At 43.4% G+C, this 144,179-nt stretch overlaps 2 protein-coding genes across 4 annotated transcripts; both read left to right on the top strand.

The window, feature by feature from the left end:
- Positions 1-28,585: 28,585 nt before the first annotated feature.
- Positions 28,586-101,009, top strand: GALNT6 (polypeptide N-acetylgalactosaminyltransferase 6). Of its 2 annotated transcripts, XM_077297831.1 has the most exons (12): positions 28,628-28,830; positions 58,199-58,249; positions 60,038-60,626; positions 71,041-71,213; positions 75,136-75,285; positions 85,286-85,520; positions 91,028-91,145; positions 92,036-92,236; positions 93,911-94,042; positions 94,163-94,264; positions 95,673-95,831; positions 99,396-101,009. In XM_077297831.1, the coding sequence occupies exons 3-12, from the start codon at positions 60,142-60,144 to the stop codon at positions 99,507-99,509; spliced, it is 1,869 nt and encodes a 622-aa protein (XP_077153946.1). In that variant the 5' UTR covers positions 28,628-28,830; positions 58,199-58,249; positions 60,038-60,141; the 3' UTR covers positions 99,510-101,009. The 2 variants fall into 2 exon arrangements, with proteins under 2 accessions (XP_077153945.1, XP_077153946.1); XM_077297830.1 differs by lacking the exon at positions 58,199-58,249 and having other exon boundaries at positions 28,586-28,830.
- A 15,209-nt stretch (positions 101,010-116,218) lies between these two features.
- Positions 116,219-130,256, top strand: LOC143818472 (chymotrypsin-like elastase family member 1). Of its 2 annotated transcripts, XM_077299767.1 has the most exons (8): positions 116,219-116,281; positions 119,068-119,159; positions 121,759-121,859; positions 122,356-122,481; positions 125,300-125,436; positions 126,689-126,834; positions 127,759-127,908; positions 130,137-130,256. In XM_077299767.1, the coding sequence occupies exons 1-8, from the start codon at positions 116,242-116,244 to the stop codon at positions 130,143-130,145; spliced, it is 801 nt and encodes a 266-aa protein (XP_077155882.1). In that variant the 5' UTR covers positions 116,219-116,241; the 3' UTR covers positions 130,146-130,256. The 2 variants fall into 2 exon arrangements, with proteins under 2 accessions (XP_077155882.1, XP_077155881.1); XM_077299766.1 differs by lacking the exon at positions 130,137-130,256 and having other exon boundaries at positions 116,227-116,281; positions 127,759-127,923.
- The last annotated feature ends 13,923 nt before the right edge of the window (positions 130,257-144,179 follow it).

The raw sequence follows: 144,179 nt of genomic DNA, 5'->3' as shown, positions 1-144,179 counted from the left end.
AGTCAATTTTGCATTGAAAAGTCAAATGGCGCTCCTTTGCTTCCGAGCTCAGCCATGCGCCCAAACAGTGGTTAACCCCCACATATGGGGTGTCGGCGTACTCAAGACAAATTGTACAACAGCTTCTGGGGTCCATTTTCTCCTGTTACCCTTGGTAAAATAAAAATTTGGAGGCAAAAAGATCATTTTTGTAGAAAAAATGCGATTTTTTTATTTTCACGGCTCTACGTTATAAACTTCTGTGAAGCACCTGGGGGTTTAAAGTGCTCACCACACATCTAGATAAGTTCCTTAAGGGGTCTAGTTTCCAAAATGGTGTCATATGTGGGGGGTCTCTACTGTTTAGGCACATCAGCGGCTATCCAAACGTGACATGGCGTCCGATCTCAATTCCAGCCAATTCTACATTGAAAAAGTAAAACGACACTCCTTCTCTTCCAAGCTCTGCGGTGCGCCCAAACAGTGGTTTACCCCCATATATGGGGTATCGACGTACTCAGGAGAAATTGCACAACAACTTTTGTGGCCTAATTTCTCCTGTTACCCTTGTGAAAATAAAAATTTGGGGGCAAAAAGATCATTTTTGTAGAAAAAATGAGATTTTTTATTTTCACGGCTCTACGTTATAAACTTCTGTGAAGCACTTGGGGGTTCAAAGTGCTCACCACACATCTAGATAAGTTCCTTAAGGGGTCTAGTTTCCAAAATGGTATCACTTGTGGGGGGTTTCCACTGTTTAGGCACATCAGGGACTCTCCAAACGCGACATGGCATCCGATCTCAATTCCAGCCAATTCTGCATTGAAAAAGTCAAACGGTGCTCCTTCACTTCCAAGCTCTGCGGTGCGCCCAAACAGTGGTTTACCTCCACATATGGGGTATCGGTGTACTCAGGAAAAATTGCACAACAAAATTTGTGGTTAAATTTCTGTTTTTACACTTGTGAAAATTAAAAAAAATGGTTCTGAAGTAAAATGTTTGCAAAAAAAAGTAAAATGTTCATTTTTTTCTTCCACATTGTTTTAGTTCCTGTGAAGAACGTAAAGGGTTAATAAACTTCTTGAATGTGGTTTTGAGCAGCTTGAGGGGTGCAGTTTTTAGAATGGTGTCACACTTGGTTATTTTCTATCATATAGACCCCTCAAAATCACTTCAAAGGTGATGTGGTCCCTAAAAAAAACATGGTGTTGTAAAAATGAGAAATTGCTGGTCAACTTTTAACCCTTATAACTCCCTAACAAAAAAAAAAATTGTTTCCAAAATTGTGCTGATGTAAAGTAGACATGTGAGAAATGTTATTTATTAACTATTTTTTGTGACATATCTCTCTGATTTAAGGGCATAAAAATACAAAGTTTGAAAATTGCAAAATTTTAAAAATTTTCGCCATATTTCCATTTTTTTCATAAATAATCGCAAGTAATATCGAAGAAATGTTACCACTAACTTGAAGTACAACATGTCACGAAAAAACAATCTCAGAATCAGCGGGATCCGATAAAGCGTTCCAGAGTTATAACCTCATAAATTGACACTGGTCAGAATTGTAAAAATTGGCTCGGTCATTAAGTACCAAATTGGCTCTGTCACTAAGGGGTTAAAGTGAATTACTCACTACTAGTGCTTATATGGTGCCTAGTTAGGATACAAAAAGGGGTGTGCCGCCTAGTAAAGCGGCTGTATTGTGCAGTTGTATCTTCATTTTTAACTTTTTTCTGTATAAATTTTGCTATTAAATATTGTCTCTAATAAAATATTTGAATTTTATATTGGCATTTGCTTCCGTTTATTCGGATTGGTTTATATGTTGCTGTGGGAAGCGCCACTAATTAAGCCTAGTCTTGTTTATAGGTGAATCTCATTGAGAGGTTTAGTTTGTAATATGGGGTCACTTACGGGGGGGTTCTGCTGTCCTGGCACCTCAGGGGCTCTGCCAATGTGACATGGCACCCTCAAACCAGTACAGCGAAATCTGCACAGTAATATGGCACTACTTCCCTTCTGAGCTTTGCATTGTGCCTCAAAAGTAGTTGTCGACCGCATATGGGGTATCGGTGAACTCGGGAGAAATTGCACAACAATTTTTGGGGTCCATTTTCCCCTGTTACCCTTGTGAAAATACCAAATTTGTAGCTGAAAACGATTTTTGAGGGAAAAATTTGATTTTTTTTTTATTTTCACGGCTCTACGTTATAAACTTCTGTGAAGCACCTGTGGGTTCAAGGTGCTCAATACATATATAGATAAGTTCTCTCAGGGGCCTAGTTTCCAAAATGGTGTCTCTTGTGGGGGTTTCTACTGTCTAGGCATATCAGGGGCTCTCTAAACGCGACATGGCATCCGCTAATTATTCCAGTAAATTTTACATTCAAAAAGTGAAAAGGGTCTCCTTTCCTTCCAAGCCCTGCCGTGCACCCAAAAAGTTGTTTTCCTCCACAAATAGGGTATCGTCACACTCAGGAGAAATTGCACAACAAATTATATGGAGCAATTTCTCCTTATGAAAATGCAAAATTTGGAGCTAAAAAAGATTTATCTGGGAAAAATGTGATTTTTTTTTATTTTCACGGCTCTACAGTATAAACTTTTGTGAAGCACCTGTGGGTTCAAGCTGCTCAATACACATCTACATAAGTTGCGTAAGGGGGTCTAGTTTCCAAAATGGTGTCATTTGTTGGAGGTTTCCACTGTTTAGGCACATCAGGGGCTCTCCAAACATGACATGGCATCTGATAATTATGCCAGCAAATTTTACATTCAAAAACTGAAATGGAGCTCCTTCCCTTCCGAGCCCTGCCGTGCACCCAAACAGTAGATTTCCCCCACATATTGGGTATTGGCATGCTCAGGAGAAAATGCATTTTCCATTTTCTCCTGTTACCCTCCTTTGCGAAAGTAGAAAAAAATAGGTCTAAAGGAAAATTTTTGTGAAAGAAAAGTAATGTTCATTTTTTCCTTCGTCATTCCAAAAATTCCTCTGAAGCACCTGAAGGGTTAATAAACTTCTTTAATGTGGTTTTGAGTACCCTGAGGGGTGCAGTTTTTAGAATGGTGTCACTTTTGGGTATTTTCTGTCATATAGGCCCCTCAAAGTCACTTCAAATGTGAGGTGGTCCCTAAAAAAATGATTTTTCAAATTTTGTTGTAAAAATTAGAAATTACTTGTCAACTTTTAACCCCTCTAACTCCATAACAAAAAAATTATGTTTCAAAAATTGTGCTTATGTAAAGTAGACATGTGAGAAATGTTATTTATTAACTATTTTGTGCAATATGACTGTGATTTAAGGGCATAAAAATTTAAAGTTCGAAAAATTTCCAAAATTTTAGCTAAACTTCCATTTTTTTTCACAAATAAACCCATGTCATATCAAATAAATTTTACTACTAACATGAAGTACAATATGTCGTGAGAAAACAGTCTCAGAATCAGTGGGATCCATTAAAGTGTTCCAGAGGTATAACCTCAAAGTGACAGTGGTCAGAATTGTAAAAATTGGCCTGATCAGGAAGGTGAAAACAAGTTTCGGGGAGAAGGGGTTAAACATTGCAGCCACAGTTACAAAGAGAATTGTTTTTTGTGATTATTGCCAAAAAGTCTTTAAATTTACCTTTTGGGGTTCATGCACACAATGTCTTTTTCAGACAAAATGAATAAACATATGCTCTGTAATGTCAAAGTGACTTGCTGTACATATATTCCATTTTTTGCAACTTCTTTTGAATGGCTTCAGAGGTGACCAGTCCATTCTTCTGGTCTTCACAATTTTATGTGTGGAATTGAAAAAAAAAAAAAAAAATAGCCACACCTCAAAAACGACAGAATGGACATCAAAGCAGACACTTCAGGAAAAACATTGCGTTTCCTGAAGCATCATCTGCTTCACAATCTATGCGCATACTCCGTATGTGTGCACTTACCATGAGCATTCTCAGGCTTGGGTGCAGCTTGGAATTTGAGGACTTGGATGAATATAGACCAGATGAAATTGCCTGCTGTTGTAGTGATGTACAGTATATATAAAGAAGTGTTTTTTGCCATAAAAGTACACTGCTCAAAAATATAAAGGGAACACTTAAACATATATTAAACTTCTGTGAAATCAAACTGTCGACTTAGGAAGCAACACTGTTTGACAATCAATTTCACATGCTGTTGGGCAAATGGAATAGACAACAGATGGAAATTATTGGCAATTATCAAGACACACTCGATAAAGGAGTGGTTCTGCAGGTGGGGACCACAGACATCTCTGTACCAATGATTTCTAGCTGATGTTTTGGTCACTTTTGAATGTTGGTTGTGCTTTCACACTTATGATAGCATGAGACGGACTCTTCAACCCACACAAGTGGCTCAGGTAGTGCAGCTCATCCAGGAAGGCACATCAGTGCGAGCTGTGGCAAAAAGGTTTGCGGTGTCTGTCAGCATACTGTTCAGAGGCTGGAGACGCTACCAGGAGACAGGCCAGTACACCAGGAGACGTGGAGGAGGGCAACAACCCAGCAGCAGCACCACTACCTCAGCCTTTGTGCAAGGAGGAACAGGAGGAGCACTGCCAGAGCCCTGCAAAATTACCTTTCAGCAGGCCACAAATGTGTATGTGTCTGCACAAACGGTTAGAAACCGACTCCATGAGGATGGTCTGAACGCCCTACGTCCACAGATGGGGGCTGTGCTCAGAGCCCAACACCATACAGGACGCTTGGCATTTACCACAGAACACCAGGATTGGCAAATTTGCCACTGGCACCCTGTGCTCTTCACAGATGAAAGCAGGTTCACACTGTGCACATGTGACAGACGTGACAGAGTCTGGAGACGCCGTGGAGAGCAATCTGCTGCCTGCAACATCCTTCAGCATGACCGGTTTGGCAGTGGGACAGTAATAGAGTGGGGTGGCATTTCTTTGGAGGGCCGCACAGCCCTCCATGTGCTCGCCAGAGGTAGACTGCCATTAGGTACCAAGATGAGATCCTCAGACCCCTTGTGAGACCATATGCTGGTGTGGTTGGCCCTGGGTTCCTCCTAATGCAGGACCATGCCAGACCTCATGTGGCTGGAGTGTGTCAGCAGTTCCTGCAAGATGAAGGCATTGAAGCTATGGACTGGCTCGCCCATTCCCCAGACCTGAATTAGATTGAACACATCTGGGACATCATGTCTCGCACCATCCACCAATGTCACGTTGCACTGCAGACTGTGCAGGAGTTGGCAGATGTTTTGGTCCAGGTCTGTGAGGAGATCCCTCAGGAGACCATCCGCCGCCTCATCAGGAGCATGCCCAGGCATGTGGAGGCCACACACACTACTGAGCATCATTTCCTTGTCTTAAGGCATTTCCACTGGAGTTGGATCAGCCTGTAACTTTATTTTCCACTTTGATTTGGAGCATCATTCCAACTCCAGACCTCCGTGGGATATTAGTTGTGATTTATGTTGCTAATTTTTAGGTTTTATTGTTCTCAACACATTCCACTATGTAATGAATAAAGATTTATAACTGGAATATTACATTCAGTGATATCTAGGATGTGGGATTTTAGTGTTCCTTTTATTTTTTTGAGCAGTGTATATTGTTGTTTGCACGTTTTTATTGTGCATTTCCGAAATACGTGACAGGTTTCCAGGGCAGAGACATAACTAGTTGTTCTTTCACCCAATGCATAGATTCTGACTGCTCCTACAGCTTCCAGGGCACACGTCCACCAGCACCCCTCCATCTCCGATTCTGTGGACAACAGAAAAAGGATTTCCATATCATAACATTATCAGGAATTGCTAGATATGTAATTTTCCCATCATATTCTTTCCATGTACCGTTATACTTTACAACTGTGTTCTTGAGTAATAGGAATTTTACAAATCACAACGAGACATAGCATCAACATCAGACCTGTGTCATAAGGAGTCAGAAGCCTAAGAAGCCAGACTTTCCACTATGTGTGCAGAAGTCTGAACATTTTGTGTGTGGGAATATAATGTAACTAGATGGTGGCCCGATTCTAACGCATCGGGTATTCTAGAATATGCATGTCCACGTAGTATATTGCCAAGTCACGTAGTATATTGCCAAGTCACGTATTATATTGCCCAGCGACGTAGTATATTGCTCAGCGCCATAGTATATTGCCCAATTACATACTATATTGCCCAGCGACGTAGTATATTGCCCAGTGACGTAGTATATTGCACAGCCACGTAGTATATTGCCCAGTGACGTAGTATACAGCACAGAGCCACGTAGTATATTGCACAGTGAAGTAGTATACAGCACAGAGCCACGTAGTATATTGGCCAGTCAAGTAGTATATTGCCCAGCCACGTTTGTCACAGGTTAAAAAATACAAAATAAACATATACTCACCTTTCCGAGGGCCCCTTGTAGTCCACGGCAGCTTCCGGTCCCAGGGTTGGTCTGAGCGCAGGACCTGTGATGATGTCACGGTCACATGACCGTGTAGCGGTCACATGACCGTGATGTCATGGCAGGTCCTTCTGCCATACCATCTTTGCCACCGCAACCTGCAATGGAAGATGGCGGGCGGCGCGAGCGGCTCAGCGGACTACAGAGGGTGAGTGTAGCAGGTTTTTTTAATTTATTTATTATTTTTCACATTACATTTTGTACTATTGATGCCGCATAGGCAGCGTCAATAGTACAAAGTTGGGGACACACAGGGTTAATAGCGGCGGTAACGGAGTGCGTTACCCGTGGCCTAACGCGGTCCGTTACCGCCGGCATTAACCCTGTGTGAGCGGTGACCAGAGGGGGGTATGCGGGCGCCGGGCAGTGAGTGCGGGGAGTAAGGAGTGGCCATTTTTTTCCGGACTGTGCACGTCGCTGATTGGTCGCGGCAGCCATGACAGGCAGCTGGCGAGACCAATCAGCGAACGAATAACCGCGACAGACAGACAGACAGACAGAAGGACAGACAGACGGAAGTACCCTTAGACAATTATATAGTAGATTACTGATGTTCTTGCTATATTGACACTGGGGAATAATTCTTGATTTTCATCAATCAGCCCTAGCAACTGGAGTGACAACCAGGGAGAGCTTCCTGTATTGAACTCAGCATTGAACAGACCAATTTTATATTTAGATATTACTATATAAAAGAGTAGTGTATGTCATTGATTTACAGCACACCATTAGAGAGACTGTAGTGTGCTGCCATAGACCAAGACCCCAAGTTAGTAGGACAAGAGAGAATGATTCTCATATTGGTATTTGCAGTAAATAATTTGCAATCACTTCATATGGAAAATGTAATTAAACTTACTTATGTACCATTGTACGAGCCTGATCTTTACTTGCTGTAAGTGGAAACATACAGTAGAATATGACTGGAGTGTCACATGACAGCAAGTCTTAGCACCCTGCCCGCCAAGACCAGCTTTCAACTTCTTAACCAGGACAGATTTTACTAATCAGACATGTGTAACTTTATTGGTAACTTTAGAATGCTCCAACTTGATTCGGTGATTCTGAGATTGATTTTTCATGACACAATTGACTATATGTTGTATACTTAGATTGATAGGAAGTGCGTTTATTTATGAAAATATCCGATGATTGTCCAAAATTTCAAAAAGTTTGCAATTTTTTACATTTAAATTTGTAGGCATTCAAAACAGTCACAGCACACATTAACCATGTCAGCATCGTTTCTCACACGTCCTTTTATTTTGTTACCAAGGTAGAAGGGTTAAAAATGTAACAGTCATTTTTTACTTTTTAACGAAATTTACAAATCCTAATTAATTTTTTTTTTTTTAGAGACCACTTCATTTTTCAAGTGAACCAAAAAAGCATATATATCAGAAAACCCACAAACATAACCCCATTTTAGAAACTGCACCTCTTAATGAATTAAAAACTGCAATCAGGGAGTCTGTTAATCCTTCATGTGCTTCATAGGAATTAACACAATGGCCCCCAGTCATCAAAGCAATTTTGCTATAATTCTAAATTGATTTGAAAAATCTCAACATTTTTGCGGAACTTTTGGCTTTTGGCATGTTAATTTCTACTAACGCCACCAAAATGGACAGAGCAAGGACAGGGTGAATGCCAAAAGCTGTCCAATTCATGATGAGCCTATGGCATTCCTTACATGAGAAATCAAACTCCAGACCCTGACTGGATTAAGATTTTTGGCATGACGAACAGAGGTGCATGAAAATTGCCAGATGTGCCGGAAACATTAATAGGTGCCAAAACTGCTGAAATCCTCCATTGTGGATAATGTACTCCTAGTTTATTGAACATTTTTGGATTGCACTAACAGTAATGGAAAAAAAGAACCATAACATTTTCAACACAATTTCTTTGAGTATTTTCAGTTCCCAACAAATGTTTGGGCACTTGGAAGGGCTCAGAAGGAAAGAACAGTTATTTTGGAGTGTGGATTTTGCTACGATAGTATGTTGGTGTCATATCACACATGCAGAGCCCCTAAGGTGACAGAATAATAGAATCCCCCCAAAAGTTACCACATTTTGCAAACTAAATTTCTACATGAATTCATTTAGGGGTGCAATGAGAATGTTGAGACCACAGGCGTTTCACAAAATGTTATACCTGTCATGATCTCTGCAGGCAGAGATCATAGCAAGCCTATAGAGGGACAAGCTCTCGGAAGATGTAACTATACTGACCATGAACTAAGCCTGCCGCGCAACTAGAAATAGCCAGGTAGCATTTCCTATTTATCGCTAGATGCCCAGCTCTGGCCTAAGACCTAAATAGCTAGCAGAGGGAAATATAAGACCTGGCTCACCTCTAGAGAAATATTCCAAAGAAGACAGTAGCCCCCCACATATAATGACGGTGAGTTCAGATGAAACAACAAACGCAGCAGGAAAATAGTCTTAGCAAATTTGAGGTCCGCTTACTAGATAGCAGAAGACAGATAGTATACTTTCATGGTCAGCAGAAAAACACTAACAAAACACCATCCAGAGATTACCTTAAACTCTGGCATTAACTCATAACGCCAGAGTAGCAATCCCTGATCAACGAGAGCTTTCCAGACACAGTAACAAAACTTCAGCTGTGAACTGGAACAAATAGGCAAAACAAAACATGGACAAAAGTCCAACTTATCTAGTAGTAGTCTAGAAGCAGGAACAAGCACTGAGAGGCATCAGATAACATTGTTGACCGGCAAGAAACCACCAGAGAAATGAGCTTAAATAGCGACACCCACTACTGATGGAACCAGGTGAAACAGGAAAGAGGATGACAAGTCCAATTCCACAAGCGGCCACCGGGGGAGCCCAGAATCCAAATTCACAACAGTACCCCCCCCTCAAGGAGGGGGCACCGAACCCTCACCAGATCCACCAGGGCGACCAGGATGAGCCCTATGGAAGGCACGAACAAGATCAGAAGCATGAACATCAGATGCATTGACCCAAGAATTATCCTCCTGGCCGTAACCCTTCCAGTTGACCAGATACTGGAGTCTCCGTCTGGAAACACGAGAGTCCAAAATTTTCTCCACAACGTACTCCAACTCACCCTCAACCAACACCGGAGCAGGAGGCTCAACTGAAGGTACCACAGGTACCTCATACCTGCGCAATAACGACCGATGAAAAACGTTATGAATGGAAAAGGACGCAGGGAGGTCCAAACGGAAAGAAACAGGATTAAGAATCTCCAATATTCTATAAGGGCCGATGAACCGAGGTTTAAACTTAGGAGAAGAGACCCTCATAGGGACAAAACGAGAAGACAACCACACCAAATCTCCAACACAAAGCCGAGAACCAACACGACGATGACGGTTGGCAAAACGCTGAGTCTTCTCCTGGGACAACTTCAAATTGTCCATAACCTGCCCCCAGATGTGATGCAATCTCTCCACCACCGCATCCACTCCAGGACAATCCGAGGATTCCACCTGACCGGAGGAAAATCGAGGGTGAAACCCCGAATTACAGAAAAACGGGGACACCAAGGTGGAAGAGCTGGCCCGATTATTGAGGGCGAACTCTGCCAATGGCAAAAAAGCAACCCAATCATCCTGGTCAGCAGAGACAAAACACCTCAGATATGTCTCCAGGGTCTGATTAGTCCGCTCGGTCTGGCCATTAGTCTGAGGGTGAAAAGCAGATGAAAAAGACAAATCTATGCCCATCCTAGCACAGAATGCCCGCCAAAATCTAGACACAAATTGGGTACCTCTGTCAGAAACAATATTCTCAGGAATACCGTGCAATCGGACAACATTCTGAAAAAACAGAGGAACCAACTCAGAAGAAGAAGGCAACTTGGGCAGAGGAACCAAATGGACCATTTTAGAGAAACGGTCACAGACCACCCAGATGACAGACATCTTCTGGGAAACAGGCAGATCTGAAATAAAATCCATCGAGATGTGTGTCCAAGGCCTCTTAGGAATAGGCAAGGGCAACAACAGTCCGCTAGCCCGAGAACTACAAGACTTGGCCCGAGCACAAACGTCACATGACTGCACAAAGACTCGCACATCTCGTGACAGGGAAGGCCACCAGAAGGATCTTGCCACCAAATCCCTGGTACCAAAAATTCCGGGATGACCTGCCAATGCAGAAGAATGTACCTCAGAGATGACTCTGCTGGTCCAATCATCCGGAACAAACAGTCTATCAGGCGGACAACGATCCGGTCTATCCGCCTGAAACTCTTGCAAGGACCGCCGCAGATCAGGAGAAACGGCCGACAAAATTACTCCCTCCCTAAGGATACCTGTGGGTTCAGAATTACCAGGAGAGTCCGGGTCAAAACTCCTAGAAAGGGCATCTGCCTTAACATTCTTAGAACCCGGTAGGTATGACACCACAAAATTAAAGCGAGAAAAAAATAAAGACCAGCGCGCCTGTCTAGGATTCAGGCGTCTGGCAGTCTCAAGATAAATCAAATTTTTGTGGTCAGTCAATACCACCACCTGATGCCTAGCCCCCTCGAGCCAATGGCGCCACTCCTCAAACGCCCACTTCATGGCCAAAAGCTCCCGATTCCCAACATCATAATTCCGCTCTGCGGGCGAAAATTTGCGAGAAAAGAAGGCACAAGGCCTAATGACGGAGCAGTCGGAACCTTTCTGCGACAACACTGCCCCAGCTCCGATCTCCGAAGCGTCAACCTCAACCTGAAAAGGCAGATTCACATCAGGCTGACGCAACACAGGGGCAGAGGCAAAACGGCGCTTAAGCTCCTGAAAGGCCTCTACAGCATGAGGGGACCAATTAGCAACATCAGCGCCTTGTCTGGTCAAATCAGTCAGTGGTTTAACGACATCCGAAAAACCAGCAATAAATCGGCGGTAAAAGTTGGCAAAGCCCAAAAATCTCTGAAGACCCTTAAGAGAGGAGGGCTGAGTCCAGTCACAAATAGCTTGCACCTTGACGGGATCCATCTCAATGGAAGAGGGAGAAAAAATATACCCCAAAAAGGAAATTTTCTGGACCCCAAAAACGCACTTAGACCCCTTCACACATAAAGAATTAGACCGCAGAACCTGAAAAACTCTCCTGACCTGCTGGACATGAGAGTCCCAGTCATCAGAAAAAATCAGAATATCATCCAGATATATTATCATAAATTTATCCAGAAAATCGCGGAAAATATCATGCATAAAAGACTGGAAAACTGAAGGGGCATTAGAAAGACCAAAAGGCATGACCAAATACTCAAAGTGGCCCTCGGGCGTATTAAATGCGGTCTTCCACTCATCCCCCTGCCTGATCCGCACCAAATTATACGCCCCACGAAGATCAATTTTAGAGAACCACTTAGCACCCTCTATACGAGCAAACAAATCAGTAAGCAATGGCAATGGGTATTGATACTTAACAGTGATCTTATTCAGAAGCCGATAATCAATACATGGTCTCAAAGAGCCGTCTTTTTTTGAGACAAAGAAAAACCCAGCTCCCAAGGGAGAAGAAGATGGACGAATATGTCCGTTTTCCAAAGACTCCTTTATATATTCCCGCATAGCAGCATGTTCCGGCACAGACAGATTAAACAAACGACCCTTGGGATATTTACAACCCGGTATCAAATCTATGGCACAATCGCACTCACGGTGCGGAGGTAACGACCCAAGCTTGGGTTCGTCAAAGACATCTTGATAATCAGAGAGGAACTCAGGGACTTCAGAGGGAATGGACGACGAAATAGAAACCAAAGGTAAGTCCCCATGAATACCCTTACATCCCCAGCTCAACACAGACATTGCTCTCCAGTCCAAGACTGGGTTGTGAGACTGCAACCATGGCAATCCCAGTACCAAATCGTCATGTAAATTATACAGCACCAGGAAACGAATAATCTCCTGGTGATCCGGATTGATACGCATGGTTACTTGTGTCCAGTATTGTGGTTTATTATTAGCCAATGGGGTGGAGTCAATCCCCTTCAGAGGAATAAGAGTCTCCAAAGGCTCTAAATCAAAACCACAACGATTGGCAAAGGACCAATCCATAAGACTCAGAGCGGCGCCAGAATCAACATAGGCGTCCGTGGCAATGGATGACAAAGAGCAAATCAGGGTTACAGACAAAATAAACTTAGACTGAATGGTGCCAATGGAAACAGACTTATCAAGCTTCTTTGTACGCCTAGAGCATGCTGATATAACATGAGTAGAATCCCCACAATAGAAACACAATCCATTCTTCCGTCTAAAATTCTGTCGCTCGCTCCTGGACAGAATTCTATCACACTGTATACTTTCTGGCGTCTTTTCCATAGACACCGCCAGATGGTGCACCGGTTTGCGCTCCCGCAGACGCCTATCAATCTGAATAGCCATTGTCATGGACTCATTCAGACCTGCAGGCACAGGGAACCCCACCATAACATCCTTAACGGCATCAGAGAGACCTTCTCTGAAAGTTGCCGCCAAGGCGCACTCATTCCACTGAGTAAGCACAGACCATTTACGGAATTTTTGGCAGAAAACTTCAGCTTCGTCTTGCCCCTGAGATAGTGCCATCAAAGTTTTTTCTGCCTGAAGTTCCAAATGAGGTTCCTCATAAAGCAAGCCCAAGGCCAGAAAAAACGCATCCACATCGCGTAACGCAGGATCCCCTGCTGGCAATGAGAAGGCCCAATCTTGAGGGTCACCCCTGAGCAAGGAAATCACAATCCTAACCTGCTGAGCAGGGTCTCCAGCTGAACGAGACTTCAGGGACAAATAAAGCTTACAATTATTTCGGAAATTCTGGAAGCTAGCTCTATTCCCTGTGAAGAACTCCGGCAAAGGAATTCTCGGCTCAGATACCGGAGCATGTACCACAAAATCTTGTAAATTTTGTACTTTCGTGATGAGATTATTCAAACCCGCAGTTACACTCTGGAGATCCATTATTGTCAGGTGCACACAGAGCCATACAGAGATTAGGAGGAGAGAGAGAAAAAAGACTGCAGCAAGGCAGACTGGAGGAAAAAAAAAAAAAAAAAAAATTCCAGCAGACTTCTTATAACTCTCCTTTCTCAACCTGGGTCTTTAACACTTTAAGGGCCGGTCAAACTATCATGATCTCTGCAGGCAGAGATCATAGCAAGCCTATAGAGGGACAAGCTCTCGGAAGATGTAACTATACTGACCATGAACTAAGCCTGCCGCGCAACTAGAAATAGCCAGGTAGCATTTCCTATTTATCGCTAGATGCCCAGCTCTGGCCTAAGACCTAAATAGCTAGCAGAGGGAAATATAAGACCTGGCTCACCTCTAGAGAAATATTCCAAAGAAGACAGTAGCCCCCCACATATAATGACGGTGAGTTCAGATGAAACAACAAACGCAGCAGGAAAATAGTCTTAGCAAATTTGAGGTCCGCTTACTAGATAGCAGAAGACAGATAGTATACTTTCATGGTCAGCAGAAAAACACTAACAAAACACCATCCAGAGATTACCTTAAACTCTGGCATTAACTCATAACGCCAGAGTAGCAATCCCTGATCAACGAGAGCTTTCCAGACACAGTAACAAAACTTCAGCTGTGAACTGGAACAAATAGGCAAAACAAAACATGGACAAAAGTCCAACTTATCTAGTAGTAGTCTAGAAGCAGGAACAAGCACTGAGAGGCATCAGATAACATTGTTGACCGGCAAGAAACCACCAGAGAAATGAGCTTAAATAGCGACACCCACTACTGATGGAACCAGGTGAAACAGGAAAGAGGATGACAAGTCCAATTCCACAAGCGGCCACCGGGGGAGCCCAGAATCCAAATTCACAACATATACCATTGTGAAGATAAAAAAGAAATATTTTCCACTAAAATGTTGTTTTAACCCCACTGTCACGGGGTCCTACTCCAGTACCACACAATCAACAGAGCCATCGAAGAACAATCCCAAGACCTTTATTTAGGAAAAAATACGAAAGGTCCATATATAATCCACCACACAAAGGATAAAATAGTCCAGAACACGAATGCAGTTCAGTAACAGGATAAAAGTCCAACAATCCAGCAGAGGATAGCATAGTCCATATACTCTTCTTTCTCTCTGAGATGCCTTGTACACACATCATAGTTCCACACAGGACTGATCTGTGTCTCACCTCCCTGATATTTTAAGTCTCCCTCCTCATTCACAGGTCAGGAGGGGGAAGGTCTTAGGGGCTCATTGTTTCAACAAGCTAGGTCAACATGTTATTAGCATATTAGCAAACAATACAGTGCTGTGGGGCGGATATCAGATGGCAGCAACAGCCATTCATCAATTAGCAAATAACTCCTTCTACAAGAGAACACCATGAAAATAAGTAAAATAGAAATATACACAAAAATGATACCCACATAGCATATCACACCATCACACCCACATTATATTTGACAAAGAATAATAGTAGAAAATGGATCCCACAAGCTGTTACACAATTTTTCCTTAATACAGCAGTGTGGTGCTATATGTGGTAAGAAACTCTTGTTTGTGCGCATGGCAGTGCTCCGAAGGAGCAGTATTTGACTTTTGAAATGCAGACATATGGCATAATTTGCAGGGACCATTTACTGTTCTCCAAGTGTGCCAGAAAAGCAAAAACAGCCTACCCCAACCTACCTCGGGAACACACATAGATAAAAAATGTACCCCATTTTGAAAATTACCTCGCACTGGGGATCCACCTGCAGGTGTAGTAACTATTTTGACTCCACAGGTGTTTTCCAGAAATCAGCACGCAGATGATGTTGCAGAGTGAAAATTGCAAATATGTCATTGCTGTACCCAATATGTTGTGCCCAGCTTGTGCTTCTGGAAACATGCACCCTGTACATTGAAAGTGTGACCTCCCAGCTACAGTAATGCAAAACGCATGAAAACTAACTGCATCTTTGCCACACTGTGAGGCTGATAAAAAAATGAGGAAGTGACATTTGAATTTGAGAGCACATATTTTGCCAGATTTTAATATTTTTTTTACTTTTTTTTTTTTCAGACGGGAGCCATTTTTCAACCAAAAATGTGGAACCCCTTTATTTTTCACTGATAAATGAAGGACCTGCGTAAGGGCTTGATTTTTGTGACATACGATGAAGCTTTTATTGGTAACATTTTGGGGTAAAAATCATTTTTTGTATTGCCTTTAGGTTCACATTTATCCTTTGCTCTCCATTGAGCACTTACTTTGGGGATTCTAGACAGGACCCCTTGCAGTACCATTCACTATAATGAGGCAGGCAGAGCTACACTGAACTCTGTCTTGCCTCTTCAAGCGGGGACTGTCTATTTAGAGGTGCACAAATACTGTATGTAGTTAACTGTAGTTTTGTGCATGCCTAAAATCATCGGACACCTTCAGAACACAAGCAGAATGAACAAAAGAGATATGTCCATTTTAGGCTACGTTCCCATGATGATCTGTTATTGTTGCAGAATTACTGCATCATTTTTGTACCTACTATTTAATGTCCGTCACTCTTTATAAAAATATGGTGCCAGGATAGAATACCACTCCATATATTCAGTGAAGAAAGAATCCGACACTCCTCAAGATGCAGAAAAATAATACATTTATTAGCAAAGTAATCCAAAAACAGTGACATTTCGGTCCAGAGGACCTTCTTAAGACGGATTGCATATGGTACACTGCATGTGACAAGTCCGCCAGGGTTGGGGTACTCGGAACCGGGCTGGACAGTTCTTTGGGAGAGGTCACGGGGCCATGATCCCGCTCCGTGGCCCTGGCCGTGTCATAAAATGGGGGATAGTTATATGGGATTGAGTTGTGACACCACCCGTAGTGTTCGGCAATGGGTGGCCGATGCTGCGGTTCAGGTTCACTGGGGCTAATTGTGACACAGCAAAGATGGTACAGCTCCCCACGGGAAGAGCGGGGCCCCAGGGCAAATATTTTTGGCTGTTCAGGTAGTGGTGAATGTTGGTGTGCAAAGAATGAGTAAGAGACACAGAAGTACAGTTTTCTTTACCTTAAACTTCTTAGTAGATGAAAATGCAATCCGGGGTATCAGTTACAGATGACAGAAGGAGTCCGGCTAGCCTGGAGGCATTCAGGCGGTCCACCCTACCAGGTGGGGTTGGAGATCTTAATAATAATAATAATAATAATAATAATAATAATAATAATAATAATTTTATTTATATAGCGCCAACATATTCAGCAGCGCTTTACAAATTATAGAGGAGATCTTCCTGCTGTGCTTTTTTTGGGTCCCTGCTGACTGTAGCTATGCTGTGGCCCTCTCCTGCATGTTGGTTTTAACCTGTATGGCAGACAGCATGAGCCTATCACGGGCACTGCCTTTTCAATGGCAGCCCCAGGCTCTTGGTCTGCTGCGGTGCCTCCGCGCGTTCGGTGTGGCCAGGGAGCTTGCATTCCCCTGCCCTTCAGATTCGGCTGTTGGGGCGTACAGCCCCCGCACAGCCAAGGACTCTGGCATCCTTATTGCCAGCGCTACGCTCCAGGGTCAGCTCTGACGCAGCTCCAATTACCCAGAGCCCTTGTCTCCGCTCCTATCCCTTCCCTCTCCCCAGACTAACTGCCCAACAGACTTAACTGACTCCTCCTGACCAGAGAGAACAACTCCCCTGAAGTCAGGTCTAGAGCTCCCCCCTCTGGCCCGGAGCAGGAATCGTGATGCATGCTGTGTATTACCTGGCTTGGGGACCCGTTCCTGCCTCCAGGCATGATATCACCCCTCAGGGGGAGGAAATGTCACTGTGGTAACCAGACTCTGAGGTGCCACATTCCTCACTAGTTAACTTCAGCACCTCCCGGACTGAGTAAACATAACAAGAACAGTTAATAACAATAAAAGAAAATCTACAAAGTCTTAAAAATGGTAAGCATATAATCCAAGCCCATTCTCCTACACAAAGGGTGGGCAACACTCCACTAAATATATAAACATACTGATCAAATAGTCAAACTATATTGAATCAAAAAGTGTCTTTTTGTTTTTTAATAAAAAGTTAAACTTTTATTTATAGGAAAAAATGCAGGCAGCACTCCATAGCTTAAAAGGTGACAAAATGTGGTTTTATTTCAAACCCACATGCTCTGGCAACGTTTCGGCTCAAATGAGCCTTTTTCAAGGCTTGAAAAAGACTCATTTGAGCCGAAGCGTTGCCACAGCATGTGGGTTTGAAATAAAACCACATTTTTTCACCTTTAAGCTATGGAGTGCTGCCTGCATTTTATCTGTGTCTGGATTGAGGCAAGTCTTGGATATTTTGTCTGGGAGGCGTGCACCCACCTATTGATAAAGTGCTGTTCCAATTTTCTATGTTTAAATTTTTATTTAGACATTTATAAAATATACACACAAAATTAAATTAAAATAGTGCCTCTAAAACAAGAACAATTATGCACAAGAGGTCAGCTGAAGCATATACAGTACATATGAATATCCAAACAGAAGCAGATGAGATTTGCAAACTCCCCGACTCCCTGATGCTCCTGAAAAAATGTGAAATGCTGGCTATGGTTATTAGTGATTGCATTCACATCATATCCTCTCCCAAATCTTCCAAATTTATGCGGGAATATCCCTATTGGGTAAAGCAGATTGTGATCTAAAGTGCAAATGCATCAGTGCCGCAATATCCAAGTCACATTGCACCAAAATAGTTAATTACACGGGATAATACACAACAATTAAAGGAGTACAATCAAAAAAGTCCCTGAGTATACCCGCTGGCACTTCAACAATGCATAACCACACGAAAAGACTTACTAACAAGTAGTCAAAAAGAAGCGAACCATAACATTAAAACATTCAACATTTATTGAAATTTTTTGTACGGCAAAAAACATAATCATATACAGACATCCAATAGGAGGGGCTCCAGACAGTATGGCAATATCTCATATTTTGTGTCTATATTTTATATACGTATAAATAAAGGTTTAACTTTTTATTAAAAATCAAAGACACTTTTTGACTCAATATAGATTAATGATTATTTGATCAGTATGTTTATATAAAGTCTTAAAAATGTAAAAATTACCAAGACCCAGAAAGAAAAACAACACAGTTACTGCAGCTCCTAGTCCTTAAGCTGCCATCCAGGAATTTCCTTTGTCCACGTACCTGGTGTTTAGTTGGTGGGAACCGCCTTAGCCTACTTTGTGTGTTGACCCTGGACGTGGCTGCAGGGAACTCTATAGATGGGCCTGGTTTTCGGCCATGCTGGCAGCTTATTTTCAAGGCCAAGTCGGTGTAACTATTTACAAGTAAGCTCCTGGCGACACATAGTCCTGTGGCCCAATTGTCCTTCAACAGGTTATTACGAATATTTAAAAATTCATACAGTAAGTCTCTGTAGGCTCTCATGCTTAACGATTGCAATTATACACATTATTAACTTCTTTACATTTTAGTCCCTATACCGGGCTGGAACCTAACCTCTTGTATTACAGGTGGATCTACGCAGTACTGGTATCTCTAATGACCCATCCTGGCCTAGTGATTTTGTTGTTGATGTTGTGGACCCACTAGTGTCTGTGCTACTGGTAGGCCTGCATCTTACTGGTAAACTGGGCAGCCGTCTGTGACTTCTTAAGACTCACCATGGGTCTGGCAGATTCACCACTAGCGGGGGTAGATTTTCACATACCACCACAGATGTGGCATCTGTTACTGGAGCTGATGGATCTAGAGTCTCTGCTGCTTCAGGTGCAGTAGGCTAGGGAAAGATCAGGACAGGTACTACAATGGCTTGATTCACCTGCATCCAAGACCGGGGAAAGTCTCCAAGAATGGTATGGATCTTCTCTTCCACCTCTTCTATGGGTTGAGGGGCATCTTGGTCTTCCTCTTTGCTTCTCAATTGGTCAGGGCATACTTTCATACCCTCGACACTGCTGCTGAGGTTTCTCCTCCATCCTTACTGATGAGGCATATCTTGTTATTATCAAAGTTTGAAAGCATGACGGTGTATGGTTCAGCGTCCCACTGTTCATCTAGTTTGTGCATTCTCCTCTTTCTTTTGAGGACCTGTACTCCCGATACTAAAGGAGTAGCCGGAGCTTGTTGGTTGTAGCTCTTTTCCTGTCTCTGCCTGGCTTGGGATAAACTTCGTTTCACACACTCTTGCACTTTGTGGTATAGCTGCTGCCGCTCTGTATCCCAGTCAGCATCAGGTGGTGTCATCTCAGGTGTTATGACTACCATGTCCAAGTCAATAGGTAACTTGCCAGGTCTCGCACTCATCAGGTAGGCTGGGGTGCAGTTGTTGAAGTTTACCGGGATATGGTTGTATAGATCTACCAGATCCGGCAACTTCTCTGGCCACAGGTTTCGCTCTTCCAGAGTCAAGGTCTTCAACAGGTCAATTACCACCTGGTCCATTTATTTGCAGATGCCATTTGTCTGCGGATGGTACAGCGTCGTCCTGATTTTCTTGCAGCCATACAGGTTACAGAACTCCTGGAACACTTCTGCCTCAAAGGCTGGGCCTTGGTCGGTGAGCACTTGTTCAGGGTAACTGAGTGCGGGTGACAAAAAAGTGTTCTTGAAATGCTTTGGCTGCTGTCTTCACGGTTTGGTCTTTCACAGGCACGACTACCAGGAACCTTGAGTAATGGTCAACGATGGTCAGAGCGTAGGTGTAGCCAGTCCTACTCTGAGTCAACTTCATGTGATCCAAAGCTACCAGTTCAAGCGGCTAATTTGTGATGATCGGATGTAATGGGGCTTGCTGACAGTTACGGTCTTTCCTGCACAGGTGGCATGGTCACATTCTCAGCACCACCTCTCAATGGCTTTCCTCATGCCAACCCAGTAAAATCTCTCACGAAGTAGGACCTCCAGCTTCTTCCACCCGAAGTGTCCTGCTCCATTGTGGTACGCCTCTAAGACCATTGGCGCATTCCCCTTCGGGACTACCACATACCAGACCAGTTTGTGTGTGCGCGAGTTAATGTTCCTCCGACACAACTTACCCTCAGATGAACAGCCTGCCCTTCTCCTTCCACAACTGTTGCGTTTCTTGTGGCGCATCTGGACCAGGGTGTGAGTCAGAAACTCCTTTACAAGGCGGACTGCCGGGTCGCTATCCTGCGTCTCTGTCAATCCATGGTGGGGTAACGGGTTAAACGAGGCCTCTTGCACGACATAGCTCTTGTCCCACATGCAAAGGGAGCACTGGGCTGCTTCGTGGCGGCAGTGGAAGGCTGGTAACTTGATTTCTTCTAGCTCTTCCAGGTCCTCTCCCCTGTCCGGTAAATTGGGCATCCTGGACAGCAAAATGCATTAGCGTTCTTATGCCCCGCTCGGTACTTGATGGTAAACTTGTAGTTGGACAGCCGGGCCATCCATCGCTATTCCAATGCACCTAGCTTTGCAGTTTCCAAGTGAGCCATCAAATTATTGTCCGTGAAGATAATAAACTTTGCTGAAGCCAGGTAGTGTTTGAATCGCTCTGTCATAGCCCAGAGTATGACGAGAAACTCCAACTTGAAGGAACTAAAGCTGTCGGGGTTCCTTTCAGTGGGATGAAGCTTCTTGCTAGTGTAGGCAATCACTCTCTCTCTCTGCCTTTCTGCACTTGTAACAGCACTGCTCCCAATCCCACATTGCTGGTATCAGTGTAAAGTATAAATGGTTGGTCATAGTCAAGGCAGGCCAGGACTTCATCTCTCGTGAGAGCCAATTTCAACCAAGTGAAGGATACTTCTATCCTGTTGTTCCACTCAAACGGAGGACTCTTGTTCTTGGCCTTCTTGGGTTGGCCCACCAGAAGGTCTCGCAGGGGTGTGGCTATCTTGGTGAAGCCCTTGATGAATCTCCAATAGTAGCCTATCAACCCGAGGAACTTCCATACTTCACGAATGGTGTTGGGTCTTTGCCAGTCCCTGATAACAGTGACTGTCAGGGTCTGGTGCCATGCCTTCTGCACTTACTACGTGGCTTAGGTACTGCACCTTTGGCTTCAAAAGGTGATATTTGGACGGCTTCACTCTCAGGCCAAAGTTGGACAGGGCTTCGAACACCTCGGCCAGGTGCTTCAAGTGGTCTTCATAGGTCTTGGAAAAGACGATGACGTCATCCAGGTACAATAGAACCGTCTTGAAGTTCTTGTGCCTGAGGCAACACTCCATCAACCTCTGGAACATCCCCGGTGCGTTGCAAAGCCCGAAAGGCATGCAGTTGAACTCACATAACCCCATGGGTGTCGTGAAGGCGGTCTTCTCTCTATCCATGGGAACCTGCCAGTACCCACTAGCGAGATCCAAGGTGGAGAAATAGTTAGCAGATTTCAGGGCAGCTAATGACGCCTCAATTCGTGGTAATAAGTAGGCATCTTTATGTGTTATGCGGTTTATCTGCCTGTAATCAACACACATCCTCATTGTACCATCTTTCTTCTTAACAAGGACTAACGGAGCTGCCCAGGGGCTACAACTATCTCTAATGACCCCTGCTTTTTTCATCTCCTGTAATTTGCTCGTTCTTGGCACACTGGTAGTGGGCCGGGGGAACTGGGTGGTACCTTTGCTTAATGAGTGGATGGTCTCCCGTGGGGATATGGTGTTGAACCCCTTCTTCTTGCCCAATGTCTAATGGGTGTTTGCTGACTACCAGTTCATACTCTTGAACCACCCGATAAACCCCGTTCTTTTGGTGCAAAGGGATGGAGTCAATGCCTATGTGCAGCTTCTGACACAATCCTCTAGCTGTTATGCAGAGCCATTGTCCTACGCTTGGTTGGACAGTACCAAGAGTTCTACTGCCTGTATTGCATTGTTTTTACAGTGAACAGCTTAGCAACAGTGGCATACTGGGGTAGTTTGACCTCTTTCTACCCACAATTTAAGATGCGTACAGGTACCCTTCCCTTGCAGACTTCTACTACCCCTCTGGCTGTTAGGATAATAGGCCTGCTGTCTGAGTACATGGGTTCTACCAGGCCTGGTAATCTTGACCACTAATACCTATAGCAGCTCGACACCAAATTAACACTTCAGTTTTGGGAGATATTACAATGGGGAATGGGTCACTCACCCTCATACTGCTGATTTCTCCACCAGACAGCTCTACCTGTTGCCTTTGCAACAGGGCTTTGATCTCCTTCTGCAGGACTCGCTGCTCACTGGAACTGGCAGTTTCGGCTACCTGTTGCAATAGAACAATAATCTCGCCAAGACAATTTTTTATCACACTGGTACCTAGGGTCCTCATTGGGTTGCATTCTCGCTGATCAATATCTACAATTATCAGACCTTGGGCTTTCAGCTCTACTCACCTCACCTTAATGGACACCCCACTTGTGGCAAAGGCTGACCATTACTGGCGACTATTGTCAGATCATTATCTGGGCTGCGGATAATATCAGAGTCAGCCCAGTACCGTTTGTAAAGGATATATGGCATCGCCGTCACCTGGGAGCCGGTATCCAGTAAAGTGTTCATTGCGGTGCCATCTATCACAAGTGGGAGGACCGGTCGTCCTCTGTCGTACTTGTCTCGCCAACTCTGCGGGCCTGGTCACCTTATTCCTGGGGGTTGGCCCTCTGCCCCAGGGGTTGCCCATTTAAAAGGACATTCTCTTGCGAAGTGCTCCACCTTGCTGCAGAGGCGGCAAATGGGTTGTCCAGTCGAATCGTAGTGATCACTCTCTTCCCCTGATCGGTGGGATTCTCCATTGCCGTCGCCGTGGAACGTTATCTGGACTGGAGGCCAGCTGGATCTTTTCCTTTGGGGACAATACTTGCATGGACTGCATGGATTGGGTCAGCGCAGCCACACTTTTGATTAACTCCTGAACCTGGAGATGCAGTACTGCAGAAGGGTCATTATCTAGGGTCTGCGCGTCAGCCTCAATGGGGGTCTGGGGAAAGGACGCCGCCTCCTGGTGGTATGCAATTGCTGGGTGCCTAGGGGGCGCTATGCCGCTGGGATTTGGTTCATGCAGCACCCTGATGGCCCTATCTTTAAAGTGTGCAAAGTCCAGGCCAGGGTTTTGTAGGGCCATGATGCACAGCTATGTCCTTTGGGTGTTGGACATGAGCCCGTCAATAAACTGCTCAGTTAGCAATCTATCCTCGTCTTGCACGCACGCTGTCAGTGTTAACCTGCTTAATGGCCCCCAGCACCTCCTGAAGATTAAGGGCATAATCCCATATACTGTCCTGCACCCTTTGTTTGCACCCAAAGAATCTAATTGTTATCTCTGCTGCAGTGCGGGTGTCAAAGGTGTCCTTCAGCCAGGCCAAGATTTGCTTGACAGTTCTTTTATCAGTGTCTGGCCAGGACTTTACCTCCCTCTGGGCCGCACCAGTTAACTGGCCAGTGAGGATGCTGACTTTTTGACTCTCAGACAGGGCTACACTTCAAACAAACTACATAGTCGCTCCTTGAAATCGCTCAGGGTGTGCGACTCCCCTGAGTATTGCGGTAACCAGGCTGCTCCCGGTATGTACGGCATTGATAGTGGCATTATGGGAGCTGCAGCAGCCGCATCTCCACCCAGGTTGGACATTTTCTTCCCCCCAGTGAACCTTAGCTAGATTCTGTGTTTCTGCCGGCTTATCTGCAGCGCCCCAGAGTCCTGGTCGTTGCAGTAATGTTGCTCTTCCACTAGGGGGAGTGATATTACGTCTGGAGGCAATAAAGGAGATCTTCTGTCCAGGTATCACAAACCACACACAACACACTTCACACTCCAGGCCGCCAGGGGGAGCTACGCTTCTATCTATTAGGGCACTCCTCACAGTTAGGTAAAACTGGTGGTTTGGTTAGGAAGTTAGTCAGAACCCGACGAAGTTTGGCAGAAGCTGGCTGGAGTGCGGTCTGAGGAGGACGAGGGTCCACAGAGCTGCGCCTGCCCCACGTGCGGCAGCATCCTAAGAGAGAGACATCAGAAGAGAAGTGTTTTGCAGTGAGTGAGAAACGAAGTCATAGCAAAAGAAGAGGAAAACCAGAAGGAGTTCTGCCCTGTAAAAGGCTGCCTCCTTCTGAGGCGCAAGAATCCCGGTAGCCCGAACACCGAGGGAGTAAGGATCTCTACGCTTTACTTCAGAGACTGGCAGGACAGTTAATTCCACGTTAGCTGCCCGACCTTATACCCAGGAGGCACGGTGGCAACTTGTAGGGGCCGGGACGTCGTAGGGTCCCTATAAAAAGCTTCAGGCCACCAGTCATACGGGTTTTGTCCTATCCTATCCATCAGGGGGACAGAGAGAAAGAGACTTAACATCTCCAATAGTTGTGAGGACCTTACCGTGAAGCTCAGCAGGGAGGTACTACAACACACAGGCGCTAGAGGAAGGCTATTGAATTCCACCTGGATAAGGGGACTCTGGATTTGCCTTCAGACCGGCCAGACTCTGCCTGCCCTGTGAGCTGGTACCCTGGACTGTGGACACTGAAGCCTTCAGTAAAGGTAAAGAGACTGCAACCTTGTGTTCTTGTTATTCACTGCGCCTTACATCAACCACCATCACCATCTACACTAAGGGAAGCCCTGGGGATATACTTCACCTGTGGGAAGGTATACCATCTAGCTGCCATTACATCACCCCAGCGGACCCCTAAGCAGCGTCGGTCACCCTGACCGAATACCACAGGTGGCGTCACGAACATTATCCCTTTAAAGACCTTCCCCCCATTTTATCTACGGATGTTCCTAGGGCCATGGACCGGATCAGCCACCGTGACATCCCGCTAAGAACCGAAGGACCCGGTACCGAGTACCCCATTGCCCTTACGTGGGGGCGCTCCATATCAGTCTGCTGCTCTGTAGGCGGGATGAATCGAGCGCACAGGGGGTTCCGGGTCAGGGCCTCCTGCTTCACGCATGCCGCGCTGTGTGATAATTATACCAAACAATTCAACAAAGTTTATACCACACAGGACCCGGTGGTACCAGGCTGCGAAATCCTGTTCGTGACGCCAAACTGACACACCCACCAGGGCCGGGGGGTACTCGGAACTGGGCCGGACAGTTCTTTGGGGGGGGGTCACGGGGCCGTGAACCGGCTCCGTGGCCCTGGCTGTGTCATAAAATGGGGGATAGTTATATGGGATTGAGTCATGACGCCGCCCATGGTGGCAAAGATGCAAAGATGGTACGGCTCCCCACAGGTCCCAGGGCAAATATGTTTGGCTGTTCAGGTGGTGGTGAACACTGGGGTGCAGAGAATAAGTAAGGGACATAGAGAACTGCAGTTTTCTTTACCTTTTACTTCTTGGTAGATGAAAATGCAATCCAGGGTACCAGTTACAGATGACAGAAGGAGTCCGGATAGCCTGGGGGCATTCAGGGGGTCCACCCTGCCAGGTGGGGTTGGGAACCTTCTTGCTGCGCTCTCTTTTTGGGTCCCTGCTGCCTGTAGCTATGCTGCGGCCCTCTCCTGTGTGTTGGTTTTAACCTGTATGGCAGACAGCGTGAGCCTATCACGGGCACTGCCTTTTCACTAGCAGCCCCAGGCTCTTGGTCTGCTGCAGTGCCTCCGGGCGTTCGGTGTGGCCAGGGAGCTTGCAGTCCCCTGCCCTCCAGATTTGGCTGTTGGGGCGTACAGCCCCCGCACAGAGGGCAGAGCTTCCTACCACATATGTTCCTAATCTCACAGAGCAAAACCCTTAATAAAACTCTAATAATATCTCTTTATTAACAATTATTTAAAATTAGTGCATGCAAAACCGTCACCAAGATAAACACTTGAAAAATATTTTTCAAGTGTTTATCTTGGTGACGGTTTTGCATGCACTAATTTTAAATAATTGTTAATAAAGAGATTTTTTTTAGAGTTTTTTAAGGGTTTTGCTCTGTGAGATTAGTAAATTGTTAACTCCCTTATTATTGTTTTTTCTGTGAGACCCTACCACACATGTTCCTCTCAGTGAAACATGACGGTGGCCATTTTAATGCTATCACGATTACCAGGGCCAGACTGGCCATCTGGCAATTCTGGCAAATGCCAGAAGGTAAAAAAAAAAAAATTCCAGAAGGACCTGCCTGGTCGTGGGCTGCCTTGTCTGCTACGTTGTTAGCAGAATCGGTGTTCTCAAGACACTCATACTGTTAAGAGTTGTCTCTGACTCCGTCACTTACCCCAGCAGCCACAGGTATCATTAGAAGTTTTGGTTGTGTAGAAAATCTTGCTTTCCTCCATCCAGGGTAATATTAGTTATATATCCACATCTGGTTCATGGTGACAGGGACAACATGGGCCTGTGTAATTTCAAATGCCAGGGCTGAATTTTAGCTCCAGTCCGTACCTGCCGATTACCTCCCTAGACAAAACAATTGAGATTTGCTAATCGAATGTATTTAGGATATTATTTATAATGACATTTCCATCAATTGTTTAGTTTTTCTATTCCCAGAGAACCCCTTTAATGAATTTGACGCATCGTACTCCAGCAAGCCCTTCATTGCGACTCTTGTGTGTGAACCTAGCCTTAAGGTACCTTCACACGAAGCGACGCTGCAGCGATAGCGACAACGATGTCGATCGCTGCAGCGTCGCTGTTTGGTCGCTGGAGAGCTGTCACACAGACCGCTCTCCAGCGATCAACTATGCCGAGGTCCCCTGGTAACCAGGGTAAACATCGGGTAACTAAGCGCAGGGCCGCGCTTAGTAACCCGATGTTTACCCTGGTTACCAGCGTAAAATCTAAAAAAAACAAACAGCACATACTTACATTCACGTCCCCCTGCGTCCACTTCCTGACTGACTGAGCGCCGTACAGTGAGAGCAGAGCGGTGACGTCACCGCTGTGCTGCTTTCACTTTCACTTTGCGGCGCTGAGTCAGAGGAGGAAGCAGACTGCAGGGGACGCAATGTGAGTATGTGCTGTTTGTTTTTTTTACATTTTACGCTAGTAACCAGGGTAAACATCGGGTAACTAAGCGCGGCCCTGCGCTTAGTAACCCGATGTTTACCCTGGTTACCAGTGTAAAATATCGCTGGTATCGTTGCTTTTGCTTTCAAACACAACGATACACAGCGATCGGACGACCAAATAAAGTTCTGGACTTTATTCAGCGACCAGCGACATCACAGCAGGATCCTGATCGCTGCTGCGTGTCAAACGAAACGATATCGCTAGCGAGGACGCTGCAACGTCACGGATTGCTAGCGATATCGTTATAATGTCGTTTCGTGTGAAGGTACCTTTAAATTGTTTTAGTGATTTCAGCCATATAATCACAGGTGTTTTTTGGAGCGTCCCCTGGTTATTGCAGGCTTGTATGTGAGATGTGATAGTAGTAAGGTTCTAGGTATTCAGATCAATGACAGCACTGTATAATCCTTGTGCTGTGAATATATAAATTATTATTGCCAAGTGTAGAGACTGTTTGGAATTCTGTGTTTTATCTGATGTGTGCTCTTATGATGCTGAAAAAAACCCAGAAACCGAATATGCCCAGAACTTCATCATTACACAGCAAGTCTTAGGCCGGGGTCACCCTTGCGAGTGCAATGCGAGAAACTCGTGCACCAATACCCGACACTGCCGCCGGCACTCGGGACCGGAGCTTGTGGCTGCATAGAAATACCTGCAGCCTTAAGCTAAGTTCGCTCTAGGCATTTTTGCAGCTTTTTTATGCAAATTTCAGCTATGTTTTACAGTACCAGCAAAATCTATGAGATTTCAGAAATCTCATGCACACATTGATTTTTTTTGTCGTGAGTATTTTGTGCTTTGCCTGGTATTTTGGACAATAGAGCATGTCACATCTTTCAGCGTTTTTCACCAATTGACATGAATGGGTGGTAAAAAAAAAGTGTTGAAAATCCACAACAAAAGCACAGGTATCATGCTTTGTTGCGTTTTTTTGTGCCAAAACCTGATTCTATAGGACTTTTTTTTTCAACATTAAACTTTATCAGCATGTACAAGAGACAAATTTAGCGTGACAAAACCGCAGCAAGAAAAAAAGAGGGAAACCACTGAAAAACTGCCTAGTGTGAACTTACCCTTAGTATTCCTGTACACAGTAAATGAGGTGAGGTGACCCTTCAGCCAGACACGGGCAGAGGAGCAGTGACACACGTCTGTGGCATGTCCCAGTCACTAGTGAGGCCGGCTCTAGGACCGGGAGGAGCTGTCCTGCCTCCCACTAGGATACACCTGTTCGGCAGCCTCTCCCTCCTCCTGTGCAGGTAATGCTTTGTCTCCTGCCTCCTTGTAGCCTGTCTTTCTCTCAGGTCCTCCTCCTGAGCTGCTGCTGCTGGCTGCACCCTCCTTCTTACTAGCAGCAGATCATTTCCTGAATGATTTAAGTCTGGTTAAAGATCTGAAGCAGCATTACAAGTAACTGTCAGCTCACAAGTCTTCTGCTCCAGCCATCCTGGGGGCTGCCAGTGCTGCCCCCCCAGTGCCAAGCACCTCAGGACAAAAGGTAAGCTGACCCCCAGCCAGTGCCCTGTGCCAGACACATTGTGCTGTTGCTTCTTTGGTGACTTTGAACTTAATAGCTTGTAACAGAAGGGTACAATGTGCATGTCTTAGGGAACAGCTCATAATATACTGACCTGCCTATGGAAACTATACAGCTTACAGTCTGGAAAGTAGTGTGGCGCTTACATCTGCTCTTAAGAAATGAACCATCATTAATTAGAAATCTACAGAAACTTCTATAAAGTTTTGTGACACCCTTTTATTTTTTTTATATATTTAGTTTCTTAGATTGAGTGTATACTTGTGTACATATTATTATTTTTTTTTTTAATTTATTTATTTTTTTGCATTTATCTGCCAAAGACGATCTGCTTTTGTATGTGTGTATACTTTTGCCGGTCAGTGTAGAAAATTTCCAATATCATTTCATACCATATGAAAACCGTCTATTGCGGAGGATAGTGTGTATAGTCACTAAGTGTCATGCGTTCTTAGAGGCAGATTTACAGCGACGAACTTTACATTTTTCAATAATTATTATTTCAACTACGCATTACACTGAACTGTTACCTGTAACTGGTGGGAATTACTAATGATTTTTTTTATCCCCATTATTTCCTAACTGTGAGCTACTGAAATGTAGGGATATATTATCATCGATGTCAATATTATGGTAAATTTGTATAATAACGTTAATCTTTATTAATGGATAAATGTTCATTCTAAGTTATATATAAGTCTGACTCACGTCTTGGGGTTACCATACAATGCATAGTAACTGTAGAAACTGTGCTATGCTTTTATCCGGTTCACACCCAAATGGGTTTTTCGTCCTTCTGACGTGGAACTTTTTTTTTTCTTTTTTCGTTTAGTGGCTACCGCACCAGTTTTTCTAGAGTATCAATCTACCCTCCTTCCTATTATGACGCATATCAATCCATCAGATGATCTGAACTGATAGTCTCCACTACATTTCCTTTTAAAAAAAAAAGAAAAAAAAGTGAATGAAAATAAATTATATATATATATATATAATCTCTTTCATCTAACCAGGGGGCAACTAATATGGTCACCAGGAAAACTCGCTCTGGGATTGACAACAAAGTCTTCTAGGGCCCTTAACGAAATACCGTATATAGAGAATATCTCAATCTCTGACCACTGAATTGTCATTCTCAAATTTTATATAGAAACTGTATCAACTGAATCAGAGCAGATTTAGGCTGTGTGCACACGTTGCAGATTTTGCTGCGGGTCCGCAGCAGCTTTCCATGCGTTTACAATACCATGTAAATCTATGGAAAACGCAATCCACAGTGCCCATGCTGCGGAGGAAACGCTGCGGGTTACATTCCGCAGCATGTCAATTTTTTGTGCGGATTCCGCTGCGGTTTACACCTGCTCCTCTATAGGAATCTGCAGGTGGAATCCGCACAAATTCCGCATAAAAACCGCGGTAAATCCGCAGGTAAAACGCAGTGCCTTTTACCTGCGTATTTCTGAAATCTGCTGCGGAAAAATCCGCAGCCCTAAAAAATACGTGTGCACATAGCCCTAGTTGTTCCCAGAAACTGATAAAACTGATAAAACTAGTACAATTACAAGTTCAATTAACTCTGGTCTTAAAGGGAACCTGTCAGCTGATACATGCTGCCTGCGGATTACGCAGCATGTATCAGGCACTGGCTGAATAGACTCTGAAAATCTGCAGCATTTATTTAATAATAATAATAATAATCTTTATATAGCACTAACATATTCCGCAGCGCTTTACAGACGTTATCATCGCTGTCCCCAATGGGGCTCACAATCTAAATTCCCTATCAGTATGTCTTTTGGAATGTGGGAGGAAACCGGAGTGCCCGGAGGAAACCCACGCAAACACAGAGAGAACATACAAACTCTTTGCAGATGTTGTCCTTGGTGGGATTTGAACCCAGGACCCCAGCGCTGCAAGGCTGCAGTTTATTACTCACTTATATAGCACCATTTATTCCGCAGCGCTCTACAGTTTGCACACATTATCATCGCTGTCCCCATTGAGGCTCACAATCTACACTGTGTTCCAAATTATTATGCAAATAATATTTCCTCATATTTTCTCTAAATTACCTATCTGAATTGCAGTCATTGTTATTTTCCAGTCGTCAATCTCCCCATGATTCCAGCCCAAAACATTACTCCACCTCCTCCTTGTTGGCGCCTTAGGCCAGTCTCACACGTCCAGATAATTCCGGTACCGGAGAAAACGGTTATCCGTGTCTGTGTGCTCACGTAGACTATCCGCGTGGGATCCGTGTGATGTCCGTGAGAACGTTTTTAAGGTCTGTGTGCTGTACGTGTGTCCGTGTATTGCAACAATTTTTACAATTTTAACCCTATGACAGGAAAAACGCACACGGATGGCGCACAGACAGCATCCGTGTGCTGTACATGTTTACACGGACCCATTGACTTTAATGAGTCCGTGTGATCCGTGCGCTCCCACGAACACTGACATGTCTCCGTGTTTTGCAAACGGACACACGGTCCGCAAAAAAATCACTGACATCTGCAGAGACACATTGATTTTAATGGGTCTACGTGAGTCAGTGTCTCCGGTACGTGAGAAAACTGTCACCACACGTACCGGAGCCACTGACGTGTGAAACCGGCCTTAGCCGTGTTTTCATGGGGTGTCCATCAACCAGCCATCCTCCACTCCTTCCATCTGGACCATCGAGCGTTGCACGGCACTCATCGGTGAACAAAACAGTTTGGAAGTCAGTCTCCATGTATTGTTTGGCCCACTGCAGCCGTTTCTGCTTGTGTGCTGTGGATAGAGGTGGTCAACAGGATGGCTTACGCCCAGCTGCAAACCTCTGAAGGACCCTGCATCTTGTTGTTCTGGGGACGTTGGAGGCACCAGCAGCTTCAAAAACTTGCCTGCTGCTATGACAAGGCATTTTTGCAGCTGCTCTTTTAACCTTACGCAATTGCCCGTTGGAAAGAGTCCTCAATTTTTCCTTATCAGCGCGCACACGTGTGTGCTGGAAATCAGCTACATACTTCTTGATTGTGCGATGATCACGATGAAGTGTCTTGGCAATGTTGATTGTAGTCATGCCTTGACCTAAATACTCCACAATTTATTGCTTCTCAGCAGCCAACACATCCTTTTTCTTTCCCATTTTGGCCAAAAATGTAGGCTGCTTAATAATGTGGAACAGCCTTCTTAAGTAGTCTTGCCTTTATTTGGACACACCTGCCAAACTAATTTGCACAGGTATCTGCAATTGCTTTCAGTGATATAAAGAGCCCTGACACACATCACCATCAATGAGTTTAAATGACAAACAAAAAAAATTCTAACCTTATCACTCCTAAACTCTTTGTGCATAATAATTTGGAACACAGTGTAGATTCCCTATCAGTATGTCTTTGGAATGTGGGAGGAAACTGGAGACCCTGGAGGAAACCCGCCCAAACACGGGGAGAACATACAAACTCCTTGCAGATGTTGTCCTTGGTGGGATTTGAACCCAGGACCCCAGAGCTGCAGTGCTAACCACTGAGCCAATGTTCTGCCCATATCTTAGAGAAAGACATACTTTAATAGCTGCTGAGGGTCAAGCCGCGCTGTATACTAGTCATCCAGACTGGTCTCCGGCGACTTCTCCCTGCCCGCTACCTTGGATTGACAGGTCTCTATCTATACAGACCTGTCAATCCAGAGCAGCAGGTGGGGACAAGCCACCAGGGACCCGCCTATCCAACTAGTCTCTTGCGCGACTTTGACTCAGGCAGCTTTTAAAATATGTCTTTCTCTGAAACCCTGGAATATTTAGGTTACAATAGTTTTTCCAAGGCCTTTCTTGCAGTTTATGTCCAAGGAAAATATCGGACACTTGTACGGCCCCTTAGAATAACATCGGTCTGAGTGTGAGCCGATGTTTTCTCGGATCATGCTTGGACCGAAAATACGATCAATTAGAATGGATCGTCAGTGCGTTGGCTTTTACCGCTGCTCCATTCATTCTATATGAGACTGCTGAAGCGCTATACCCAGCTTTCTCCGGTGGTCCCATAGAGAATGAATGTCATATCAATGGAGCATGTGCACAGATATTCCAGATAAACGTGCCCTGAACTGGTGATCAGTGAGGGTCCCAACAATCGGACCCAGCCAAAGTAGTAATTACCATCTATACACTGAAATATGCTTTTAAGGGTATGTTTCCACGTTCAGGAAACGCTGCGTTTTTGACGCAGCGTTGAGCCTCAGCGTCAAAAACGCAGTGTCCAGATGTTACAGCATAGTGGAGGGGATCTCATGAAATCCCGTCTCCACTATGCATTAAAAGATGCATGTGGCAGACCCGCGGAAACGCACATGCGGCGTGTCCTTACATTGCAGAAAAAACGCAAGGACAACGCAGGTGACCTGCCAGTGACCTCAGGTGCAGATTTATTCAGGATTTTACCTGCATAAAATCCTGACCAAATCCTGATGCAATCCTGAACGTGGACGCATACCCTTAAGCTTTCAGCAGTTCCTTCCGTCTGAAATATGTAAGGACTTGCTTTATCTCTATTTATCTATAATGTATTTATTTTGCTCCCATATTTTGAAGTCTTGGAACCAATTACTACTTTTTCGTGCAATTATAGCCTCTATCTAATATATAATTGCCTAGAATACTACTTCCTGCAATTTGTGCCAACTTCCGTGGCTTTGTCCGGAGCTAATGTCCGGAGCTAATGTCCGGAGCTAATGTCCGGAGATAAGTGACGTCACCAGTGTCCTACACCCACGCAGAGCACAGTGGCCCCAGGCAGAGCACAGTGGCCCCAGGCAGAGCACAGGGGCCCCAGGCAGAGCACAGTGGCCCCAGGCAGAGCACAGTGGCCCCAGGCAGAGCACAGTGGCCCCAGGCAGAGCACAGGGGCCCCAGGCAGAGCACAGGGGCCCCAGGCAGAGCACAGGGGCCCCAGGCAGAGCACAGGGGCCCCAGGCAGAGCACAGGGGCCCCAGGCAGAGCACAGGGGCCCCAGGCAGCATATGGGGCCCCAGGCAGAGCACAGGGGCCCCAGGCAGAGCACAGGGGCCCCAGGCAGAGCACAGGGGCCCCAGGCAGAGCACAGGGGCCCCAGGCAGAGCACAGGGGCCCCAGGCAGAGCACAGGGGCCCCAGGCAGAGCACAGGGCCCCAGGCAGAGCACAGGGGCCCCAGGCAGAGCACACACCAAATCGAAGGCCGAGGAGCCCCGCCCACCACATCGGAGGCCGAGGAGCCCCGCCCACCACATCGGAGGCCGAGGGGCCCCGCCCACCACATCGGAGGCCGAGGGGCCCCGCCCACCACATCGGAGGCCGAGGGGCCCCGCCCACCACATCGGAGGCCGAGGGGCCCCGCCCACCACATCGGAGGCCGAGGGGCCCCGCCCACCACATCGGAGGCCGAGGGGCCCCGCCCGTGAAAATTTTACTGTGAAAATACCTGATGGGCACACAAGTATGCGCCAGTATGGGTACTAAGAGCTTTTCCACATAATAATGAAATATTTTAAAATGTCATAGAACATACCAATATACATAGTTATTGATACATATTATTTATTATTTACATTATTGTTCTTAAGCAAAGAACCGTTGTTGTGGCATTTGCCACAACACGCAAAGTTGTTGTCTGATGTCTTTCATCACTCCCCTCATAAGCATGTTCATGGATCCTGTGTAACTGTACCTTAAATAACAAGAATTGTCAAGAGCTGGTGAGTGCAGCCATTTTTTGTTCTTTCTTACTATTATTTATTAATTGTATTATTCTTACATTTGAATAAATAAAGTATATATGGATTCTAGACTCCCGATTCTTTAGAATCGGGCTGCCATCTAGTTTACAATATTTTTACATGATCATCCCCAAATCAATAACATTAACACTTGATTCACATCGGTGTTTAGAATTCTGCTTTTTTTCTTCTGTCTCGAGGACATAAAAAAACAGAATTATTTGCAATGATTAATCCGTCACATGACCCTTCTCCTGATGGGCCACATGAACTATGATGGGGTCTGTCAAGTCTTCTGTTATGGGTTCCAACATTTTACTGGGGGAGGGGGGAAAGCGCAATATGCTGCACTTTATTTTTCCATGTTTTTTTTAAATGAATCCTCTAATGAAGGTTCCTAATTGATCCTCCAAAGCAGATGAGAACATACCCGAGCTTTATGGACCACTGCCAAATATAGTAAGATGACACATAAATTGTTGCTGTGTCACTTGTATGTTTTCATTTGTTGACTTAAATTTTTGATTCATTGATGTTGAACTTTATCCTGTATTGTTCATTCTTAGTAAAAGTGAAGAGTCAGACGGCCGTATACGAGGATCGCAACGCAGATGTCATGCTCAGGTCAGGAGCGCCAACAGCCAGTCCGAGCATTGCATTGCGATCCTCGTCTGAGTTATACGGCTGTCTGACACTTCACTAAGATAACATACACTGGTAAAACTCATTCTTTTGAGAAGAAGGCAAAATTTGCAAGAATTTATTTATTTAGCGTATCCCAAAACATAAAAAAAATGAACTGAGCGTATAGTCATTAGCTCCAAATCTTGCAAGAAAAAGTTTTGATAATCTCTTGCTGATAAAACAGTGAATTTTATATTGAGGACTAGTATACTAGTGTATACCCCTGCCCACACCACTGATGGGCAGCTTTCTGCCTATGCATAGTGTACACAATCAGTGGTGTGGACGGGGTTATAGAGGGCACAGCATTCAGAGAACTGCTAGATCTGCAGCAGATATATCCGTGATCGTATTAAAATGACAGCAAGCAGCCCAGTAAGTGACACATCGCTGGAATCAGTCTCTGGCACTATATCAGGTAATAAGAGAGCAAAATTCTGTTGACAGATTCCCTTTTAAAGATACACTTTATTCTTAGTGCAGGGCCCTGGGGATGAGACCTGTGCTGGAAGTTTGTTTTAGAAACACACCTGACAAAATTGGAGTCCTGCGTGTTATGTAAGAGTTGAAGGGACAGTGCATGAGATAGGGACTCTATGAACATAAAAGAGAGAGTCCCTGCGTCATGCATCCACCCCTCAGGCCTGACATTAGACAAGACATAAGGTACACCCTTTGCCGGCAGTGTTGCTTTATATGGCTTCAGATACACCAGAATCTGGATCAGTGAGCAGCAGGTGTAAATGTGCTGTATACTGTACGAGCAAAGAACCAGCGGAGCTGCATCCCATTATAAAGCTAAGCAGATCAGCAAGCCCGGTCACGCGTAACATCAGCTGTATGTAAGTTTTCTCTATTAATGGCTTTAAAAACTCACACACAGTGAGACGGAAAGTATTTGGACCCCTTTACATTTTTCACTCTTTGTTTCATTGCAGCCATTTGGTAAATTCAGAAAGTTAATTTTGTTCTCATTAATGTACACTCTCCACCCCATCTTGACTGAAAAAAATGAAATGTAGTAATTTTTGCAAATTTATTAAAAAAGAACTGAAATATCACTTGGTCATAAGTATTCAGAACCTTTGCTCAGTATTGAGTAGAAGCACCTTTTGAGCTAGTACAGCCATGAGTCTTCTTGGGAATGATGCAACAAGTTTTTCACACCTGGATTTGGGGATCCTCTGCCATTCTTCCCTGCAGATCCTCTCCAATTCCGTCATGGTTGGATGGTGAACGTTGGTGGACAGCCATTTTCAGGTCTCTCCAGAGATGCTCAACTGGGTTTAGGTCAGGGCTCTGGCTGAGCCAGTCAAGAATGGTCACAGAGTTGTTCTGAAGCCACTCCTTTGTTATTTTAGCTGTGTGCTTAGGGTCATTGTCTTGTTGGAAGGTGAACCGTCGGCCAAGTCTGAGGTCCAGAGCACTCTGGAAGAGGTTTTGATCCAGAATATCTCTGTACTTGGCCGCATTCATGTTTCCTTCAATTACAGCCAGTCATCCTGTCCCTGCAGCTGAAAAACACCTCCATAGCATGATGGTGCCACCACCATGTTTCACTGTTGGTATTGTATTGGGCAGGTGATGAGCAGTGCCTGGTTTTCTCCACACATACCGCTTAGAATTATCACCAAAAAGGTCTATCTTCATCTCATCAGACCAGAGAATCTTATTTATCATAGTCTGGGAGTCCTTTGTGTGTTTTTTTTTTTTTTTTTGTTTTTGTTTTTTAGCAAACTCTATGCAGGCATTCATATGTCATGCACTGAGGAGAGCCTTCCGTCAGGCCACTCTGCCATAAAGGCCCGACTGGTTTAGGGCTGCAGTGATAGTTGACTTTGTGGAACTTTCACCCATCTCCCTACTGCATCTCTGGATCTTGGCCACAGTGATCTTGGGGTTCTTCTTTACCTCTCTTACCAAGACTGTTTTCCCACGATTGCTCAGTTTGGCTGCATGGCCAGGTCTAGGAAGACTTCTGGTAGTCCCAAGCTTCTTCCATTTAAGGATTATGAAGGCCACTGCGCTCTTAGGAACCTTGAGTACTGCAGAAATTCTGTTGTAACCTTGACCAGATCTGTGACTTGCCACAATTCTGTCTCTGAGCTCCTATTCCATTTCCTTTGACCTCATGATTCTCATTTGGTCTGACATGCACTGTGAGCTGTGAGGTCTTATATAGACAGGTGTGTCTTTACAAATCAAGTCCTATCAGTTTAATTAAACACAGCTGGCCTTCAATGAAGGAGTAGAACCATCTCAAGGAGGATCACGAGGAAATGGACAGCATGTGACTTAAATATGAGTGTCTGAGCAAAGGGTCTGAATACTTATGACCATGTGATATTTCAGTTTTTCTTTTTTTATTAAATTTGCAAAAATTTCTACATTTCTGTTTTTCAGTCAAGATGGGGTGCAGAGTGCACATTAATGTGAAAAAAAATGAACTTTTATGAATTTACAACATTTCTGCAACGAAACAGAGTGAAAAATGTAAAGGGGTCTGAATACTTTCTGTACCCACTGTATATGTTATATGTATTATAGCTCATGATTTTTCTTGTAGTTTCCAAGAGGACAAAAGACGGATCTCTGTCTGTTGATCTCTGCTTTTAGAATGTCTCAAATGATGACATTTTCGAAGATCCGCTCCCTGTGACTTTTATGTATCAGTGATTATCAGCCCATTACATGGCCTTATTCTCCTATCTGATCCCAAACCTGTGGTATATAGGTAGTCTAAACAAAAGATCTAGTCTATGGTGGAAGATATCTAAAAGGATTCTATAAGGTTAAAAAGGAATGTATCATCAGAAAATTATCTAAATCCTAATTTGTATTAAAAATGAAAATCTTACTATCTCTTTTCACACTGGCCTTTAGGTTCTTTTTTAAAGACTCTAACTACCCATTATTTCAGGAAACAATATATGTACAAAGCCATAATGTACAGACTCTACTGAGCATGTGCAAATGTCAGTGTGAAGAGGAGCAGGACCTGCTATGACATGGGCTATGATGTTTGGAGGATCCTGTGTTATCGGTTTTGTATAGAGTCACTGTAATCCTGAAGTATTAGGCAATGCCAAGTCGGTCATTTCCCTGTGGCAGCTTCGCAATCGATTTAGCTGTTGTCCTTGTGGTGGCGCCGCTGCTGGCACCTTTTATGCCATACTGTGGAGAGTGAGCATGTCACTTCTTTTAACCACATTAGGGATTCTGATCCATGAAGCAGTTAAAAAGAAGAAACCTCAGACAGAATATGTGCACAGCCATGTTGCTTTGAGATTGCTGTGCACTATACTTCTTTTATGGGGTGCTCTTGTGGCTCTCTTTCTGGAGGATTCCAGGCGGAATATGTCGGGGGGGGGGGGGGGGGGTGACCATTTGTGTGCACACAGTCTTAGTCTACAAAGAGTCTCTTTGGCATTGGCAGGTGTCAACACTGCACGATTACAAATTGTGTTTGTTAATAATGATAGTGATATGAAAAAATAAGAAAAACCATGGCAGAAAAAAAAATCCAAAAGCCTGATTTCCTGATTTAAACAATAGTTTAGCTTTTAATAATGGCTGCTTCCTTCCAGAAAGAGTGCCACTCTTGTCACCTGGCTGTGTGTGGTATTGCAGCTCAATCTCATTTGCTTGAATAATATTAAGATAGAAAATATCCCATGTCCATCGATAAAGCAAAAAAAAAAAAGAATCCAGCATTGCTACTTTCTCCTTATTTAAAGGGGACCAGTGATGGGCCTAAACTCTATTAACCTGCAGATAAAATGAACTTTATTTCTTCTGGCAGCCGCCAGCTTTCAGTCATAGAGGTGAGCCGGCTACATTCACCACTCAGAAGACAGAACAAAGTGCTGGTATACTGCTGCCGCTCACTGTATACAGATCGGTGACTGGCCGATTGGGGCACATGGTTCTCGGAAGGTATCAAGTGAATTTTCTCCTGGTATCCGTGCTTTCAATACTGTAGCGCTTTTTACCTGCAGATTAACCCCTAAACCTGCAAGGGACATGGCAGGTTCCCTTTTTAAAAAGTACCTTTTTATACTCGCTACTTTACCAGAACAAGGTACAACCTCTACCACCTTGCAAACAAACAATACACAGGAGAGAAATCGGAGTGTGAGCTATTGCCGGACTCTCCGTCCTCGCTGTATGACAGATGTTAACTACTTGATTGTTCTATTTCCATTCCTCTAAACGGTTTCGTGACATCAATTACAGCGCTACTAATTGTCAATGTTTGCCAGAGAAGGTGCCAGTTTCCAGAGTTCAGTGTGACCCCTGTGATAGAAAGCTGAAGACAGTCTGTGATTTAGGGGAATGTTACCGCAGTCAGAGGATGGCGCTCCGAACCCTGGAAATGGTCTATTATAATTTCGCTAGTGTAAAAATAGTAACAGCGCAAATATTGCCCTTATGGTAATAACATTAGGTTGTTTTTTTTGTGTTATACCCGTAACTTTGGTACCAGAGAAAACTACAGGAAAAATAAAAGCACAAATAGGGTCTTATCCAAGGGAGAGTTTCGGGGTACAATGAGATTGCACTCACCTGTTATTTGAGAAAAAAATCGCATAGCAAACTCATCAGAGTTTTGACAGCTGCTGCAGATCCACAAGGTCAGCTCAGGAGCTAGTCAGAATATTCAATCTGGAAATTTCGTGATTAAAATCCACGCTGCTGTAATGATGGATGTCCAAACGTATTGAAGATTTAAAAAAAAAAAAAAAAGATGGTTTATTTTTTCTCAACGCGTTTCGAAGTCACTAGGACTTCTTCCTCATGTGTGTATATATAATTTTTTTTTATTTTTCTTGCAACAAAAGTTAACTCCAACTTTATGTGATGGTCATGCTTAGCTGAGGAGTCGGTGATGAAGTTTCCATTGCCTTCCGCTCACCCATGTCATAAATATAGAGAATAACCCTTCTATTAGATGAGCTTTAAGGTACCTTCACATTAAGCGACGCTGCAGCGATAGCGACAACGATGCCGATCGCTGCAGTGTCGCTGTTTGATCGCTGGAGAGCTGTCACACAGACCGCTCTCCAGCGACCAACGATGCCGAGGTCCCCGGGTAACCAGGGTAAACATCGGGTTACTAAGCGCAGGGCCGCGCACTTCACTGACTGAGCGCCGGCCCTAACAGCAGAGCGGTGACGTCACCGCTGTGCTGTACTTTCACTTTCACTTTACGCTCAGTCAGTGTGGGAAGCGGACGCCGGGGGACGCGAAGGTGAGTATGTACTGTTTGTTTTTTTTACATTTTACGCTGGTAACCAGGGTAAACATCGGGTTACTAAGCGCGGCCCTGCGCTTAGTAACCCGATGTTTACCCTGGTTACCACTGTAAAACATCGCTGGTATCGTTGCTTTTGGTGTCAAACACGACGATACACGGCGATCTGACGACCAAATAAAGTTCTGAACTTTGTTCAATGACCAGCGATATCACAGCAGGATCCTGATCGCTGCTGCGTGTCAAACACAACGATATCGCTATCCAGGACGCTGCAACGTCACGGATCGCTAGCGATATCGTTTAGTGTGAAGGTACCTTTAGGTTCTTCCCAAGGCTCAGTGGAAAAGTAGACGTGTAAACACTATATAGTGTCAATTTGTAAACTTAATGATTGCTCTGCTTCTCAGATCCAACACTTGCAGGATCAAATGACCTTCTTGTAATATCCTTCCTCCTTGTGTAATGCTCTAGAGAAGTTTAGTATTGACTTTGGCTTCAAATCCTGTTACCTTTTATCTCTTGTCATTGCTTTTTTTTGCCACTTTTAACATGACTGTGCATGCCAAAGAAAAAGCTGTAGGCTTCATACACACCGGACATCAGCTTTTTTTTTTTTTTTTAAATATGACATTGCGCCAAATTTTGGTGCCTCTTTCATCATGGTCTAAATGCAAACACATTAGTAAATCTGACCCAATTTGTTTTCCATTTAGCATTCACAATGACAGTGTGAGTTTTTCAACTTGATTGCATTAGTTTTTAAAAGGATATTTGCCATATCGGAGACCAAAAATTATTCTGTCTCATTCATATTGTCGATATTAAATATCAAATGCTTTGTGCATCTAGTTTTTACTTTATGCACTAAGGTATCAGGAGTCTATTGTAGGTTCCATTCAGTAATGTTCAGTGGTAGAGTTCCCATGGACATTAAAATATGGTTCACTACAATGGTTGAAAACCTGTCTACGGGGGCAGTGAGACAGCCATATAAATTGTACTGGGATCGCAACGCAGTTCACGGACTGGCCAGAGTCGTGACAGCTTCATGGGTTTCTATACAGCTGTGATGCTCAGGCCGGGAGAGCACTCCTGGCCAGTCCATGCACTGCATTCTGAACTTGTTCCAATTTATACAGCCATCTGACTCCACCCTAATGCAGATTTATCAATCACCGATGAAGGCACCATGAGAGAGGGGATCTGCCCTTCAAGGCATAAAAGGGCAGCACCTCTCCCATGCATCAGTTGGTTTCCTGTAGTGAACCTCTTACAGGCATACCTTAAGATCAAAGATGGATAACCATTTTTCCAGGCCTGGTCGTTCAGTTCAAGCAGTGGTATTTTCCTTGCCTCAACCAGTACGGGGTCTCTGGAAGTGCCACAGTGGCAGGGAGACTCACATTTGTGAGCAGTATCCCAGGTAGGGATAGCTGGCTCTGGCATGGCTCTTCGGGCACTCGCACAGGCCAGGAAAGAAGACAGCAGCATGTGCAGGGCTCCAGATTGCCTCCGGCGTGTTCAGAAAGTACCAAGGCCCGGCTGGCGCCTGTCCTTAAAGGGAACCTGTCACTCCCAAAATCGAAGATGAGCTAAGCACACCAGCATCAGGGGACTTATCTACAACATTCTGGAAGGCTGTAGATAAGCCCCCAATGTAACCTGAAAGATGAGAAAAAGAGGTTAGATTATACTCAACCAGGGGCGGTCTCGCTGCGGTCCGTTCCGGGGCCTCCCATTTTCTTACGATGACGTCCTCTTCTTGTCTTTACGCTGCGGCTCCGGCACAGGCGTACTTTGTCTGCCCTGTTGACGGCAGAGTGAAGTACTGCAGTGCGCAGGTTCCGGGAAAGGTCAGAGAGGCCCAGCGCCTGCGCACTGCAGTACTTTGCTCTGCCCTCAACAGGGCAGACAAAGTATGCCAGAGCCGCAGCGTGAAGACAAGAAGAGGACCTCATCCTATGAAGATAGGAGGCACCGGACCGCAATGCCCATCGGACCGCCCACCCAGGTGAGTATAATCTAACCTCTTTTTCTCATCTTCCAGGATACATCGGGGGCTTATCTACAGCATTCCAGAATGCTGTAGATAAGCCCCTGATGCTGGTGGGCTTAGCTCATCTTCGATTTTGGGGGTGACAGGTTCCCTTTAAAGGGACGAATAATAAAAGAGCTAGGTACCTGGGATTAGATGTGCCTAGTGTTTCAAATAATGATGGCGACTAATTCCATTCCTCCTCCTCTTCAGATAGCACAGGTCATCTCTGTTTTCCTGTAGAACAGATGGACAGACTTGTAAAGGCAGTTATGACCATGATGAGGATAGTCAAGTCCAAGCCCGAAAAATAAGTTCAGGACATTGTTTGCAGGCTTGGACCAAATGAGGCATAGGTATATTCCTTTAAACAAAGATCTGCCCCTTGATACAGAGGGAATGGAAAAAACCTGAAAAAAGAGGCTCCCTCCCCCCATCATTTAACAAGAGATATCCTTGTTGATGAGCCTTCTTCGTCAACCTGGGACAAAGTCCCAAAACTGGATGAGGCGTAGCCAAGGCTTCTAGAAAAGCCTCTCTCCCTTTGAATACATGGGGAGTTTAAAAGACCCCCTCGACAAGAAAGGGATCTTGTCATAGAGAGGGTCTTTTAACAAATTGGATACCACTGTAATGGTTGACAGTGACATTTAAGGGGTTAATCAGCCCCCGATCAGCTCCAATACTGCAGGATGTCAGCTGTCATGTACAGCTGTCGAATGCAGGAATTTCAACCGTGAGGCAGCGCTATACCCTCATTCCCGATGAGGTAATAAGGCCCCATAACAGCCGTCTTTTTAATGCATAGTGGAAGTTGTTAAGGGGTTAATAAGTAATCCATAAATACTGACTTCTCTATTCTCCATTTGACAGCCACTGCGAATGTTGGAACAGGGCCATATCTCGCTCCCACCTATTGGACACACCTCTGTTTGTGACTTTACCCTACATCCTTTAGGGTCCCTTCGCACGTCCGTGTTTCCAGTACATGTGGTGTGATTTTTCACTCGCACTCTCATTATAATATATGTGCCTGCACACATCTGTGTTTTCACATGACCGTTTTTTTTTTTTTTCAACAGCAAGAATGATTATATGTACCGCACATGTGTGACATCCGTGTGATGTCCATGTGACACATACTGGAATAGAAGTTTAGGCGTTTAAAGATGTGCAAAGATATAGATAGATATCTGGTAAATAGCTAATTGATAGATATCTGAGAGATGCATAACAAAGGTCTAAAAGAAACATTTTTTTTTTTTTTTTTTCTGGTGCCAAGGTTTTTTTGAATGGATTTTGAGTAATTTAAGGGTGATAAATTAAAAAAATCCCACTACTCTTGTTGAATTCATTTTAGTTATTGAGATAGTTGATGCATGAAAATAATGCGTTCCCCAAATGCACTCTTTAACAGTGTCTTGGTAATGAAATATCCCATAAGATTATTTTATATTTCAACCGGTAGGCTTATATTACTATAAAAGCAACGTTTTAAAGCCAGAATTCTACTGTAATTAATTAAATATCTCAAAAACTAGAGTCGATCTGGCAAAAAAACAAAGTCATACTCTTCATCAGCACCTTGACCTTAATATAAAACCTTTCAGACATCGTTGGCACCAAGATCACTGTAAACCAGTGTAATTAGTGCCTTGCGTGTGTAGCTTACTGTAATTGTATTAACCTAATAAACAATTGAAAAAAATGACTTGGTGTCCTGCCCATTTTGGATAACCAGAAAAGGTAAAGCAGACAGCCATGAGCTGACTTTATCAGGCTGGGAAGGTCTATGATAATTGGACAGCTGCAGCCTCCCCAGAAGTACAGCATCACATTAGATGCCCCAATTCTGGCGCTTCTCCTTTGCTGTTTCTGATTGCCCTGGTGCATTGACAGTCCAGAAAATGGTCGTTTGGGTTGATGTCAGTTGTGAATTGTCAAAAAATACAGCTGTCATCAAACCCATTGGTTAATAATGGAGAGATGTCAATCAGACACCCCCATTATTAACCCAGTAATCCAAAAAAATATCTCACACCAAAAAAAATACTTTATATGAATAAGCATCCCCCACACTTTCCCTGGTTCACCAGTTTATAAAAAGGAAAAAAAAATCCCATGCAGGTCCAACATAGTCTAGTGAATTCAATGTAGTCCACAAATGGAAACCTGAAAAACATAGAGCAAAATAAAAATCCTAATATCATATTAACAATTAAATACTTGGTCAGTACAAAATGCCACCACACCCTGTTTATAAATAAATTAGCAGGAAGTCCAAATTGAAGGTGTGATTATTACTAGGGTGCTGCCATATATATAGTATACTTGTAGAGTAATGTTTTAAAGGAACACTCCAAAACTGATACATTGTCATTTCTAAATTTATGACCTGAAGGGGAGGAAACTTGTGCCATCAGGAGCAGATTAAAGGTAGCCCAGACCCAAGGTACTTTAGAGTGAGTGGACCCACCCAGAACCCATTTTATCATGTAATGTTATATTTTTGGGAGGTCATGTGATGAACACACAGGTGCTGTGGTTCACATCTGCAGCTGAAAGGAGAAAGAGTGAGCAGCACCCAAAGTGCCAAATAATTTCCCTTATGTACAATGGATAGTGATTGATGGGTATATATAATGTATATAAGAGGAGATAAGGGACGGCGCAATACATAACAAGAGAATACTTTTTAATAAGTGATGGCTCTATACATAACAAGAGGGGCTGCTATGTAATAAGGGACTGTGCTATATGTAAGGAAAGGACATTATATACTAGGGGATGGCACTGTACATAATACAGAAGTTTATTTTACAGCCAAGAAAGTTATTCCCATCTCTCTGCAACTAAATTTGCACTAAAGGATAATCATGAACAAGAGTTCTTAACACTCATTTCACAATAATATTTTAGTATAAACGGGCTGCAATCACCTGATGAAAGCAAAATGCTATTTCATCAGGTGAAATGATCTCTTGTGCAGCGCAAAAGATCATCATTCTCAGCAGCTAATTATCCTGTGGAAACAGGGCTCGCACTGCCAAGAACTATGACATCCTATGATCTTTAAGAGAACCATTTTCTGCGCCATTTTGTCACTTTCATGTTGAAGTCTTAAAGCCGCAGAGTTTACCACAGTGATCACTATGCTCCTGAAAATAAAAAGTTCATGTATTTACACATTTGTTTCTTGAATAAAAAAAATCCCCCACACTGTCCCGCTGAATAGAAATATGGACCACACCATTAATATAGTAGCCATTGTGCCACTCACTATTCAAAAATGATAAGCCAGAACTTTGCACCCTATTAACTTAGCTACTTTTCCCCCATAAAATAAAAATATAATTGGCCACTATACGAATTCCCCATATTCATTACCAGTCGCTCTCCTGTGTCTTCAACCCCGATCACTGTGCACCTCCCAAATCATTATGATTACATGTCCTCTCCCCAAGTCATTACACTTTTAATGTCCTCTCTCCCATCCTACCCCAATTATTTGTCATGTCTCCAACCCCCACCTCTAATTCATTATAAAGACTAAACCAAAGGTAGAAAACTAAACATCCACCGATGCGGATGTTGGTTGCTGTGAATGTACTCGTGTCTATATTCTGGGAGGGACTATATTTGCACTATGGTCACTAATTCTTCAACACACATAAAAGACAAGTGAAATTAATTCTAATACATTGTTTTTTTTCCATTATTGTATTGTGCCTAAACTCAATATTTGATTATTCATATGCTTAACGCTTAGCTTCACATCGGACAATGCTATTAATCTGCAGGTAAAGGTTAATCTGTAGGTTATAAAGGTGCCCGGCCGCTGTACCAAAAGCACGGCATCCGGGAGAAAAGGAACTGTATATATCTCTCATGAGCCCGCTGTCAAAGTGTTCGGTCGTGCTTACACCCGCCACTCACAACAAATGGCACATAAATAATCACGTTTTTCTCCTGGGAGCCAAACTTTCAGTACTGAGGTTGACCATATTTCTAGGTTTCTAACCGTATATATCTGCAGATTGACCGTATGTCTGCAGTTAAATGGCGTTATCTGATGTGAAAGCTTCCCTTTAAATTGTCACTATAATTTCAGACAACTTTTTCTCACTTAACAGTGTGATAAATGGCCAATATGCAAGTCACTTTCTCTTCCTTTTAGGCCTCGTTCACATGTTCATTATTTGGTCAGTATGTGTGAAATTATCAAAGAATAAGTATAATAGAAACACGTCACCACTTCTGTAATTTTTCCACCCACTCCTGGTTTCGCATTATAAATACTGATGTAAAAAACAGGCCTAATGCTTACTGGACGTGTGAACGTGGCCTAAGGCTGTAATACTCCACATAAAAATTACCGTACTCCAAATTACTGGCCACCCGGCATATTTGTCTTGTCTAGCAGGGATGCCAAGACTGCTTACATTTCAGTGTCTGGTGTCTATTGAATTGCATACAGTCTTAACAGAGAGGCGATTTATCAGTATAGACTAGGCAAGGCATTGAATACTGGCCGGCCGAGTGCTTGCTGGGAAGCCAGGAAAAGGATGTTCTAGCACCTATGTAGCTGACAGAATGCTGGTGAAGAGGAACCACCATTTAAAAAGCGTGATTGGCAAGTTATAGAGCAAGAAACTTTTGACAGTAACTGCACACATTACACTACATAAACCAAAAACAGGTGGAGAGGATAGCAACAACATGCTTTTTCTCTGGATTTCTATGAAAAGAAAGGTACACTTAAAAAATTTATTCTCTGTGCATGGTATACATATATAATGTGCTCGCAGTGAACAGAAGAGGGGGTGGGTTCCATTGTGCCATCTCTTCCCTATGAAGGCTAATCTCACACTTTGCACTGACGAGGGGCATTACCCCAAAATATTATATGCAAATTGAGATTATGGTTTGGGATTTTATCCCAAGACATATGACAAGGCTCGTTAGAGGCTCGATATTGACTTCTAGGATTGCTAATTCCCATACGTGGCACTAAAGTTCTAGTCCTCTTCCTCTCTGAAGAGACAATTTGCTAGACATAATGTTAAAACACATTTATGTACTCTCCTACTTCTCCCTTAAGCCCCCTACCCAGGCCCCCAGGTGGTCCCCTCTATTGCTCTTTCATTTCGTGACCAATGTGTTATTACTTGAGCCACTGATTAGCTTCTGTGGTCATGTGTCGAACACCGAGGGGGGATAAAGAGGATACTGATGGTGGACCATGGGAGTCTCTAACTGAGTTTGCTTGTGTGTGGTTTTAATAACTCCTTTTAAAGGCATGTTCTAGACACGGAAGATCTGTCACAGAATTTTTTGCAACTTTGCCATCCATCTTATTGGGACTTGCAGAATATCACATTGCTGTAGGAAAAGCAAAGCCTTCTAAGTTGTACATGTAGATTTAGTGATTAGCGCAGATCCATTCTGGGTGCCTCCTTACTATTCCTGTCAACACCACTTGTACATATAAGTATGTGTCACATCTGATAACTTGTAACCAGAAGGTGATGTGATAACAAGGGGAAAAACAAAGCTGAATATATGTGTAAAACCAATCTCTGCTATACGACTGTTATCTGAATCACAACCTTCCCTACCCCCTCAAAATAAATAAAGATCACGGAAATTGAGCTTTGGTTGGCTGTATTCTGCGGTCCTCTTGGATTGTGGTGCATAGTGATTGTTTTTTGTTTTTTTTCCCCTTATGTCTTCAGTTTTTGCTGCCAGGACACTCCTGATAAAATTAGTTGTTTATAATGATGTACGTCAGTAAAATTCTGTACCTTCTCCATCTTTGGAATGGAAAATATAACGTAGGGGTATTCCTCGCTGGGACTTAAGTCTGAGGTGAGGGTCCAAAATCCAGAACTACCACCTGTCGAATGTACAGATTTCTCCTGACTTCCGTTCTGCCACGTAAGATGGGTAAACAGAAAGGTGACCTATGCTTTACTTACAGAAAGAGCTGAGCAGCAGGATATATGTGGGACATGGCCGATGTAGAATTTGATTGACGTTTTATGGTGGAGATCTTGATGGTGAGTACAGGGTGACTAAACAATGATGATGCAAAGTTATGGCCTTGGTATTCATGACTGAGAGAACATAACACAAATGTATGCGCATAAGTGATATTCTATTGTATCTACACACTACATATGTTCAAGGTGATTTCTGTTGGTGACACATTGGTGAAGTCTAGGCGGTGGTCAACTTCTGTCCAATTACTTGTCAACACATCCTCCAATACGAACTCACTATATGGCTAAGGTCACACTGCTGTTTTCGCTCCATTTGAGAAAAACCCTGCGATTGTTAATTGGGGACTCGGTTCAGAGAAGGATCATATATTTGTTGGAGGTGGAGCGAATACATTTTTTTTCACACTTTCTCCATTTAGTCAGTCTGAAAATCAGACCACACTTGTATCCCATCCATTTCTATTTTATGAACCTATAGACTTGAATGGGCGAGTGCGAACCAATTCTCGGAGGCAAATTGTGCATGCTGTTAATTATTTAATGACCTGAGACAGTGCACCATTGAAACAGTGGTGTCCATATAAGAGGCTATACTGGCACGCATCTGGATAGCACTGGACTACCTAGACATCTGATGTGCAACAATGGAAATCACTTTGAACACTAGTAGTATATAAAACTCAGATGGTGTCTCTTCATGTTCATACATTTGTGTTATGGATATCCATACTATAATTTTGAATCACCTTATCTGATATGTTGCATAGGGATGGATTTAATTAGTTGTTGATGTGTAACATCCTTGATCTTTCACTGTGATTGTAAGAACATCTAAAAGTCAGGCCATTTCTGGACTTGGGGATGGATTTGCCCAAGAGTGGATGCTCCTGTAGGCTTAGATTCTTGCATATAGTTTGAGGATAATGTCACAGGAAAGGGCATAAAATTTAACGGAAGAGAGCATAATATAAGATGAGCGCATTACCATTTTTTTAGTTTTGTTTGCCTAATGTTTACATATTCTAATGCTATGTGAAGCCAGGTAGGCCTTGGTAATAATTTTGTGATAACATGTTATCTGAGCACATTCGTGTCCTAATTAAATATTTTTGGCCTGCTCGGGAAAAAAAAAAAAAAATGCTCGAGTCACCATCACCGCTATCTGTCGCTCGGCTGTTCGACAGCCGCAACACATGCAGGGATTGCCTAAGGCCAGTCTCGCACGTCCAGATAATTCCGGTACCGGAAAAATCGGTACCGGAGTTATCCGTGTCCGTGAGCTCACGTGGCACATCAGTGTGGCACACGTGCGGCAGACAGGCTCCACCCCTATGGGAAGTGGAGCCGCATATTCATCACTGTAATGAGCAGCACCACGTGACCGCTCATACAGGACAAGCTGCGGCGCTGAGAGGACGCTTCGAGGGAGCTGGGTGAGTATTTTATTTCCAGCGGGCATGTGCACAGGGGGTGGGAGGGGCTTGGTTACAGGGTACTTTATTTCAACCGCAAAAAAAATAAAAAAAACAATGATTTTTCATTCCTTCTCTCCAGCAAACGCTGCTGGAGAGAAGAAATGAATGGCGGCCTCAGCACCACAAGCTGGGGGGACAGCGCTTACTGTAGCGCTGTCTCCTGCACGGCACACGGACGGCACTCGGACAGCATCCGTGTGCGGTTCGTGTTTTACACGGACCCATTGACTTTAATGGGTCCATGTGATACATGCGCTCCCACGAACACTGACATGTCTCCGTGTTTTTCAAACGGACACACGGTCCGTGAAAACATGCTGAGTCGCTGACATGTGCAGAGACACATTGATTTTAATGTGTCTACGTGAGTCAGTGTCTCCGGTACGTGAGAACTGTCACCACACGTACCGGAGCCACTGATGTGTGAAACCGGCCTAACAAACAGACAATCCTGCATGTGTTACAGCTGTGAGACCTGCAACGGCAGTAACTAAAGCATTTTTTTTTTCGAGCATGCTCATGCCCGAATTGAGTATTTTCAGCTACTGTCGTTGATAACACCTTATCCGAGCATGCTCGCTCATCAGTATGTTGGATAACTGTCATAGTTCCAGACCACCAAGTCTAGTCTATATATAATGTGTATATTAATATAGACCTTTCTGTATCGTTTATAAATATACACTGATCAAAAAAATAAAGGGAACACTTAAACAACACAATGTAACTTCAAGTTAATCACACTTCTGTGAAATCAACCTGTCCCATTATGAAGCAACACTGATTGTTCTCCAGGAGACGTGGAAGGGGTCACAGGAGGTTAACAACCCAGCAGCAGGACCGCTACGTCCCCTTGTGTGCAAGGAGGAACAGTAGGAGTTGTGCCAGCGCCCTGTAAAATGACTTCCAGCAAGTCATTAACATCCATCTGTCTGGTCAAACTGTCAGAAACACTCCATGAGGGTGAGGGTGGTATGAGGGCCCGACGTCCACAAGTGGTTATTGTGCTTACCGCCTAACTCCGTGCAGTGCTATTGGCATCTGCCAGAGCGCACCAAGATTGGCAGATTCTACATTGGCAGATTCAACATGTGCTCTTCATGGATGAGAGCAGGTTCACACTGAGCACATGTGACAGTATTTGGAAATGCCATGTAGAACGTTCTGCTGCCTGCAACATCTTTCAGCATGACTGGTTTGGCGGTGGGTCAGTAATGGTGTGGGGAGGCATTTCTTTGGAGGGCCGCACAGCCCTCCATGTGCTAGCCAGAGGTACCCTGACTGCCATGAGGTACCGGCATGAGATCCTCAGACCATTTGCAGGTGCAGTGGGCCCGGTGTTCCTTCTCATGCATGACAATGCTAGGCCTCATGTGGCTGAAGTGTGTCAGCAGTTCCTACATTCATGAATGCATTAATGCTATGAACTGGCCTGCCCATTCCCCAGAACTGAACCCAATCGAACACATCTGGAACATCATATTTCGTTCCATTCTCCAGCATGCACCACAGACTGTCCAGGAGTTGACTGATGCTTTAATTCAGGTCTGAGAGGAGATCCCTCAGAAGAACATCCACAGCCTCATCAGGAATATACCCAGGCATTGTAGGGAGGTCAGACAGGCATGTGGAGGCCACACACGCTACTGAGCATAATCTCCTTGTCTTGAGGCATTTTCACTGAAGTTGGATTAGCCTGTAATTTAATTTTCCAATTTGATATTTAGTATTATTCCAAATATAGACCTCCATGCGATATTAATTTTGATTAATATTGATCTTTTTTTTTTTATTGTTCTCAACGCATTCCACTATGTAATGAATAAATATTTTCAACTGGAATATTTCATTGTTATATCTAGGATGTGCTATTTTAGAGTTCTGTTTTTTTGTTTTTTTTGATCTGTGTATTTTTGTAATCCTGAGTTCTATATTTTACATGGAAATCAAGTGTTCCTGACGGTATGGAATACCCTTCAGATTTTGGCCTTTGTACATTTTTCTGATTACAAATAGGGTGTGGTGGAATTCTTACAACTTGTTGGCATTTTTATAAGTAGACCTTTGAGCTGTGCGTCATTACACCGTTCACAAAGTTTACATATAATTGTCTGTTGTATATTAAATGGGTTGGTTCCATATATTAGTTTTGTAATGTATTAGTGGGCAAGATTTTTCTTTTTACACACCGTCATAAGTCTCAGAGAAAAGAATGATCTGGTAGTGTGTAACTTGCAGTTATTGAAATGTTAAAGTGTAATTTTTTTATTAGTAGTAATTGGGGGAAAAAAGGATGTGAATTTTTAAAAAAGGATAATCATGTGAAGAAGAGATTAAACTCCAGTGGCCAAATTGCCCTGATATTGTGAGTCGTACCATGAACCAAAGACTAGTGCTGCAAAGCATAGCTAACTGGCTACCTTGAAAAGGACACACTGTCACGTGGATGGCTCTGCAAGTTATGGCTACCATTTATTTGGTTTGAACATGGAAATACAGATAAGACTTGCAATCAGAATTCTGCAGACCTCTGTTTGGGGCATAAAGGGTTATTTTAAAGGAAATATCAAACTATAACATATGATTAAAAAAATATCAAGCATAATAGTTCTTTAATATACAGACATCTACACATATTTTAATGGATAAAGTAGAAACAAGGCAGAATAAATCAATTTCCTGCACCCTCTATCTGTTGATTTGGAAAGCAAGCATGTCTGTTTCTATAAAAGTTAATTTAGAGAGGGGGGTACATGCATGGCCATCTCTTCTACTCTAAACCTTACCAGGCAGGGTAGGGAGTGTGGGGGTGGACCCGCCTTTTGGAAATGGATATGGGGCACAGAAATGGAATGTGCATCTTATAGAAATTTCTGGCCCATCATATGGATCTAATCACTAAACCAATAGGAACTGGAAAATCCCGAAATCCATATTTGTACACAATCAAGGAGAAGTTCAATTACTGAAAAAGTTAAAAATGTGTCATTAAGTGTCTACTGCTTCAGCCTAAAGGCCACCATACACACTGGACTTAATCCTGAAAAAAAGTCAGCTATCAACATCTACTGATGTCTTCATGGTACCATGTGAAAGTTCCTGCTAAATTGTATTTCTAAAGATCCCAAATCCATTGTTCATACATGGTAGGCATATAATTGGGTTTCCAAGTCTGAATTCTTTAGTACTACTTTCAGTCCAGTATATTAAAGACTGTTTAGATAAGAACAGGATGTTCAGGCGGTTGTGTCCTGGTGACACGTTGTTGGTGGCCAGTGAGTTGGAAAACAAACCTGCTTAGAATAAATATAGTTCCTTTTGTCAGAGAATGGAGCAAGGTAAGCCCGTTAGTTAAGTCACTTTCACGCTCAGCTGTTGCCAAGAGATCTATGAAAGTGTCCGTAACTTGGATAGTGTCCACCTAATTGACTCGAAGAAAAATCAAAGACTCTAGAACTCTGTCTGATGTACAGCATCCATTGAAGGGCGCTGCCTTTTTTTTTTTTTTTTCCTTAATGCAGACGTCATGCAAAAAACCCCCAAACCTTATATTTTGTGATATATGCATTTTACCAGGACATGCATTAATTTATAAGTTTTAATACAGGAATTGCTGTGTTTCACTGACTTTATTCAGCAATGAGAGGCTTCGCTTCACGGAAGTTACCAAAAACTTAGACTTAACCACAACTACCTTTATTAAATGTTCGAGTGCTCCAATCATAGTGTATATTTAGAATTTACTATAAAGACATTTAGTTTTTTTTTGCAAATACAACCGCTCTAGGAAAAACCTTGTCTTGAAGAGTCCCAACAATTATTACTGCCTTCTAAGGAACTCCCTAAGACTGCGTGCACACACAGCTTTTCAAGGAGTTGTGGAAGCGGAAAATCTCCAAATCTCAAGACTCCTCAAAAACAGGGTTTCTGTGCCGAAAACTTAGCATGTTGTATGCAAAACTAAGGCTACTTTCACACTAGTGTCGTGCACTGCACGTCGCTATGCGACGTTGCGATGTACCGACGCTAGCTGTGAAAGCGCCGCACAACGGGGGCAGCGGATGCTGTTTTTCAACGCATCTGCTGCCCCATTGTGAGGTGCGGGGGGGCGGAGTTCTGGCCGCCCATGCGCGATCGGAAAAGACGCTCACGACGCACAAACGTTACATGTAACTTTTTTTGTGCCGACGGTCCGACGCAACCGTCGCACGACGGTTGCGAAGTGTGGCAATGCATCGCACTGCGTCGCTAATTCAAGTCTATGGTGAAAAAACGCATCCTGCAAGCAATTTTGCAGGATGCGTTTTTTCAACAGAACAACGCATAGTGACGTGCAGTGCACGACGCTAGTGTGAAAGAGGCCTCAGGCTCCATGGAGTCCTGGGATGAGGCAAAACTCAAACTGACTTAGTGTATCATCTAAGGTAAACTCTTTGCCAAAGTAAAAATCCCTAAAAAATTGCAGATGAGCGAACCTTTTAGAATTCACATTCGCCAGCTGTGCCAGATTTTTCCAAGAAATTTGCTCCACTGTGAATCAATTTGCTGTGAATTGGAAGAACTCTGATTGCCCTGAAAAAAACATGTATAAGAGACTGAGGTCTCCTAGGACTGTTTCTTACCCCATTTTTAATGCAAAACAGCTTTCGTACTGTCTAACTGATTTCAAAACTGATGACAAATGGGTAAATGGATGGTAAAACCATTCTTCATTACTGTGCTGCCATACACTATAGAATTTGTCACTCTTTGGCCTTCTCTCCTTATCTTTATTTCTGGGCTGTGACATTTTCTCACTAGCCCAATTCACCCCAAAGTAGCTGCTTCATTCCTTGCCTCAGTTTTTATACAGGCTATGATAGATCCTCTTGATTGTATGTCCTATACGATGCAATGTGATAGCTGCAAGGCATTATCTTGAAGCCCACTCGCAAGGTCATGTTGGCCATCTCTGACTGATACAATCTTCTGCATGAGTAAAAAGACTATGGTAATGTTTAGCAATATGCACAGAGTGAAATGCATTTTGTTTGAATTAATGAGCTTCAGGAAATCAGTGTTATGGCTATAAAGTATGCATTATATTGTAGCTTGGAATGCACACAGTCCTCTCCATTAGATGTAAGCCTATCGTGGCAGCAACCAGGGTTATGTAAGCACAATGAAGTATGTGCATTGTTTCTAGGTAAGAACTGTAGTAATAGGAACTCCAATAATGATCCAAATGGAATTTATTTCTTCTATTTGCTCATATTGTTAACCCCATATTATAAATTCAGTCCAGAATGAGATGAGAAATTGATATGACTTTCGGAAGGACTTGGAGTTGATAGACAATGTCGTCTTTGCATTTGAAAATGGTCCTGACAAAGCTCTCCAGTGGAATCTGACACCATTGCTTAATTCTAACTTTCCTGGCATGCTCCCTATGAAAAGGGAAACGCTTGGCCCCATCTACTGGAGTCAGAGAATCTCGTCTTTGTTTTCCTAAACCTGTAGGTCACTCCTTTTTTAAAAGTACAAGATACTGCACTGGATGGAGATCAGCCGAACAAACCTCTTGCTGTAGGCGAGTTAACCTTTTTATCTTTCAAGGACAACATTGTTCTCGATAAGATTGTCTTGGGACTAGTAGCTTGCAGTCAGTTAGTGCAGCTGTAACATTAGGATGAATAGCAGGGCTTCCAGTCAGGTTGAACATCATATTGTGACCTGCCAAAACAAAAATTCCGTTTTGTTTTTTTTCTCCACATTGTAAATCTTATCAGCTTCTAATCGGAATTTCATTTCCATGGCTAAAATTGGGTCTGGACCATTGTATATTCTCAAAAAACAAACAAACAAACAAACTGGGAAACGGAAAATATTTTTAATATAATTTTGTTCTGTATGTAGGAGGCTTGTGATGCTAATGAGGGCTCTGAATGTGGATATCATTGGAGTTGTTTGTGTACTGATGCTCTGGTTCTCCCGTTGGTCCAGTAAAACTAGTTTCCCAAATACCAGCTAATTTTGACCAATTATATCTTAAGAAAAGCTACAAAACCTAAGAGTAAATATGATTACTACTAAACACATTTTAGGATATGTTTCATTGTCATTTGACCGGTTACCTGCACTTGTTTTGCACCGCACAATAATAGCTTGGGCCACATGTCATCCATGTAACATCAACTATTGAGTGAAGTTCACTGATGAGAATCCAGAGTCCAAAGGAGTACTTTTTAGTTTGGACTTTTTCCTGTGCTAAGTGTTGCACACATGAATTGTGCAGTGTTAAAGCATAACCCTTTATTGATGTGTCCTTGAAGGTGGTGTTGAGGAAAGTTGCTCTTCTTCCAAAACGATGCTGCGCCTTTGTAGTCAAATGTGTCCCTCACAAGTCTCATGGGACTAACGTCCAGCAAAGCATCTTGTGAACACTGCAGACAATTGGTGGCCTTTGATCAACTGCAGCATTCATATTTCGCCTCAGCGGAAGAAACAACTGATCAGTATCTGCTGATTGCCTACAGCAGTGGTCACGTGACACCCCAGTGTGAAGTACTGAGGAACAGTGCCAGTCTGGGTGGTGGTGATTGCATTTTTGTATGGTTTTTATTCGCGTCTGTGTTTCCATTAATTAGGGGCTGTCATGACTGTATGTGTAAAGGGAAAACATACTTTTCACGTGTATGTATGTGTGTGTGTGTGTGTATATGTATATATATATATATACATACATACATACATACATACATACATACATACATACATACATACATACATACATACATACATACATACAGTGGGAAAATTTAAGTGGAGAGGTTTGTAATTTTTATCGTAGGTACACTTCAACTGTGAGAGACAGAATCTAAAAAAAATCCAGAAAATCATTTTATGATTTTTACATAATTAATTTGCATTTCATTGTATGAAAAAATTATTTGATACAATAGAAAAAAGGATTTAGTATTTGGTACAGAAACATTTGTTTGCAATTACAGAGATCAGACGTTTTTCTCTAATTATTGACCAAGTTTGCACAGACACTGCAGCAGGGATTTTGGCCCACTCCGCCATACAGATCTTTCAGGTTTCGGCGCTGTTGCTGGGTAAGGCTACTTTCACACTAGCGTTAACTGCAATACGTCGCAATGCGTCGTTTTGCCGAAAAAACGCATCCTGCAAAAGTGCTTGCAGGATGCGTTTTTTCTACATTAACTAACATTAGCGACGCATTTGCGACGCATTGACACACGTCGCAACCATCGTGCGACGGTTGCGCTGTGTTGTGGCGGACCGTCGGGAGCAAAAAACGTTACATGTAACGTTTTTTGCTCCCGACGGTCCGCTTTTTCCGGCCGCGCATGCGCAGCCGGAACTCCGCCCCCACCTCCCTGCACTTCCCCGCACCTCACAATGGGGCAGCGGATGCGCTGGAAAAATGCATCCGCTGCCCCCGTTGTGCGGCGGAGACAACGCTAGCGTCGGTAACCTCGGCCCGACGCACTGCGACGGGCCGGGCCCGACGCTAGTGTGAAAGTAGCCTAACATTTAGTTTCAGCTTCTTCCCAAAGATTTTCTATTGAGTTCTGGTCTGGAGTCTAGCTGTGCCACCCCTGGACCTGGAAATGCTTCTATCGGAGCCACTCCTTAGTTGCCCTGGCTGTGTGTTTCAGGTCATTGTCATGCTGGAAGACCTAGCCATGACCCATCTTCAATGCCCTTATTGAGGGAAGAAGGTTGTTCACCCAAATCTTGTGATACATGACCTCATCCATTCCCCCTTCAATACGCTGCCGTTGTCCTATCCCCTTTGCAGAAAAGCACTCCCAAAGTATGAGGTTTCCCCTACCATGCTTCACATTTGGGACTCTGGTGTCCTTAGACAGCTCTTTGGTTTTGGCCATGGTGGAGTAGTTGGAGTGTGATTCATTGTGTGAACAGGTGTCTTTTATGCAAATAACAAGTGCAAACAGATGCAATTAATACAGGTAATTAGTGCAGAGTAGGAAGGCTTCTTAAAGGAAAACTAACAAGTCTGTGAGAGCTAGAATTCTTGTGGTTGGTAGGTGATCAAATATTTATTTCACGCAATAAAATGCAATTTAATTATGTAGAAATCGTACAATGTGGTTTTCTGTTTTTATTTTTTAGATTCTCTCACAGTTGAAGTGTACCTAAAAATTACAGACTTCTCCATTCTTTGTAAGTGGGAAAAGTTGCCAAATCGGCAGTGTATCAAATACTATTTTTCTCACTGTGCGTATATGAAGTGTATATGTATATATGTATATATATATATATGTATGTATGTATGTATGTATGTATGTATGTATGTATGTATGTATGTATGTATGTATGTGTATATGTATATTTTACACATTTCACCTACAACCTGTTCCTGCACAATGATCTCTGCAAAACCATCTATTATTGCATTTCTGCCTGTGATAATATGGTGATCTCTAGAACAGGATGTGCCAGCATGTCATATGGCTTAGTGACCTGAGTAAAAATGGCACAATTTCAACGTTAATTCTAATATAAATAGTTCGGTTTTAAAAAATTAATTCTAAAAGTTTAACATATTTAAACAAAAGGTCATTTTCTTTTTATCAATCGTGTAACATTATGTTCTTATCAATCATTACTTTTTTTTCCTTTACATTTACAGTAACTGTTTCTGTAAAAGAGCTGTTTGGGTGGGAAGTAGTTAAACTGTGTATTTCTGAAGTTCCTCCTGTTTTACAGGGGTGTTATAATCTGCAGCTACTAAGTCAGCCATTGCCTAGCTATATCCTCACTCTGAATGTCTCCATAATACTTTATAGCTTTAGGTCACCTGGTAGGTCCTTCCTTCAGATTTGTTGACTATATTTCCAAAAACCTACAAATGGATTGACATAGATTTTGACTTCTGTAGGGCTACATAGCCCCTTTGGTGATGCAGCCACATGGCTGAAGTTTCCATAGAATAGCACTGTCATGCCACTTCTTTCTTCTAATTGAAACTAGAGGCCCCCATACACATTAGATAGCTATCAACTGAACAACGCTTCGGTCGATCGTTCAGTCGGCAACCATCCCAGCCGGCTCTATCAGCCAAGTGCTCCTGTGTTCTGTAGGAGAAAGCCGCTGACTACCACCTCTGCCAGCGGCTTATCCCCTGAAAAACAAGCAATTGGCAGACGTGCTTTGACATCACCTCTGACAATCAGTTGACCGATTTTCAACTATAGCGTATTGGTCTGACCTGTCGACATTACTGTAGTCTGATGTGTATGGGAGGCCTAAGTTGCAGTTCTGTGACTGTCACATCCTATTAATTTTAATGGAGGATGAATGTCTGTCTTGCAACTTTAATTTAGGTGGGCAACATGAACAAGTAACAAGTTCCACAAAAGTGAAATATCTTTCAATCATCTTCTGCATCATGATGTCCACTGAGGATCCTGCAAAAAAGTTGTTGTTTAGTCCTAGCCTAAAAGTTACAAGCTCTCTTCCGGCTGTTTCATAGCCCTGACCTGGCTGGGAAACACCGGTTATAACAATCGTCCCCATGTTGTTCTATGGTGCTGTGCACATTTCCATTTTTTTTTTCCTCAGACCAAGTGGTCAGAAGATAAAAAATTACAACACACTCGATTTAGCCTCTGAAAATCGGATGTTACTCACCCATTCAAGTCTATGGGACCGTCAAAATTAATTCGAGTGCACTTTGATGACATCCAAGTGCGGTCCGATTTTCACGGACTGACATAATGGACAATGTGGATAATTTTATTTTTTTTTTCTGTCCACCTCTGAAATCTGATCACATTTTGATCAAGCTGTCAGAATCGGACAGACTGGGTTTTTTTGGGAGACTAAATGGATGCCTGATCTTAGCCTTAGAACCATACTGCTCATTAAATTGATGCTTTTTGCTAAAGGCAAATATTTCTAATTAGTAAAGTTGATTAGGTGGTAACATGATGTTATTTTGTTTCCTAGGCTCCTGAATAAATGCCCTCTTTGCTAATGGAATAATTCAAGTATCCTGTTATTTGACCACATAATTCCCACCTGGACTGAAAGGATATTAAAAATTTTCCAAAATGAGGTTGTTGCGGAGACACAATGGGCCTCTGAAACTTGCCATGGTGGGTGTTGTGTTTGTGATATTTGTATTCATTATGCACAAAGACGTTGGCGATGGCAGTAAGGATGATCCCTGGTTAAAGAACATTGTTGAAAGAAAGGATCAGATGCTTGATATGATGATGGGGGCAGTGAACAATATAAGGGACTCCATGCCCAAACTGCAGATCAATGCCCCAGTGCAGCAAGAAGAACCAGAACAGAAGGTCAAGTCATGTCTACCTGGCTATTACACTCCAGCGGAGCTCAAGTTGCTTATGGAGAGACCACCAGAGGATCCAAACAGTCCTGGCTCCGACGGAAAAGCCTTTAAAAAGGACAAGTGGTCACCTGAAGAAACCAAACAAAAGGATGATGGCTTCACTAAACATTGCTTTAATGCTTACGCAAGTGAAAAAATCTCTCTCCACAGATCTCTGGGACCTGATACTCGACCTCCAGAGTGAGTATTACATACCTAATGGCTAAAAGAATTTCTAAAGCCATGTACCATGAATACGGTTTGTTTGGGGGGTGTTATGTTTTTTTTCTGCTGCATTCTTTTTGGGGTGGAAAATCTGCTGTGCTTAACTGTCCAAGCAGAGTGTAAGTGCAAAATGTCTAAATGTTTCTATATTGAAAAATACTGCTTCAAAACTGCACCAAAAACGCATCAAATAAGAGGAAAAATGCATAAAAAAAATCAAGTTTGTTATTCGATATTATGGTGTGAACATCTGCAAAAAAATAATCAGCCTTTATGCTATGTGTGCGCACTGCGTGAAAGAAAAAGGCTATTTAGTTATCTTTTTAGATAAACAAGTAAAAATACACTAATTGTCATGACGGCTACATAGTTTCAAGGTTTGTAAGCGTTAATGACATTATTGCAATTTTTACAGCAATTAAAGTGGTTGTGTGGTCCAAGGGAAGGTTAACCAGGGGCTTAGAGCTGTAAAGCAACATCTCGTGCAGAAGTCCATCTCTGCGTTCAAAGTGCTATTTGTGAAAAAATGAACAGCACTAGGACCAATGTTACTCAATGAGACAGTGCAGATGAACAACTTTTTCATTGTCCAAATCAGGGAAATAGCAAAAAATGGGTAAAATATAACGTTTAATCAAATTAAGCAATATCAAGGTTCTCATTAGCCTAATAGAAAGTGCTTTAGTTAAATATAGTGAAAAAAAAAAAACTGGTGCAACTAATATTCCATTCCCATGTGTAGGTTATAGCATGATTACAGACAAAACAACTGTTATCTTTTAGCTGTGTACTCTTATCAGCATCACGCTGAATATATGAAAACCAAACTATTTGTGTATAAAGTTGAGACCTGTGCTATTCCCCCATACATGGGTTTTGTGGTGCTTACAGTAATTCTCCTACTACTGTGTTCCAGCCTCAATATATATACAGCTCTGGCAAAATTAAGAGACCACCACATCAAAACCCTGTCATGGGCAGCCCAATCTCCAGACCGGAACCCGATTGAAAACCTCTGGAATGTAATCAGGAGCATGGCAGGGTCCTCTCTCCTCCTGTTCCAGTTGTGACTTGTATCGGTCAAGATTATTGTACTTGTTTTTATTATGTATACCCCTCCTCACATGTAAAGCGCCATGGAATAAATGGCGCTATAATAATAAATAATAATAATAATAATGATGGATAGTCACAAGTCATCAAACAAAGAAGAACTGCTTACATTTTTGCGCCAGAAGCAGTGTGAAAGACTGGTGGAAATCATGCCAAGACGCATGAAAGCTGTGATTAAAAATCATGGTTATTCCACAAAATATTGATTTCTGAACTGTTCCTGAGTTTAAAAAAATTTGTATTGTTGTTTCTAAATGATTATGAACTCATTTTCTTTGCATTATTTGAGGTCTAGTCTGAAAGCACTGTTTTGTTTTTTAAATTTTGACCATTTTTCTTTGTCTGAAAAAAATGCAAAGTTTATTGCTTGGAAATTCAGAGACATGTTGTCAGAAGTTTATAGGTATATTTTTGAGTAAAATGTTCTTTTATTCTATAAAGAAAAAATTCAGACAAACTGAACATTTTGCAGTGGTCTCTTAATTTTTGCCAGAATTGTACATGCATATGATTTCAGAACATGCCACTCCAGACCTAGACTGAGGAAATAGTGAAAACTGGCAAAACTATTAAAAGAAAGAAAAATTGCAGCAACACTTCAAAATCCAGTGACAAAAAAACCTTAGTCCTATCTGGACCCGTGGAAGCGTGTATAACGCGAAACGGCCGTCGTCCTGTTTCTCTGCCTGTACCATCTGCCCTGTACCTGCTTGCATTACCTTGTCCATACAATTCGCTTGAAATAAAGGACTAGGGTTTTTTCGTCACTGGATTTTGAAGTGTTGCTGCATTTTTTCTTTCTTTTTAATGGACTTCCTTATGTGCACTTCATGTCATGCACCTTCAATACCGTGAACTACGATCCTGCATTGAGGCCTGTGATTCAGCGACCACTTCACCACACCAGTGAGTAAAGCACGCTTCTCAGTGCCATTCTTTTTTTCTTTTTTTTTTCTTTTACTGGCAATACGATGTGTGAGGCTGTGTCCTCTGATACAGCTAGGGGGCGCTCTTTGTTCTCCCCAGAATGTCCATGCAGACGGATGAAGTCCATAGGTGTGCATGAGAGTCACGGATTTCCGGTCCGGGTTTTCCAGGTGGCTGAAGGCCACAGGTTTGTGTGTGTTTAAAAGCCCTGCAGTAAGGGGTATGAGAGTGTCAGGCCGTGTAGGCCGTGTCAGGCCGTGCAGGCTGTGTCAGGCGTCTGGCCAGGTGAGGCCAGGTGTGCGAGGTGCACGTCAGTGTCAGTCTGGTGTGTGCTGGTCTGCAGAGTGCATGGAGGCCAGCAGAGCCAGCACTCAGGGCAGCTGAATAGCCTGGCACCCGCAGCGTACACAGAGATGCAAGTCGTCCATGGTACTGGTCTCGGAGGTGGACAGTCCTGTGCCCGGAGGTGGACAGTCCTGTGCCCGGAGGTGGACAGTCCTGTGCCCGGAGGTGGTTGTCCTGTGCCCGTAGGAGTCGGATGTGGACAGACCTGTGCCCGGAGGTGGATGTCCTGTGCCCGGAGGTGGATGTCCTGTGCCCAAAAGAGGACTAGCATGTGCAACGATTGCAAACAGGTGGATATGGTGCCCGGCTGCTATCCGGAGGATATCCTGAACTGTGTACGACTGTGTGAGTAAAGAGTCTGTAAGAGACTTTGTCTTATTTGTACCCGGCTGCACTCCAGAGGATAAAGAGTGCAGTGCGCTGAGTGAGTACAGAGACTGTGATACAGCGATGCAGGACACCCACGGGAACTAGTCAGAGGAGGGCTGGCGTGAGTAGTGTCTGCAACATATGAGGCTGTGTGTATGGAGACGTATAGAGTCTGAGATGGCGTGCGGTCGCCCAGGGAAACTGGACAAGGGAAGTCTGGCCTGTTTAGGGACCGCAAATCTAAAGCCATGTGAAATGTATTGTATTGAACTGGTGTAAACTGATCACTGAAGTTATATGCATTTATGTGAACTGGACTTTAATGCTGTGAAGAAACACATTAAAAGAGACTTTTGTGTTTGAATTTGTGGGTCACTGCTTCTTCACTGCATACGATGCTACTACAGCTTTACATATGTCACTGCAATCTTTATTATATCGGAGACTGCAAATACATCAACAGAAAGTGGCATCCGGAGCATTCCTCAAACTGGTATCCCCCTAATAATTGCAGCTGAGTGAAATAATTGAGAATTACATTTAATGACTTAAATTCTTTAAAGTCAAAATGACAAGCGAGGGGACATTCTCATTGGGTTTGGTAAGATTATTAATTAGTTACCATTTAACACACAGTAGAGGTCCCAGCCATCAATTCACAACCAAAAATCCTACAGACAGTGACTCCTACAATTTTGACTATAAAGCGTATAACACAGAACATTCTCACCGGGTATAATAGGGTTAACGTCACCGCATTAGTTGGCATCCAGTGGAAGTCCCCGCCGACCTCCCGCATTGTTCCTTAGTTGGCATCCAGTGGAAGTCCCAGCCGACCTCCCAACGCGTTTCATCACCTTAGACTCATCAGGGGAGCTGCATATAAGGAATCTTTGTTCGGGGCTGCTAGAGGTGCTGCATGTAGCTGTTATCATTTTTAAATGCGCGCCTTCAGGGGAAGCTTGTAGCTAGATTTCGGTGAATGGAATGCATGTCCAGGATTGAGCTATTCTTTCCGTTTACTGGAACGCATATCATCTGTGCTGACACGCACGCATCACTTCTGGTAAAAGCGCACATAGTTACGAGGATTGCTCTTCTCCTGGCGGTTACCAAGGAGACGATTGGACACAGAACCACACCAATCATCATGGTAGGTGGATTAAATTTGCCTCTTAGGCGAACCACCAAAAGGAGGGCAAATATTGAACAGACATAGATAAATCATAGATACTGTTCATTTCCTATAAGGCTTAGTGCCATTCAGAAAAACAGGTGATATCATCTAAGTGAGCAGCATTGCAGGAGGAGCAGACCAGACACATCCACACAGAAAAATAACAGCCTATTACTTCCTGGTATCTAATAGGTAAAAGTACGTGACACAGTGGATTCTCAGGAACAGAGAGAATATCTATTCCTGACGAGGAAATGAAGAGAAAAGGGAGGATAACATAGAAGGCAAAAAAATCCCTAATATTACGCTAGATCTAATTTCTTTCCTACCTATCGCGGAGGTTGGCACCCTAAAGATCCTCCGCCCTGGCGCCAACACTCAATGGCGGCTGTCCCTTAATGGATTCCTTAATGTGCCGTATTGACGAAAAGAAGAAAAAAACAGCTGATCATTAAGCCCTGTGGGATGCATAGTTTTGAGCCCAAAGATCCATTGGGTTTCTTTTTGCAATATAAATCTGGATGCAAAAAATATTGCAGCATGCACTTGTTTCTTCCGCAGATTGGGTGAGTCTCATCCATTCAAATCTACTAACAGGCAGGTAAGTGCAACTTACCTGCCAGTTGTCCGGCGGCATTCTTCCCTGGCACTGATCAGTAACAGACCGCTCCTGCCGGGAATGCAGAAGCTTCTGCAGACGTCACATCCACAGAGCAGGGGCTTCTTTTCTGCTCAGCTATGTCGATGGGGCGGGACTTCCTGTGTCATTCTGCTTGACAGCCAGATCCCTGCTGCCTAACTGGTGGAGCCAACTGTCAGTCAGAATGACGATGGAAGTCCCACCCCGTCGCATCAGCCGAGGCAGGTGAATTCCTGGCAGGAGTGGTGTGTGACCGCTCTATGCCAGGTGAGACCCGCACCGAGCACAACAGGCAGGTAAGCTGCAATTACTTGCTTGTTAGTGCTTACATACATTTTTTGCTTTTTATAAAGTCCTGGATACCCCCTTTAATTGTTTCTTGCCTACCCTCTTGGATTCACTGCAAGCTGCTCAATGGTCTGCACTGACACAGGAAGAGGAGACGTCACTGTTTCACCACGAGCAGGCCTACTGTAGAGGTCAGGTGACTAACAGTGTGTGATTGGCTGTTTTTCTGATGATGCATTCATTGCTCAAGTCACTTCACTGCTGCAGCCAATCGTTGGGCGCAGCAGTCCAGTTCCTGGTGGAAAAGTAACATCTTTTCATGTGTCAGCGCAAACCTAGAAGCAGCCTGTGCTGGATCCAAGTGTGTGCCAGTAGGTGTCACTTTGTTAATTTTTGTAACTCCAAGTTCCTGGGCAAACATTTCTTTTGACCTGGACAACCCTTTTAAAGATGACCTACAATTTAGGCTGTGTTCTCATCTACATCTGAGGCTTTGTACATTTTTTTTCAGCTTCTGCTGTTTTGAATATCAAAAAATGGTGAAGCAATTACTGAACCTGATGGCCTATTTTATAGGTTGATTTAAACCACAAGATGGATGTGAACAGATTATCATATAAGTTGTTTGTGACAGTTAGAAACACCTGGTTCCCCTACTTCCTCCCTCACCACTCTTACCCCATTATTGGGACACTTCATTATGCTACTGTAATAAGAAGGCACTAGGATGCAGTAACACAAATGCTGCATCCCATATAACTATATTTAATTATTTAACAGTGGGAAAACTCCTCATGGGGATATAGTAGGGTAAACAAAGAGTACAAAGGTAAAACTGAATAAATGTTGGTTAGCTAAACAGTCTCTTGTAAGGCTACGTTCACATTTGCGTTGTGCGACGCAGCGTCGGCGACGCAACGCACAACGCAAACAAAAACGCAACAAAACGCACGCTAAAACGCTGCATTTTGCGACGCATGCGTCCTTTTTTGCCGAAAGTTGGACGCAAAAAAAATGCAACTTGCTGCGTCCTGTGCGCCCTGACGCGTGCGCCCCAAAAAACGCATGTGTCAAAAAACGCAGCACAACGCATGTCCATGCGCCCCCATGTTAAATATAGGGGCGCATGAACTTAGCCTTAACGGTTCCACATGGTGACTCTGTAGCCTGTCACTATCTGAAGACCCCGTGGATCGCAGAATGCCGGCGGTGTTCGGTATAATGTCTGCTGGCGTCCTCGCCTAGCACACAGTCCTTCTTCTGGCGGCAGCAGGTGGTCTCCAGTTCTACCCACTGAGCCCCTTGTGGAGTAAGAGTGTAGAGCTCCCCACAAGATGCCTCTTGGCGTGGGTCTCTGTTGTGAACTCTGTTTTCAGGCTCCCTCTTGTGGTCACTGGTGGTATGGTGTGACTTTTGCTTTGGGCTCCCCCTGGTGGCTTTGTTTGTTATCCTGCTGGTCTCTGGCTATCAGCTGGTTCGTTATCCTCTGGGAGGTTCCTATATAGCTCTGTTTCACTTCCACTTGTTGCCGGCTGTCGATGTAATCAGTGCTACTCAGATTCCTTCTGACTACCTCGCTCCCAGTCCATCCAGGACAAGCTAAGTTTATTTGCTCATTTTTTGATCAGCAGTGTTTATCATGTTTTCTTGTCCAGCTTGCTAAGATGTGATTCCCTCGCTTGCTGGATGGTCTAGTGGACTGAGTTTCTCCCCACACACCATTAGTTGGTGCGTGGGTTCTTGAAATCTCAGGATGGATATTTTGTAAGGATTTTTTATTGATCGCATAGACCCCTGCTCTATTTTCTGCTTTCTAGTACTAGTGGGCCTCTTTTGCTGAATCTGATTTCATCCCTACGTATGTGCCTTCTTCTTACTTCACCGTTAATATTTGTTGGGGGCTTCTATATCTTTGGGGATTATTTCTCTGGAGGCAAGCGAGGTCTTTCTTTATCTTTAGGGGTAGCTAGTTCCTCAGGCTGGCTCGAGACGTCTAGGAATTTTTTAGGCACGTTCACCGGCTACCTCTAGTTGTGTTGGATAGGTTCAGATTTGCGATCAGTCCAGTTACCATCTCCCTAGAGCTTGTCCTTAGTTTATTCACTTGCTGGTCTATTCGTGATCCTCAGCCACTAAGGATCATAACAGGTCTCCGTAAGCAGCCGCTGTGACCTGAAGGGCTGCGCTGCAATGTTTTACCCGGTGGGTCTCCGTAAGCAGCCGCTGTGCTGCAATGTTTTACCCTGCGTGCGCCTCTCTGGATATCGTCCGACACCCAGACGTCTGTACTGCGATGCTCCGTCGATCGCATGCTCCCCTGTGCACCCACCGGTTTCAGCGAGTTCCTCACTATGCCGCCCTTTCTCTTCACGATGCGGCTTGTCGCTTCCCTCTCAGCGTTTGTGGTCTGTACCTCATCAGCGTTCTGGAAGGAAGACCGCTTCCGTTGCCATGCAACCCATTTTACCTCACACTGACTGGCCATGCCCCTTTCGCCTGGTTACTGGCTCGCTCTGGCTGCAATCTCATCCCCCCCCCCCCAGGAACCGGAGGTTCGGCCTCAGCAGATCCGGACCCAGCGCCTCAGCAGCTCTGGCAGCCCGGTCTTCCCTTTTACACTACCTGTCAGTTTTATGTAATCTACAAATAGTGATGAGGCTCAGGTAAAAGTTGCACAGTATACAATTCTATTAATGGCCATAATTTCACCCTTTGTTATAGTCTCAATAGACAATGTCTAGTATGGGGAGTGTACAATGATGTGTTAAGTGTTTGGAGTTATATGTGGCACATTACTGGCAGTCTTTCAGGACAAAATGACTGTACAAATCAAGCATATGCCTCCCGGTGTGCCTTGTCGTGGCGCAGCAGTTCAGAGCAGATTCCAACCTACTTGTTTCCACTTACCGTATGTCATCCCTTCTCTGGCACCTGTAAAGCCAGAGCTGGCAATCAAGGAAGAAGAGGACAGAGATGGATGAAAGAGTAGGTGGGAAGGTGCACTAAATCGTTGGCCATGTTAAGGGTCCAGTGAGCATTTGTGCTGCGTTTGAACAGTCACTTTGTGTTGCAGACATTCTTTAAATTTGTGTTCACATCACATAAATGAATTTTCCAATTATTTTAGGATTCAGTTTCTGTAAATTGCTATAAAACTGTTTGCCCACATCAGAACCTGACGACTGCTGATGAACAATGATGGTTATTTATGACCACAGGTTATGTTCCTGCCTTTTGTGTGTCTGTATGTTTTTATGGTTTCTACCATTCTGTTGAGAAAGACTGTAATATTATACCACATAAAACGGATGCGCAAGAATAGTGCGGTTATGTATCAATAGTGTTGCTGCATTCTCAAATGTGTTCTTCTATGATTAAATTTACACCAGTGCTTGTCTCTCGGCACTTTTTTTTCTTTTCAAAAGAAAAAAAAAAACCATAAAATTGTATCCCACTAGTATGTGCTACTGTTATTCAGCTTCAGTTCAGTAGTTTAATGTTCTTGTCCTTTTTGATGCCTTAATGCGAAAACAGACTATGCTTTGTTTATTTGGTAACCTAGCTGTGGGCCTTAATTGACTATCTGCTGGAGAAGTGAATGCTAGATCGGTGATTTGTGGCTCAGTAGAACTTAAAAATCTTATTAGAGAAAAAAAATCTTCTATTTCCACGTATGGACCACTGCTCCCCACCTAAATTCCCCATACATCCATCTCTAGAGACTAAACATATGATCCGATTACAGATCCCCTTTGAAGTCTATGGAGAGGGGAAAGGTGAGGAGGAAGCTGCCGAGATGCAGCTTTTGAATTTTCCCACACAGCGGAGCCACAAGTTAGCGTATCGGAGCTGATGAACTCCGGTGAACTCTCACAGCAGCGCAGTGATACACTGCGGGAGTGATTACCACTTGTCCGTGCATCGCCGGCGGCTGGGTAGAGCGGTCACATCTCCCGATGTGACTATTCTACACTTGAGATCATCGTGGGACACTCGTTATTAAATGGACTATGATGGACAGGGAGTATATGTTGGTTTATTATTAGTGATGAGCCAATATACTCGTTACTCGAGATTTCCCGAGCACGCTCGTGTGTCCTCCGAGTATTTTTTAGTGCTCGGAGATTTAGTTTTCTTTACCGCAGCTGAATGATTTACATCTGTTAGCCAGCTTAATTACATGTGGGGATTCCCTAGCAACCAGGCAACCCCCACATGTTCTTAGTAAATCATTCAGCTGCGGCGAAGAAAACTAAATCTCGGAGGACACCCGAGCGTGCGCAGGAAATCTCGAGTAACGAGTATATTCGCTCATCACTATTTATTATTGTTGATTGCTTGCAGGAGACGTGGGCGTCAGGGATTAGGTGTTTGGTGAGTATGTACTTTGTATGTGAATATGTCTGTATGGGAAACTACTCTCCCATCATCAGCTCATGCGGTCTCTGTTATATGTGACAGCAGACATAGTCAGATGGGAGTAGTAGTCCTATCAGACCATGCCTAAGTACAATTACTATGAGCTGTTCGTCGCATGGGTACACACACACACACGCACGCACGCACGCAGGCAAACACCCACAGACAGACACTCTCGTATCCTCCTCCCACACACATCCTCCACCATTTTTGAGAGGTGTAGAAGTCTCATGACGAATTGGGACTGGCTTGATTACAGTGTATAACTGCAGTTTGGAGTGAGTACAGTACCACTTTCAGCATCTTGTGAATGGCACTGAATCCCTCACTGTTTCCACTGTGACTGCTGTGTTTGGAGTATAAAGAAGAATGCATTGACTACAGCCTGACATCACAATTTTCTGTAAATGCACTCTGTGAACTAGCCACCCGGTATTCTTTTGGATCTTATAACTGCACTTTTACATGCTACAGTGGGTCATCAGGCTTCATTTAACAATTGCTGTATCTGTGGGAGCTTTTTCTCCAGTAACTGAAAGATTTGAGAAAGCTCATATTCCACAGCGGGTGTCTGTCCTTGCCTTGGCAGGTGTGTCTGCGACAATGGAGGCAAAAAGTAAGATCCCCGCCGGCGCAAGAATGCTTTTCAATAAAGTAAATGAGAGAATAAAGGGTCTAAACCAATTTAAATTGACGTGGGGAAGTCACCCCTTCTTTAACAATTTCCCTTTTGGAAAACTGGAAAAAAAAAATCTCAAAACTGTAACAGCTGTCTCCATGGCTGGTCAGCAGGCGGAATAAAAGGAGCATCATTGTTCCTGTCGAAGGCAGCAGGAAAACCTGAGCTCTCATGTGGAACATTTCCCTTGTTTGAAGTTGGGATTGAGGTATGTGGCCTGTAAAAGAATCATTCACCCTGGTGTTGAAAAGCGAAGAACCAGTCTGCGCAGTGTGGCCGCCCCACCGAGGACAGTACAACCCCTTCGTTTCGGGAGCTGTGAGCAATGTCCTATGTTAATGATGCAGTCATGAGATGGTTATGAAATAGATCAGCTTATTTGCTAAGTCATTTCTCTCTAGATAATACATATTTTTCACCTTTCCTGTTTCAGGTGTATTGAACAAAAATTCAAGCGCTGTCCTCCACTTCCAACCACCAGTGTCATTATAGTATTTCATAATGAGGCCTGGTCGACCCTCCTCCGCACAGTGTACAGTGTGTTACACTCTTCGCCTGCCATTCTTCTGAAAGAGGTCATTCTAGTAGATGATGCTAGTACAGATGGTAAGTAAAGTCACTAATGTCACTCTGATTAGTCACCATTGCTATGGGTAACCCCAGAACTCTTGTGTGAATCCAGTGAAATTGATATATTAAACACTGTCTGCCATTTTGTTAGAATCCTCCATGGCCATTACTATAAATGGTTATTGGAGATGATCAAGTCTTTTGAAGTTCGAAATAGGCTGGTTCAGCATTTTTTAATTTTTTTTAATTTGTTTTGCTGCATAAATGACAAAATGATAAATGCTAGGCGAGAACATGCACAAAAAGCCAGCTCCTGCAACAGGGAGCTGTTTTAGTGTGATGTGTACAGATGTAAAACACGCATGCGAGAAAAAAATTGTGAGGTACACAGTTGTAGTTACATTTCTGGATTGTAGGGAATTTTGTTTTCTAGCTTTAAAAAAAGAAAAAAAAATGATTATTCACCCATTCACTAAAATGATTGCACAAATTTCTTAGTCACCTTTTGACAAGCAAGCACACCATCTGACATGGGTTTCAGATTTTTTTCTTTTGTAAAAACTATTCTGCTGTCTTGCTTTTAGTGCATTAATAATTTTTTAAAATATGACAGAATTCAAAATTAGCAGGACAGATGCGAGCTATACCACATCGCTAATAAATCACATGGTCAGTGCTGCTGGAGTCTTCCTTATCTCTCTCCCTCTATCAATTGAACCTCTGTATTATTCACACACTACTACTCTAATCAACTTCATTGTTGCAGTTATTTGTATTGTATTGAAGAGCTGTGATGTACTCTCACTATCCAAAATTGCCCAAAACAAGCTGCTGCTTTCACTGCTTAGGCTTTTATACAGATGACAATAGTAACTCCTGATTGGTTGCTCTATACCATGTGATGGCTACAAGGCATTATGGGGAAGATCACCTCCTGAGGTCATATCAGACTTTCGTGGCTTGCAATCTTCTGCAATGTGTAAAATGGTGGTTTGCATGTTTTGGAGGGAAATTTGCGCGAATCACAAATTGTTCATTTTTCCAGGACTTACGAATGTCAAAAAATTCAACTAAAGCTCAAATCTCATCGAATAGATTTGTTCATCTATAATAGCCTTAAATTAGGGTCTGTTGAATAAAAATATTTCACTGTGCCAAAAAAGATTTATGTGTAAAGCAAATAGACTCCTGCTCTCATTTTACCAGTACTGATATTTATGTGAGATGAGCGATTTTGATTGTTGGCCATCACCAACTACTATACATTTAGTCAGCTTGTTGACTAGTTGCAGGGGTGTACATAGAAATTACGGGGCCCCATAGCAGGAGTTCTAAATTCCCCCCCCCCCCCACAAAAAAAAAAAATAAATAAAATTGGTGGCTTACTCAATGTCACAGCCAGATTGTTGAACATCTATTATCCTTAAAAATATAAAAAACTTTGTATGTAAATGTTATCTATGTAATGGGATGGTTAGCATATAGAGTAACCTCTTGTTTCCAGTACCTTACCTCTGAATTTTATTATAGTACTGTTTTTGTATGAATTAATAAAATATTGAATTTAAATTAACTAAAAAAAAATTTTGTTGTCACTTCTATTCTTATTTTTTTTGCCCCTAATGGAATGTATTTGAAGGGATATGCCAAAAAATATATGGTTTGTGTCATGTATCTGAAGTGTTGCCCGTGTTGATGGGTCTATAATTTGTTTGTGGGGACTTTTTTGTCTCGATCTAAATGTCACATCCAGTGTCAAAGAAAGAGAAGGACATTTTATGATACTTTTAGTTTTGCCTCTAATGAAGCCGCTCTGTGTTCTCAACCACTACAATAACCCTTTAGCTGCTCCCCCATTAAATATGCTCCTCTAAGCACACTATGATAACCCCCAAATGAATTATTTTACAGGCACAATATGACTCCCACTAAGTTCCTCCACACACGGAGGCCCCTACAGTCCTACAACACCATATGGAGGTCATCCACAAAGTATAATGGCCCCTTCACCATTTGCTCCCCACATTTCATGATGGCCCCATATTCCCTATACACATAGCATGATGGTTCAACAGTATATCGAACACAGGAAAAAAGACCGCCTCATACTCCCATTGATTTAAAAAAAAAAAAAGAAAACAACAACAACTTGCATCTCCCCAAGGGGAATGATGAAATGAGGAGCTCATAGTTCCCTGTTCCAACATTGCATTCAACTTCGTCTGGGAGGGGGCACGACCAGCACCTATATCAGCCCTGTGGTCTGCTAATGGCGGTATTCCACTGGTTGGTTGTACAGTGCAAATGAGGTGGCCATTGCTTTGCTCACATATACATTTATTTTAGTGATTTATGCAAATATAAGTAGCATGTTCCTCTTTGTATTATCTATAATATATGTTGACTTAAGCTAGGTGAAAAATTATTGTTCTCAGCAGTACATCGTCCTGAAAACATAAATTACTTTGCACATAGTTTTCATATTAAAGGGTCTGTACAGGAGCTACTGTATGTACGGTGTGTGTGTATATATATATATAGGTATATAGGTGGAGAGCGAACTGGGCTGCGGAGGGAGACAACGGGGCTGTGGATGGAGAGAGCGGGATGGTCAGTGGAGACAGGGGCTGCAGAGGGAGAGAGCGGGACGGTGGATGGAGAGCGGGGCTGCTGAGGGAGACTGCAGGATGGTGGGTGGAGAGCGGGATGGCGAATGGAGAGCGGGGCTGCGAAGGGAGAGAGCGGGACGGCAGTTAGTTACTATGCCCCGGCAAGGCCGGGCTCTTCAGCTAGTGTTTAAATTAAAAATAAATTGTAGAAATGCACTTTTTTGGCAGTTTTACCATTCTTGGAATTGTTTTCCAGTACACTGTGGTTAAATCAATAAAGTTATGGCTCTTGGTAGGGGCGGAAAAAACGAAAATCGGGAAAGTGTCCCAGGGGTGAAAAGGTTAACAGTCATGTATGAATGGTACTGTGGTTTTCCTTTTTAAACAGGCCATAAAAAAATGCTGATTGGCTACATGCAGGCCAAACAGCAGTCAATTAACAGCCTTGTCCATCAGTCTATGTGCAGATAAAATTAAACAACTGCCGACCAGTAACACGTTCGACCTGTATTTAATAGGCAAACTTCACTGCATATGCGTACCGAATGATCAGTATTGGACTGTTCTGTGCGCATAGGCTGCCATTGTTCTCATCAGTTCAGGTCCTTTTTACATGTGCTTCTGAAAATTATGATGTTTTTGGCAAACCAACAGATCATTTCACCCAACGAAAGAGTGCTTTGTTTATACATTGGATGATCGACAACCTGTTTACACGGCAAGAATATTGTTTAAAAAAAAAGAGCATTACTAGGAACGATTGTTTACAATAATTGTGCAGTGCGGCAGCATAAATGCAGCCTAACTTGCAAAATTGATTATTGCTACTACTTTAGTATAATTTTATCACCGGGAACTCCATGAATGATATGGTTATCTCACATTTGTAATGAAGTGAATGACTCCTCTAGGTCTGCCAGGGCCTCTCTGACAAGCGCTGTTGATCTAGCAGCCAGTGTACCTGAGATGATTAAAGCTATCCTATTTCCAGAATTAGTTGGTGACAAAAGACTTCATTTTCTAATTTTGCTACCCCGTAGAACATAATGAACGGAAAGTCGTTTCTGTTTCCAGATGGATTTAATTTTATATAATACTTAAATTTGTAAACTTCGTTGACGGCAAGATAATGCTGAAGGCAATTTTCATACTTATTTTTTTTATGCTGCAAGATTTGGAAATGATACAGTATTGGAAATTTACCATACTTAGAATATTATTCATATTGTTCTAAAATATATGCATCTTCTTTATAGAGTTCACTTGGACTTTGGTCATAGTCCGTGAGAAGCTTAGATGTTTGATTTGAAGACCTGTATATAACCTATTTAACGTCTTTCCATCTACAGATTATCTGAAGGAGGAGTTGGACATCTATGTAAGGTCTCTACAGATTGTAAAAGTTGTGCGACAGCAGGAGAGGAAAGGCTTAATCACCGCACGATTGCTGGGCGCCAGTGTTGCTACTGGTGAGGTGCTGACCTTCTTGGATGCCCATTGTAAGTCAAATTGTATCTGCTCCGTTACTTATAATGGTCAGGCTGAACCCACTCCACACAGGGCAAGTGCCGACTGTGTTATACCGCCTGCGTCTGCGCCTAACAGCAGTGATTGGAGCTAACTCTGATCTCTGCTGTTTACCCATTTAACTGCCACTGTCAATTACTAAGCACAACCCCTTACATAAGATTTTGGAATTGATGTAATCATGCTGACACAAACAATCATGTCTGATATTTATCATACAATAAAAACCTTAAAAATGAAACCAAAAAAACAATAGTGGAATTAGGGAGGGAGGTGGGGAGTTTCTACCACATTACTCTGTTTGGTCATTTCTTTTCCCATTTTTCAGTACAGCATCTAGTAAAATGCAACGGGTCATTCCAAATTACAATTACTTTTGCTCAAAAACAAGCCTTCGTATCAAATTGCTATGTCGATGAACAAATATGATTCCTGAAAGAAGAGGAAAAAATTAAAATTGTTTGTGTCCTAAGGATGAACTGCAGTATTATTCCTCTTTTTCTTTTCTATTGCCGTATATACTCGAGTATAAGCCGACCCGAGTATAAGCCGACCCCCCCCCCTAATTTTGCCACAAAAAACTGGGAAAACTTAATGACTCGAGTATAAGCCTAGGGTGGAAAATGCAGCAGCTACCGGTAAATGTCAAAAGTAAAAATAGATACCAATAAAAGTAAAATTAATTGAGACATCAGTAGGTTAAATGTTTTTGAATATCCATATGGAATCAGGAGCACCATATAATGCTCCATAAAGTTTATGATGGCCCCATAAGATGCTCCATATTAAAATATGCCCCATATAATCCTGCATAAAGGTTAATAATGGCCCCATAAGATGCTCCATAGACACATTTGCCCAATATAATGCTGCACAAATGTTGATTATGGCCCCATAAGATGCTCCATAAAGATATTTGCCCTATATAGTGCTGCACAAACGTTGATTATGGCCCCATAAGATGCTCCATGCAGACACTTGCCCCATATAGTACAGCACAAACATTATGGCCCCATACAGACATTTGCCCCATATAATCCTGCACAAACGTTATGGCCCCATATGATGCTCCATTCAGACACTTGCCCCATTTGCTGTTGCTGCGATAAAAAAAAAAAAAATCATACTCACCTCTCCATCGCTCAGGCCCCCCGGCACTTTCAATATTCACCTGACTTCGTTCCGGCGCCGCTCCATCTTCAGCATCTTCTGCACTGACGTTCAGGCAGAGGGCACGCACTAACCACGTCACCGCGCCCTCTGACCTGAGCGTCACTGCAGAAGGTGCTGAAGACGGAGCAATGGCTGGAACGAGGAGCAGATGAATATAACGCAGCGCTGCGCTCCCTCTCCCCACTATACTCACCTGCTCCCGGCGCTGTCCCTGCAGGTTCCTGGCTTCCCCGGCGCTTCAGCTTCTTCCTGTACTGAGTGGTCACCGTTACCGCTCATTACAGTAATGAATATGCGGCTCCAACCCTATAGGAAGTGGAGCCGCATATTCATTACTGTAATGAGCGGTACCATGTGACCGCTCAGTACAGGAAGAAGGTGCCGGGGAAGCCAGGGACCGCGCCAGGAGCAGGTGAGTATAAATAGACAGCCCCCACTCCCCCTCCCCTGCCGACCCCTGGGTATGACTCGAGTATAAGCCGAGACGGGGGCTTTCAGCCCAAAAAAATGGGCTGAAAATCTCAGCTTATACTCGAGTATATACGGTATCTATATCCCCTTCAGCAAGAAAAACATAATAGCCGTCCATACGAAATTGCAACATTACCAAAAAATGGGGCAAAAAACAAAATTTAACTTGATTTTAATCCCTTTATTGTAATTAAAGGGAACCTGTCACCACGTTTTTGGAAGATGGGATAAAAATAGCGTTAAATAGGGGCAGAGGTGGGCGTTACATTAGTGTGTGTGTTATGCGTTTATTACCCACCTAAGTTGCCGAAATAACTTTGCAAAGTCTCCGTTTTCGCCTGTCAATCAGGCTGGTCAGGTCACATGGGCGTGGTGTCTTCCCCCAGATTTGGCGTAGTTTTCCGTTGGTGGCGTAGTGGTGTGCGCATGCCCAAAGTCCGGAATCCTCTTCCAGGGGATTTAAAATAGCGCGGTGTTCGTTATTGCATTGGTGATCGGTGGGCGCGGCCATCTTCCTTTGGCCGCGCGTGCGCAGAAGCGGCGCTCTGCTGGCCGCGGCTTCAGGAAAATGGCCGCGGGATGCCGCGCGTGCGCAGATGGATATCGCGGCGGCCATTTTCCTGAAGCCGCGGCCAGCAGAGCGCCGCTTCTGCGCACGCGCGGCCAAAGGAAGATGGCCGCGCCCACCGATCACCAATGCAATAACGAACACCGCGCTATTTTAAATCCCCTGGAAGAGGATTCCGGACTTTGGGCATGCGCACACCACTACGCCACCAACGGAAAACTACGCCAAATCTGGGGGAAGACAACGCCCATGCGACCTGACCAGCCTGATTGACAGGCGAAAACGGAGACTTTGCAAAGTTATTTCGGCAACTTAGGTGGGTAATAAACGCATAACACACACACTAATGTAACGCCCACCTCTGCCCCTATTTAACGCTATTTTTATCCCATCTTCCAAAAACGTGGTGACAGGTTCCCTTTAAAGATGGGTGAACCCATATAAACCCATATATAATTTAGAAAAACAGCATGGGGACCCCTCTATTCTTGATAACCAGCCTTGTTGAAGTTGACAGCTGAGGGTTGCAGCCCCCAGCTGTGAATTTTTTTTTTTATTATTTACAGCGCAGGAGTCAGCTGATGAATACTCCTATCAGCCGCTCCTGCTCTCGCTGTTTTTAGCGGCAGCAGGCGTCGGATGATGGGAGCAGTAGTCCCATTAGCTGACACCAGTGACCGGAGGTAAATTTTATAGCTCTTATCACAGCTGAGCGCTCACGCTGTCTTTTGACCGCATGGGAACTGCGGCTGTCTGACTGGTTGGGATGATTTCACCACTGATCAGAAGCGGTGTTTGCCGCGCTGCCATGCACATGACAGCATGGCAAGCACTGGATGTTTGGGACCCCCATTGAAGTTAATGTACTGTTCTGGTACCCGAACCCGAACTTCTTGTAAGAGTTCGGCCGAACCCACCGGACCCGAATATCCAGGTGTCCGCCCATCTCTAATTGTAATCTGTCTCTTGTGACTTCCTAATCTGACAGTGGTTGTAATGATAAAACCATTTTCACCTGACCACTGAATAGGTGATACCTTATATATCGGTAGGTGTCCAACCACTGGAACTTGCATTGATTGGCAGAAGAGAAACGCTGCTTCATTTATTTTCTATAGCGCTAATGTAAAATGTCAAGTACAGCATTTGATGGCCCCATAAGAAGTGACTGGAGTGGCGGTCGAGCATCTGCATTACTGCTCTATACTAGCCAGGATAAAAGTTCCTTTTTCTGCCAATCTGTGCTGGTTGCAGCAGTTGGAGCCCCACCGATCTAGACATTATTTTCTATCCTGAAGACCGGTGATAACTTTCATAAATCGGATCCCTCCCTTTAAGTGAGCAAGGTATAATAAATGGTAAAGTTATACATGCTTACTTTGTATTCTTTTTCCCATGGTAAGCTGTTTGGTTCTTAGGGCTCACATTAATTAAATGTCAACATAAAATGTAGACGTACAACAGATTGTATATGTTTGATTAATTATGTTCCATGGGTTGGTAATTTGTAAAGTAATGATTAAAAGTCAATATTTGTCTGAATGTAAATGGTGGTATATTACAAGATTACCTGTGTAAGGACGGGGAGGGAGTCGTTTTATGTATTGCCCAGGGACAAATGGTTTTGTAAGTACTCAGTAAAGTGAAACCTGTTTTTCTTTGCATTTTGTTTCCTCATTCTCTGTGTTGCCTAACAACGCAGGATAAGTTTAGTCATTGAGATTTGTCTTAGTTGCCGTAATATTGTGAGTTGCTGCTTGGTTGGACAATAGAACAATGAGGGCAGAGACTGAAAATGCCACGTAACCGAACAGCTTCCCTACTACTGAACCACTCCTTTATCCCCTGTGACGTAAGCCTGTGATAGGCAATCTCTCGGATAACAGCTATCATTACTCTCGTAACGATATTTGCTTATTCTGTTCACCAAAAAGATCAGGTTCTTTTTAATAATTGACTAAGCATCTTTTTGCACTAAGTTATTTTATACTAAAGACCCCCATACACAGCCAACTAATGTTAGCTGAACCCAATGATATCAATAATAATAATAATCTTTATATAGCGCCAACATATTCCGCAGCACTTTACAGTTAAACAGTTTCAAACACAATAGTCATAAATAACAGCGTTAACAATAATATAATTAAAGCAAAATAAAACAACCCTGCTCGTGAGAGCTTACAATCTACAATGAGATGGGGGAGATACAAAGTACAGGTGTGTATTTACAATGATGTATTTACAGTGAAGGTCCAGCCATCTTCAGGGGGTGGAGGATAGGTGGATATGGTGAATAGGCTACATGCGCACACGCACACTTACACATAAAATAACGTTGATTTGAGAACGTGATAGGCTGCTCTGAACAAATGTGTTTTGAGGGAGCGCCTAAAACTGTGCAAGTTGTGGATGGTCCTAATTTCTTGGTAGAGCATTCCAGAGGATAGATGCAATGCGGGAGAAGTCTTGGAGTCGGGAGTGGGAGGTATGGATTAGTGCAGAGGTTAGTCGAAAGTGGTTTGCAGAACGCAGTGGTCGGTTAGGCTGATAGACAGAAATGAAGGAGGAGATGTAAGGGGGTGCCGCACTGTGGAGAGCTTTGTGGGTGAGATCAAGTACTTTGAACTGTATCCTGTAATGAATGGGCAGCCAGTGTAACGACTGGTGACGAGCGGACGCCTCTGAGTAATGATTAGCTAAGTGGATGACCCTGGCTGCTGCATTAAGGATGGACTGGAGAGGGGAAAGTCGAGTAAGCGGGAGGCCAATTAATAGAGCGTTACAGTAGTCCAGGCGGGAGTGGTTCAGGGCGACAGTGAGGGTTTTTGTTGTTTCCATGGTGAGAAAAGGGCGGATTCTAGAGATGGTCTTTAGATGTAAGCGGCAAGAGTGGGCAAGAGATTGTATATGGGAGGTGAAGGAGAGATTGGTGTCAAACATAACACCCAAACAACGTGCCTGCTGCTGGGGCGTTATTATGGTGCCACCCACGGAGAGGGAAATGTCAGATTTAGGGAGATTAGTAGACGGCGGGAGTAGAAGTTCGGTTTTGGAAAGGTTGAGTTTCAGATAGAGAGTGGACATGATATTGGAGACTGCAGACACAGTCACTGGCGTTCTGTAGTACAGCGGAGGTAAGGTCAGGGGATGATGTGTATAGTTGTGTATCATCAGCATAAAGATAGTACTGAAAGCCAAATCTGCTGATGGTCTGTGTAATTTGGGCCGCGTAGAGGAAGAGAAGTGGGGCTAAGGACTGAGCCCTGAGGTACCGCAATAGTGAGAGGAAGAGGAGATGAATTGGAGCCAGTGAACCAAACACTGAAGGAGTGGTCAGAAAGATAGAAAGAGAACCAGGAGAGAGCAGTATCCTTAATGCCTAGTGACTGGAGCCTAGAGAGTGGAGAGGGTGGTCAACACTGTCGAAAGCTGCAGAAGGGTCTAGAAGAATGAGCAGAGTGGTCACCGTTACATTTTGCTGTCAGAAGGGCGTTGGTCACTTTGAGTGCAGTTTCTGTCGAATGTAGGCAGCAGAAACTGGACTGTGAAGGGTCTAGGAGGGAGTGAGTGGAGAGGTAACGGGTAAGGCGGGAGTAGACTAGGCGCTCCAAGAGTTGAGATGAAGGGGAGATTGGAGACTGGTCTGTAGTTGTTTGTTCAGGATGGGTCGAGGGCAGGTTTCTTTAGTAATGGAGTAATGATAGTGTTTGAAAGGGGAGGGGAAAATGTCAGTGGAGAGGGAGAGCTTAAAGATTGTAGTTAGGTGAGTTGTGACGACTGGAGAGAGAGACTGGAGGAGATGTGAGGGAATGGTTTCAGTAGTGCATGTAGTCAGACGAGAAGAAGAGAGGAGCTGGAGACTTTTTCTTCTGTGATGGGATCGAATGTGGAGAGTGAGCCAGGGGAAATGCAGGGAGGGATGGGAGTCACTGCACTTGGTGGCTGGGAGCGGATTTCCTGATGGATATTATCTATTTTCTCTAAAGTGGGAGGCCAGGTCATCAGCACAAATGTCTGTGATAGGGTCTTGTGCTTTTGGCCTGAGGAGGGAGTGCAAGGTGTTAAAAAGTTTCTTCGGGTAGTTGGCTAGTGAGGAGATCAGGGTGCTGATATAGGTCTGTTTGGTGAGGTGAAGGGCAGAATTATAGGTTCTTAACATAAATTTGAAGTGTATGAAGTCTTCTGATATGCGAGTTTTCCTCCATAAGCGTTCAGCACACCTAGCGCATCAATGGAGAAATCGCGTTTGCGATGTGAGCCAGGGCTGTTTTACTCTGTGTTTGGAGGTTCTGAGGGTGAATGGAGCTACTTGGTCAAGGGTACTTCTAAGAGTGTTGTTGTAGTGATGAACAACCAGATCAGGACCGGAAAAAGTGAAGATTGGGGACAATGATGAGTGTAGGGAGTCTGAAAGTACAAGGATTAAAAGAATGTAGATTTTTGAATGTGTGGTAGGTAGGAGTGTGCTGGGGTGGGCGAGGAATTGTGAGTGTGAAGGATAGAATGTTGTAGTCAGAGAGGGGAAGCGGTGAGTTATCTAGGTAGGAGATTGAACAGAGCCGGACAAAGACCAGGTCAAGGGTGTTACCGTCTTTGTGTTTCAGAGGTTGAGAGCCGTGCGAGGCCTAGAGAAGTGGTTAGTGATAGAAGCTGGGATGCAGATGTGGAAGTGGGGCTGTTAATGGGGATGTTCAAGTCTCCCAGGAAAAGGGTTGGTAGTTCTGAGGACATGAAGTGCGGCAGCCAGGCAGAGAAATGGTCCAGGAAGTGGGTGGGTGAGCCTGGGGGCCGGTATATGACCGCTACTCTGAGGGAGTGAGGACGGAAGAGCCTGATGGTGTGGACCTGGAAAGTGCATTGTGGGGACAGGAGCATGACGACTCCACCATCATGTCGGTTTGTGGGTCTCGGGGAATGTGAGAATTGTAAGCCACCATGGGAAATGGCAGAAGGAGAGACAGTGTCAGAATCCTGAATCCAGGTTTCTGTGAGTGCCAACAGATTAAGGGAGTTGTTCCAAAAGTAATTGTGTAGGAAAGGAAGCTTGTTACATATAGACCGTGGATTCCAAAGGGCACAATTAAAAGGAGGAGATGAAGGAGTGCAACTAATATTAATAAGGTTAGTAAGGTTTCGATGTGAGGTAGGGGTTGAGGTTGAAGGATGGTGGTCCAGGGTTGGGGGAGATGTCCCCTGAAATCAGTAGGAGTAGGAAGATAAAGAGCAAGTAGTTTTTGGAATTGTCAGAAATTTTTTTTGTGCTATGTGTTTGGGCAAAATGGGCTGAGGTTTTTCAGGAATGTGAGAAGTGCATGGGAGCTGTACATGAGAGAGGGAAGGAGAGAGGGGCTGATGTGTATGAGTCGTGATGGAGGGGGGCTAGGGCGATGAATTTGGATGGCAAGGGACCATAGGAGGATAGGAATAAAGCACATGGATAGAAAGGAGAGCAAAGTGTGGATTACCCGACACCTTCCCTGACTAACTGCCATGGAATAACTTCTTTATCTTGATGTTTATCTTCTGGGATGCTTTGCTTATGGAATGCATGCGTGCACCCCTTAAGATGTTTCTAAATTTATAGCCACAATACAGGCTCAGGATTATGGATTGTGGGAGCTGGTTTGGGATAATTTGGCAGCTGGGGCCAGCAAACCAGGGGGTGGTTAGATGATCAAAGACATTGGGCCTGGCTACATCGATTTGCTATAGTACCTTCCACCAGATAACATCTAGACTGATCCCAGTCATGGATATGCAACAGTGAGTATTAAGTACAATGCAGCAAATTAATTATATCAATGATTTAGCAGGGACATTAAAATATGTTGCTAGATGGTAAAGCGGCAGATGACAGACAGCAGACAGCAGGCAGAGGGAATTTGTACAATTAGAATATATTGCATATCAATGGATTCAGGTGGCAATCTAATTTTTATGGGTTGATGTCCAGGAGAGCTGTTGATCTCGCTTGTACAATTTCGGACTGCCAATCATATTTTGCTCCCGGTGATGAGCTGCTGACCAGTGTGTTAGCCTGCAATTTTCTCATTGAGAACAGGAGTGCTCAGCCAAATAAGCGCATGAGTATGGGTGAGTTGCCCAAGATGGCTGTTGACCGGAGCATCATTCAGCTGACAGCCTTCTAATGTGTATGGCCAGTTTAAAGAGGTTGTCCACTAATTTTTACATTAATGACCCATTCTTAGGATAGGTCATTAATGTCTGATCGGCTGGCGTCCGACGCCTGGCACCCCCGCTGATCAGATGTTATCGGGTGACAGCGACCACTGGCCGAAAATACTTACTTGCCGAGCTGTTCTGTCTAATTGTTGTAGCTGCTGCAGGGTACTGCACATCCGCCTCTTATTGATTTGAATAGGAGGCAGATGTGCAGTACCAAGCCCCAGCCACTACAAGTAGATGGAGCAGCTCGGCAATGGAGTACTCTCGGCTGTCGACACCAATAACAGCTGATCTGTTGGGGTGTCGGACTCCGACTAATCAGACATGGATAACCTATCCTAAGGATAGGCCATCAATGTAAAAGTAGTGGATAACCTCTTTAAACGAACCATGCAACTTGGGTAATGGTCTGCCAAAAACTTCCCTCTCATACTCCTGCACAGTGTCACACTAGGGTGCTAAGAGACCACCAGTAACCATCTCCAGGGCAGCACTTTTCAGCTACATGCAAATGTGAAATTATCCTCAATCACAAATTTATATAGCAATGAACTGGGTAAATCGTTAAATGAATAAGTTGCCTTTGTCTGTGCATAGTGATTCAAGTATATTGTCCAATGTACTGCTCACATAAGAGCGTGGTGGCCCAATCTTGCACAGGGGACCAACGGAGAATTCTCCTTTTCTCCTCCTATGGGCTAGTCCAAGCCTGTTTATGCACACTCTGCCCATTCACAATAAAAGAAAAAAGGAGCATTCCAGAAATAAGCACGCCTGTATAAAATTCATAGTTTTATTTAGACCGAAATGAGCACACAGAAATGTGACCTAGTCACACGTTCAGTATTGTACATCAGTATTTGTAAAATACTGACCAAATACTGAATGCGTGAACCTAAAAAGTAGATAAAGCAAACTGTATAAAGAAATTAGTAAAAAATATTCAACTTTCGGTTATTTTTTTGGACAACTCCTTTTCATACCCTACGCATGGCCCCTATAAAAATAAAAAAAGCTTATACTCTCCTCCCATGCCAGCACTGTTCCCATGGTGTTGACACTCTTCCTGGGGCTCACTTTCAATTGTTGTGACGCGTGACCCCAGCGCCCATTCAGAACACTGTCCCCACCTTAGAACAAAGCGATCGTGAAGAGGAAGTCCGGGCTGCATCTAATCTATGACTTCCTCTTCATGTTCAATTTGTCTGAAGACTGAGAGAGTGACACCTTTAGGCACTGGGCACCATGTGTCATACAACCACACAAGTTCCCCGAGAACGAGAGTGATGACACTGTGGGAACGGCGTCGGCACTGGAGATGATTATAGGCTTTTATTTTTTCGGGGCTAAGCGTGGGGTATGAGAAGGGTTTGTCCTGGTACTGCACAACCCATTTAAGAGGGGTTAAACACACATTTTTAGATGCCTGTGTTTATTTACAATTGTACTATTCATTGCATTTCAACAATATTCTCCCATGAGGCAATTCCATTTCTGCAATTCTTCTATAAGGTATTTAATGTATGTGATATCTAATACTCAAATGTACCCTTGAATTTACTGTTGGACAGGTGAATGTTTCCATGGCTGGTTGGAACCCTTGTTATCAAGAATTGCTGAAGATCACACTGCTGTGGTGAGCCCGGATATTACAACCATTGACCTCAACACTTTTGAGTTTTCTAAACCAGTTCAGTATGGAAAGCATCACAGTCGAGGCAACTTTGACTGGAGCTTGACATTTGGTTGGGAAGCTATTCCAGCCCATGAGAAAGAAAGAAGAAAGGATGAAACATACCCTATTAAGTAAGTGTTATGATAGATCTGACCAACATATATTGTTACAAATGGCATACTGGAAGTTGTATTTTCAGAACAATTGAAGATGCATATGTTATAGACCACAGAAATCATACACTGCTCCCATCATCTGACACCTGCTGCCGTTAATAATAGCGAGAATAGGAGCATCTGATGGAGAGTATTCATTTCCCGGCTCCTGAGCTGTAAATAAATAAATTTCAAAAATTGGCGTGAGTTCCCCTATATTTTTGATAACCAGCCAGGCAAAACTCACAGCTGAGGGCTGCAACCCTCAACCTTCAGCTTCAACAAGGCTTGTTATCAAGAATAGAGAGGACCCAACGCCATATTTTTTAAGTATTTAAATATATAATAAAAAAAAAAAGGTGTGGGGTCCCCCACATTTTTCACAACCAGACTTGCTAAAGCAGAAAGCTGGGGGCTGGTATTCTCAGGCTGGTAAGAGGCCATAGATATTGCCCCACCCCCAGTCTAAAAATAGCAGCCCGCAGCTGCCCAGAAAAGGCACATCTATTAGGTGCGCCAATTCTGGGGCTTTGACCGGCTCTTCCTACTTGCCCTGTAGCGGTGGCAAGTGGGATTCATTTTTGTGGGGTTCATGTGACCTTTGTATTGTCTGGTGACATCAAGCCAACAGATTAATAATGGATAATCGCCTACAAGACACCTATCCATTACTAATCCTATAGTTACATGGTAAATAAAGACACAGCCAGAATTAAGTCCTTTATTAGAAATAAAACAAAATACACTTATACTTTTTTATTTAAAAATAAAAAAAACACAATTATACTCACCAAACGCCTATTCCATTGAAGCCCTCGTTCTCCTGTAACAAAATAAAAATAAAAAACAATAATATCCCTCACCTCTTCGTCGTTCTGTCCCACACCGTAATCCATGTCTGGGGGGAAAAATCGTTTTCAACATGGACAGTACCAAAATGTGACCGTGCAGGCTGAGAACCATTGGTGACTAGTGTTGAGCGATACCGTCCGATACTTGAAAGTATCGGATAGTATCGGCCGATACCCGAAAAGTATCGGATATCGCCGATACCGATACCAATACAAGTCAATGGGACACCAAGTATCGGAAGGTATCCTGATGGTTCCCAGGGTCTGAAGGAGAGGAAACTCTCCTTCAGGCCCTGGGATCCATATTAATGTGTAAAATAAAGAATTAAAATAAAAAATATTGATATACTCACCTCTCCGGAGGCCCCTGGACATCACCGCTGGTAACCGGCAGCCTTCTTTGCTTAAAATGAGCGCGTTTAGGGCCTTCCATGATGTCACGGCTTCTGATTGGTCGCATGCCGCTCATGTGACCGCCACGCGACCAATCACAAGCCGTGACATCATTCTCAGGCCCTAAACGCGCTCATTTTAAGCAAAGAAGGCTGCCGGTTACCAGCGGTGATGTCCAGGGGCCTCCGGAGAGGTTAGTATATCAATATTTTTTATTTTAATTCTTTATTTTACACAGTAATATGGATCCGATACCGATTCCCGATACCACAAAAGTATCGGAACTCGGTATCGGAATTCCGATACCGCAAGTATCGGCCGATACCCGATACTTGCGGTATCGGAATGCTCAACACTATTGGTAACTGAACTGCTGTGAGCGCAGCCTCCATGACCTGCTGTGACATCATTGAGGTTGCCTCTGGTCACTGAGGCTACGTTCCGAGCCAGGCTGAACTGCCATGACCTCGGTGAGATCCCTGTTAGCACCGTGATACATTGGGATCACATGATTTTTTTCTTAAAGAAAACCTGTCAGCAGGATTGTGCACAGTAACCTACAGACAGTGTCAGGTTGGTGCTGTTATACTGATTAAAATATCTGGGTTGATGAAATCCGTCTTGTGGTTGTTGTGTAATCTTAACTTTTAGTTTTGAGTAAATGATATGCCCTCGCTTCTGGGTGGCCTGTGGAGAAGGGCATCTTCTTGTGGTGCTCTGCTTAAGTATTCACCAGCACGGCTTCTGACAGGTCACTGCCCCCCCCCCCCCTCCCCACAGGCCGCCCCAGAGAACTAGCATTTCATTAACTCAAAACTGAAAATAAAGATTAAACAACAACCAGAAGTCGGATTTCATCAGCCAAGGTATCATTTTAATCAGTATAATGGCGCTGACTTGACACTCTCTGTAGGTTACTGAGTACAATCCTGCTGACAGGTTCCCTTTAAACCCAAACATCTTGTTTACTTTTGCAGCTGCTGCCTTACATTGAGTACTGCTGCTTAAATTACTTGTAACCAACATACCCAAGTGCTTTTCCTGCTCTGTATTCCTTGGATTAAACTGTTTTTAATCATTCACATGTTATATCCTTGTCACTATTATGATCTTGGTTTACAATAAGCTGAATTTTCCCACCATGTATGTATGTTGCAGTACAATTTACAGTATATTTAATAACTACACAGCTATACAGTGTCATAAGTAATTGCACGCTTCATTAAAACCTTATCTAGCTAACCCAGCTGCCAAGGTGGCGACACTCCCTTAACGTTACTTTACTTTGACAAATAATGAATAAGCTTATTAGAGCTTAGAGCTCTTCTGAACCTTACTACTATTTGTTCCTCTAAGGATTTCTTACACAAATGACTGGTAGCTGAAGCATTAATAATCGCTTCAGTCCTCTTATAATCAATATATACAGGCTGGCTGATAAGAAGGACAGATAATCTGAGGGGCTTTGTTATTTAGTCGGCACTTGCAATGAAAGGGTATATTCAGACGAATGTATTGTGTGCTGTCCGGTCATATACTAGTCTTGTCCATGGTACTAAGCACCATCTGTGATGTGGGTGAGTGTACTGAGCTGTACAAAGACCCAGTCACACGTCTATTAGTCGAACAGGTCAGGAGACCCAGTGGTTGAACTGAGTATTAAGATGCTGGTCCATGTTTTTTGTTTGTTTTTTTTCTTATCGTAAATTAGATGGACTGTCTAAACCATTTTTTTTATTTTTTATTTTTTATTTTTTTTAACATTCTCGAACTCTTAGGGCTCATGCAGCTGACTGTTTAAATCGGACGAGTGCTGTCTGTGTTTTCAATGGACAGCACTAACCCACTCTCACCCATGTTATTCTATGCGGGTTGGGAGAGCTGACTGCCTGTCCGAGCATTGCGTTGCGATCCTTGTCCTAGTTATCTGGCAGTCTGACTCTTAAAAGGATTGTACAAGATTGAAATAACACAATGGCTGCAATCTTCCCAAAAAAAAATTGTACCACACATGTACACATGGCTTGCATATGGTATTGAATCTACCCCAAGTGATGCCATACACAAAAAATGAACAGGTGAAGCCGGCCCTATTTTTTATTTTTTTTTTAAACCTTGTACAACCTTGTTTGTCCCATTTAATTACTGGGCTATATGGTCAGAATATACATTTTCTTTATCACATAATCTTTAGGCTAAGATGCAAAACTGGGCTTTAAGTATTATAATTATATAATATACTGGGTGATACAAAAAAAAAATACACAAGTTAACTTATTAAATTTACCCTCCCAAAGCAATGCTTCCCCAACTACACATTTAACTATTGCACATTCATATTTCTGGTACTTCACATTACTTAAAAGTAATGAGAATTCTCAGGTTTTGGACCCACTAGTCAAATCCTCTCTAATGGCTGTAACTGTATTTATAGACTTAGCAAGTGAGAATGTGGCAGTGGTGTAATGGTCAGGGAAGGCAAGGGTGTGGCAGCAATGATTCAACTCCTGGTCTAATTAGCTAAGATAACACCGCTTGCTGGCAGTGCAAGTGCATACGTCATCCCAGCCACATAGCTGGACCCGACTTCTGTCACTATTCACCCAAGTAATAGATCATCTCTGGCTTCATTAAGTAAGTGACCTATGTACATGTTTAGCACCCAGATATAGATCAACACCATGATTATACAGATACACGGTGTTCAATTCTTTTTATAGGTAATTGAGTCAGGAAAGTACATCTTGCAAATGCAAAAGGACTTAAAAAGGGGTATTCCCATCTCCAAGATCCTATCCCAATAGTATATAATTATAATACTTAGAGCCCGGTTTTGCATTTCAGCCTAAAGATCATGTGATAAAGAAAATGTTTATTCCTACCATACAGCCTATTAAATAAATGGGACATGCAAGGTTGTACAAGTTTTAAATAAAAAAAAAAAAAAATAGTGCCGTCTTCACCTATTCATGGATTGTGTATGGTATCACTTGGGTGAGCTTGCAATATCATATACAGGCCATGTGTACAGGGGATAATTTTTTTTTCTTTTTGGAAGAAAGCAGCCATTGAAATAATGCAATCTTGTACAATTCCTTTAAGGGAAGAGTGAGACTGCCATATAACTAGGACAAGGTTCGCAACGCAATGCTTGGGCAGGCCGTCGGCTCTCCCAACCCGCATGTATTTCTATGCAGCTGTCATGCTCGGGTCCAGAGAGACAACTGGCTGTCCAAGCATTGCCCGTCCTAGTTATACGGCATCTGACTCGTCCCTAAAATGAAGCAATTAGATACCTTCTTGTAGGAACATCTCTGATTAAATTGATTGACTATAATACACTGCCATATAAATTATTTGAAGGGCAGCTCTACCGATTAGTAAATATTTTGGTCCGTTGGGTAGCATTTTTTTATTATTGAATATCTGAATTTGGCTCACTTTTTGGGTTGTCCGGTATTAGATGTGGATAACAGAGCTGTCCAGAAATTTCCTACCCAACAGTATTTCACATAGCTAGATGACAAGGTACCATGGGAATTGCATTTAGAGCTCTTTGGCCAATTGTAAGACTAAAGTCTTTCTACCTTCATGCTAACACCACAACATACTTCATACCAAGCCAGATATCTGCCTTCTGTAAAAATTGGACAAGTGCTATCATTTTGACAGATAGCACTCATCCCCGTGTTATTCGATGAGGCTGTGTACATGTTCAATTATTTACATTTTTCTAGGTCCGAGGAAACAAAAATGCACCATGCATGATATGCCTCCAATAATCTAAATGTACTCAGAATTGATCCGAGTGTGGTCCAATTGTCACAGACCGATTGAAGAAGATGAAGAAACTTTTATTTTCCTCATCCAAGAAAATCGAATCCTACTGATTTTCTTAAATGAGAAAAAAATGGTTGTGTGACCCTAACCTTTGTGACACAAGAGTGAAACTGACAAAGATTATAATATTTTATATTCCTGGCCTCTCCCTGTTTTCATGTGATAATATTGAGCTACATTATTTGTGTGCTGGTCACCCTTGTCTTCTGCCATGTCCTGAAATTGCATCAGTGGAGTTCGCCAGCTGAGTTTTACTGCTGGAGGACAGCTGCTCTCTACAGGGGATCAACTTTGTCATATTTTGTGGTACGCTACTAATAGTAAAAGCATAAGTAATAACTGTTGAAAAAATACCTTTTTTTTTTTTTCTAAATTTTTCTTCTACTTTTTCTCTTCCAGGTCGCCAACTTTTGCTGGAGGTCTTTTTTCTATCTCCAAGTCTTACTTTGAACACATTGGATCTTACGATGATCAGATGGAAATTTGGGGAGGAGAAAACGTAGAAATGTCTTTTAGGGTAAGTCCTTTTTTATGGTAAGAACCACCCCTTCTCCCCCCCACCCCTCCCCCTCAAAAAAAAATAAATAAATTAAAAAAAATAAACAAACCTAGTCTGAATGAGGCACATATGAACTTATGGAAACATATTTTGACAGCAATGCTTCATGGGAATAATATGTACAGTAGCTCACATCAGACGAATCTGAGATCCAGCTGTAGACGTGACACTGTCATTGGGGGATGGGGGGGTTCCCCCTCATCAATATGTAGCAGGGTACTGGCCTGCTGGCTGAGATCCAACACCTCAGAAGGAGCACTGGCTATACAAGTTGTATGTCGCATGGCTTCACAATAAATCTTAGAGGGTTTTTTAGCAAAGTACACATTAAATGGGTTGACCATTTAATCCTGATTTCAACAAATGTTGGACATGTTTCTGTGGCACTAATACAGAAGTATTACAAGTTCTCCTCCTATGTCTTACCGCATCCTTCCTCACAGGCCGCACAGCGCTCCCGTCAGCTACATCCCTACTGATAAATAGGTCTGGTCACATTCCTCTCTACCGGCCTCCTCCAATAGAAAAACTGTTTTCTTATGTGAAATGTTTTCTATTGGAGGAAGTGCGGTCACATGTCTCTCCGTCAGCATCGATGTAGTTGACGGCTGCGCTGTCCTTGAGGAAGGTGGCAGTAACTGCTACAGGAAGACAATCTGTGATACTAATATATACATTAGTGAGTGCTACAAAATAATGTCCTCAACTCATTTGTTAAAACAAAGAAAAAGTGGCCACCCTCTTTTAACTTTCCAGGGTCTTTGATCTATATGCTTAATATTCTAGTCTCCTATATTAAAGATGAACTTCCTATGTCTATGACTCCTATTAATATATTCTCACTTTAGGTCTGGCAATGTGGTGGACAGCTGGAGATCATACCTTGCTCGGTTGTTGGCCATGTTTTCCGCACAAAAAGCCCTCATTCATTCCCTAAAGGTACGCAGGTGATTACTAGAAACCAGGTACGTTTGGCTGAAGTTTGGATGGATGACTATAAGGAGATTTATTACCGAAGAAACCAACAAGCTGCCAAAATGGTCAAAGAGGTAAGCTGAACAGGTCTCTGTATTAGATAAAGTCCTTCAATGAAATGTGTCCACTTCGACCATCCATTATGCCTAATGAGGAGTCTCTTGCAGTGGTATAACCATAAAAAATTACATCAATTTCTCAAATATCCTTTTCTAATTTTTCTGATTACCGCCTTCCCAAAATAATGTGAATTTCTGTATTCCCCCCCCCCCCCCAAAAGGAATTAGTATTTCTTCTTATCACTTTGACTAGCTTTAAAGACTTGACCATCTCTATTCATATTCGCTCCTAAAGTATAAACTGAGTAATATTAAATGTTCAAATGGATACATGGAGCTGGACTGAGATCGTATTGGGCCACCATGTTTCTGTGTCTGTATTTATCCTGCTTCATCTGTGTTGTGTCCATTTGCAGTGATGAAACCTGAAGCTTGTGGACCCCAATGCAAAACCTTTTAATATGGCTCCCAAACAATGATCACAGATCTCTAACAGTATTGGTCTTCTATTAGCAAAGCAGAACTTGTGGGCCCCCAGAGCCCAGGTTTGGCTGCAACCCTAAGGCTAGGTTCACATTGCGTTAGTGGGTGATCGCTAACGGACAGCGTTGCACGGCGAAAATGTCGCAATTAACGCCGTGCAACAGGTCCGTTAGCGCACCCATTGACAGCAATGTTTCAGCCCGAAGCGCATTGCTAGCGCGTGCCTTTTTCAGCTCGCGCTAGCGATGTGCCGTTCTTTTGTGGCGCGCCTTGGACGCTGCTTGCAGCGTCCGCGGCGCGCCCGAGGTCCGTTCCCCGCTCTCGCAGATCGGGGATCTGCGAGAGCGGGGACGTTAGCGCGACCCCTAAACGCGGCCCCTACAAATACATTGCGTTAGCGCAATCCGCTAGCGCTAAACGGATTGCCCTAACGCAATGTGAACCTAGCCTAACACTATACCGTATTTAATTTTTAGCTATGCCCTCATCCATTCCTCTCATTACTGCAGCAGAGTCTGGTCCCACCAAATAATCCTCTAGTCTATTGTTGAGTTTGATCCTATCAGTACATTTGTTTTCAAAGCCAGCAGTTTCCAGTCTGTTCTTTGCAATATTATACATAGGCTGAGGAAAGAGACTCTCATTATATTCACCTGCCTTTGAAACTGTCATACGAAACTAGATAGAAGCATAGACCTAAAAAAAGAGGAAACTTTATGGGATAGGTTTATAAGAAACCGCATTTATTAAGTCTACCCTTATACACTATTAGGCACAATCATTTTTCCCACATATCCTACTGTAAGGGAAGCAACACAAAACAGGAAAAAAAATGCAAATCATTATTAATACATTTTACCGAAGAACTTGGAATCTTATTGGATTTAAGAATTTGTCATTTATTTTGATACACCTTCTTTACAATTTCCCTTCTGTTTTCTACTGTATTTCGCCATTCATTCACCAAAGGAGCTAATTCCGGTTCCACTTTTGAGCCATCAACAATTTGGCTTCTAAGGATTCTTCACAATAAAAATAATGCATTGTCCCTGTGCCTCAACACAACAAATATATATTTTTGAATTTTAATAAATTTTTTATTGCTAAAGCTTTATTTTTTTTTTATCATACTTCTAATACCTAACCAATATCTATATAGCTTAGGGCACTTCTTGAACCTGCTGATACATGTTTTTCTTACTACAGAGAAACTACGGAGATCTTTCTCCGAGACTGAAGCTGAAGGAAGACTTGAAGTGTAAGAACTTTTCATGGTACCTGCAGAATATCTATCCTGAGATGTTCATACCAGACCTCTCGCCCACGTATTACGGAGCGGTAAGTGATGGCTGAATGGTTTATAATCCTGTGACCTCGTCCATTTAACATACTTTTCACTGACTCAAAGATGCACGGACACATTTCTTTATTTGGATTCTGTCTTTATATTTGTTCTAGATTAAAAATGAAGGATCTCAGAGCTGCTTAGACGTTGGGGAAAATAACCATGGAGGAAAACCCTTAATCATGTACCCATGTCATGGAATGGGAGGAAACCAGGTACAGGCAGAAAACCAAGTCATCCTTATTTATGTTTAACCATTTATTTTATTTTTTAATTAGTGTTAAGTATACTTTAAAAAAAAAAACAAATAATTGCCATTTAAGTATGAACCATTTTACACCATCCATATCATTCTAATATATGGGCAAAAATGCAAATAAGCTTGGCTTACACTAATTAATAATCCACATTATGTAACTGATGCATGGGCAATTACCTCTCTGCCTTTTACCTGCAAAAATATATTTAATATTTTACTAACTCATTGTCCGTAGCTTTGGAAGAAAGAAGCAGTAGGAGAGTTTCTCCTTTTTATGCATTTTTAGTTAAATGTTAGAGCAACTATTAACCAGCAGCGTGCAATTTCACACTGTAATTATATTTGCTGAGCATATAGTTGTAACTGTACTGAAAATGAATGGCCTGAATGTAGAGTGAACCCAGCTGAGACTTTTCTTTGTGAATATTGCTCTTTATTACAGCTTTTATACAACTTTTGAATGTATTCTTCCATTTGTATAGCAGCATCGCCATCTACAGGCTAATTGAATGTAACTATAAATGCAGCATACCGGCCAGGATGCCAACGCTAGCATAGTCCAATTATAGGACAAATTTAGCATTAAGAGAGCCTGTCACATTGAACATGAAGTTCCATCTGTGGACAACATGGTATAGAGAAGGAGAAGCTGATCAAAATTATATATAGGTTTTTAGAGAAAATTCAGTATAATTTGTATCTTCTTCATTGAAATCCCTGCTATCTGTTTGCATGAGTCCAGTGGGCGGTTCTACTAGGGATTCACAGCTAGCTCTGCCACAAAGGAAAGGGACTCCTGACATTCACTGTATACATATGAGTCCAGTGGGTGGTCCTACCAGTGATTGACAGCTATCTCTGCCGCAAAGGAAAGGGACTCCTGACATTCACTGTATGCATAGGAGTCCAGTGGGTGGTCCTATTCAAACACCAGGATGTCGGTGAATAAATTTCAAGGTTTGCTGAAACTTTTCTCAAATAAATATGTATTACTCTAATCCGCATCTCCTGCTCCATAACATCCGGCCGTCAGATCAGACCATCTTCACTATGGCAGGTTCCTATTCTTCACTCCTGTGTTAAGCATGTAGCATTATGGGGTGATGATCAAGCAAAATTTTGATGGAGTCTTCCTAACCTCAGAGACGTCTGTTGCTCCACAATCCAAAAGTAATTATTGGCGCTGTCTCGGGGGTTAGTGCTGAAGTGGAAGGAAATCGGGGGACTCTGGGTGCTGGCGCTACACAATTTGTAGACGATATTTTAACAAATTGCTGTTTTTTATTTTATGAAATGTAAGCGACTTGTTCTCGTGTTATAATTTATTTTCTTTGTAATGTAGTTGTTTTGTTCATGTTTTTCAGTATTTTGAATATTCATCACAAAAGGAGCTGCGCCACAACATAGCAAAGCAGCTATGCTTATTTTCCAAGTACGGCGTGGGCCAGGTAGAGCTCCGAGAATGCCAGTACAAGGGAAAAGGGACAACCGTACCAGGAAATGAAGAGTGGGAGTTCACAAAGGTACACGATGTTCACCTAACATTAACCATAATTATTGAACTATTGTTTAATAGGATACATCTATATGGAAAAAATAAGGCTCGCCAACCAAAATTCGGGTTTGTATTACACACGTGAACCTGGAGTGCATCATCGAGTGAGCAAGGTTTCCATGTATCCATATTAGTGTGAATTAGAAGGAGAAAATGAATCAATCGGAGCTATTTAGAATTATGCATTGTTATTATTAGTGCTTGGCTAGCCTGGGCAAGTATTTTAAAAGCTGCCAACCTTGTGGTGTTTTGTCCTGTATCAATATTGAGCATATGCAGAGAAATGTACCCCCCAGAGAACAGGAATCCTACTGACATTGGCCTCGTCTGTTAATGACTTGTTTGAGGAGGAGAATAGATGCAGAGTCAAGAATATTGCAGTGAAATGCAATCCTGGTGTCCGAGCGCACAGTTTGCTGCCCCACCTCTCATTTGCACTGATGGGCTAAGCCAGCAGACATCCCATTTGTGTCCCATTGCAGTTTGAGATGAACAGTAAGGCCACGTGCACACGTTGCGGAGAGTGGTGCGGGTTTTCCCAGACTGATTTTGGTAAATCCCCAGGTAAACTGCACTGCGGAATTACAGCGTTTTTTTGTGTGGATTTTGTGCTGATTCCACCTGCGGATTCCTATTATGGAGCCGGTGTAAACCGCTGCGGAATCCGCACAAAGAATTGACATGCTGAGGAATAAACAATGCTACGTTTCCCGCGTTTTTTTCCGCAGCATGTGCACTGCGGGTTTTGTTTTCTATAGGTTTACATGGTACTGTAAACTCATGGAAAACTGCTGCGAATCCGCATTGGCCGATCCGCTGCGGATCTGCAGCAAAATCCGAAATGTGTGCACATACCCTAAGACATGCCTAAGCATTGTCGTTGACTCTTTATTGTAGCTGTTTATATCCCTTGTGGCATAATGTATTGTTCTGAAAGTGTCCTCCTGGATTTGGAGATCTTAAAAGGAACCTGTCACCAGGGAAGTCCAATCCACAGGCGGCACTATGTTCTATAGTAGGAGGAACTAAGTGGAGTGATATATAGTTTTGTGAGAAAAAATTCAGTAGAGAGGCTCGCTCACACGAGCGTTGATTTTTTTTTTTTTTTTTCATGTGAAAGAAGATGAGAGAATCATATCACTGGTGAGGAGAAGACAGAGAACAAGATTTCTCCATTGTCTGAGACCACGGATGTCGGACTTTGGCTATGTAGCCTAATGGAGAGTTGTGGGTGGTAAAATACCCCAAGACAAGATTACCACATACTAGTATAAGTATCACTGGCTGGATGCGTCATGCATTTCTCTGCCCCGACGCACGTTTTGTCCTCACTTCCTAAGGGAACGTATTTTACCACCCATAACTCTCCATTAGGCTACATAGCTGATACATTTGCTTGTATACTTTGGCACCACATGTAGCGGTTCCCCAACCAGTTATCACCCACTGGTATAATATCCTATCCATTCTCATCTCTACTACTCCCCCCATCTATGCCAATCGGTGATGTCAAAAACACCTGTTTTTTCCTTACCATAGGATTCCACTATTTCTATTGATCTTACAGAGGTTTACATCAATATGCACTAGGCACTTTAACTATCTTATTGTTGTATTAGATGGCATTATTCTGGGTCCATTTTTTGTTTTGTATCTATACCACCTCTTGCACTAATACATTGCATCATTGTTCTAAGGCATGTCAGTCCAGTTTAGGGCAGAGACAGACTGCTGTATTTCTCCTGGGAGAATCGCATCCTAAACCTTAGTACTAGCTGTCTGCTCTCCTGACCTGAGCTTGACAGCTGCATAGTAATCCATAACAATGTCTTGCTCATGTCAGGAGAGGTGCCAGGCCAGTCCGTGCAGTGCCATGCGATTCTCGCGTGAGAAATACGGCAGTCTGTCTCTGTCCTGACTCTCAGAAAGGAGACTTTTTTTTTTTTTTTTTTTTTTTTTTTGTAGGATAGGGTGCCTGTACTCACATGTGTTGTAAAGTGCATCTGTGTCTCTCACACTAGAAGCTCCTTGTTTTAACGGTTTGTTTTTCATATGTCAATGAAGATTCTATTTGTGCATATTTTGTCCTAAGCTGTCACTGTGTTCACCTGGTCCGTGTGGGATAATACCCATCCAGATGTTACACTTTTGATTTATTGAAATTCTGGGTAGGTCACCATTGGATTGCACACATCTTTCCATTCTGAAGCCTCTAAATGATAATATTTGACTGTTAAAAGAAAAAAAAAAATCTACCTGATTCTAACAATTAATGGAGCGTGTGGCATAGCAAATTGCTGTGCTGCTGAGGGCCAAAGGAGGCCCAATGTACAAGTAGATGTGTCTCTAATAAAGTGGTCATTTGGTGTATGTGTCTATAAGGGCCTATGCACAGGACTAAGGCCTCTTTCACACTTCTGTTTTTTACAATCACTGACAATCCGTCAAAATGTTGAAAAGATGGATCCTGTGCAGATTGTAAAAAACGGATGCATTGGATCCTTTTTATTTTTTTTTTACGGATCCGTAGCGTTTTCCAAGCGATTTTGTAGCATCGCTTGGAAAACTGATTGAAAGGTTAGTCACACTTGTCAAATATAGTGTTTAACAAGTGTGACCAACTTTTTACTATTGATGCTGCCTATGCAGCATTAATAATAAAAAAGATAGTGTTAAAAATAATTAAAAAAAATAAAAAATCTTGATATTCTCACCTTCCGGCGTCCTTTGCAGCCTTCCCGATGCTCGTGACGCTAGGCAGCATCAATAGTAAAAAGAGAGAGAGCCAGCTAGAGAGAATTTCCTTGACTGGAAATTCTTCCACGCATGTTCAGTTTCAAAAGACGGAACCCGTCGCTAGATTCCTGCTTTTGACACACAGCTTCCTTGCTGCGCGATTTTCCAACGTGCACGAAAAAACGTTCCTGTGTGCGTTGTCACCGCCCAACGGACAGCAATTTTACGACGGATCCATCCGTCACAATCCATCGGTAATACAAGTCTATGAGAAAAAAATGGATCCAGCAGAAACATTTGCTGGATCCATTTTTTTCACAAAACGTTGCATTGTGACGGAAAAAGAAAGATGGAAGTGTGAAAGAGGCCTTAGACATGCGCACAAAGTCTGTATGGCAAGATACCGAGTCCTTACAGCTTCCTGGCATGGAGGTGCATGGCCACCACCAGCCCCATACATGGTCATAGTGGTTCCTTTGGGCATTGTGTGTACAAGAATACTCTTCCCTGGAAGTAATACATGAGGAGTGCCTGTGTACATACAGATTTCAGAGACGCATGCCACCATTGGATTGCACACACTTTTTTTATCCTGACACATCTAAATGAACAATAATATTTGACTGCTTAAAAAATCCTCCCTGTCCAGTTAAATATATATATATATATATATATATATATATATATATATATATATATATATATATATATATATATATATATATATATATATATATATATATATATATATATATATATATATAGTAAATGTGTTTTGTTTTTTTTTTCTAACCAGGAGCGATTACTGAAGAATGGTGGCTCAAATTTGTGTTTAACATCTCGAGGAGAACATCCAGCCACCGCAGAATGCAATCCTGGAGATGTACATCAGAGATGGGGCTTCAGCTAATCCCATTAGATATTGACTGTGAGGGCTCCGTCTCTTCAGTGCCTTTCATTTTACTGGATCCTGCTGCGAAATCTAAAGATAAAAGTCACCAAAGGAGCCAGAAAACCTTTTTAACTTTTTGTCTTCCACTGATTCGTTTACATTTTAGAACGGTGCCTTGAAGGAAGAGTAAAAACAAAAAAAAAACAAACAAAGGAAGATCATTAAACTTCATTCATAAAGCTAAACTCTGAAATAAGTGGGGCATTTCAGAACAATAACAATTTGGGTACTGGGGTTCCCCTTAACTTGATATTTGGATGGTGTGAACATGGTTGAATTGCACTAGCTTCTCTTTTATACACTACAGGCGTGCGACATACAATTCCTGATAATATGGTTGGAGTCTTGATGAGGTTCCTCTGTGAAGTGACATGCTGCTTTTTTGGTTCTTTGTAGCAAAATCTTATTTCTCCTAGTCAATTTCTAAAGCGGGTTTAAGGAAATTCTGGGTTTCCACCTGCCGTGAATCCACAAACCTCTACAGCAGCAGAAAAGCCGTGGTATAACGAGTGCCTAAGAAGATGTCCTTTCTGAGGGTTTTCTACACTGGATTACACAATCTTTCTCCTATGGACATTTAAAAGACAGTCCTTGGGTTTAGTGATACTTACTCTACGTGAATTTTTCCTTCTGCATAAAATAAAGAAAAACTGCAGGTTCACCAGCTCCACCCATGAAGAGCAGAGCATCTCGGCTGCATTTACCACCTGACGGACACACTGTCCTTTTTTTCTTCTTTTGTAGGCATCCTTTAGGGCAGCTACAACCCTTTAGGCCTTGTGATCCCCAACATACTTAACCAAATTCATTGTCAAGTTTTTTTTCTTTAGAATTATTTATATGAAATATGAGAACTACATAATTTCATTTTTTGAAGGCTCTTCCAGGTGAAAGCAGTTTTCAATACTACTGTGCAATTTTAATAATGATGGTACGTGATAATTTAAAGACCATCTATCACATGTATACACTGGAGGCAAAAATTTAGGAAATGCCATACATCTGCTGAACCATGATGCCGGTTTGTTGCTACTGTATATCATAACCGATAATGACAGGTGCTCTGTACAACTGGCGCTTTATCATTTTCTCCCCATCAGCTGAGATACGTGATATGTCAGAATTGCAGCTCCTTGCTCACAGTTTTAATTTTGTCTTGTTTTTAATTTTTTTTTATTGTTAACGATCTAATAGGATGAAGGGTTTATTATCTTTTGTTTCCTCTTTAGGGAGGATGATACTAAATATGAGGCTGAATCACTGTGACTCTATGATTAGTTAAGTTGGCAGTAAGGACTATGCCTAAATTAGGCTTCCTTCAAACAGAGCAGAATGTCCTACGTGATTCTGTGTATTTATAATTTTGAAATCATTGTGTACAAAATGTTCAAAGCATTACGGCAATTGGTTAGAGCTCCGGTCTGTTAGTTAAAATAAAATACTATTTTCATTGTGTTATGTTATCTTGTGGTTTGTCTTTTGGTGGAGACCGGTATAATAAAATTTAGTGAGGAAAGAAGAGTAGACTATACCCAAAATGCACAGAAACATATTAAAGAAGTGTGCACTGCTAAACTGCAGATCAGTTTACACAAAAATAAAAAAAATAAAAAAAAAGTGGGAGATGCTGACAGACGTGTTTGAGCAGAAGGAGCAGACAAGTTTGTGTCGGCGTCTCCCACTTTGCCACCAATGCTGGCTCCTGCAGCAACTCCAGGGAAACTGCCTGATCTGCAGGCACAGTTGTGTCACCAACGGACTTGTTTCCAAACTCTCTTTTGGCTATAAATCCTCCTTGCCTGGATATATAGATCTCAGCATTTCCACTGTATCACCAACACCAACCAGCACTGTAACTCCATTTAAACATGGATGTGTCCTTTTTTTCAGAACCAAATACCTATCTTTCTACCTGTTGGTGCACACTGTATGCATTCCTACCTTGGTGTCTTTTGAACCCCAGTGCAAAAAAAAATGTTTTTGTCCCTCAGTGTGGATTTTATGTATACACCCTCATATTTATCTACCTCAACAATACTACATGTTCAAATTCTAGAAAAGAAACTACGAAAGGCGACATTGTGATCAAGGCCACTGATTGGCCGAAACGTTAATTTTTTCCTGTCGCCTCACTTCTAACCAATAAATTATTCACTTGCAGCAAACCTTCTCCTGTATGAGTGCAGTGATTATATACACTTAGGTCCATATATATTTGGACAGAGACAACATTTTTCTCATTTTGGTTATAGACATTACCACAATGAATTTTAAACAAAACAATTCAGATGCAGTTGAAGTTCAGACTTTTAGCTTTCATTTGAGGGTATCCATATTAAAATTGGATGAAGAGTTTAGGAGTTTCAGCTCCTTAACCTGTGCCACCCTGTTTTTAAAGGGACCAAAAGTAATTGGACAATTGACTCCAAGGCTATCTCATGGACAGGTGTGGGCAATCCCTTCATTATGTCATTCTCAATTAAGCAGATAAAAGGCCTGGAGTTGATTTGAGGTGTGGTGCTTGCATTTGGAAGGTTTTCCTATGAAGTAAACATGCGGTCAAAAGTGCTCTCCATGCAGGTGAAACAAGCCATCCTTAAGCTCTGAAAACAGAAAAAACCCATCCGAGAAATTGCTACAATATTAGGAGTGGCAAAATGTACAGTTTGGTACATCCTGAGAAGGAAAGAAAGCACTGGTGAACTCATCAATGCAAAAAGACCTGGGTGCCCACGGAAGACAACAGCGGTGGATGATCGCAGAATAATCTCCATGGTGAAGAGAAACCCCTTCACAACAGCCAACCAAGTGAACAGCACTCTCCAGGAGGTCGGCGTATCAATATCCAAATCTACCATAAAGAGAAGACTGCATGAAAGTAAATACAGAGGGTTCACTGCACGGTGCAAGCCACTCATAAGCATCAAGAATAAAAAGGCTAGACTGGACTTTGCTATAAAACATCTAAAAAAGCCAGCACAGTTCTGGAAGAACATTCTATGGACAGATGAAACCAAGATCAACCTCTACCAGAATGATGGAAAGAGTAAAGTATGGCGAAGGCGTGGTACAGCTCATGATCCAAAGCATACCACATCATATGTAAAACACAGCGGAGGCAGTGTGATGGCTTGGGCATGCATGGCTGCCAGTGGCACTGGGTCACTAGTGTTTATTGATGATGTGACACAGGACAGAAGCAGCAGAATGAATTCTGAGGTATTCAGAGCCACACTGTGTGCTCAGATCCAGCCAAATGCAGCCAAACTGATTGGTCGTCGTTTCATACTACAGATGGACAATGGCCCAAAACATGAAGCCAAAGCAACCCAGGAGTTTATTAAATCAAAGAAGTGGGATATTCTTGAATGGCCAAGTCAGTCACCTGATCTCAACCCAAATGAGCAGCATTTCACTTGTTAAAGACTAAACTTCAGATAGAAAGGCCCACAAACAAACAGCAACTGAAAACCACCGCAGTCAAGGCCTGGCAGAGCATCAAAAAGGAGGGGAAACAGCGTCTGGTGATGTCCATGAGTTCAAGACTTCAGACAGTCATTCCCAATGAAGTGTTTTCAGCCAAGTATTAAAAATGAACATTTTATTTAAAATTATTGAATCTGTCCAATTACTTTTGGTCCCTTTAAAAACAGGGTGGCACATATTAAGGAGCTGAAACTCCTAAACCCTTCATCCAATTTTAATGTGGATACCCTCAAATGAAAGCTGAAAGTCTGAACTTCAACTGCATCTGAATTGTTTTGTTTAAAATTCATTGTGGTAATGTCTATAACCAAAATGAGAAAAATGTTGTCTCTGTCCAAATATATATGGACCTAACTGTATTTTATTATTGCACAGTGTATTGATCGGAGCAGACAACAGGCGAATGGCAGAAGGTAAGTAGTTTGTAATTTATTTTTTTTCTTCAATGTCTGTGCCCTTGGTTATTGAAGGTAAAACTGAGGACTAAGAACACTACACGTGTTCGAAACGCGTCCAGTTATTCAAGACATTCCTTCCCCCTGTGTGTACTGGTTTGTCAAGCAGCTTACTTTTTAAATTTGTCCAAATAAAGACTTTTGATTTTATTTCCTGAGCTGGATACCTTCATTTTCATGCACTTGGATATTGTTGCTTTGTGGAGGCTTCATTGTGTGACTATGCGTGGGCTGCTTCACTACCAAACTGTGTGTAGGGGTCCTCATACTGTGTGGGGGCAATTATGCTGTACATCATATTGTTTGTGTGGGTGGCTGATGGGGCTCTCATATTTTGGGGGGGTTCCTCACGCAGTCTGGGGGGGTCATTAAACTGTGTGAGTGGGCTGTGGGGAACCCTATATTGTCTGTGAGGACCATCATATAGTGTGTAGGGGGTTGTGAGGTGGTCATATGGTGTAGGGGCACTTTAGGAGCATTGTGTTGGGGTTAATGTAGCAACATCATAATTTGTGATTGGGGTATTGTGTCATATTTTGTGAGTGTGTGGGGAATTGACTGTGGGTATAAAATGCAGCATGGGGGCCATTTTTGCAGACTTTATATTCTATAAGGGCTACAGTAGTGGGTGAAAACTCTAAAGGGTTTCAGTGTTGGCATAAGTATTATGTACCTGCAACAAAACGTGACTCTCCTCCTGACTTTAAAAGTTGGAAGGTTTGACCCCACCTACTAAGGCAAGCATCTTTTTTTTGGAGGGGTGTAGGGTACTTTTTCTGTGGGCCCTTTTGATTTCTATGTATGTCACTGCTTCCAAGGCCAGGTCTCGCAGATCACTGTACGTCATGGACATGTGATAAGTGACCTGAGGTCGGAAGGAATCATTATTCCTGGCAATACAATCAGCAATATTCATTTACACATGAGCACCCCCTCTAAGAAAATTTCCAGCACAGGGAGTGGTGTAGCTTTCTCGAGTTTGGGATGGGAAGGCAGGTTACTTACACATGTTAGATGTCCGAGAATGTCAGATGGAGGTGGGCTGGGAAAGAGGATGTAGAGCTGTAAGTGCAGGGCCAAGCCCCCTGCACTTGTGCCTCTTTTGCATAACAATTGGATAAGGAATTTCTTTGAAATGAAAGCAAAGATTACAAAACAATATACCAGTAAACAGATATAATCTGTATTACAGTGCTCTAACGTGTTTGCTCCTTGGTACTGACCGTTTCTTTTTAAGCATTTATGACAAAAGCCGTCAAAGTGTTAGAGTAATTGATAGTCATTTACTCATAAACATAGAACACCGAAAGAACTTGGGGCCTGATTTAATCAAGACTGTTAGTGATCACAGCGGTCTTGATGAGGGCAAGTGCTGAAGTCAGATGCTCCTAGTCCTAGTTCATGAAGAGGTGCATACCTATTCAAGAATTTGGAGCGTCTGACAAGGGGTGTGCACTAGAGATGAGCGAATTTGATCGATTCAGGGCTTATTCGGCAAGCTATATCAATTGCCGAATAAGATGCAGAGGGAACCTGGCTTCCTTGATCGCTCCGGCTGATCAGCTGTTCTGCTCTGCAGCTGCATGTGTCGCGGCTGTGTGACCGTCACAACACATGCATGGAGAGCCTGTTTCATCTCTAGTGTGCACCTACTTTGTGAGCCTCTCAACAAAATCCTACTCCAGTCAGGTACTGGAGTGAGATTTCTCGCTTATGAAACGCCATAGTTCGTCATGAATGAGGCCAGTCTCACACGTCCAGATAATTCCGGTACCGGAAAAATCAGTACCGGAGTTATCCGTGTCCGTGAGCTCACGTGGCACATCAGTGTGGCACACGTGCGGCAGCCGTGTGCCAACTGGGTACCACACGGACCGTGCAGGAGACAGCACTACAGTAATCGCTGTCCCCTGCTTTGGGTGCTGAAGCCGCCATTCATTTCTTCTCTCCAGCAGCGTTTGCTGGGGAGAAGGAATGAAAAATCATTGTTTTTTAATTTTTTTTGCGGTTACAAAAAACCCTGGTTGCAGGGTACTTTTATATCAACCGCAAAAAAATTAAAAAACAATGATTTTTCATTCCTTTTCTCCAGCGAACGCTGCTGGAGAGAAGAAATGAATGGCGGCTTCAGCACCACAAGCTGGGGGGACAGCGCTTACTGTAGCGCTGTCTCCTGCACGGCACACGGACAGCATCCGTGTGCGGTACGTGTTTTACACGGACCCATTGACTTTAATGGGTCCGTGTGGTACGTGCGCTCCCACGAACACTGACATGTCTCCGTGTTTTTCAAATGGACACAGGGCTGTGAAAACACGCTGACGTGCAGAGACACATTGATTTTAATGTGTCTACGTGAGTCAGTGTCTCCGGTACGTGAGAAAACTGTCACCACACGTACCGGAGCCACTGACGTGTGAAACCGGCCTAAGACGAGCTGTGGCCTTATGCCCGCATCCTGCCTCAGCTTGCTGATTTTCTCAGTTGAGAGAAACTAGGGTGAAAATGCCAGAAGTTGCAAAATTGTGGCACAACTTCGAGTTTTGATTACATTTTGCGACTTTTCAATGTCTTTACATGGGAAATGTGGCATGAAATCTTTCATGAATTTTCACTCAGTCCCAAAAAGTTACAATATACATTTAAAGGTCGCTGAAGCCCACCGTGTGATCAGTTGGGAACCAAGTATGGTTGGATGACATTGATGGAGTGTCGTAGACTGGGTAAGAGATCCAGATGTATTTTTAGAACATAAGTAGGTTAACCCAACATTGTCTGGTGCTGTATAACAAGATCAAGTGACCAGCAATAATTGTGCGCAATGATGCCGACACCAAATCTTCATGTACAAAACGTGTTCTCCTAAAACTTCAGCTAAAATAACAAGAACAGTTTAAGAAGACTCTACTCCTTGTTGGGGGGGGAAACATTCTGTCATGTAGACACTGATAAGGCCAAGATGAAGGATAAGTGCTCTTGAATATCAAGGTTTGCTGTGTTAAACTACTGACTATTGGTTACCAGATTAATAAAGCTATAAAATGGCTTCACTCTGTGAAGCTTGGTAAATGGCTACGTTGTGTTACATGAATTCTCACCCAGTCAAACAAAAGTTGTCCTCCTTTGAACTAATGAGCGGAAAAAACCTGAACCAGATGTCTGAAAATAGAGTTTTTGGTCATATCGCAAGATTCAATATTGACTTTTAGGATTGCTATTTCCAGTAGGTTGCACTAGCGTCTTTGTCCTTTTCTTCTTTGCAGAAGCTATTTACATACATGAATTTAGAACAGTTTGGCTGGTATCATGTTAGAATCATGTCAATGACATTTATAGAAATGTGTATGACAAACACAAATGTAACATTTAGTAAGCGCAGTTCTACAATATATGTAGTGGAAAGACTTTTTTAACGTTTCGTCAATCTAACAGGTGTTGCGAATCTAATGTAATCACCGGTATCTTTACTCCACTTGTAGATGGCCTTGTTACTAAAATATCTGCAGCAGGTGATTCATTGCGCATTTCTGTACTTGATTTCACAGGCCAGCAAATACGTTTAGTAACCTCAAAAGGAAATGGTTACAGTTCCTATAACGAGTATTTCCTCTTTTTGGATTAAAAAAAAATAATCTGTTTTTACCATGCCTGACGATTATAGAATAAGAACTGTGTGTCAAACTGTGCATAAAAGATCGAGCTGTCATTACAACTTGAAGGTAAATGTAGCGCTTCAAACCAGACAGATTTGAAAAGTACTGATTGAAGGGGTTTGTCCCGTACTTTATATTGATGGCCTGTTCTAGGGCTAGGTGCAGATGACTGTATTTTCTCTGAGCCAACAAAACTAGTCCGATTATGCTAACCAGACTGTGAAAAAACTTGGAGTTTGATCTGAGTGTGATCTGATTTTCTAAGATGAGGAGAAGATGAGAAAAACATTTCTCAATTTTGTCAGTCCATGAAAGTCGGACCGCACTCGGATGTCATTCAAGTACGGGTCGATTTTTATTTTTTATTTTTATCTTTCCCCGCAACATCCCCCCCACAGCCTCATTGATCTGAATATAGGATCAAACTCAGTCATGCTGTGATTTTTTTCCTCAAACTGTCTGAGGAAAAAAAATTAGACATGTGCATGGCCCCATAGAAGTGCAGCAAGGAGCGGGAGCACGGTGATCCAAGCCCTCCAGATCAGAAGGTCACCCAGCAAAATTTCCTCATCACCATCCAGCAACCTCATTGTGGATCCCACAGGGAAATTCCTCTTTTTTTCCTTAACACTAATGTGATAGCTTGCTCTGCTACCTTCAGGAAAAAAGGCAACTTAAGGGTATGTGCACACGTTGCAGCTTTTTTTTCATGCAGAAACGCTGCAGATCTGCAAGTGATTAACAGTACAATGTAAATCAATGGCAAAAAAAATGCTGTGCTAATAGTGCAGAAAAATCTGCACGGAGAACGCAGCAGATTCTAAAAAATACCATGTTACTACTTTTGTGCAGATCTGCTGCGTTTCTGCACCTATTCCAAAATAGAAATCTGCAGGGGTAAAAAAAGGAAGAAATCTGCACAAAAATCTGCAACGTGTGCATATACTAAAAAAAGGCGCAGATTCTGACCTGCGTTTTCTGCCAAGAAATGCAGAATCTGCTCAGAAAATTCCACAGTCAAATCTGCAACATGTGCACATAGCCTAAGGATTAAGACCCGGTGTAACAGGCCAGATTAACCCCCCACCCAGAATATACCCGGGGTATAAATTGGACAAGGTCAGTTTATACCCCTCTGGGTCAGAATGTACCCCAGTTGCTGTAGATCAGATTTTTCAGGCTTTTGAGAACCATTGAGTGATATAATCAATAACAGGGCCCCAGGCAGAACACGCGCCCTAGGTAACACATGGAGGGGCAGAGACAGCGAACGGGGTCAAAGGCAGCACACGGGGGGAGGGGGGGCAGAGACAGCGAATGGGTTCCCAGGCAGCACATGGGACCCCAAGCAGCACACAAGGTGCCAGGCAGTGCCCAGTGGCCCCAGGCAGCACATGGGGGGCTGAGACAGCGAACGGGGTCCCTGGCAGCACACCAGGGCTCCAGGCAGCGCTCAGGGCCCCAGGAAGCACACAGGGGCAACAAGCAGCGCACAGGGCCCCAGGCAGCATACAGAGTCCCCAGGCAGTGCACGGGGGGGGCAGAGACAGCATGCAAGGGGGAAAGACAGCACGCAAGGGGGAAGAGACAGCGTGCAGGACCCCTGTGCGATCTCTGGGTCCCCATTCTTGAGTATCACTCAATCCTGTGCACTGCCTGGGGCCTCATGCGTGGCCTGGGACCCCGTTCGCTGTCTCCGCCTCTCGTGTGTTGCCTGGGGACCCTGCTTGCTGCCTGGGGCCTTGTGCACTGCTTGGGGCCTCGTGGTTGCCTGTTGCCCCGTGTGCTGCCTGGGACCCCGTTTGCTGTCTCCGCCTCTCGTGTGTTGCCTGGGGACCCTGCTTGCTGCCTGGGGCCTTGTGCACTGCTTGGGGCCTCGTGGTTGCCTGTTGCCCCGTGTGCTGCCTGGGACCCCGTTCGCTGTCTCCGCCTCTCGTGTGTTGCCTGGGGACCCTGCTTGCTGCCTGGGGCCTTGTGCACTGCTTGGGGCCTTGTGGTTGCCTGTTGCCCCGTGTGCTGCCTGGGACCCCGTTTGCTGTCTCTGCCCCCCTGTGCGCTGCCTGGGGCCCCGTTCTTGAGTATATCACTCAATCCTGTGCGATGTCTGGGGCCCCTGTGCCATGTCTGGGGCCCCTTGCGCTGTCTCTGCCCCCCTGTGCGCTGCCTGGGGGCCCGTTATTAAGTATATCACTCAATGGTTCTCAAAAGCATGAAAAATCTGATCTACAACAGCTGGGTATATTTTGGCCCAGGGGTATACACTGGCCTAGTCCAATTTAAACCCCGGGGCATAGTTTGGCCTAGGTCAGAATATACCCGGGGTATAATCTGGCCTAGGCCACTTTAACCCCGGGTATATTCTGGGATAGGTCGAAACACCTGTTATAATTTGTAGTTGCCTTTCTGTACCACCATTTGACCCGCTCCCATTTTTTGGTTTTCTTTGTGCATGGACTTGAATAAAACTTTTCACCATAAACCCAAGAGTGTGCAGTGAATTCTGATAGTCTAGAGCAGTATTTCCCAAACTCCAGTCCTCATGGACCCCACCGGGCATGTTTTCAGCATTTCCATAGTGTTGCACAGGTGAGACAATTCCCGATGCTTTGATGATACTTCCACTACTTGCGCAATACTAAAGAAATCCTGAAAACATGACCTGTGGGGTCCATGAGGACTAGAGTTTGGGAAACACTGGTCTAGAGTCGAGATTATAAGGGTATGTGTCCACGTTCAGGATTGCATCAGGATTTGGTCAGGATTTTTCATCAGTATTTGTAAGCCAAAACCAGGAGTGGGTGATAAATGCAGAAGTTGTGCATTCTGTTATACTTGTTTCTGTTATACTTTTCCTCTAATTGTTCCAGTCCTGGTTTTGGCTTACAAATACTGATGAAAAATCCTGACCAAATCCTGTTGCAATCCTGACCAAATCCTGTTGCAATCCTGAACGTGGACACATACCCTTAGAGCCCGTTCCACCAGCACCTCACTCTTTGATAGTGTGCACACTAAATATTACTTCATGGGCCCCATAGAATAACATTGGTCCAAGTGTGATCTGATGTCTTATCTGATCACACTTAGCCCAAAAATACAGTCATCTCCACAAACCCTAGGATAGGGCATTAATATCAGATCGGTGGTGGTTTGGATGACACTCAGCAGCCCCATCGATCAGCTGTTCTTTTTGCTGGCGGTAGCTAGATGTGATCAGTTGAGGAACAAAACTACACAGCTCTGTCAACTATGTGGTCAGGTAGTTCACATCCCACCAATTTATTTGAATAGCGATAGACTTGCAGTACACGGCTTTAGCCACTATACTGTTGACAGAGCTGTGTAGTTCCACTCTGCAGCTGATCACTTTTGGCCTCTGCCATCACCTTGAATAGCTGACCAGTGTAGGTGCTGGGTGTCACACCACCCACCGATCTGATATTTATGACCTACCCTTACATTATTTAAAGAGGACCTATCAGTTGCTCAAAAAAAAAATACCTTGTAAACCTCCTAGGTCTCCCATGATTCTGCTGCTTTCTTTTTGATCTGCCTTGCTCCATTGCAGAGATACTCATATTTGTTCCTTCTGGAGCACAGTAGGTGAAATCTTTTTTTTTTTTTTTTTTTTGTCCATCTGCACGTTCCTTCTCAGTCTTCCCTGGGGACATGTGCTTTCAAACCTTCATCTTAGATGCTACCCATCGCAGCTTAGCAGCTTCTGAGACTGCTAGACCAGCAGCTCAGCGATGATTGGCTGCATCTGAAAGTGAGGAGTGAAAGAACATGCCCCTAGAGAACACTTTGACAAAATTCCCAGTTTGACTGCAAAGTAGAGATTTCACATAGTGTCCTATGTTTCTTAGAGGTAAGGCAGAGAATAGCAATCTTGGGTAACGTCCCACATATCAAGTTCCTTCTGTGAATGATCGCCTTCCTCAATGGACTGATTTTCTTACTAATCCGCCATACATAAAGTTCCCCGTCATTCAAGACCTTCCAGCAGAGGTTATCCTATCCTATAGAAGTTATATATGAACGAGATTACATTGCTGTTTTCCTGAATAGAAATATGTTTGGAATTATTGTGTGGGCAATGCAGATAAACTTTGGAAATTAAAAATAAGTTTTAATAGTGCGAAAGTGAATGGGGCAGTGGTAGAATGTATACTGGTACATAAATTATAATGGAAGAATGCTGTTAATTAGCTGTTGTTAGAATTTCCTACTATTGAATCATTCAGAAGTTCACAGATTTTCTAAATGATGCAACATAGCACTGAATTCTAAACAGCAGCTAATAAATAACATTCTTCCATTACATTGAAGTTTGCCTTTGCACATGTACCAAGGTCCCTTGATGAATCAGAAGCTCCCTACAAGTGTCCTACACCTTGGTGTGTGCCTCACCACAAATCCTACTACAGGCCCAGCGGAGCTGAGAGAGACTCGTGTGAGGATGTCACAGGATTTAGGAACAGCTCCAAGTTGAGCCTAAATGTTGTGACTTTTCAAGGCTTTTACTCCAAAATTTCTGCTAGAAAGCTTTGATGAATCAGGCTTATATAGTATATCATCTAAGTTGTGATTATTACTAGAGATGAACAGATCAGTTAAAGTTCTAATTTGCCTGCTCACATGGATTTTCTTGAGGAATTCAATTTAACAGAGTACTTATTTGGAGCGGCCCCCAAACGCAGGGCAGCGGGGTACTCGGTACCGAGTCCCTTCTGTCTCGGTTCTGGGGATGTCACGGTGGCCCGACCTGGTCCGTAGCCCTGCTAAGGGGCGCCCAATTAAAGGTGTAGTGAGAGTTTGTCAAGTGTTCGTGACGCCACCTGTGGTATTCGGTCAGGGTGACCGACGCTGCTAGGGGTCCGCTGGGGTGATGGAATGGCAGCTAGATGGTGTAACTTCCCACAAGTGAAGTATGTCCCCAGGGCTTCCCTTGATGGGTGGATGGTGATGGTGTAGGTCGCAGTAAATGACGAGGACACAGGGTTGCAGTCTCTTTACCTTTTTACTGAAGGGTTCGGCATCCACAATCCAGAGCACTGGTAACAGGGCTGGCTGAGACCGGCCGGTCCGAAGGCACATCCAGAGTTCCCTTTGCAGGTGGAAATCAGTAGCCTTCCTACTAGCGCCTGTGTGTTGTAGTACCTCCCTGCTGAGCACCACGGGATAGTCCTCACAACTGTCATGTATGTTTCTGTTCTCTCTCTCCGTCCCCCAGATGGTTTGGATAGGACGCACCCGTATGACGGGGTAGGCCTGGAGTTATTTTATAGGGACCCTAGAGACGCCCCTCTCCCACAATTGCCTCCTTTGTCTTCATTAGGTGTAAAGGTGAGACAGCCAACCTAGAGTTAACTGCCCTGCCGTAGTTCAGAGTAAGGCCGGAGACACACTGGTGCGAGATACGGCCGAGTCTCGCTGGTTAAAAGCAAGCTGTGGCACCTGTATTCCGGAGCTGAGCGTGCAGCTCCATGTATTGCTATGGAGCCGCACGCTCCGCTCCGGAGTGCCGGTGCCACAGCTTGCTTTTAACCAGCGAGACTCGGCCGTCTCTCGCACCAGTGTGTCTCCGGCCTAATGCGTAGAGTCTATTACTCCCTCGGCGTTCCGGCCGCCGGCTACGCGCCTCAGAAGGATGTTGCCGATCTCGGGGCACGACTCTTCCTGGTTCTATCTCCCTTGTGCTGTGATCTCGTTTTTCTCACTTCTCCACAAAATACTTCGCTTCTTGCCCTTTCTTAGGATGCTGCCGCAAGGAAGTGCAGGCGCAGCTCCGTAACAATCTGTCTCGTGCTAGGCCACTGTCAGGATCTCACCCCTGACAGGGACCTCCCTGGGTCTTCCCAAGCAACGCTCTCCTCTCACTAGATATTACCTGGGCAAAACCAGTCAGCTTCTCTCTAACTTCCTATCCGACCCCCAGTTTTACCAGAGTGTGAGGAGTGGCCTAATACATAGAACCTTTTGCTCCCCCTGGTGGCCGGAGTGTGAAGTGTAATGTGTGACTTCGATACCTGGTCAGGTGAACTCCTTTAGTGCCATCAGACGTACCATCGCTCCCCCTTGTGGAAGAGCGACAATACTGCAACGACCAGGACTCTGGGGCGCTGCACATTCTCTTTAGACCTCAGAGCATAATTGGCATAGGATGCAAAAAAAAAAAGTTATATGCACCTCACTGCTCACCTCTTTACTTTCGGGCCCCTCCACTCATTACCATCATCCATTCAGTCCTAGTCACATCTCGTAATCACCGCCATGACTTAAGGTTCTGATTTAGGCTCAGGACGGTGATGCGTAACCTTGCATCAGAACTAGAAGATCACAAGATGTGGTGCTGCTGGACCCAAATCTGTAATCTGTGATAGAACCTGGCAGTCTGTTTTGTGGACAGATATGACAGGGATCTACAGAACTGTATAGGGTTTTAGTTGCTGCTTTTCATCTCTTCTTGACTAGGTAAATTTTCAGGTTTTGTTCGTTTTCGTACTCCCCTTCTACTAAAAGTCATAACTTCTTTTTTTTTGTCAGTGTAGTCATATGAGGTATTTGCTTTTTTCTTTGATGCATTATAGTTTTCATAAACACCATTTACTTTGTTACACACGTGGTTGTGGAACCACTGTGCCACGGTCAGGGGAGAGCCTGGAGGGGCATAGCTCAGCGACCACCTGGTTCTTCACTAGAGCACCTGGTGGTGTGGTTAGACTTGAACCAAGGTTCATGGAGCGCCCGCCAGGGCCTAGGGGTACTCGGTACCGGGCCGGTTCTTAAAGGGATATGTCATGGTGGCAGGGACCCGGTCCGTGGCCCTGGGCATCGAAGTAAAAGGGAAAGGTCTTTAAAGGGATTGTTAAATAAAGAATAAAGTTTGTTCGTGACGCCACCTGTGGTATTTGGTCAGGGATGACAGACACTGCTTAATGAGGATATGATAATGGTGAAGTTGGATTCCCAGGGCTCCCGGTGTAGTAGGGACAGGTGGTAGGTGGTGTAGAAAGAACCATGGGACACAATGTTGCCGTCTTTTTACTGGTGTAAGGCAGCCACAGTCCAGGGTACGGATCACAGGTGCTGGTGTGGTCCGGCCAGCTTGGAAGCGATTCAGGAATCCCCCTAGCCAGGTGGGGTTGGAAGCCTTCCACTCTGCGCTGTGTTGTACTCAATTGCTGCCTTAGGTTTCACACAAGGTTCTCACTCTCTCTCTGTCCCTTTTGGTAGGACACTACCCGCATGGAAGGCAACACGAGCCTTTTTACAGGGGTCTCTCAGATGACTCTGGGCTCTATGCGCTGCTGTGCCTTCGGGTGTTAATGGTGGACAGGCGACTTGCAATCTGCTGTCTGCCGGTTTCTGCTATGGGTATACAGTCAAACACAGCCTCGTTCTACTGGCCACCGGTTATTGCGCTTCAGCATGGAGGAAGCTCAGTCGCAGCTTCTCCCCAGCTCTTTACTCTCCTTTGCTTCTCTTCCCCTTTCAGTCTCCTACAGACTGCTCTGTTTCTCTTTTCTACTTCCAGGAGCTGCAGCACCATTCGTCTGCACGGCCCCAGCTTTCCTCTCTCAGACTCTCTCTGTCTGCTTCTTCTCTCCTCTGTCCCTCTGACAGACTGCTCTCACAGACTCCCCCCGACAGACTAACTCCTCCTCCAAGCCAGAATATATATCTAGGGAAGTTCCCCCTGAATCCGGGTCTCGAGCTCCCCTTTCTGGCCTGGAGTCAGAACAATGTTGCATGCACTGGTTAGCTGTTAAAGGGATCCTTCCTCGCTTCCAAGCAATGGCATCACCCTCCCTGAGAGTAAGGCAATACCACTGTAACGGCCCGTTACCTGGGGTGTTACATTCACACATGGGGCTGCTGCCGGACAGACCCTAGAGCCACGGCAGCTGAACCCCAAATGGGCATGGAAGCAGAACTGGCCAGGAACTGGTTAACAGGAGGATGTGCAGCTGGTAGACACAGCAGATTCTGTATTAGAACTGCACAGCTGGTAAACAGGTACTGGATCAGAAACTGACAAGATAAGTTGAGGAATACAGATGGACTTGGGTACAGGATCACAGGTGTAGGTTCATACTGGACCAGTGAGGTTAGCGGTATAGGTGTGGACAAGACGGATCAGGTTCTGGGCTTGGTAGAGGCAGGACTGGACAGGTTTTGGAGGGATTTATTTTTAAGATTTTCATTGTGTGGCAAAAATGAGCTGGTGAGGTGACATAATTCTTCAGCTCAGTACAATAACAATACCAAACATGAATATTTTGTTAGATTGTAGTAATAAAAAAAAATCTGCATTTTGTAACCAAAAAAAAATTGTTTTGTGTCAAAATTTCCTGAAACACTACTTTTCAATAATTCTGGTTCATACTTGTGCAAGGGTGCTTTCAAAAAGTTGATTTTACCAAGAGTTAGAGGCCCCACTGATATAACACAAATGGCCTATACTAAAGGGAGCCATTCGCAACAAAAGCATGGTATAGTTTTACATTACATTAAAGTCCAATTGGAGAAACTCGTTTTTATGGGTTTTTTTTAAGTTTGTGCCTTTTTTGTTTGCACCAAATTCACCTTTACATTTGTGCCATTTCTTTTTTATTCTATTTTAGTTTGCCAGTGTGGTTGATGTTTAGGGTTTCCAGATGTTTTCTCCTGTTGATCATATGCAACTTTTCAATAAGTTGCAAAATTTGTCACTAATGTATTCTAATCCCCCCTGAATGTACATCTGGAGCTTCTGAGCCATTTTTTATGACATTTTGAAATATGTATCCTCCAATGTTATGCCCCCAATGTTATGAAACCCCCTCCATTATACAGATTTGCAAATCTTCCTTTGTGGAGACATATTATGATGATGAAATAACCATTATTGTTACTACAATCTGTTGCTTCTATTTTTGTTACATCTAAGATTATCTATTATTCGTCCTTGTTTTCCATGTAATGGCTCACAAGCAAAAAAAAGAACCATTGCACCTGTCACATCCAAAATAATTCCCAGTACCTATCTCCAGGTCTATAAAAGAGTTGTGCCTGTAATGAAGGCACCTAGCAGACCACAAGAACCTGATCAGAATGTTGAGGCTTCTTGTCCTTGCTGTCCTAGTCCTTTGCGGTAAGCCATGTGTAGTATAGATTTGTACATTGGGTATTTTGCTTTTAACGTGTGTAGTATTTTTTTCAAAGGAAGAGAAAAAGGCTGACACATTATGACTAGTGATGAGCGAATATACTCGTTGCTCGGGTTTTCCTGAGCACGCTCGGGTGATCTCCGAGTATTTGTGACTGCTCGAAGATTTAGTTTTCATTACAGCAGCTGAATGATTTACAGCTATTAGCCAGCTTGATTACATGTGGGAATTCCCTAGCAACCAGGCAACCCCCACATGTACTCAGCCTGGCTAGTAGCTGTAAATCATTCAGCTGAGGTGATCAAAACTATATCTCCAAACACTAACAAATACTCGAGACCACCCGAGCGTGCTCCGGAAATCTTGAGCAACGTGTATATTCGCTCATCACTAATTACGACCTTTGCTAAAACATCTCTGGATCTTTAGTCAGCTCATAGATTGTCATCTCACATGAATATGTACTGAAATCGTTGTTCTGCAACTTCTGTGCTTTACCATCTAAAATAGATGGTTCTTTATGTGCAATATCAGGCATCTACTTGGGTTCGAGAGTTTAAAAGGAGTCTGTCAAAACAGAATGACTGTTCAAACCGAGCACTGGCACTTGGTGCACCCTTGGTGTGGCCAAACCGTTCAGTGCACCTTTCCACCTACTTGTTTTTTCTTCTGTCTCTGCCCTTTTGAAATTCAGAGATGTGAATCAAAGAGGAGAAGTTGGGAAAGTATTCTGCACTGATGGATTCTCTTTAATCTCAGTGGCATCCATAGGTGACAAGAAGCCGTATTGCAAATATGTAAAAATAGTTTCCCCATGGTGCAGACTTACTAAGAATGTTGTTACTCTGAAGAAGGAAGTTCTGCACAGGGTCTCATTAAATATTACAGGGATGGGATCATCAGCTCTGGACCCATCTCTGCATGGGACCCCTAAGAGCCGTACAATCTACCTCTATGATGTATGTATGACCAAATGACTCTAACCAGTCATAGGTCGCCTCCCCCTGTTTTCTGCAGGCTCTAGCGATGAGCCCCCAACTTTTCTGGCATATGTGCCCCTAAAATCCGCTGGTGGAATCATGATCCACCCGCTGCTGTTAACGTGTTAAATGCCAATGTCAATTTCTGAATTAAGCATTTAACATGATCGTGCCGGAAGCGTGTCAGAAACCCCGCCCATTGGTGCAATTATCACATGACCATGGGTTGACGATGGGTTGGCATGGCAACTCGGGGTCTGCAGTAGACCCCTGTGGTTGTGATTGCCAGATAGCTATGAGTGCCGTCCAGTGGCCGGTGCTCATAACAAGTGAGTATTTCTGCTACATAGAGCAGGGCTTAAGCGTAACAAGAAAAAAGTCAAAACGCCAGAATTAGCTTTTTTGCTCTCTGCAACATTGCATCGAAATGCGATAACGGTTGATCAAAAGATCGTATGGGCAGCAAAATGGTATCAATAAAAATGTGAGCCCGGCATGCAAAAAATAAGCCCTAACTTAGCCGCAGATCACAAAAAATTGAGACGCTATGGGTCTGGAAAATGGCGACTTTTTTTGGGGGGGGGTTACAAACTGTGGATTTTTTTCACCACTGTGAACTCATAATGACCTCGAGAATCATAATGGCAGGTCAGTTTTAGCATTTAGTGAACATGGTAAAAAAAATTGAGAAATTGCCATTTTTGTTTCCAATTTCACCGCACTTTGAATTTTTTTTGTCTGTTTTCCAATACATTATATGGTAAAACCAATGGTTTCGTTGAAAAGTACAACTTGTCCCTCAAAAATCAACATGGCCATTTTGTTGGAAAACTAAAAAAAAGTTATGGCTCTGGGAAGAAAGGGAACAAAAACTGGAGAAGCAAAAACGGAAAAATCCAAGGCAGTGAAGGGGTTAATCACACAATATCAATCTTATTTTCAATCAATGGCAAGAAAATGTTTTCATTATGCAAACAACTATATTCGGAAATGAATGGATTACAGCTATTCATTCATTACATTTGAAACCGAAAAAAGTTATGTATAAAATATATTGTACGAGTATTAAAGGGAAACTGGCAACAGATTGTTGCTACCCCACCTGAGAGCAGCATGATGTAGGGACAGAGAACCTGATTTCAGTTGATGTCATTTTGATAAAATCTGTTATCTTCTACAGATCTAGCAGTCCTCTGAATGCTGAGCTCTGTACAATCCCGCTCAACACCACTGATTGGCAGCTCTCTACCCTTGTGCAGTGTACACAGAAAGCTGTCAATCAGTGGTGGGGGCGGGGTTATACACAGCTCATGAATATGGGGGACTATCTGTTAGCAGGATTACTAGTCCTAATGATAATCTCCTGCTGTTAAAACAGTGATTCTATCAAAACTACAGCAAGCAGCCCAGTAAGTCACACATTTCTGGTGTCAGGATCCCTGTCTCTACATTATTCTGCTCTCAGATTAGGTAGCAAAAACTTGGTCCCAGACTTCCTTAAGTGTAATCAGGTGCCATTGTCTCTGTGAATATATACTATATCTGCAATGGAGTCATGAGGAATCTTATTCATGTTCACTTGCCAATAATTACAAAAATGGTTGAAGCAAAGAAATGTCACCAGAGCATTTAATAACTTATTTCATCATTCATTGTTAAATGAAACGCTATATAAACAGATATCTCAAGTTAGGAGACACATTAGTCCTGACCGGCTGCCTTCATAAGATCATAGGTTTTATAGGGGTAAAATCAACTATTTCTAGCTGTTCTTCCTTTCTTCAACATAGGACACTGCTCTGTGCAGTACATAGAGGATGTAGAAGACAACTCAAGAGTGGTTGGAGGCTCCAACTCCGCAGCCAACGCCTGGCCGTGGCAGGTCTGTAGTTATATTAAGAAATGGTAACAACATGCTCACGTAAGATGACAGGAAACCAAGGGAATAAGCAAAATGTATAGATCCAGCAGCAGCTTAAAAACCCATTAGTCATCATTTTTCATCATGTTTATTTTATCAAACAATTGTTTTTTTTAATTTTTGAGTACAGGCTTTTCCAAGAGTAGTCAGGGTCGCTGTAGCCACCTATGGGAAACAGCCACTGTATAAGTTTAGCCAAGAAAATACAGCTGCACTCTGAAATGCTATAATATGCAAACCTTGAATATATCAAATTGGAACTGCTAAAGAAAATATGTAAAAAAAAAAAAAAATGAAGGTCGTTAGTGCACAAGGTATCCAATTCATGAGAGCCCATCAGCCATGACGAGGCGCACACCTTTGATAGGACCCTAACCTTATATGCCTCTCCCGGATTATAAGCCTAAAAATGTAGGCCTCTTTCACACATCGGTATAAAACACGTATGTGAAAAAACGATACTGGTGTCATCCTTGTTTTTCCGGTACGGATAAAGAAAGGAATAAATTACAAAGCTTCTCCTATAGTTTGCAATGTTAAACATGTAACATGTACAGCACGCGGATGGTAACTGATGTCATCCATGTGGTGTACGTGTTTTTCACGGACTTGTCATCCATACTGCCCAAAAAAAATGGACCTGACTCTATGTGTTTTGCACGGAAACACAGTCTGTATAAAAACATAAACATGTGAGCAGCACTATAGAATGTAATGGGTACATGCGAGATCCATGAGAAAAACTGATACCACACGTACTGGAAACACGGACCTGTAAAAGAGGCCTTAAGTCCAGCTATAATTAAAAACGCTTTAGGCTGATGGGAGAAATGTTGTTAGAAAAGAGTATACTACAAAAAAAAAAAAAAAAAAAACTGAACAGCACCTCCAAACAGAATATGGCAAGTGTGAACAGGTACAAGCCGTCACGACTATTCGATATAACCAAGAAGATACAGCTGCACTCTGAAATGCTACATGTTAAAAAATCCAAGAGAGAGACAAAGTGCAAATAAGGTCTTATCTGGAAACACAGATGTGGAGTAAAAAAGCGCAATTGTGCTCACCTGGTTTGGGCTGTGTACACACGACCACTAAAAGCGCTTGAGACTTCTGCAGACCCCCGAGGAAATAAAGCATAGGCAATGGAAAAAACAGGGATTCTGCGCTAAAGTAGGAAGAAGAATTACAGATGCCAATCTTATCGGCAATATGAATAAACCACTTACTATTTCGATTGGCATATGTCATTCTTCTTCCTACGGCAGCTCAGAATCAACCCATTTTTTTTCATTGCCCATATGTTAAAAAGGTAGGTACTTAGGTACTGAAGGCACTGAGCGCAATCTATAAGTCTTGCCACATGTCTTAGTATATTCATCCAAACCAGAATCTTCTCCAACAGGAAAAACACCTCTATTTCCAGACAGCTGTTTAAGGGTTCTTGCCCCTAATCAGTGCAAGGCCGGTTTCACACATCAGTGGCTCCGGTATGTGTGGTGACAGTTTTCTCACGTACCGGAGACACTTGACTCACGTAGACACATTAAAATAAATCTGTCTCTGCACATGTCAGCGTGTTTTCACGGACCGTGTGTCCATTTGAAAAACATGGAGACATGTCAGTGTTCGTGGGAGCGCACGTATCACACGGACCCATTAAAGTCAATGGGTCCGTGTAAACACGTACCACACACGGATGCTGTCCGTGTGCCGTGCAGGAGACAGCGCTACAGTATGTGCTGTCCCCTGCTTTGGGTGCTGAAGCCGGAATTCATTCCTTCTTGCCAGCAGCGTTCGCTGGAGAGAAGGAATGAAAAATCATTGTTTTTTGTTTTTTTGTGGTTAAAATAAAGTTCCCGGTAACCTCCCCCCTCCCACCCCCTGTGCGCCCGCCCGCTGGAAATAAAATACTCACCCAGCTCCCTCGATGCTTCCTCTCAGCGTCGCAGCTTGTCCTGTATGAGCGGTCACGTGGTGCCGCTCATTACAGTGATGAATATGCGGCTCCACCCCTGGGGAGCTTACTTGTTTATAGAAGGCAAGTCTGATAACAAAAATGTTGTAAAAACTTGTATATGTATTGGTATACTTACACATCAGCTATACTGACGATAGATTTACACGTGATTACATTGTCGGCATTGATTGACTCCACTCCTCCACCCTTATCATTTCTGTGAGATTCTTCAGTTGTGTTACCTTGAAAGTGTGATTCTGCTCTACTCCGAGAACAACTCTATTAAAACCAGATCTTACTAGTTGTCATGACTCTGCTGCGGTAAATCTGTGATGAGAGTATTTTTTTCCTGGAAACTTTCATTATTATTATGGGAAATTCACAAAACTTCCTAATAATTGCGCTCAATCCATGTACCCTTGTGTACCCTCGTGTAGACCCTGGTCACCTCTGTAGAAGCTTTGCTGGTAGCATGTATCACCCAAAACACTTCTGCCCCTGAAAACCATATGTTGACATGAAATTAACCTAGAACATCCTGGGATAAAAATATTGTGTAACTTTTACTTGAATAGTAATATCTTTGCTCTGTCCATGTAGATCTCCCTCCAGTATCAGTCTGGTTCCAGCTGGTACCACACCTGTGGAGGCTCCCTGATCCTTGCCAACCGTGTGTTGACCGCTGCCCACTGTGTTGACAGGTATTGCTTTACACTTTCTTTTATTTTGGGATCATACAGGTTAATAAAATACTAAAAGGTCTAATGGATATAGTAAGCGTCTCTATGGAAGCCATTACCCATGAGGAACAGGCGAATATTCATCTGGTATGATAGCAGAAGCTAGTATCTGGTTATGTATCATGTTTTCAGCAGGTTATAATCACCTAAGGTGCTCTACTATGCACTACAGTAATGACACTTAAGGGGCTGAATACTTCCAACACTGCAGTATTTAGTAAAAGTGGTATTTAGTGGTGAATTTGGTTATATTAGTTGTGCTCAGGTAAATAATTGGTCTTGTTTTTTTGGTTTATAGCAAAAAATTAATACATTTTGATAATACATCTCATTTGCAGTGGAGGTGGAAATAATTACAATGCAACTGTAAGGACAGGCCAGAAAACTTAATTTTTCACCCTGGTGAAGAGAGGGTTAGTAATTGTCAAAATAAATGATGTTGCTTCCTGTTTAACAGGGTTGTCAACTTCCGTGTGGCACTTGGAGACCATGACCTTAGCGTGAATGAAGGTACTGAGCAGATCATTGCTGTGTCTAGCATCAAGAAGCATGCCAGCTGGAACTCCAACAGTGTGGCTTCTGGGTAAGAGGAGATAAATTGATCTTTTAGTTTGCTTTAAAAAAAAAAATCATCGTTCTTGGCAGCACATCGTCCTGTGGAAACAGAATATGTGCTGCCGAGAACTTTGGCAGCCTATGCGCACTGAACAATCTATTACTGATCTTTCTGTTCCATTGGAAGCACAGTCGGCCTGACTAAACTGGCTACTAAACATCTGCTAATCGGCTCCTATGTAGTCAATCAGTAGTCGTTTACACCCGCGTGTCGGTCAGTGTAAATGTTCCCTAAGTGAGTCCAGCTGATAAAGCCTTACATGATTACTTCATTACTTCGAGAGCCAATTCTGTATCCTCTACTCCAGTATGTGACCTCAGTCTGACATATACATGAGCCTACTCTTGTGCTGTTATGACTCAGACTAAGGTCACGTTCACACGTTCAGTGAGTCTGGTGAGTTTTTTACCTCAGTATTTGTAAGCCAAAACCAGGAGTGGAACAATCAGAGGAAAAGTAGAATAGAAACATGTCACCACTTCTTGCATTTTTCACCCACTTCTAGTTTTGACTTACAAATGCTGAGGTAAAATACTGACCAAATACTGAACGTGTGAACATGGCCTAAACCACATAAGGCCTCCTGTGTAGCTTTTGTTGACCATACATTATTGCTTTTCTTCCATATTAAATATTATGTGTGTCAAATCCATTACTAGATTAGGGGAGACATTGCTTAGTCCATCAATAAGCCATCACTCAGACTTATAATGCATATACAGTAATTATGTGTTATTTCAGTTTGGCTCGATTTTCCTTTTTTTGTCCAACGTTGGCCAGAGTGATAAGATGTTGAGCGGGCAAAGATCACAGTATCAGAATGCTGCATCACAGCAGACTGAAAGGGAACAAGGCCACATTAAGATCACTGGATATAATGGTTGGGCAGTAACTGTTCAATGAGGCGGTTACGATGGTAGTGGAAGTCCACCTAAATGTAAAAGAAGATAACCATGGTCCATGGCACTCCAAGAGATGCAATCAGAAAAAGGATTTTAATCTTATTGAAGCGTCAGTATAAAGCTGGCCAACGTTTCGGTCATCTGTGACCTTGGTCACGGCCTGTCTTTATCAAGGAGCTTATCCTGCAGTGCAGACTAAAATAAGCACTGCACTTATGATCAGCACTGCAGAATGAGCTCCTTGATATAGACAGGCCATGACCAAGGTCCACAGATGGCCAAAACATTGGCCATTGTATATTAGAGTTTTGTGCTAATACTTCAATAACGTTAAAATTCATTTTCTGGTTGCTTCTCTTGGAGAAGTTTTATCCATATGTTGGCCTCTATATAGAGGAACACTTGACAATTCATTAGTGACTATTTATTAGCTTCTTAACAGAATACAAAGTCCCCACCCGCCCTTTACTAATTCTTAATGAGCCTTAAAGGGAATCTGTCAGCAGGTTTTTTCCACCTAATTTGAGAACAGCATAATGTAGGAACAGAGACCCTGATTCCTATGATGAGTCACTTACTAGGCTGCTTGCTGTAGTTTCAATAAAATCATTGCTTTATTTGCAGAATATTAAAGGGCCACTGTCACCCCCTCCAGCCGTTATAAACTAAAAGAGCCACCTTGTGCAGCAGTAATGCTGCATTCTAACAAGGTGGCTCTTTTAGTTTTTGATTCAGTTAATCCCTGAATAAAGCGTTTTAAAGTTTGCCACAAATACCTGACTTTGTACCTGGAGGCGGTCCGAAACTTCCTCTATGAATCTCCCAACTGCCGTCACTCTTCTCTTCAGGGGCGATGGTCGCTGCCCCCTGTGCGCTGTTTCTTCTTAAATCCGGCGCCTGCGCTGTGCGTGCCTGCCTGGGACAGGCGCAGTCTTCATTGTCAGTCACAGCTCAGATGCAGGGTGCCTGACTGCGCCTGTGCTGGCAGTGCGGCCACCCTGTTGCTGAATCCCCGCCCTGCACTGTGTTATTCATTATGCACAGTGCGGGGCTGGGGTTCCTGGGCATGCGCACTGCGCTGTTCAGGCGCTCCCCCATCTCGGATGCTCCCCCTGCTCCCCCGCCTTCCAGCATTGTTATTTGCGGCTGCCCCATTACAAACGCTGGTGAGGATTAGTGTATATTGCGGCAACCTGCATCTGAGCTGTGACTGACAATGAAGACTGCGCCTGCCCCAGGCAGGCACGCACAGCGCAGGCGCCGGATTTAAGAAGAAACAGCGCGCAGGGGGCGGCGACCATCGCCACTGAAGAGAAGAGTGACGGCAGTTGGGAGATTCATAGAGGAGGCTTCAGACCGCCTCCAGGTACAAAGTCAGGTATTTGTGGCAAACTTTAAAACGCTTTATTCAGTGATTAACTGAATCAAAAACTAAAAGAGCCACCTTGTTATAATGCAGCATTACTGCTGCACAAGGTGGCTCTTTTAGTTTATAACGGCTGGAGGGGGTGACAGTGGCCCTTTAAGACTAGAGATCAAGCAAGGCTGCTGCCATCTAGACCTCCATATTCATGAGCTCTGTATAACCCCACCCCCACCACTGATTGGCAGCTTTCTGACTATGCACAGTGTCACAGAAGGCTGCCAATCAGTGGTTTGGTTGGGGTTATTCAGAGAAGTGCTAGATCTGTAGCAAATAAAACAGAACAAGCAGTCTAGTAAGTGATACATCACACGAATCAGGGTCTCTTCCTCTATATCATGCTGCTCTTTGATGGGGTAGAAAGACCTGGTGACAGATTCCCTTTAATTAATAACAGTGTTAGGATTGAATTAGTGTTAGGATTACTAATTAAAGCTTTCCATCATACTTTTCCTTTCAGTTATGATATCGCCATCCTGTCCCTGGCTTCAAGTGCTTCCCTGAACAGCTATGTACAACTGGCTGCTCTCCCAGCTGATGGTGATGTCCTGGCCAATAACTACGATTGTACCGTTACCGGATGGGGAAGAACCAGCAGTAAGTTTTACTACAGTCCATAGTACATGTTAGATGGCTGATTATGATTAAACATTTAGGGGTATTTTTTACAATTATTGAATTTTGAGTAGTCCAGGTTCATTCTCAAACTATTTTAAGTAACTGTGAAAGTAGAAAAATAAAATTAAAAAAAATATATACTTTTTAAAAATCTATAATATTCCTGGCACTATAACTTCCAGAGTGTAGCATCTAATATTATTTATCATGGGAGCTAAATATGCCCTATTCAGCTAGTGGCAAATGTGAGCTAATATATGAGGTTGCATAACTGTACAGAGAGATGGTTTCATATGTCTATCAAATTTGAGGAATATATTTTGTACATATCCTTGGTAGAAATCATTGTGGGCAGCACGGTGGCTCAGTGGTTAGCACTACCTCCGCCCATTATCCCGCCTACCCCTCCGCCGGTGTCACTGATTAGCCAAGTGTATTTATGGTTGATGAATATTCACTCCTACCCTCACCCATAATCCCACCCACCCCTCTGCCGGTGTCGCTGATTAGCCAAGTGTATATATGCTTAATGAATATTCACCGCTTCCCCGCCAATAATCCCACCCACACCTCCTAGCCAGCGTCACTGATTGAGTCAGATTGCTGTATGCCCGAGGATCGCATTGCAATCCTCGGACTGGCCATCTCCTCTCCTGACATGAGCGTTACAGTATGTATTTCTATGCAGCTGTCAAATTTTCAAGGCAAATTATTCCAGAATGCTGGCGTAGTTGCTTTGATGAATTGGGGGCTTATGTCTGTATATTATGCAGCGGCTACAGAGAGAAAAGGAAGTTATATTCTCCCTGTAGCCGCTCACTTCCAGTCATGGTGGCAGTGCAAGGAGCCGTCACAGGCACCTATCACTATACAGTGAGCAGACTGTGATCACTCCCTCCCTGCACCTTGACCAATAGCCTACTTTGCACACATACGCTGAGGAGCAAGCGATCACTCAAGGTGCAGAGGAGCGACTACCGCTGAGCTTATTGTGAGCGATACCTATTTCAACTCCCTGCACTGCCCCAAGACTGGATGAGAATGCCTGCAGGGAGAAATACAAATTCAGATTCTGCCTGAAGACATTGCTCCAGTTAACCAGTCTAAGTTGATTATTACGTTATTTATCTGCAGATCATCACTATATGCTTTTTTCAGTTATATGTAAGTAATTTCTATCATTTGAACATATTAAAGAGTAACATCATTTTGTTTTGCTTTACTTTCCTAGCTGGCGGCTCTCTGCCATCCGTCCTCCAGCAGGCCCCTCTGCCCGTCGTAGCCCACTCCACCTGCTCTACCAGCTCCTACTGGGGCAGCACTGTTAAGACTACCATGGTGTGTGCCGGTGGTAATGGAGTCCAAGCCGGATGCAATGTAAGATCAGTCACTTTTTTTTATTCTTTCAACATTTTTTACATATATTTTAATTGGTCAAATCTATGAACAATGTACCGTATGAACGGAACTCAGGCCTCGATTTATCAAACAGTTTTCAAAATAATTTTAGTGCAAAACTATTTGTTGCACAATTTTACCATTTTTATGCCAGTCCTGGCTCCCTGTGACAACTATTTGAAGGACAAGCAGGGATTAGAGAGGGCATGGCCAAGTCAGGTTGGCAAATTTTATAATTAATGTCACCAAAGCACATTTCTTACATTGGCTCACAGCAGCTGAAAAATGTGCCAAATTCTTTAAGGAGCACACACTTCTTAATTAATTTAATTAACTTCACTTCATTTTTATCAAGAATGGCATTTAAACTGCTAGTCTTCATGAATCAAGGCTAAGCTGTTTGTTCAATATTATGTACATTTTTGTAGAACCTTTTTCAGGGTGAGGAAAGTTCACTGAAATTAAAGTACCTATCCAGCATATTTTTGTAATTTCCGTACCCGTTATCAATCAGTAAAATAAGACTTTAGCAGCCGAAATGGCAGAAGACGGTGACCGGTAAGTAATTTAATGCATAAACTGAACATACTTTACCGGCAGCTAAGTGAGGTGGACAGCATCTGGAAATCACCGAGCTACTGTATGGCTCAAAAGGATTGTCTATCGCCCATTCTAAAATAAAAAAAACAATATTCCTACATTCCAGACCGGACTTCTACTTTGACAAAATACTGAAAGGCTGCAGCTGATCGCCAGCTGCTGATTGGCTGCCGGAATCACATGACATGTCATGTGACCCTTTGCATTAGAACCAAGAAGCTTCAAGCGACATTTCAGAATCAGCCTAACAGAATTATTGATCACAAAAGAAATCATGTTTATGTATCCATCTTTTCTTTTTAGGGAGATTCTGGTGGCCCTCTGAACTGTGCCGTCGGTGGTGTCTTCCAAGTTCACGGTATTGCTAGCTTTGTGTCCTCCCTGGGATGCAATGCTTACCTTAAGCCTACTGTCTTCACCAGAGTATCTGCTTACATCTCCTGGATCAACAGCGTGAGTTCATACTAAAAAACTTGTTTTTATATTCTACCACATCATAGTACAAAAATGCACAGAAGTTGGCACTAGTGGGCTATGGTCTAATTCACCTAATCATGCTCATAGAGAATGGTCGGATCTAAAGGAGAAATGCAGATATAATCATGGTTGGGGTTAAGTCTAAATTTTCGTGTATTTTCAATGCACTACTATTTTGGACTCGTTCAGGCAAACATATTAAATGTCCATGTGCTGTCAGTATGCAAAACTTATAGCACACTGCCCAATACACGTCAATGTGGTAGTTCACTTCCACGATTTTACACTGGAACTGATGATTTACATATAAACAAATCACAGCATGATGTACTTTGGTTCATATTTAGAATCAAACTCACCAATTACACCATGTGCACAATTATTGGGCAATTTATAATTTTGATGAATAATTTTACTATTGAACAACTTCAGTGCTGTTGGTCAATCTAAAAGGTTAATAAACCTGAAGCCTGAATATTTAAGAAAGTAAAAGTGAGATTTTGTCTTTCGTAGGATAAGATCTATGTGTGTAGAATTATTGGCAACTATTAGTGACCATTATTATTATGCAACTAAGTGAAAAAACGTAAATTTTGAGAATTATAACAAATATCTCAAAGTGTACAAAAATAGATTTCTGTCATTTAGAAAAAAAATCAGCAACCAACATAGTCACCCTTCTGTTGAATAACGGTCATAAGCCGTCCATTCATGGAGTCCGTCAGTTTCTTAATCTTAAAATTTTTGGGCAGCACCAACCACGGTGTCCCAGTCACTGCTCAGAGAGGTGACTGCTATCTTTCACAGTAAAGCTCCCATTTAAGAAGGGCCCACAAGTTCTCAATAGAGCTTAGGTCAGGCAAGGAAGGGGCCATGTCATTATTCATTCATTTTTAAAGTGTGGTCCTTGCCACAAATTAATTTTAATTCTAAATCTCTATCTATTTAATGTCATAATCTAAACTTTTTTTCTAATACACTTTAAGTAAAAATCCATATCCTTCCTCACGACACTAAATACTATATATAATTTTTTACTACCTCCTCTTTAATGACACTTTGTTTCAGAATCCCAGTGCAAGCTGGGATGCTGAATCGAAACATCCTCAGGAAGTAGAGGCTGCTGTCACTGCCATAGCCTGAAGCGAATTGTCATCAGTGACCTCCATTTCAGGGGTTAGGCTAGTCCCTGCTCTATTGAGCATGCGTTGGTTGTCAATTCCGATATATGCTCAGTAGATTCTTGTCACTATGCAATATGCATAGTGACAGTGCGCTCCCTTGCTGGCTCAGATCAGAAGTAACGAACCGGCAAGAGAACACATTGTAAGAAGAACATCTAGAGTGCAGAAACCAGTGCTACCCCAACAAGTGACGTCACTGAACACCTTGTACTTCTGGGCTCTCCAAGGAGGCTGCAGTTCTGGAATATGACAGCACTGGAGGATAATGGCTTCCTGGCTGCTTCCAATTTTATTCTTCTCAAATCTTTGGCAATTAATTATTTTTTCTTTCTCAACTTGTTTTTTCCCTGCTGACTATTTGCAACAAAACTTTTGATGGTTCTCTGGTCACACCCAAATATCTTAGCAATTTGAGGACTGCTTCATCCCTCTGAAAAGAAAAAGAATATTACAAGTCTTACAGTCAACTAAATCTCTTTTTTGGTCCATTTCGCCGGAGAAAAAAAGCTGTCAAGAAATTCTACACACCTTAATAAAGGGTGTTATATACAGCTTGGAGTCGGAAAAGATGCATAACAATGATGATATGGTCAAAATACTGACTTGTCTAATAAGTGTATAAGTCAAGGGGTACGCACAAAAAGGATTACAAATGGGTTACTGTCCGTATGTGTAAGCATTTTTCACTGATACTTTACAATAATTAAGAGATGAAATCGTATGTGACCTTTATTATTTATTTATTCACATATATGGATGTATAATAAAGGAAATAAAGAACTGCGTATGGAAGAGATGGTTATACGGATGAAAAATCATCTTTTTTTTCTGGAAAACAATAAACAACCCTGTCAAAGGGATGAAATAAATTAGCAATGAGAACAGACATTTACTAATTCCATGAAGCTTGGTATTTTTATTAAAATGTCATTCTATAGAAAGGGGCCAGATACCACTGGTTGCCGGCTGAAGTAATTGACCTGGAATTATTCTCACGTGTGATTTTTTTTTTTCTTTCAGAATGTCTAAATTGCTACTTGGATAATCTCGGAAAATACAGAACAGATTAGCTTATCACTTTGTTTTAACGCCAGTGGAATTATTTATGCTACTCCATTAAAAGACTTATTTCGATCAGACTCTCGTTAGTGTCAGTTTGTTCAATACAGTTGTCCCTTAAAGTGTAACCCTCATTTTATTTTTTTATTTCATAAATCAATAAATAAGCAAGTTTGTAATATATCTTATGAGAGAAATCTGCAAATTTCTCAACTGATCCTTCATCCTCAAAATCCTCAATTCCCCGGTAAAATCTTCACTCAGTGAAGACAGATTTTGTACATTACTGAGAGAAGAGATGACAGTTGCTACTGATAAGATTTAATAGAGTCTACAGGAGAAAGAAGACGTGCACAAGGAACCATTGGTATAAAAAATGTACCTTTATTAGGCAGATGAGACATAAAATAGAGATTAAACATGTGAGTCATCCAATGGCTGGCACCACAAAACAGCAAGAGGCATAATAGTATGGTAATATAATGGGTTGAGCCTAAAAGAAACCATGCAAACAGGGTTACAAATCGCTATCAGCATGTAACAACCAAGAGTATAGCAGAAGTCAATAAAAAGTGGTAAACATGGGGCAAGTAATCTAATATACCTGATCTGTCTGGGTGGTGTGGTGACAAGGCCCCGACATGCGTTTCAGCTGCGTGCCTTCATCTGGGGGTAGAGTGCGCCACAACTCAAACATATCTCCAAATCTGCTGGCCTACACAAAATCATCCAGAATTATCACTCACCTGTAGTTCCAAAGAGGGGTTTCCCAGGCACCATTCACATTTTCATTGCGAGATGTTTGGCACGAATGATGTTGTGTCGAAAAGTACCCGCCAGAACGTTTGCATAGCCAGCAGGCATCATGTTTTATTCCACTTAATAAGACAGGTGCATTATACCAGTATATGTCCTTGCGGGCATCTGTTCATGTAATGTCGCCAGCACCGCTCACCTCCTGATGCAAAAGTGATGAGTGGCGCTGATGCTTTCTAACAGCACTTTATTGAATGAACACTAATAAATAGTATGTACATTTTAATGTATAGTATATGACAGGCCTGCAGAACATGCGGCCTGACGAAGCATGTTGTGCAGCGCGCAGAGCAGCCCGGGAGACGCCGCTCCCTCCATCCTAAATTCAAATGCATTAACATCTTTCAGACATGAATACATTTAACAACTGCGGGCAGAGCAGCACTACTCTGTGCTGGCACCGACGTGCAGCAGCGTGATTACGTCAGCATGCTGCTGACATCACACTACTGCTCGTGCAGGGCCGCAGAAGTGCAGCGGTCGTGGCGGGCACCGGTAAGCGTTTCAGGAGTCGAAGATGAATTGTTTGTTTGTTGCTTGGTGTTACTTTCCAGGGGCCATTATGGAGCACTGGGAAACTTTATGGGGCACGCTATGTAGGTCATTATAGGAGACATTATGGGGCAATGGAGAATATTATGGAGGCCATTATAGGGAATATAATGATGAGGCTATGGTGAACATTATGGGGCACTGAGGGACATTGTGGAGCAATGGGGGACATTATGAGCCAATTTGGAAAATTAGGGGGCAATGAGGAACATTGTGGATCAATGAGGGACACTATGGAGGCCATTGTAGCGCTCTTTGAGGCAATGAAGAACCTTATGAACCTAATGAGTGACATAATGGAGGAATGGGGGGACATTATGGGGCAATGGGGACATTAAGGGGAATTTAGGGGGTTGTGAATGGGATCGTTATGCAGGGAGGCAGTGGGGGAAAAATATTTTGGAAAGGAGCAATTTGGGGGACATTATGGTGAGGGGATAGTATAGGGGATACTATGGAGAAGGGCAGTGTAAGGGGAATATTTTGTACAGGAAGCACAGTAAGGGGCAATTATTTATTCAGGGGCGTAGCATGGGAGATATTTATATTTATGGGGTTGTATAATAATGTTTTTTTCTAAGGGCACCGTCTCAGGATGTGCTGCTGTAGACAGAGAAGAGGGAAGTTTGCAGGGACCTGCTCTGCGTGTAAAATATCATCATGGCGTCTGTACTACACAGAGACAAAAGGGATGGAAACAACTTGAATCAGAGAAGATGTCACCTATAAGGCACCTGGAGGCAAACATTTATTTGTGAAACAGGAAATGTCTCTTCAGTGCTGTGATTCCTTTATAGTCATCAGTCTGATGATGGCTGGTAACTCCCAGCATCTTCTAACCATTTGTAAGGATTAGTGGTGAGCGAGCATGCTCGTCAATACTCGTTACTTGCTCGCGTATCAGTGTGCTCGGTATGCTTGTTACTCGGCAAGTAGGATTTTAATATTCGAGCGGGAGCTCGAGTCCCCGCCTCGTATGTTTGGCGCTTTGTAAACAGCCAATGAACATGTGGGAAACGAACTGCCTGCCAGTCACTGTAATACTGTAGCCATGTTGGTTGTGACATTACTGTACTTGGCTGGCCGCAAACCGTTATCAGGTCTATATAAGAGCCGTGACGCCATGCTCGTCACACCGTACCCCAGAAACAGGCAGAGTAGGGAGAGGTGCTGGTGAAAGTGAGACAGAATTATAGCTACATATTAGCCAGGAATTCAACCACATTAACAATTCTTTTAAGTACAACAGCAGCCATTCTTAAGGCTAATTATAATAAATAGTAATACTGCTGTCAGCAGCACTTAAGTAGAGATTGTGCTGAAGGGATGGTGTAGGACAGGATAGGGTGAATTGCATGCCCTTTATTTTGCCGCCTGCAACTCATACCAAAACCACCTTCTTGGTGCTAATAATATTCTTTTTGCTCTTAATCCTGCAAATTGTTATGATCAGGGAAATTTTATTCATCATTTTTACTGCAGCAGTTGTGCGTCAAAAGCACACAGCCAGACTTGGTTGGATCTCAATAGCATTGCTATATTGATTCTGCAGTCTTATATGTCTATTTGAGGTGAAAATGTTCCTGCAATACTAATAGTGCAATATTATACAGCATTTTTATCGTGCTAGAGCTGGGTCTCAAAACATCAAAAAATTGTTTGCTTACAATATCAGCATGGGTTTACTAGGGACTGTTCCTGTCAGGCTAATCTGATCAGTTTCTATGAAGAGGTGAGTTCCGGACTGCACCAAGGGAACCCAGTGGATGTAGTGTATATGGACTTTTCCAAAGCTTTTGATACGGTGCCACACAAAAGGTTGATACATAAAATGAGAACAATGGAGATAGGGGAAAATATGTGTAAGTGGGTTAAGAGCTGGCTCAGGGATAGGAAACAAAGGGTGGTTATTAATGGAGCACACTTGGACTGGGTCGCGGTTAGCAGTGGGGTACCACAGGGGTCAGCATTGGGCCCTCTTCTTTTTAACATATTTATTAATGACCTTGTAAGGGGCATACAGAGTAGAATTTCAATATTTGCAGATTACACTAAACTCTGCAGGGTAATCAATACAAAGCAGGACAATTTTATATTACAGGAGGATTTATGTAAACTAGAAGCTTGGGCTGACAACTGGCAAATGAGCTTTAATGGGGATAAATGTAAGGTCATGCACTTGGGCAGAAGTAATAAGATGTATAACTATGTGCTTAATTCTAAAACTCTGGGCAAAACCATCAATGAAAAAGACCTGGGAGTATGGGTGGATGACAAACTCACATTTAGTGGCCAGTGTCAGGCAGCTGCTACAAAGGCAAGTAAAATAATGGGATGCATTAAAAGAGGCATAGATGCTCATGAGGAGAACATAATTTTACCTCTATACAAGTCACTAGTTCGACCACACTTAGAATACTGTGTGCAGTTCTGGTCTCTGGTGCATAAGAAAGACATAGCTGAACTAGAGCGGGTGCAGAGAAGAGCGACCAAGGTTATTAGAGGACTTAGGGGTCTGCAATACCAAGATAGGTTATTACACTTGGGGCTGTTTAGTTTGGAAAAAAGAAGACTAAGGGGTGATCTTATTTTAATGTATAAATATATGAGGGGACAGTACAAAGACCTTTCTGATGATCTTTTTAATCATAGACCTGAGACAGGGACAAGGGGGCATCCTCTACGTCTGGAGGAAAGAAGGTTTAAGCATAATAACAGACGCGGATTCTTTACTGTCAGAGCAGTGAGACTATGGAACTCTCTGCCGTATGATGTTGTAATGAGTGATTCATTACTTAAATTTAAGAGGAGACTGGATGCCTTTCTTGAAAAGTATAATATTACAGTAGTATGTTATATATACTAGATTCCTTGATAGGGCGTTGATCCAGGGAACTAGTCTGATTGCCGTATGTGGAGTCGGGAAGGAATTTTTTTCCCCAAGGTGGAGCTTACTCTTCGCCACATGTTTTTTTTGCCTTCCTCCTTATCAACATGTTAGGGCATGTTAGGTTAGGCTATGGATTGAACTAGATGGACTTAAAGTCTTCCTACAACCTTAATAACTATGTTACTATGTTACAATATTACAAAGAGCATTGTTATATTGACACTTCAGAATTATATGTCCATCTGAATTGAGAACATTTTGCTTTCATTGTAATACTGCAATTTTTTTCTACATTTTATACGGCACTTTTCGTGCTATAGTTGTGCCTCAACACCCCAAAAAAAATGATTAAAAAAATAGCATTGCTGTATTGATGCTGAAGTCTTATACTGCATGTCCATCTGAAGTGGGAAAATTTTGCTGGCTTTGTAATACTGTCTGCAACGCTTTCTCAACAGGGATATATCATACGTAATTTAAAATGGGCAAGAAGCGTGGTAAGGGATGGGAAAGTGGACGTGAATCTGATAGTGAGTGTAAAGGCAGAGGATGTGGGCAAGATGAAACTATGACTGCTGAGGGAGCGCAACAAACACATGCATCAGTGGCTGGCTGGCAAATTTTAGCCTGAGGGGCAAGCACACAACAGTGGCCCACGAGTTGCGGCGGCCTATCTTTAACCTACCTACCTCAGGTTGCTGCAGAAAACAGCAACCGAGTTTGCTAAATAGATACGGGAGCAAAACAAAGCTTTCTACATAGTTACATGATAAAAACCAAGCTTAATATATGTATATGGGAACAGAACTAAGCTTAGGACATGTATATGTTAACAGAACCAAGCTTACTACATAGATACGGGAGCCAAACCTAGCTTACTACATATATATATGGGAACAAAACTAAGCTTACTACAGTAAGGGAACACACCCAAGCTAAGTACAGTACAGTGGGGAAAAGAATTTAGTCAGCCACCAATTGTGCAAGTTCTCCCATTTTTTTTTTCCACCAATTTTGCAAATTATGGTGGAAAATAAGTATTTGGTCACCTAAAAACATGCAAGATTTCTGTCTCTCTCGGACCTGTAACTTCTTCTTTAAGAGGTTCCTCTGTCCTCCACTCATTACCTGTAGTAATGGCACCTGTTTGATGCTTGTTATCAGTATAAAAGACACCTGTCCACAACCTCAAGCAGTCCCACTCCAAACTCCACTATGGTGAAGACCAAAGAGCTGTGGAAGGACACCAGAAACAAAATTGTAGCCTGCACCAGGCTGGGAAGACTGAATCTGCAATAGGCAAGCAGCTTGGTGTGATGAAATCAACTGTGGGAGCAATAATAAGAAAATAGAAGACATACAAGACCACTGATAATCTCCCTCGATTTGGAGCTCCATGCAAGATCTCACCCCGTGGGGTCAAAGTGATCATAAGAACGGTGAGCAAAAATCCCAGAACCACATGGGGGGACATAGTGTTTGACCTGCATAGAGCGGGGACCACCGTAACAACGGCTACCATCAGTAACACGCTACACCGCCAGGGACTCAGATCCTGCAGTGCCAGACGTGTCCCCCTGCTTAAGCCAGTACATGTCCGGGACCCAACTGAAGTTTGCTAGAGAGCATTTGGATTATCCAGAAGAATATTGGGAAGTGTCACATGGTCTGATGAAACCAAAGTAGAACTGTTTGGTAGAAACAAAACTCGTCGTGTTTGGAGGAGACAGAATTCTGAGTTGCATCCAAAGAACACCATACCAATTGTGAAGCATGCGGGTGGCAACATCATGCTTTTGGGCTGTTTCTCTGCAAAGGGACCAGGATGACTGATCCGTGTACATGAAAGAATGAATGGGGCCATGTATATTGAGATTTTGAGTGGAAACCTCCTTCCATCAGCAAGGGCTTTGAAGATGCAAAGTGGATGGGTCTTTCCGCATGATAGTGATCCCAAGCACACCGCCAGGGCAATGAAGGAGTGGCTTCGTAAGAAGCATATGAAGGTCCTGGAGTGGCCTAGCCAGTCTCCAGATCTCAACCCCATAGAAAACCTTTGGAGGGAGTTGAAAGTCTGTGTTGCCCAGCGACAGGCCCAAAACATCACTGTTCTAGAGGAGATCTGCATGGAGGAATGGGCCAACATACCACCAACAGTGTGTGCCAACCTTGTGAAGACTTACAGAAAATATTTGACCACTGTCATTGCCAACAAAGGATATATAACAAAATATTGAGATGAACTTTTGTTAATGACCAAATACTTATTTCCTACCATAATTTTCAAAATAAATCTTGCCAAATCAGACAAGGTGATTTTCTGGATTTGTTTTCTCATTTTGACTCTCATAGTTGTGGTCTATCTATGATGTCAATTACAGGCCTCTCACATCTTTATAAGTTGGAGAACTTGCACAATTGGTGGCTGACTAAATACTTTTTTTACCCACTGTATATACAGCATATAAACACTGTAACACACCAAAGTCAAGTACATACATATGGAAATACACCACAGCTTACTACATATTAATGATCATAACAGAGATTACTAACAATTACAGAGATGACACCATTATAATTTTTTCATGTATGCGTTTAAACGTGAAAGTGTGAATGAGCCCTTATAAAAAGAATTGATTTTGCACAATAATTTCAATTGTCTGTTCCCCTAAAACAGAAAAAACAAATGGAATTCCATAATACAGATATGCAACAGTTCTTACAACATTGATAGATGTGCCCCAAACATCAGAATATGATTTTACACTCAAACTGCTCTAACCACACGTATCCTCATGTAGCGCCCACATCTTTGCCTGCAGTCCCTCTCTCCCTGCAAAGATACTAGCGTACTCACCGCCGAGGCTCCCATCCTGCTCCTTATGGGTCTGCTGCTGCACGGGGTGTGTGCACTCCTAGGAAGTCTCCAGGCACTGTGCTTAGGGTGTGCTCACACTTTCTCTTTCTTAAGGGGGCCGCGAAGTTTCTCTAAAGTGTCCCTAGCCAATAGCTGGAGGTCACTTACTATTTAAAGTGCCTCCTCCAACATGGTGCCTGTGCAATGTTGTGAGTTTGTTCCTAACACTCTTGTCAGTTCTCAGGTCCCAGTGTTTGCATTTTTGTCGGTTGCACCTGCCAGGGCTCACCTTAACGGCAGCCGAGCCAGCCACACCTGCCAGTGCTCACCTCAATGGCAGCTGAACCAGCTGCGCCCACCAGTGCTCATCTCCCCTTCAGCCTGTCTTGTCTGCATCGGCACTTCCTGTTATCTTCTCTGCCTGTCTGCATCTGTTGGACATTTCCCCGGGCCATCCCAGCTAGCCGTTCCTAGGGGTCAGCTGCCATCCACCAAAGGTCATTACTGGAGTAGCACCTGGATCACCTCCCTTGTCTTGCCTCGGTTCTCAGCGTCCTTAGCTGCTGCGTGTCCGAGGTCAGATTGGGTGAGGCTCCTAGTCACGCCCCTCCAGGTCTTCCATCGGCTTTGGTGCAATGGTTCCACCACCCAGCCCGTTACACCTCACACCACAATATACTATTACATACACACAGACAGTCCACTATCAAAATCACCCTTTGGACACGATCAGTATTTGGTCAGTATTTTATATCAGTAGTTGTAAGTCAAAACCAGGAGTGGGTGATAAATACAGAAGTGGTGATGTGTTTCTATTATACTTTTCCTCTGATTGTTCTTCTCTTGATATTGGCTACAAATACTGAGGTAAACTACTGACCAAATACTGAACGTGTGAACGTCACCTTAGGCCGGGGTCACAGGAGCGCACGTTCTCTTTTACGAGAGAATCTGGGCCGATTATGCAAATGCTAACTCTGCTGCTAACGTGAGCCAAGTGTCAGCGCACCATGCTCAATTATCTGACATGAGAGAATTGCAGCACAGGTGGGGAGAAGACGAAGAAAGTAACTTCTCCATCTCCTCCATTGCCTGTGTCGATGTATATCGGACTGGGATGACATCCGAGTGCAGTCCAATGTCTCACAGTTACCCATAGACTTGTATGTGTGCGTGATCCCATTCTTGGATGCACTTGCAGCACGCTGTGATTGTTTTCTCATACTGAATAAGTAGGAGAAAATAATCGCTGATCTCCACTGCCCCATAGAATAACACTGGGGAGGAGCGCTATCTAATAAAACATCTCATAGCACTCGGCCATGTTATACGCTCGTGTGAGCAAGCCCTTTTACAAAGTGCAAAGAAAAAGTACCAGTTCCGAGATAAGTGTACCCATCTAGTTATTGGCTCTTGTAATAAGTTGTTTTTTAACCCCTTAACGACCGCCGATACGCCTTTTAACGGCGGCTGCTAAAGGTACTTAAACCACAGCGCCGTTAATTAACGGCGCTGTGGAAAAAGTGAATAGCGCCCCCCAGAGTCGGATTTTCTCTGGGGTCTCGGTTGCCGAGGGTAGCCGAGACCCCAGAGAACATGATTCGGGGGGTTTTTACCGACCCCCGAGTTGCGATCGCCGGTAATTAACCGTTTACCGGCGGTCGCAACAAAAACAAACAAACCGCGATTTGCCATTTAATTTCTCTGTCCTCTGATGTGATCGCACATCGGAGGACAGAGAAATAGGGTCCCCGATGGCCCCCGATAGCCCCCCAATACTCAACTACCTCCCCCGGTGCTCCTCGTGGCTCCCGATGGGCGCCGCCATCTTTTTTCCGGGGAAAAGATGGCGGGCGCATGCGCAGTACGCCCGCCGCCCGGCACCCGGAAGATCTTTGGGGTCTCGGCTGCCGGGGGTAGCCGAGACCCCAAAGAACATTATCGGGGTCGGTTTGCACCGACCCCTGTTTTGCGATCGCCGGTAATTAACAGTTTACCAGCGACCGCAAAAAAAAAAAAAAAAGCGATCTGTAATTCTCTGTCCTCTGATGTGATCACACATCAGAGGACAGAGAAATAGGGGGATTCGGGGACCCTAACATACTCACCCGGTGCCCCTGGGTCCTCTTCTGTCTTCTCCTGCCGGCCGGCTTTTTCATCATGGCGGGCGCATGCGCAGTGCGCCCGCCATCTGCTGCCATCTGCCGGCCGACAGGAGAGACGAGTTGGGGCTAAAATTAGGGTTAGGCTTAGGGTTGGGGCTAAATTTAGGGTTAGGGTTGGGGCTAAATTTAGGGTTAGGGTTGGGGCTAAATTTAGGGTTAGGGTTGGGGCTAAATTTAGGGTTAGGGTTAGGGCTAGGGTTAGGGTTAGGCTACTTTCACACTAGCGTTTTTTGGCTTCCGCCGCAATGCGTCGTTGGAGAAAAAACGCATCCTGCAAAAGTGCTTGCAGGATGCGTTTTTTCTCCATTGGCTTGCATTAGCAACGCATTGCGACGGATTGCCACACGTCGCATCCGTCATGCGACGGATGCGTCGTGCTTTGGCGGACCGTCGGCACAAAAAAGCTACATGTAACTTTTTTGTGCGACGTGTCCGCCATTTCCGACCGCGCATGCGCGGCCGGTACTCCGCCCCCGCCTCCCCGCACCTCACAATGGGGCAGCGGATGCGTTGAAAAAACAACATCCGCTGCACCCGTTGTGCGGCGCTTACAACGCTAGCGTCGGTACATCGGCCCGACACACTGCGATGGGCCGAGTACGACGCTAGTGTGAAAGTAGCCTTAGGCTTCTTTCACACTTGCGTCGGTACGAGGAGGTCGCAATGCGTCGGCCCGACGTACGTTGTGAAAATTGTGCACAACGTGGGCAGCGGATGCAGTTTTTCAACACATCCGCTGCCCAGTCTATGTCCTGGGGAGGGGGCAGAGTTACGGCCACGCATGCGTGGAAATGGCGGACGCGACGTACAAAAAAAAGGTTACATTGAACTTTTTTTGTGACGACGAAAGTTATGGTTAGGGTTGGGGCTAAAGTTAGGGTTAGGGTTGGGGCTAAAGTTAGGGTTAGAGTTGGGATTAGGGTTAGGGTTTGGAGTAGGGTTGGGATTAGGGTTACGTTTGGGATTAGGGTTGGTATTAGGGTTACGTTTGGGATTAGGGTTAGGGGTGTGTTGGATTTAGGGTTTTGATTAGGGTTATGTGTTATGGATCCCAATGGCTAGGGGATCGCACTGGACAAGCAAAAATAACTAAAATAACGGACGAGCTCTAGGGTGATGGAACCTGGGCTGACCGCTGCCCTACTCCTGACAAACACAACTAGAAATAGCCAGGGAGCGTGCCTACGTTGATTCTAGATGCCACGCGCCAGCCTAAGAGCTAACTAGCACTGCAGAGAAAATAAAGACCTAACTTGCCTCCAGAGAAATAAACCCCAAAGGTATAGTTGCCCCCCACATGTATTGACGGTGAAAATGAGAGGAAGGCACGCACATAGATATGAAAATAGAGTTAGCAAAACGAGGCCCGCTATAACTAGAAAGCAGGAGGATACAAAAGGGGTCTGAGCGGTCAGCAAAAAACCCTAATCAAAAACCATCCTGAGATTACAAGCACCCATGTGCCAACTCATGGCACATGGGGAGCACCTCAGCCCACTAGAGCTTCCAACTAGCATAGAATAATATTTAGCAAGCTGGACAAAAAAACAAACAACTGAAAAGCATAACTTAGCTTATCCTGAGAGATCTGGAAGCAGGTAGTCAGAACCAAACTGAGAACATCTGAGAACATTGATAGCCGGCAAGGGAATGACAGGGAAGCCAGGTTAAATAGGAAACACCCAGCCTCTGATGGACAGGTGGAAACCAGAAACCGCAACCCACCAAAGTCACCCAGTACCAGTTGTAACCACCAGAGGGAGCCCAAAAACAGAATCCACAACAGTACCCCCCTTGGAGGAGGGGTCACCGAACCCTCACGAGAACCCCCAGGGCGATCAGGATGAGCTCTATGGAAGGCGCGGACCAAATCAGTCGCATGAACATCAGAGGCGACCACCCAGGAATTATCCTCCTGACCATAACCCTTCCACTTAACCAAATACTGGAGTTTACGTCTGGAAACACGAGAATCCAAGATCTTCTCAACAACATACTCCAATTCTCCCTCCACCAGCACCGGAGCAGGAGGCTCAACCGAAGGAACAACGGGCACCTCATACCTCCGCAATAACGACCGATGGAACACGTTATGAATAGCAAACGATGCCGGGAGATCCAAACGAAAAGACACAGGGCCAAGAATCTCCAAGATCTTTTAAGGACCGATGAACCGAGGCTTGAACTTGGGAGAAGAGACCTTCATAGGGACAAAACGAGAAGACAACCACACCAAGTCCCCAACACGAAGTCGGGGACCCACGCGGCGACGGTGATTAGCAAACTGCTGAGCCTTCTCCTGAGACAACTTCAAATTGTCCACCACCTGATTCCAAATCCGATGCAGCCTGTCCACCACCACGTCCACTCCAGGACACTCCGAAGGCTCCACCTCACCAGAGGAAAAACGAGGATGAAACCCCGAATTACAAAAGAAAGGAGAAACCAAAGTAGCAGAACTAGCCCGATTATTAAGGGCAAATTCGGCCAGTGGCAAAAAGGCAACCCAGTCATCTTGATCAGCAGAAACAAAACACCTTAAATAAGTTTCCAAGGTCTGATTAGTTCGCTCCGTCTGGCCATTCGTCTGAGGATGGAATGCAGACGAGAAAGACAAATTAATGCCCATCTTAGCACAAAACGTCCGCCAAAATCTAGACACAAACTGGGATCCCCTGTCAGAAACGATATTCTCCGGAATCCCATGCAAACGAACCACGTTCTGAAAAAATAAAGGGACCAACTCAGAGGAGGAAGGCAACTTAGGCAAGGGTACCAAATGAACCATCTTAGAAAAGCGGTCACACACAACCCAGATAACGGACATTTTCTGTGAGACAGGGAGATCTGAAATAAAATCCATGGAAATGTGCGTCCAAGGCCTCTTCGGGATAGGCAAGGATAACAACAACCCACTGGCCCGAGAACAGCAAGGCTTAGCCCGAGCACACACTTCACAAGACTGCACAAAGGTACGCACATCCCTTGACAAGGAAGGCCACCAAAAAGACCTGGCCACCAAGTCTCTAGTACCAAATATTCCCGGGTGACCAGCCAACACAGAAGAATGGACCTCGGAGATGACTCTACTGGTCCAATCATCTGGAACAAACAGTCTTTCTGGTGGACAACGATCAGGTTTATCCGCCTGAAACTCCTGCAATGCACGTCGCAAGTCTGGGGAGACGGCGGACAATATTACCCCATCCCTAAGGATACCAGTAGGCCCAGAGTCTCCAGGAGAGTCAGGCACAAAACTCCTGGAAAGAGCATCTGCCTTCACATTCTTTGAACCTGGCAGGTATGAAACCACGAAATTGAAACGAGAAAAAAACAACGACCAACGAGCCTGTCTAGGATTCAGACGCCTGGCAGACTCAAGGTAAATCAGATTTTTGTGATCAGTCAAGACCACCACACGATGTCCAGCACCCTCAAGCCAATGACGCCACTCCTCAAATGCCCACTTCATGGCCAAAAGCTCCCGATTACCCACATCATAATTGCGCTCGGCGGGCGAGAATTTTCTAGAAAAGAACGCACATGGCTTCATCACCGAGCCATCGGAACTTCTCTGTGACAAAACCGCCCCCGCTCCAATCTCGGAAGCATCAACCTCAACCTGAAAAGGAAGTGAAACATCTGGTTGACATAACACAGGAGCAGAAGAAAACCGGCGCTTAAGTTCCTGAAAGGCCTCCACAGCCGTAGGAGACCAATTAACAACATCAGCACCCTTTTTAGTCAAATCAGTCAAAGGTTTAACAACACTGGAAAAATTAGCAATGAACCGACGATAAAAATTAGCAAAACCCAAGAACCTCTGAAGACTCTTAACAGATGTAGGTTGTGTCCAGTCACAAATCGCCTGAACCTTGACGGGATCCATCTCAATAGTAGAAGGAGAAAAAATGTACCCCAAAAAAGAAATCTTCTGGACTCCGAAGAGACATTTCGAGCCCTTCACAAACAGAGAATTGGCCCGCAGGACTTGAAACACCTTCCTGACCTGTAGAACATGAGACTCCCAGTCATCAGAAAACACCAAAATATCATCCAAATACACAATCATAAACTTATCCAGATATTCACGGAAAATATTGTGCATAAAGGACTGAAAGACTGAAGGAGCATTAGAAAGTCCAAAAGGCATTACCAAATACTCAAAATGGCCCTCAGGCGTATTAAATGCGGTCTTCCACTCATCACCCTGCTTTATCCGCACAAGATTATACGCACCGCGAAGATCTATCTTAGTGAACCACCTAGCCCCCTTAATGCGAGCAAACAAATCAGTCAATAATGGCAATGGATACTGATATTTGACTGTAATCTTATTCAGAAGGCGATAATCTATACAAGGCCTCAGGGAACCATCTTTTTTAGCCACGAAAAAAAAACCTGCTCCCAGAGGGGACAAAGATGGACGAATATGTCCCTTTTCCAAGGACTCCTTAATATAATTCCGCATAGCAGTATGCTCTGGCACTGACAGATTAAATAAACGACCCTTAGGGAACTTACTGCCAGGAATTAATTCTATAGCACAGTCACAATCCCTATGAGGAGGGAGCGAATTGAGCTTAGGCTCCTCAAAAACATCCCGATAGTCAGACAAAAACGCAGGGACCTCAGAAGGAGTAGATGAAGCGATTGAAATCAGAGGTGCATCATCATGAACCCCCTGACATCCCCAGCTTAACACAGACATTGTTTTCCAA

This window comes from Ranitomeya variabilis, chromosome 3 (assembly GCF_051348905.1).
Source record: "Ranitomeya variabilis isolate aRanVar5 chromosome 3, aRanVar5.hap1, whole genome shotgun sequence".
In the NCBI taxonomy this organism is placed as follows: Eukaryota; Metazoa; Chordata; class Amphibia; order Anura; family Dendrobatidae; genus Ranitomeya; species Ranitomeya variabilis.
This window is presented reverse-complemented; position numbering and strand designations above follow the sequence as displayed.

What these genes read in the sequence shown, in the direction of transcription:
- GALNT6 (XM_077297830.1), top strand. Translation starts at nt 60,142, where the DNA reads ATGAGGTTGTTGCGGAGACACAATGGGCCTCTGAAACTTGCCATGGTG. An exon ending in CCTGATACTCGACCTCCAGA is followed by an intron (nt 60,627 to 71,040) that starts GTGAGTATTACA and finishes TTCCTGTTTCAG; the next exon opens with GTGTATTGAACAAAAATTCA. An exon ending in ACGTAGAAATGTCTTTTAGG is followed by an intron (nt 91,146 to 92,035) that starts GTAAGTCCTTTT and finishes TTCTCACTTTAG; the next exon opens with GTCTGGCAATGTGGTGGACA.
- LOC143818472 (XM_077299766.1), top strand. Translation starts at nt 116,242, where the DNA reads ATGTTGAGGCTTCTTGTCCTTGCTGTCCTAGTCCTTTGCG. An exon ending in TCCAACAGTGTGGCTTCTGG is followed by an intron (nt 122,482 to 125,299) that starts GTAAGAGGAGAT and finishes TTTTCCTTTCAG; the next exon opens with TTATGATATCGCCATCCTGT. An exon ending in CGGATGGGGAAGAACCAGCA is followed by an intron (nt 125,437 to 126,688) that starts GTAAGTTTTACT and finishes TTACTTTCCTAG; the next exon opens with CTGGCGGCTCTCTGCCATCC.